The sequence below is a fragment of the Ochotona curzoniae genome, unplaced genomic scaffold (genome assembly GCF_017591425.1).
Source record: "Ochotona curzoniae isolate NIBS_2020 unplaced genomic scaffold, NIBS_Ocur_1.0 contig_832, whole genome shotgun sequence".
Lineage (NCBI taxonomy): Eukaryota > Metazoa > Chordata > Mammalia > Lagomorpha > Ochotonidae > Ochotona > Ochotona curzoniae.
Window position 1 is genome coordinate 6,030,267 of NW_024466580.1, and position 144,179 is coordinate 6,174,445.

The 144,179-nt window shown below is 44.8% G+C and overlaps 1 protein-coding gene across 6 annotated transcripts; it reads left to right on the forward strand.

Annotated features, from left to right (window-relative positions):
• Positions 1-1,435: 1,435 nt before the first annotated feature.
• On the forward strand, positions 1,436-66,392 carry ETS1 (ETS proto-oncogene 1, transcription factor). 6 transcript variants are annotated; one of them, XM_040992679.1, is made up of 8 exons: positions 1,437-1,984; positions 35,278-35,397; positions 36,891-37,091; positions 40,052-40,129; positions 41,383-41,628; positions 45,761-46,021; positions 61,615-61,733; positions 62,639-66,392. In XM_040992679.1, the coding sequence occupies exons 1-8, from the start codon at positions 1,903-1,905 to the stop codon at positions 62,852-62,854; spliced, it is 1,323 nt and encodes a 440-aa protein (XP_040848613.1). In that variant the 5' UTR covers positions 1,437-1,902; the 3' UTR covers positions 62,855-66,392. The 6 variants fall into 6 exon arrangements, with proteins under 6 accessions (XP_040848615.1, XP_040848616.1, XP_040848613.1 ...); XM_040992678.1 differs by having other exon boundaries at positions 1,439-1,984; positions 41,383-41,631; XM_040992681.1 differs by lacking the exon at positions 45,761-46,021 and having other exon boundaries at positions 1,436-1,984; positions 41,383-41,631.
• Positions 66,393-144,179: the final 77,787 nt, after the last annotated feature.

Consider the following 144,179-nt stretch of genomic DNA (forward strand, 5'->3'; position numbering starts at 1 on the left):
GTCCTGGAGGAGGTAGAAGTTAATAGTTGCAACCAGTTTCAACATAGTAGAAATCAGGAAATAGCAGTAAAAATGGCTTTCTCTGAGGAAGGTTCAAGTTTAATCTTGTTGTTAATCAAAGATGGGTCTCGGAGCTAGGCATCTGGCATTGAATTTCAGAAGCCCACCTCCTGTATTGGCTGGAGGGCTTGGCTTTAAGTCCGACCTCTGCTCAGGACCACAGCTTCCTTCTAGTACACACCCGGAGGGAGACGGCAGGCTATGGCTGCAGTGTTTGGGTTCCTGCTACTCATGTGGGAAACTGAGACTGAGTTCCTGGCTCCTGCTTTTGTCTTGGCCCAGCTCTGGCTCTTGTGAACATTTGGGATCTCTCTCATTTCTCTGCTTTTCAAATACATTAAAACACAAAACAAAAATAGATGGATCTGATGCCTGGCGCTAGTTGAGCATTCTTTTACACATTCCCGGTGGACTTGTTAGCTGGGACAAGCCATCAGTATTTGTGACAACCAGTGTTAACAGTGGCAAATCATGAGTTAACTCCAACTCACTCCAGTGATCCGAAGGCGCTGTCAGGGCTATCAAGGGTGCCCCCAACAACTCCAAACCAGACCCTGGGCGCCACTTCTTGGTGCTGCTGGTGGTGTGGCTGTCAGTTTTACTTAATGGGAGAGGGCCTGCTACGGAAGAGAGAGCGCTGAAGTCGAAGGTGCTGCTAACTGGAGGAACAGAGTAGGCAGAAAATATTAGCCCCACTTTCTCTCAGCCACCGTGGGAGGTACCTTGGAAGGTTCTGTAGGACACATCTCCCTCCCTTTTTCTAGACTCCCCTTTTCACCCTTTAGGGTCCGCTCCCGGCTCCGCCCGGGATGAAGCACAAGGGCACAGCGCTTCTGCCCCAAAGCGCGGCCCCTGTCATGTCAGCTTCCTCCGTCCCGAGCTTCCTTCAGAGCCCCGCGCCATAGGAGTCCGATAGTCGCCGAGTCCTGCAGGTCGGGGGGTGCAGGAGGGGCTGACTCACGAGCGTCCCGCGCCGGCCCGCACGCCTCCCACCCTGAGTGTCAAGGCTTTGTGAATGAATGATGTACACGCACTTGGAAAACTATGCCGCGCCCGGGAGGCGGGCAGGCAGCGGGTGACCAAGTCCTCAAGAATGCGTGGAGAATCAGGCGGCCTTTCCCGAGGCGGCCTGCGCGCCCAGCCCGCTCCCCCGGCCTGGGCGCGTCCCTCCCGGCCGCCTGTGGGCTCCGCGGGGCCCGGCTGCGCGCCCCACCGCTCGGCCCCGCGCCGCCGCCTGGGTCGCCGCGCTCGGCCCGCCCTTCCTTTCGCTTTGGGCCGCGGACGCCCATTGGCCGCGGGCGCTCCGGCCCGGCCCCCCGCCCGCCCCCGCCCCGGCCGCGCCCGCCCCCTGCTCTCTCCCCTCCTTTCCTCCAGCGGCTGAGCGCCGGGCCCGGGGAGAGCGGACCCAGCGGTGGAGAATCGGGCGCGCCGGCGAGAAACGCCCTAAAGAGGAGGGGAGAGTGCGGCAGGGAGCCGAGGGACTGGCAGAGCGCGGCCCGGGGCCGGGAGCGAGCTGCAGCTGCGGCGGCGGGGAGCGGGCCAGGGCGCCGAGCGAGAGGAGCGAGCGCCGAGCGGCGCGGCTGAGGCGAGCGCTCACTTCTCCGCCAAGTGCCAACTTCGCGAGCGCCGGGGCGCGCACCGTCCGGGCGCGGGGCACGGCTGCGGGAATCTGAGGTTGTAGGCAGGAAAGGGCGACTTTCTCCCCCGCCCCTCTCCCCCGCCCCCCGCGTCCTCTTACCCCCTCAGTTTTGCGAATCCCCATTAAAAAAAAAAAAAACGCAAACAACAACAACAGTCACCGCAAAGTTGCTCCAGTCCGGTCCGTCCCCTACTGCTGGCACCATGAAGGCGGCCGTCGACCTCAAGCCGACTCTCACCATCATCAAGACGGAAAAAGTGGATTTGGAGCTTTTCCCCTCCCCGGGTGAGTGGTCACTGCCCAGGCTCGCTTTGCGACCCTCGGCCCGAGGCAAGGGGTTCCCTTCTCAGGGCTGGACCCCATTCGCTGGTGCCTTGGGGCCATGCGTTTCTGCAGGCGCCTGGGATGCCGCTGGCAGCTGGAAGGGGTAGTGACCAGGAAGAGGTGAAGACTGTTGGTGGCCAGAGGTTTGGGGTTGTATTTATTTTCACAGCTGTGTTTTTGTGAATACAGGGCAAAAGCTTACAGATTTAACAGTGTCCCTGTTCTTGCCTTTTTTTTTTTTTTAAATTTCCCCCAAACAATGAGAACCCTCTCACACTGGCTGAATTCCTTAAAGTTAAGGGAAAGGTCCAAGAAGAGGGCACTGCCAGCATCCCCTAACCCTGTGCGTCATGGACACGGAGCCCTGGTCAGAGACCTTGCCTCACTGATGGGGCTTCAAGCGTATTTTCGAATTGTGTTTCTCCCCTAGCGCTTGCCAGCCACATGTCCCTTTGCTGTCTGGCCACTGCCTCCTGGGTTTAGGGCAAGAGGATGAGAGGCAAACCGAAGTTACCTGCCCACTTTGGGAGACATCTGCTCTTGTTCCTGCAGGTGACTTACTTTGCATCCTGTTTCTAGGATGCCATAAATTTGTCTCCTGGTGCCTAAGAACCATTAGAAAAGCAAAGCATCCCAACACCCAAAATGTGACCATGGTCCGTGGTGTTGTACAACGCTTTAGTTGGCAAGGAATTGAAGAAGAAAGGGATGGGAAAGAAATTTGATTTTTGGTGCTAAGCAGCTTAATGAAGTGCAGCCGGACAGCATTCTTGGAACAGATGCAGTTGGGGGGGGGGTGGGGGCGGAGGGAGAAGCATCCTTTTAGGATGGGAACCTGCCAGCTCTCCTTGGCGGATGCATGGTTGTGGAGGTGAGGGGGGTCTAGAAGAAATTCGGGGGAGATGGTGTTGCATTTTGGAAAACCGGGAATTGCTCCTCTGATTACGGGTTAGATGGGGGCTCCCTGTCTTTAACTCTTTTCTGTTTCTGCCATCCTTGGTTGCCTACTTTAACCCTTTTCTGCATCTGCCTCGACTTTCAACTCAAGCCCAGCTCATGTTTTTGTCATTTGGGGTCTTTCACAAATGTTAATACAGACAGGCGGGGGGAGTCCGTGTGGGGCCCCCACGTTCAACATCAGGGCTGGCTAAGGAAGCTTGAGTTTGTTTCCTTGTTACCAGGGAGCTGAGGGTGTGGCAGTAGCGATGCTGGGGTGATGCTGGGGTCCACCAGAGAATCCGTAGCTATTTCAGAAATCATGTCCCTGTAACCATTGCCTTCTGGGGTTCAGGGGAGCCCGAATAAGTTCAGGATGTCCCAAAGGATTCAAACCATATATAGAAGGCGTGCAAGGATTGCTTACAGCAGAGAGGCAAGCTCAGCCCATAGGTCCTTGCCTTGAGAATGGCTTGTTTATATGTGTTGTTATGTGTGTTTATGGGGAAGAGACAGGCTGGGTCATCTGGGAAATGTCATGTAGAAGCATCACTTCACAGACCTGCACGGGTGCTTTCTCCTGGGAATGTGCAAAGAGCCCCTGGCAGCACAAGTCGTAGATCAGAGTAAACAGCTGGAGCCGTGTTTCTGGTCATTTAATATTGAAGATTGAACGTATTATGGTGCTGCAATTTCCGTTTACTGATGGAGGTAGCTCCTGGGCTGGTGACTTTCTGTAAAATGGGGGCAGTAAGGGTCCCTTCCAGTCAACCCCTGCACGATGATTTTCTTTCTTAAAATACTCTTGTGAATCCCCTGAGTAGGTTTTGCAAGTCACCTGCAGTAAGTACAACAGAATCTGAAGCGGTGAGAGAGACTGGCCGGTTTTCCACCACTCCTTGTAATGAAATTTGATATTTAGGCACTCTGGGGGAAAATAAACTTGGAAATAACTACAGAATATCATGACTAAGGTTTAGCTGTATGTTCAGGGAATTTATTTGCTTTAATGTTGGTGTGATGGCCAAGACTCAGGTGGGATGTAAGACACACAGAGAAGGTAAGTGGCATGTGTAAAAAAACACCTAGAGAGCCAGTAACTGCCTGCTGTCATGCTAGCCTGTTGCTAACCTCTGCTGTGTGTTCCCTTGAGTAATACTGCAAGTTACTTTTGAAAAGCCAGGCAGAGAAACATCAACTAAGACCTCAAGTCGCAGGTGCAAAGATAGAAGCAACAGTGGCCAGGTCTGTGGGCTTTTGCTGCTGAAAGGACCAAGACATCGGCTCACTGGGAGTTTGTTTTGCCCATTAGACCATATAGGACATATGTTTAAAGTTTAACTTCTCACAGCGTGGCTTTGTATCCACAGCTGTGATTTAAATATTTGTCAGAACGATTTCTTGGGTGGGTGGGTTGCCTGGTTTCTTATGCATGGAGACACCCAGTGTAGGGATCTTATCTGCTTCAATGATTAAAGCAGATTTTCCTCCAAGTCCCCACTCGTGTTTATGAGCATCAAGGAGGGTTACTGGGGAGTTGGGATGTTCTAGTAGGAGTCGGAAGAGCAAGACTATTTGCCTGCTTTGGTGTCTAAGATCTGACTCAAGTTCCTGTCTTTCTTTTACCCTGTACTGAGACTTCAAAGGATTTAATGCTGTTAAGGACGAAATTGACAAAAACTTTGATTGTACTAGGATCAGGTTTTCCTTGTGTGTGAAGTAGGTTGTGGTGGTTGAGGGGTAGCTTTTCGATCTTACGTATTCTGGAGGCTGGTACTGCAGCTAGCCTGAGCCCAAGCCTCCTAATTTGCCCTCTCCTCTCCCTCGGTTTCATCTTTTTGGTTGGGGGGGATGTCTGATGTCCAGATGCAGTCTGGGGGTGACTGGACTGTGTCATCAGAATGAGAGCAGTTGTGCTGTGAGGATCTCCGTGTCACACACAGGAAGGCGTGTTTGGATTCAGTGCGCAGTGTTGACTCCTGCCTCCAGCTTTTTGCTCGTGCAGCTCCTGGGAGGCGGGAGTTGAGGGCTAGAGGAGTGGGGCTCCTGTCACTTCCAGGTAGAACTGGATTGAGTTCCCAATTCCCAGTCCAGGCCTGCTCCACTTCTAGCCACGGACAGTCTTTTAGGGGGTGAACCAACAAACAGGATCTCTCCCCAGTAAAAATGGGAATGACCCAGATTTTTAAAAAGCTAACTGTAAAACCACTTAACATCTGCCTCTTGGCGGGTGGAGCTCCAGGGCTGTGCAGTCCTTGCTCGCTTTGGCTGTGCTCTGTGAATGAAGAAGCCCTTGGTTCAGAGCGGGACTCAGGAGCCAGCCCATCTGGGAGTGAGTCCCATCTGAGCCGCTTCATAGCTGTGTGACTTAGGAAATACTGCTTTCTCTCTGTGTGCTCCCACTTCTGCATCTATAAAATGATTGCAATAATTATTCCACTCCATAAAGTTGATAAGAGAATTAAATCTATGATTACGCATAAAATCATAAAACAGTTCCTGGCTCATAACACTCCAAGAATTATTTCAGAAAGGTCAGAGAAGAAAATGGAATTCCAAGATAAGTTTCTTTTGATTAAAAAAAAAAAAACCAACATTTGAAAGCCAAGGTACATATTGTCCAGGAGCTTTTGGAAGATTCTGTGTAGGTGTCAATGTGAAGTTGTTTTTTGCATCTCAGTCAGCTTGTCTTGTGATTCAGTTTTCCATGAACTTTTGGAAGTCACCTCACAGATGTTGTTGAACTACACAACTGGTCAACTGGAAGTGACTTTGCCAAGCCTAGAGCTTTCGGAGGCCTTGGACATTTGATAAGGGTTAGGGTAGCTGTGTTGTGTACCTCCTCTGATCTGTTGTTTGAAAAAGGAAAAGTGTAAACAGGACATTTTCACCTGTCTGACTGTAGACCATGCCGACAGGGCTGCGTTCTGGCACACAGGTGACTTTCAGAGTGCTGCAGGACCCACAGGCACAGGGACTGGCTTCTCAGGGTGCTGCAGCTTGTCTTTGTTGACCCCTGAGCCAAAAGGCCATCGAGTCTAAGGGGAAGGGGACTGTTTGCCAGATGCGTGGAAAAATAGAGTTTTTCAGTTGTTGTGCAGGGTTGAGAAATGTATCATGTCCAGTTATTATAAAGTATCTTACATTTTATTTATTTATTTGGTTGGCAGAGCTTGCATTCCTGGCATATTTTGGTTGGTTTGTGTTGCTGGGGTGTGTGTGTGTGTGTGTGTGTGTGTTTGTGTGTGTGTGTGTGTTTTCTGTGTGATTTTTTTTTCCTGTCTTAAAGAGGCCAGACCACCCTGTAGGCACATCCACCTCCCTCTAGGGGACAAGCCAGTGTAGGGTCAGTCTCTGCAGAGCCCAGCTTGCTCTGTGCTGCCCAAGCTGAGAGCTGGTTAATGCAGGTCGGGAGCTTGCAGCACCGAGAGTCTGTCTCTCTGTGAGGGCCTAGGGATGCCTCTATCAGACATTTCTCCAGTTTGCACAGCAGTGACCCATGGCTGTGGCACCTTCCAGAAGCTTCCATTAAGGGTCGAATCTGGCCAGTAGGTGGTTAGAGGGTTGCATGGATTGTGTGCCATGCTTGAAACAACACCTTGAGGTTTCATATAAACTCTGGGTGGCTGTGGGAGCAAGTGCTATTTTCTGCTTCTTCCCTGCACATCCCACCACCCCCCCCCCCCAGGGAAATTGATAGGTTGAAAGGTGCATCCTTTGTCCAACCTCACATTTGGGAAGCTTACCAAACTGTTAAGATGTTGCAGGCCTGTTAGACTTGAAATCAGAATACCATGTTATTCTCAGAAACCCTGAAAGTCAAAAGACAGGTGTAGTGGAAGACGGTGCTGGTGGGTGTTTTGAGGGTTTGGGAAGCGCAGGGGTCCCCCACCATACCATTGCTACAACGCCCTTCTGAGCCAAATTGCATGCCTGTGGTCACTGCGTGTCCAGGGTAACTTGCAGAAAAGGCTTGGCCTGTGGGCTGACTGCAGCCCTGGCTGTCCAGATGTGTTGCTTTAGGAAGGTGCTGAAAAGCCAGAGCACCACTTAGCTCGCAAGGCCGAGAACCAGGGTTCTCGTGTTTCCAGTGCCTTCCAGATGTCCTTGGCTCCCTCACAGGTGGGAAGGTGTTCGTGCTCACCTCCAAGGTCAAGCCTTCCCTCAGTCCCCAGATTCTGCCCTCTTGATCTCCCTTGTCCCTGACACAGCTCTGCACCGAGTCTCATGACCTGGATGGCGAGGAGCACAGTCCAACAAAATGGTTATTTGAAGTTTGCATTTTCCTGCTTTCGGAGAGGTGAGATTTCCCTTCTATATAACACATACGTCTGATTGCTTTTCCTCCCTACAGTGTAGTTGTGTCAAGTTCTTGCCATGCATCCAATCATGCTATGCTGAGCTGTCATGGCGTAACGGAATAGTGTCAGGATTCTGTCTGCAGAACAGCTGCCTGCCCGCAGCCCATACTGAGCGGGGCAAAGGACTCTGTGCCTTTGTCACCTCAGGGTGGGGAATGCTGTTGGCTTCACAGGGTCCTCACAGAAAGGCATATGTCTAGGGCAGCATGATTTCCATATTATGGGGGGCACCTCCACCAAGCAGCAGCACAGGTTCGCTGCCTAGCAGGCATCTCTGATAGGATTTGCCCTGGCTTGGTGGTGTGCCTCCTCCGCCCATGTGCACAGCTGTGAAGCCGTCCTAACACAGGATCAGGAATGTCAGGGTTACTCCCAGATCTATTGTTTTCACATACCGTGGGTCTGTAGCTACTCCTTGCTTTCCTTCAGTTGGGCTGGCAATCCAGAGGATGTTCTAGTTGCCTCTCTGGGCTATGTGTACTTGGCTGCTCTCCCGAAGCCCTGTGCCAGCCTGTAATACCTCTTGCTTTCCTTGTAAAGCTTATCATCTCCATGCTGATAGAGAAGAACTTGGCCTGCTGTGTAGGTCGTGGTAGGTCTGACTTCGCTGGCAGGTGGCCATGCTTACAGATACACTTGAGATGTTGCTGCTCGAGTCATAAATATTTATTGATTATTTGGCCATCTCAGATGTATTTCCCAGGTACTTTCCCATTTCTGCTGTCTGGGTTGAGCCCGTCACTCTCCACTTTCGTCTTTTGCTCAGTTGCCCTCTTTCAGTGGCCTTTAATTCTGTGTCTGAGGCTTGTAAAATATTGACAGATAGCAGTTTTTAGAGCGCAGGTGGCTGTTGGGTTTCACATCCCGATGGTGTATTGGTAGTTATGATTTGCCGTGCCAGCCGAGACACTTTTGAGGCAGTAAGGGGACACTGATAATAATCACTCCAGACTGACAACTGTAAGCAGAGACTCTTCCAGAAGGTGACGGTCACATGACTTCCACACCAGTAGTGCTCTGTAGAATAACTTCTCTGCAGTGCTAATCTTAGAGTGCAGACCATGTGAAGGTAGCTTATAGGACAAGATCAAGAGTTTGAAACAGTTCAAGTTCAATTGAAACAGTTCAAGTTCAATGTGGTTTCCCCAAGCATGAGTTATATTTTTAAATTTCTTTTTGACACATAATGTATTCTTTCTCAGGGCCTGAGAAACGATTCAGACTCAACCTCAGACAAGTGCACTTCAGTCATTTGAAACCTCTTGGTAGCTGTGAGAAGCTGTTCAGTTTTGCTTTGCAGAGTTCTGTGGGGAGACTGTAAAGTTTCTCTTCTTAGTGTGTGTGTGTGTGTGTGTGTGTGTGTGTGTGAGTGAGAGAGGGAGAGAGAGAGAGGGAGAAAGAGAAGAGAATCAATGCTTGAGTTGGAAATATCTTTATACAGGTGAAGACAATTGAATTTTTGGTTTCCTTTTAATGGTTATTCAAGATGAGTGGGTCCTCTATTCAGATAAAGAGGCAAGGAAGAATCTGTTGCCTTTTTCAAGCAGGTAAAAACAACAAAAGTAGAAACAATCCCTAGGGTCCTCAGTAGGAGAGGGACGGACTGGTGGGCCCAGTTGCAACATCTTATTCTGCTAATAGAAGAAGAGCATAAGAAGAATGAGTACAGGAAGAGAGAAAGTATGAGAGAGCTAGGAAAAAAACAAAGGGCAATCAGAAAAAATAGGAATTCAGGTATGTGAGAGACTTCATAGGTTTTAGGAAAAGTCCCCAACTGGACCCAGCTTTGCGCTTGACTAGGAGTCCCAGACTTGGGCAGCCTGGTGGGCGTTCTCGGGTCTGTGTGGTTATTTCTGAATACTTGAGCCTCTTGTGGGCTGAGAGATATGTGGGGGAGCATCATATAGAGGACTTCCCTGGGCCCCAGGAACTACTGTGTTTGAATTTATGAAAATACCCACGCACCAATGATGGGTTGTATTTTCTCTGCCTCTTGGACTCTCTTCCAGCAGTTTCAGGCGATGCTAGAGCCATGGGCAGCTTCGTGGAAATGGGCATTTCAGAAACATGGGCAGGAGGTATGTGAACGAGGAAAGGGTTATCTTGCATTTGAGAGAATAGGATGGAATATCTCAAATGTGGGATGATAGAAGGAATCACATAAGCATAAAGCAAAATTCTTGGTTCGTAGGAAGAAAAGCAGGAAGGACATGTGACATTTGGAGCCTAAGAGTGAATTTTCCTTGGGGAAGTAAGTAGGTTTGTAAAGCCAGAGTGATGAACAGGCTCATGAGAGAGGGCATTTTTTTTAAACTTAGTTTCTGTCCGATCGTGCACTGTTAACTGCTAAAAACTCCATCATTTTATCAGAATAAATGCCAAACCTCGCAGAAAATGACCAAGGCTATCAGGTGCTTATTTTCAAGTGCAATTGGAAAACAAAGGGTGTTGGTCCCATAAGGAACTCTCCTACACCTCGTAAGATTTTGGAGCTACTTTTTTTTTTTTTTTTTTTTTAAGAAATCTGATTTAGGTATTTCAAAGAGTGACAGAATGAGAGGGAAAGATCAAGAGATGTTGCACCTGCTGCTTTACTTTCCAAATGGCCACAGCAGGAGCCAGGAGTTCAGAACTCCATTTGGGTTTCCAGTATGGGTGACATGGACTCAACCACTAGGACCCATTTTTGCTGCTTTCTGAAGTGTGTTATCATGGCAAGGGACCTGACATGGCGCAGCCAGAACTTCAGCTGGTGCTTAAGAAGGGATGCCTGCCTTGCAGGTAGCTGCGGAATTGGCTACACAGCCACACTGGCTGTTTTTGTCTTGGTTTTACATCTTTAGGAAATCCCACCATGTTCCTGGTCCTGTACCCATTCTTAATGATGTTTTTGTGCAACTATAGGTTTGGATTAGGATAATGTTGTTGTTTAGGTTGATGCTTAAAATAAGAATGTACCGTTCAGTCTTATTTAAAAATAGTTTGTAGATATTTCATGACAGGAAGAATCCACGTGATTGGTTTTTGTGCTTATAGTACACTTATGTGGTTGTCCTGTTTAGTGTTCCTTGCCGGAAATGTAAGTTATTCCTACACAGTAAGCACAGGTTGTTTCACATGATGGAGCTACTAATGGAGTGCACAGAATGTGCTAAAGGATGCTGAATGAAAAGGGGGACCTATCGCCCACACGGGAGACTGTTGAATTCCTGCCTCCTGGCTCCTGCCTTTGGCCCCACCCTACTCTGGCTGTCATGAGCATTTGAAGAGTCACCAGCAGATGGAAAATTTTTGTCTGCCTCTCTTGGGGGTGAAAATAATTGTAGGCTGCCACCCAAGCAACAGGCAGCGTAAAGATGTTCTCATTGGAATCCCAGATTCTGTTCATCACAATTTAGTCATTGGGGAACTTGGGGTGCCTCTATGAACAGCAGCTTCCGGAGTGAGAAGTGTGAGGAATTGATACCAGACTGGCTCACCATTGGAGAAAGTGACTGTGTTAGGGATGTCACACCTTCCCAATGGCGTCCCCGCTTGTAGCAGCTTGCCTTTCCCATAAGCCTTTGCCCCAGTTTGCACCAGGAGGCAGTTTTGGTGTCATCTGGAGGAAGGAGCTGGAGGTTAGCGGCTCAGGAGGAGGAGGAGTGGCCTGCCCAGCTGCATGCCCAGGGCTGAGCCTGGGGGCTGAGTAATGAGCTGCTTCACACACACTGCCCCTTCTGGGTGCAATGCTCTGTTGAGCAATAGTCCCCTCCTGCATCAGGAATTCATGCTGCTCGTAGCCACCTCAGTGCCTCTTCCTGACAAACCCAGTGAGTCAAAACCCTGCCTCCTGTTTGTGCAGAGGGAAGGGCCAGGGCCTGCTTGCTCAGAGCTGCCCATGAAATGGTGTTGGGGTAGCAGGCAGCTGACCCTTCTGTGGGCAGGCAAGATACCACCTGCTTGGGACACCCCCAGCCAGCCCGGAAGCTCTGTGTGTGTAGGGTGGGGTGAGCTCAGGCCGCTGTGCTTTTCAAAGGCAGCTGTGCTGTGCAGTTGATGAAACCTCATCTTGTTGATTTTTTTTCCCCTACATTTTGAGAAAGAGCTGTGTATCTGCCCTTCTCTTTCACAAGTTTGGCATGCCAGTTTTGGGGGCAAAACCAAAAACAACCTGCCCTTGGTGACAAGGTAACGTTTATCTACAGGTGCTTGTGTGGACACATCTCTACTCAGCTTTAGGATTTTAGTTGTGTTTTGTTCATTTCTCCTAAATTAGGATATGCTGACCTTGTGCCGAGAGCCCCATTGTTTTGCCCTAATCCCTAATAGTGAGACATTATTCCTGTGAAGAAACTGAGAGATTAAGCAGCTTGCCCAGGGCCTCAGAGCTGAAGAATTCAGGTTCAAACACAGCTGAAGCTGACTGTCCAATTCCACCTCTGCCATCTTCAGACCTGCAGAAATCTTTGGATGCTTCTTGATTTGTGGGCAGACTATTTGTACATGTTGTTTAGTCACTCATCTTAATATTTAACTATAATCAGGCAGCGTTTTAGTGTTGGCCAGGTAACTTCACTGTGTTTGAGCTCACGGGAATCCTGCGAGTTACCAACATTCTGTAAATTAGGAGTGTGAGCAGCAGGGACGCCGACTCAGCTCTCTCCAGGTTACATGGCGGAGAAGTGGCTAGGTTAGAATGCAAGGCTGGAATTCTTGCCCTCAGTCCTGTGAGCCATCTCTTCAGCTTGGTGAGCGTCTAGTATGTTCAAGTGAATAATAGTACTAAGCTTTGGCTGGAGCTCAGGGTGTCAGCATGGAGTCTCTCTTTGGCTAGGGTTAGAGTCCCTCTTAAGTATGTTATACGTATTCTGGGAGTCCCACACAGTTGGCTGATTTTTGAACTCTGCATGGGTTGTAGTGGTTGTTATGGGATAATGCCAGGAAAGCTGGCACAGATATCCCTGAGGCCCAGCTGCTGGCCAGACTTTCAAAAGGATAGCAAGTTAGCGCTACCTCAAAATGTTAAGAAATTTGTTGCTCTTCAGGCCAGTAGACAAGTTTTCAGGTTGCTTCTACAGAAGGTTGACCTTGGATTTTGAGAAATACATTCCCTCTCCCCCCCCCCCTTGGAATTGAAAGGGATTTGAAAAGAATTCCTGACCAGTTTCTGTTTTACGATATGGAACTGTAGGGCACCTTGTTTGATTTTTCTGGGTCTCAATTTGCTCCTTTTAATGACTAGGAGGAACATCAGGTTAGCTAGAAAAGTACTTCAGGAAGATGAAAAGTAAAGAAGCAAAAAATTTTGACTGCCAATGGCTTGTTAGAGGAAAGAACTGTGCCAAAGGAGCATTAGAGCACTGATTATGTCTCAGAGAAGTTGCTTTTCTCTGTAGGTCTCCATTTGGGACAGAGCACATTTGCTATAGCACCTGGTATATCTGCTCAGGTTAGTGGAGTTAGATTAGATTATCTCCGTACTCCGACATGCTGTTCCTCAGCCACATAAGTTGACCTCTCTTCACCTAGCCATCTTGCCTGAGCTATTCTGGAAGCCAGAGCATTCCACAGGTGGTTAAGAGACTGTGATCCCAAAGAGGTCCCTGTTTGGCACATCCTTGCGCACTTGGGATGGGGTTTAGGTAATTGTAAGTGAGTTACCTCCAGGTTGTTGGCAGTGAGGAGATGAGAGGTGGAGGTAGACGGTGGGATGGGTCCATGTGGCAAACAGGCAGATGGGAGTTTTTGTATTTCTGGACACTGTAATTAGCACTTGGCAGGACAATTTTAAGTGGCAAGGGACTTCCTAGTTTGGCCATCACATGTGTCTCCTCCTCCAGTTGGAGTTCAGGCCTCTGGCACAGTGTCCACTTAGACATAGCTTTGTGTCAAGCTCAGGGGGTCCTTGGTCTTACCTTTACCTGATTTGAATGTTTACACTACCATCCCTGGGGCAGATCAACATATGGAGTTGTCCTGTAGGAGTACTTCAAAATGTTTGTGGAACAAGGAATTAAAAAATGTGTACTTTGGTGAAAAAAAAAAATTGAAATCCATGCCTATGAGGAGACATCAGGAAGTTTGAGAAAAACGCATGAAATAAGGAAAACTACGTGGATTTTAAAAAGTTTGCATCAAAGTAAACTTAATGTTAAAATATGTGTTTTTATAAACTGTTTGAAGTGCCCTTATATTACCATATGTTGCCTATGTGATGTGGGGTGCATAGATTTGGGGTACCCTGAGCTGCCAGGTTAGGGCTACCTCTGCCTCATCACTTGTTCTTCCACAAGAAGGGAGGTGCCCAGTGAGTGAGCTGCCTGTCTTGGGAGAGAGTGGGAGAGTTAATTAGTTCCCTTTCAGAAAGTCATCTTGGAATCACTGGTGAGGCCGGCGTGTTATTAAATTAGTGGGAGATATGTTAGAGTAGCAATGCTAAGTACATAGGAACTCCCCAAGGCTGAGTCATGTGTGTGTGTACAGGAAATGCATCCTTGATTTCAGAGATGAAGGGTTCACTTTTATGCTTTCCTTACCTCCTGATGGAAAAACCAAACATTTTTCAAATACTGCTGAACTCTATCCATAGCTGTGTGTCAGTTTAGAGTAGCGAGAGCCATGAACCTGACTGTATAGAGTACACACTGTGACTCCTCATTACTGTGCAAGGTGCCTTCCGGAAATAATCCCATTCTCAAGTCATCCTGCAGGGTTACCTTGTCAGGTCCCATTTTTGTAGGTAAGAAATTGAATCTTAGGAAAATCCAGCTGATTTTCTCAAGGCTGTCAAGTTTTGAGTCACTGTTTAACTTAGATGTTTCCTAATTACAAGCCACGCCTTCTTAATATTGAATCTGTTTGCCAAGAGACGTTTCTGATGTTCTGAGAGATCATTTTGGCACACCCTCCATGGTGTATTCTTGAGGCTCCTTGGTAGTGGAGTTAGCAGGGTTACATTCAGTTTACCTACAAAGGTCTCCCCATGGAATGTGCAGCAGAGAGAAAGCCAAGAAGCAGAGTTGATGCACTGTCCACTCTGCATTTTCAAGTTCATAGTGGACAAAGGAAAGATGGCTTCCTTGGCCTACTAAATGTCCCCTATTTTTCAGATTGGGAAACCAAGTTATAAAGGGAATGCTCCACCCTTGCTTGAGAATTCCCCAGGGAGGGGGCATTTGGAGCCACAAGTCTAGGCCTTGAGGCCACTTGATGCAACAGGAATGTTTGTAGAAAAACAAACATACACATGGAATGAATCAACGTCTACGTGGAGGCCCTGGAGTTAACCTCTGATCTAACTGGAGATTTTTAAAAAGATCTTTTTTATTATTACTATTATCCAAGCATCTACTTCAGGAATCCTGAAGGTCCCTCTTGGAGGAGCCATGTGACTTTCTGTGCCCTTACCCTTGGCTCTGCTGCGGCTGATGGAAGAACTTGGAAATTTCATCTTAGCTTCAAAGTCTCTGAAGGGTTGTGGGTCCTGTGGGAACAAAAGAGCAGTTTAGTTGTCCAGGAGATGTGGCTCCAGCCTTGTGCTGCTGGCGGGCCCCAGGGCTTTGGTCAGTTTGTGCTGCTTACTGGCACAGAGGGTGCAGGCAGTGAGTGATGAGGTAGGGTGAATCAGGCCTCCAGGGGCCCCCCGACCGCCTTGCTGCAGAAGCACACCGTAGTTTTGGTGTTTCTGCACCAAACAGATTCCAAGGAAGTATTGTTAGAGTCCCAGAAGCTGGTGCAGGTTGCACATGAGGCTCTTCCTGGGCCAGTCATTCACCTATTTGAGAATTCTGATTGCTGATGAGGTCTACATGTCATTCTCCTTGGTTTGGGATCAACACTTGGGCCTTTGTATTTTCCAAGGGGGGTTTGTTTGTGCCACTGGTTTCATGTCCTCATCTTGGGACACAGAGTAGCTCTCTTATAGATGAGGTCTCTGTTTCAGGGGAAGGGGACTCATATGTGGCTTCCTTTGTTGGAAGGGGGTCTTTGTCCTGGACTCTGTAGTGATCTTAATGGTCGTGACTTCCCTGTGTGTGACAAGAGCAAGGTTTTGAGGTCAAGCAGCCCCGCTGGGTTTGAATTCAGGCAGGCCGCTTACGTGTTTCTGATCTGGACAATGGACGTGATAATGAAGCGTTTGTAGGGTTCTTGTTGGGTCAGAGATGAGTCCTGTGAGTTGGTCTTTTCCTTGACACAGGGTCTCAGCACGTGGTGTTATTGTCCCAGGCCACCAGATTCTGTACCAAATGTTCATTGCTGCTGACGCTGGTATTACTGCAGTGGTTGTTAAAAGTGCGGTTACTGTTAACCCGGTTACAGAAAAATTTTCCACTCGACACCCCCATAACCAAGCAGGCCAGAGGAGTGCCTGTGGCTGCTTGCATTATTTTCGGATTCCTCTCGTGCATACCTCCCGAGCCTGAGCTGGGGCTTCGGTCAAGTTTCTAACACAAAAACATGATATTCGGGCATGGCTCTTGTACTTCAGAGGATGATTTCTTGGAATTTTGGTTATCAGCGTCTAAAATGGCTTTCATGGCTGAAGTACATGCCTCTTTGCCCTGGAATGACCTGGGCATCTACCTGAGGTTTAAAGGAAGGAGACCCTGCCACCTGTTAATGCAAGCAGGCAAGATCATGGCTGCCATTCTCCTGGGTGTCCCTTCTGAGCTACGCTGCCCTCCCTGTGAGCACTGCCGTGCCAGGGCATGTAAAGGCCAAGGAGTTTTTTTGATGCCTCCTGAGCAAGTGGGAAAAGTGCTGTCTGTCCTTCCTTTCTTCCAGGCCACTGGCAAATGCCTGTGGGGTTATCTCAGTTCTAGCTGACTTTCCCTAATGTGTGTGTGGCTGACAGCCTCTGTAGGAACCACGTACCCTAGCATTTCCAATTGCTGATTGCAATGGTTGATTTATAGCCAGAATCTGGCACCTAGAGAGGGGATCGTGTGTCTTTAAACAGCTGTGCACCATTGTGTGTCAGGGTGTTTGCTAAGCCAGTGACTAATTCAGTTTATTATAAAGCAGCAATGAGCCGGCTGCCAAGGCAGAGCAGTAGTTCAACTGAAGTGGCGCGCAAAGCTCAGAGTACTCCTGCTTGCCTCATGTCACTCATACACAGTTCTCTGAAATTGCTTCTGGTCTCTTCCCCGAACTGGAGTCAGCACTGGCCTGCTCCTTTCCTGTCATCCCTGTCTGTCTTCTCCTCCCCTCCCTCTCTTCTTCTAGTTCCCCCTCCCCTCCATTTATTTACTCATCTGAGGGTGAGGCTCTGCTCTTTCTGAGTCAGGGCCAGTGAACCAATCATAGCTCCTCTGGGGCATTCCTGGGGACAGAACTCATGATCCCTCTGGGAAAAGAATTTCCCTAAAAGATCCCTTGTCGTCACTGTCATTGTGCTGTGACTGCACCTTCCTTGGCTCCAGTCCAGAGAGCCTACTCTGCCTGAGGCTCCCTGTGCTGCCTGCCCGTCTCTCCCACCCCCCAGGTAAGGGACAGAAACTTGCAGCCAGCAGGCAAGAGATGAGTTCCACAGAGCCTGCCTTTAACTGAGAGATCTACTCCTATACATAGGGAAAATACAAGGCTTGCTTTGCACCGGCACTTGGGTGTCCTCCTAGCAGCTTTGGGTCAGGAATTAGGAGGGAAGGAGTTGTTTCCTGGAATCACTTACAAAAGTGACAGCAGATACTGTACACCCAGGTGCCTACATCTCCCACGGGCTCTTGGTGGGCACAACCAGTCTGCCACTACACAAGGGTTTCTGTGAGCGGAGGTGGGCTTGGAGATCTCATCCTTTCTCATGCACACTCCCCCTACTGCCACCCCCCCTCATTAGCATCCTCCTGGACACCTTGCCTGCCAGCCTCTCGGGGCATGTGCGGGTGCTTCTGGAACCCAGCGCTGGCACTCTGTCTGCACAGCAAAGCATTCTTAGAAACATGGTGTTCCTTCAGATTGCAAGTTGGCACTTTTGTCTGTGCCCTTGGGTGGCAGATGTTCCTCCCATTGGAATGCAGACTGCCTGTGGTGCTGTCAGTCCCCAGCGTCCTCTCATTGCTTGGTGGCCATTGCAGGTGCATCAGGAGCATCCGCTTTGCAAATTACTGCGCTTTTTGAATTCACATACAATTCCCGTGACAAAACAGCTCACTATTTCAAAGTGTAGAGTTAGTGGTTTTTGGTTCAAGAGCACTTCAAAAAGCTCACGAGAAAGGAGTGTTAAGAAACAGTTGTGCATGGACTTCAAAAATTGTTTTTGCACCCAAATAAACTTAGCTTTTAACTCCATTTTCCCACAGTGTGTCGGAAGTACTCCAAGTACTCCTGGGTGTTCAGAGGTGCATGATCCATCACCGATATCTGATTCTACAGTGTTTCTGACACACCCAGAACCAGAACCAGTCCTATGGCCATTTGTGGTTGGCAGGTCGTTGGCCAGCCAGTGACTGAGGAATTGGGCCTGTGGCCCTGATAAGAGCACAGTGGGCACCCTGGGCAAGCTCGCTGCCTCCCTGATCTCTACCAGCCTCTGTGTCCTTCCTGCATACTCAGGCTCCAGCTGTATTCCCGTGGCTGCGTGCTTAGGCTGCACTCTGAAGTGAGCTGCTGTAGTCTGGGCCGACATAATGAGTGCTTTCACCAGCTGCAGGCAGACAGCTCAGTCTGGGAGAACTTGGGGCTGTGGTGGCTACAGTTTCCTAATGGCTTCCTGATGAGGCAGAGCCATTTATTAGCGGTGGATGAGGGCTGCATATCCCGAGCTCTGCCCTTCCCAGCTGATCTGGGCTGCCTGCCCCCCTCCCGCACTGTTCACTTCCTCTCCACTCTCCACCCACTGGTCCGTCTCTCCCATTGATCTGGAGGTTGGGTCCACCTCGCAACTTAAGCTGTCTCTGGGGGTTTGCTGCTGAGAGAGGCATGTGAAGCTGTCTGCTCTGGGCCCTTGTGGGCAAGACCCTGGAGCAGAGTGGGCTTGTCAGAATGCCAAGATCTGGGTTTTGGAGGTTGTTAGGAGAAGCTCATTGTGAAAGAGGGGGAAGAAACCCATGTGGGGTCAAAGCAGGCTTTGCTTGAAACCTGCCGTTGTGTCCTGGTCACCCCGTTTGGGGAACACCTGTGGGACTGAAGTTGGTAGTGATGTCACATGTTGCCGTGGCATGTCACATGTTGCCGTGGCATGAGGACCGTCTGTTCTGGCAATGCTTTGCAGGTGAAGGTCCATGGATCAGTGATGCGCAGCTGACTGCCCCTTGTATGGATCAATAGGAGCCTCATCCTCAAGCTTGCAGAGTTGTCAGTCATCATGGTGTCCTGCCATGGCAGCTGGGTGGTGAAGAATACTTGCTGTGGATTCCTGGTGTGCTCTGGGAATCTGCACAGAGCCTGGGCTTCCGAACTGGGAACTGACAGCGTCAAGGGTCTATAAATCCCCAAGTCTCACTGTTGCCTCTGTGGATGAGTTGTCCTATGTGGTTGTTTAGCACTTGAATGATGAACTGAGGCACAATGTCAGGAAAGCCTAGAATCAGTAAGCATGTCCCCCAGGACAAGTGGGTGGCACCTGTCTGGACTTGGGTCTCCCCATCAATAGAGAAAAAGTTTGAACCAGCTGATTTCTTACATCCCTACTAATTCTGTGTTCCAGAAAACAGTGTAGGACCCTGGCAGGAGCTCATACTTCCTTTCCACCAACAGCCTGCTTTTCATTCCTTTTATAGCTATGGCTCTGGTTGCCGGAAGGAGAACCTGTTTCTAAGGAATTGTTAGAATTTCATAGTAAATTCTGTGTTTACCTCACACTCCCTGCCTTTTTGGGGGGCCCATACAAGGCTTTATGCATCTCAGCCAGAGTGAGGGCAGAATTAGAAGAGCAGCAACAATTAAGTGTGAACACAGGGTTCTTGCTGTTGCCCAAGGCTGTAACAAAAGGTCAAAGCCGGCCTAGATGTGGGAGCCAAAGGACTAGATGAGGTTGACCTGCACACATCTTGGCGTAACCGCAGATGACAGGGTCAGCAGTGAGCCTAATGGTGTAAAGAGAATAACTATACATGCTTCATGGTTTATCTCCCTAGGTCTTAACTTTCTCCCTAGACTCTTCCAGACTCTGAAGTTGTTATTTAAATGGCTCTAAGGAACAGGATTTATGGATCCATGTTGGAGACATTCATTTGATTTGGTTGAACTGAGTAGGGCCTTTGGTGAATTGCTAAGCATTTAAAACCTATGAGTGTAACTCCAGATGCTGCCTGCTGGGTGATGTCATGGGTTTTGGGTGCACTTAGCTGGTGTGCAGGCATTTTTGAAAACCCTGATAGTTGAGAACTGTCTTCTGCACTTGCCAAACCTGGGTGGGAATTTGTGTGTCTTCTCTGAGCTCACCCTCCCTTCAGGGTAGGGGTGTGTGTCTCTCTGCCTTTTGCCTACTCTGACCATGTGGCTCCCATGTGGTGCTCCTGAATTAGCCTGGGATGATTCAGCAGGGCCGTGGGAGAAGAAGGGAATGTTGGGTGCAGGGAGTGGGGAGAGGGGAGTTGAGAAGGCAATGTTTTAACGAAGTTCTGGACCAGTTCAGGCGGCCAGTGCATCCACATAGATTTTCAGAGCTTGGTGTATTTTAGGTGCTCAAATGCTTCATTTTGATTTCAGTCTCCACCATCTGTGTGGAAGGAAAGATGTGCTGGAATATTTGTTTGCTGTGGCCTATATGTAATTATCTCTGGTAGTGCAAATTTATTACAGCGTCCTGCAGATGGTCTGAACCCTGCACATCTGGATGAATGCACGCCTGCCGTTAGTGTGGGCAGAGCGTGGGGCTAGAGCAGGATGTCACACTCACCTTGTAGCCATTCCTTGGGTCTGTTGACTACAGGAGCATCTAGCCATTGTATGCTTGCTTACTTAAGCTTTTAAAGCACAACGTATTTACATGTTTGCCACTTGGGATATTCTCTATGGAAAAAATCCCAAGCTACTTAAGTGCAAAGGAGAGAAAAAAGATCTTTTTTAAAGGTTCCTTTTGATCTAAACATTGGTTTTCTAGGAATAAGGCAATCAGTCAATGACATGCATGGAAACTGCTCAGGAGTTTTGTAGATTAAGCCCTGATGGGTTTTTGTATGTTTCTTTGTGTCTTTGGAAGATTCCAGTTTTGAACCTAAGCCTGTACAGTTAGTTGCCTGTTGGTTGTCTGTTGATGCTGGGGATTGTGAGTGGAAACTCAGTGAAGGCACAGACAGCAGGCACAGGGCTGTCACGCTTCCCCATGCCATCCTCCCCTCACAGACCCCTGTCTTATTCAGTGTGCTGTCACTGGTTCATCTAACCCTGCTAGTCCTTTTGGGTAAGTCTGTAGGAGAATTAAGACTATAAGTAGCCTAGTTGGGAAACTGATGGTCACTCCATAGTCATGCTATAGCAAAAGATAACATTCCAGAAAACAAGAACATTCCAGAAACATCCAAGGAGACAGAGACTGATGGGAAGGGGAAGAAGCACCCTTTAACAGAATTCAGTGCCCGGAGACACACACAGACCTGTGAATTTCAGCTCTTGGGTTCTGTTCAGCTCCAAAGAAGTGAGGAGGAGAACTCTTTTTATGGAACCTCAAACTTGTATGGGATAAGACGTGTTTCAGCAGCTGTAGCATTGGCCTCCATCAAAGTAGGGTTATTTTTTCCTTGGCATCCCCTCTTCTTGTGACCTCTGCAGAGGAGAAGCCCTAGTTGCTTTGCGCTGGGTGGAGCAGCAGCTAACCTCAACCTGCTGGTGGTGTTGGTGGTGCCCTTCCGTTGTTCTGCAGTAGGCAAGCCTTCGCTGGGCTAAGCATATCTTTTGAGCAAAGAAGGAACTATGCGCTCAGAAAAGAAGCCCATTCCTAAGCAGGCAGCCTTCTTGGTGACCTCATCTTCCTTCCAGCTCGGGTCCAGTTGGAACTGTGCTTGTAGGGCAGACTTCCAGTTCCTCCTGTCTGGGGCTCACAGTGGTAGATATAAATAGACCAAGACTTTGTCTGTAGCCATTGTTCTCTAACTGCTCATTGTTTCTGGTAGCAAAGCATTGCTGTGCCTGCAGTGCGCTCCCTCCCCCACGCAGCCCCCTTCCTCTCTGTGTGTGTCTTTCTCTCATTGTGTTGATGGTTGAATCTCAGCCATTTCCCTCGGCTGCCTTTGCATTTGTCTGGTGTTTAGGGAGAAAGCTGAGAGGAGAGTGAGCTCCGTGATGGCTTAGATGAGCTGGATGTTGTAAGCTCATATTTTGATTCCAGTAATGCCTTTGTCTTAGTCTTTTCGTGATATATTTGTGGCCAAGACAAAGATATGTGAATCTAATGATAGTAAAGTCAGGAGGATTTGTAACTGGTTGAACAGCTCTACCCAGAGGGTCTTGATTAATGTGTCAGTGTCAGGATTGCATGGTCTCTGGTGTTAGGTATTGGTCTGGTCACTGCCTTGTCAACATTTTTATCAGGGGCTTAGAGTAGAGGACGTTGCAGAAAGCATATTTAAAGAGGCTGCAGATGGTGCAAAGCTGAGAAGTCTAGCTGATGTGTGGAGGGATGGAGTCATGGTACAAGAAGGATTCCTACCCATAGAAGCATGGATCAGACAAGGTGAACTTTAAGATGAGTGACTGTGCAGCCCTCCTGTCAGGTTAATGCGATTCAGTATGCATTCATATGGAGAAGTGTTCTGAGCGACAGTATAGTTCATTGGCTGCTTAGAAAAATCAGCATTGTCTTGGTGAGACGTCAGCCTAAAATTATGGAGTATGCTGTTCACCCCCTGGATCTCACTTGACCACCAAGAATGCTTGTGATACTTCTGGGAACGTGGGGATCCAGTGAAGCCTCTGGATAGGGAATGGGGAGAATCCACCGTCTTAGGAATGGTGGACACAACCTAGGGGTTTGAAGTTTAGGACAAGGAAGGATGACACAGAGGAGCAGGAATGTCGCTGAAAAGCTGTTGGAGGAAGGAAGGTCAACTCTGAACTCAGTGGCATCAGCCAGTGTGACTGTGGCTATTCTTTGGTTCATAATAAGGCAGGTTTCTAAAAAAAAATTGAGCGGTAGAGAGATGGGAATGATCACACATCCACACACCCACACACAGAGTTCTTACCTTCTGATTCACTCCCTAAATGCCCAAAATGACCAGGATGAGACTGGGGCAGATTCTCCCAGGTAGAGCTACTCAGGGTATTCTGGGATGTGCCTGAGCAGGGAGCTGGAGCCAGAGTGGGGCTGGGACTGTATCCGAGGCACTCTGATCTGGTCGGTGGGTATCTCTAAACTGTGTTCTAGAGGCTAGGCCAAAACCCCACTCTAGATAGTAGGTTGTAACTCAGTGTGTGTAACCATTTCGTGGTAAAGATTGTGACTTAGCAGTGAAACGGAAGGACTCCAAAAGTAGGGTGCCACATCATGTCTTTGATGAGAAGACCCCTGGGGAAGTGTGGTGCCTGTGTCCTACAGTTGCTGTCGCGAGCAGGTGTCCCTCTGTCTGATTGGAGAGTTTGGACTGAATGCGTATACCTATGCGTGTGTCGTCCGAGGAAGATGGCCGCATCTCCCCTTTCTCAGTGTGGTTTCCTCGGACTGAGACCTGCCAGTTGCACTGAGTGGATGTGCATGCGCATGCTTTTCCTTCTCTGTCCAGATTTATTTATTAAAAAGAAAACACATCTGCATAAAAAGGCCTTAGAACACAGGAAGAATGTCCACTTTGTTTTTCTTTCTGTTGCACCAAGACATGTGGGGTTTCAGCTTCCTCTGAGGGGTGTTTGAAGACAGGCTTTCATCTCCAGAAAGTTTTTTTCCCATTGGAAAAATGGCCCGCTTTGGTTTAAATATGTTATTTATATAATGTATAAATAAATAAAAAAGCCAAGAGAGCATTTCCTTTTAAAATCGATGGAAAAAATCTTGCTTTCTGAACATCATCAATTGGGAGTCCGTCGCTGCCAACCCTTCGCCTCTGTCCTTGGATTCTGGCTTATGTGCTTCCAGAATGCCCTGCCCCTTCCTCCTCCTTTCTCTCCCTTTCATTTTCCTCTGTGGCTCTTCCCCCTTCTCTCCCAGACCTGCCTGGGCTGTCTTGCCCGCAGCCACTGCTCCACCAGCCCCTAGCTCCACTCTCCTTTCTCTCCAGTCCTGCTCCCCTCTGCCCTGCCTCAGCTAGCTTTGAGCCCCCAGAGCCCGCATTGGGCTGTGTTTGTTTCCTGCGTGGGAGGGAGAGGCAGGCCTTAGGAAAACAGTTCAAAAGTGCAGAAAAACGTTAACTCTTCCAGCCTAAATAAACGGGCTCTACTCCATTTGTTTGCCCAGGTTTTTCCTTTGCCCATGGAGCAAATGCCTCATCCTCCACCTTTCCCTGCCTGGCTTTCCTTGTGATTCTCAGGAGCCCTCCCCACCCACGGAGCCTCTTCTGCCCCAGGTCCAAATGCCAAGTGGCTCTGAGCCAAGGGTGTGAGCAGCTGGCTTTGGGCAGGATTAGCTGTGGAGCTGACGTGAATGTCACCCACAGTCTCCGTCTTCCCTTCTCCAGCAGGAGGATTCCACTCCCACCCCCATAATGAAAATGTTGGAAAAAAATAACATTCAGTGTTTTCTGCCCCATCCCCCCATCATTTCTGTTTTCCTTGGGTTTAACTTGGCAAGGATAGGTCCAGAGATAAAACACCTGAGTTTAGAGTCTGATGATGTGGGTTTGAATCCTGGTCCAAACACTTCCTTGGCTTGGTAATCTCAATTAAGGCCCTTTGGTCACTTTTGTGGGCCCCCATTTCCTCACCTCTGCCATACAGATAATACTACCTTGGATTGTTGTGACAATTCTACGTACTAGAATGTTCCGGGAAAACCCTTTCTGCACTACAAAGTGCTAAGCAGATAGCAATGATCCTTTTAAATGGGAATTGGATGAAACTGAAATTAATTGGCCCAATTAGCCAGCATCTTCAGGATCTCAGAGGATGAACCTCAGACAGTTACACAAAGCAGGAGTAGCAGATTCCAGTGAGACACAGAATGGCATGGAGTTTCCTCTTCTCCATGAAGGGGACTGTTCCAGATCATGTTGCTACCCCGGGCCTTGTGACCCTGTGGTGAGCGCTATAGCTGGAGGCCCAAAGCAGCAGTTCTCCCTTGCAGAAGCCCGACATGGTGAAGAGCCAATCGGCTGCAGTGTGGCCGTCAGAGAAGTGCAGAGCTGAACGGCCTCATTCGTGCTCCCCTGCTCAGTAATCCGGAGACCAGAATCTGCACTTTGCATGATACTCTGCAGCATGTGGTGCTCCTGTGATGGGAGTCGTGTGGATTCCTTCTTGCACGAGGGGTTGATGAAGCACTTTGCAAATGACCCAAGATGATCACATCAGATCCCGGACTTCTTTATGTGGAGGATATCCTGTGAGGTGGGCTGTCCCTGTGAGGTGGGCTGTCCCTGTGTGAATCGCCTCAGTCATTGAAACGTTCTCTGACTCGAAACCTCCAGGATAAAACCAGCTTCTGTTTTGGCAAATTCCAGATACAAAGGGGAGATCTTGAAGCATCAGATCATAGTTAGGTCTTGTTAATCCAAAGGAGCCATTTTTTTCAAACCCAAAGGCATCTTGGGTCCGTTGCCTTCCTGTAGAGGGGATGTGTGGTCAGAGCAGACATATTTTAGATGCTTATTGCCACAAAAAGGATTTCCCCCTACAAAAGTGGAGGGTGCATAATAGGTAAAAAATTAATCTTCTTTGTTTTAAAAAAACAGATCTAGTTTCAGGTGATGTCAGCTTCAATTTTTATCTCAGGAACTGATTTTTGCATTCATTTCCCCCTTTTTCTTATTTGGATAGTTATACTTGGGGAAGTTGCCCGATTCCTTCTTTCTCTCTAAACATTGACAAAAATCTTCCACTGATGCTGTCGTCTTTATAGGAGGGTATTTCAGGAAGTAGGTGGAAAATGGAATGACAAGTATATTTCAGTACAAAAGAGTTTTGAAATCTGTGCATCATTTTTTTACAACACACACTATTCATGAAGTGTTTGAAGTTCTAGTGCGTGCAAATGCTTTGGGGCCGTCACAATGGTTCCCATTGGTGAATCCTCTCATGTAGGCTCAGGTTTGTGTCCTGGCAGCTCCACTTCCCATCCAGCTCTCTGCTTATGGCCTGGGAAAGCAGAGGAGGACAGCCCAAAGCCTCGGAAACTTGCAATCACGTGGCTACTATTTGGGAAGTAAACCAGCAGATGGAAGATCTGCTGAGTAGCCACTTGGTATTAACCCTGGGCAGTTTTATACTTACGGCAGGCAGTCCTCCTGGTGAGACAGGGGGAAGCCAGCTCCTTGTTTGGCTCCTTGGTCCCAGTCCTTGTGCCGAAGCTCACCCAGGCTGCTGGAGAAGACACTCCTGTAACCGTCTTTCCAGCAAGGTCCTGTGCTTCCAATGTTTTACCTTTCACGCCCTGTGCCCGGTGTGTAGGGTGGGTGACATAGTCTAGGGGAGGAGAAAACTGCAGGTCCCCAGGGGGCAGTTCCGCTTTCTGGCTGGGATCCTAGAGCGGAAGAGCCTCGCTGGGTTTCCCTGCACACCTGGAACTGATTTGGGTTTTGCTCCAGCTTTGAAACATTTGCTGAGGTGGAGGATGGTGGAGGGGTTGGAAAGAAATAAATCCAGCGATTAAAAATAGCTTTTGCGTGTCAGGTGCCTGAACGAATTTGGGAACATGCCTGCAGTCCCTTTTGTCTGGCAGGTCTGGGCTCCGGCGCTGCCGAATTACAACAGCTTTCATTTGTTTTTCCTGCTTTCCTACCATGTAATGGTCAAGGGCTCATTGGAAGCATGTGTGAGCCTGGTGAGTCACCAGGCTGTCAGGGCTGCCGTGGTAATAATATGTTAAAGCACTTTTGCGGGGGGTTGGGCAGGATGAGTGGAAGGAAGAAGTACTTCCAACAGATGTTCGTCAGGCTCGGCCTGCTCTGCGGGCTCCTGGCTGCACTTCCCCGGGCAGGTTAGGGTGTGCTGCACCCCGCAGAAGACTGTCTCTGGAGTCTTGAAGGGGTTGGATAGTTTCCCTCTGCAAAGAGATGTTCACCTCAGAGTTGACATGTTGTACCCAAACAATGTGGCTTGCCGGGACCCGGAGAAGGGGTGGCTGTGCGTGCAAGCAGCTGACCCAAGATGCTGTAATACAAGAACAGCTTGCCTTTTGGGTCAGTCCGGTCACTGGAGGGTGGATGGGGGTTTCTGTGCAGCTTCTTTATCTCTTCTTAGGGGTGGGTTCCTAGCTGATGCCCGTGAGGGGGTTGGATATTCAGAGAAGGGCGGGAACCCAGTTGCACGTGTCCCTGACAGGAATCTGTTCTGGATTCCATGGGGTCCGACTGCTGGGGCAATGTGATGGGCTGTTGTGTTGGGACTCAGCCATTCATCGCTTGGCTCTCGGGGAAGCCAAGTCCTGCTCATATCTTGGATCTTTATCACAGCTTCGGGTTTATGAAAGGAATGTTAGTGTCCCTGCTTTGCATGAGTCTTACCCTACTTTCATGTACCTTGAAAACTGCCAAATGGAAACTTCTGTACCCAGAGAGGGATACAGCCATTTCTTCAACAGCAGTCCTCTTTCAAAATTGGATTGAATAGACAGTTTACCCAGTGTGGTTTTAACGGCAGGTTGGGTTCAGGACCCATGGCTTTACACCAGCTAGTCCCGTCAGTCCAGTGCTCATCTCCATCTCTTATTTTTCTCACCATCAGAACTCTCTCTTCCCATATTCACTTTCCCTCTGCAATAAGATCCAGAAGTTTTCATCTTGGTTTCCTTTTGTGTAAGCAATGCATTTGAGTGAGCCTTTAAGTGTAAAAACCTGAGTGTTGTGTGCACAGCGGCCGGCTGACATGGGTGAGCAAAGATAGGGAAGGAGGCTAACTTGTCACTTTACCTGCTTTGCTTCATCTGCAAGGAAGGAGACCTGGCCTTTCTTCATCCCAGGAAGGGAGGAGATTGCAGAAAATTCTGTAAAAGGCTTTCAAAGAGGGCGTATGGGGCACAGAAAACCCCAGATCTTTTCAAGTCATTTTCAGTTGTTAATTATTTCCTTGACATTAACTCAATCTCAAACCAAGAAATGATAAATTTTCTCCCTTAGTTCTGAATGTGTAGTTTTCTTGATTCTCTGATCTGTTCTTGTTTGTAATGGAATGGAGTACAAGCACCCTGGATTTAAGCATCTCAGAACTGGCTTCCAGCCCTGGCTGCACCTGGCTGATCAGTGACTTTAGGCTAAACTCTTGAACTCTGGGAATCTTGCCTTTTTCATCTGTGAAGTTGGGACTCTGTTGTGTTTGTCCAGGAGATTCACAGTGAAGCGATATCCTGGAATAATGTATGTGAAGGGTTTGGGACAACAGGGAAGCGGTTTTCAGATGAAAGACACATTCCTCACTCTTGGTGTTTTGTCATGCTTCTGTGTTGTTGGCAGTGCCTGGCACACATGACTGGTACCGTCATCTGTTGGGATCTGGTCCAGTTCTGTGGTCACGTGAATCTGGGATGTGCACTTGGGATTGCTCGTCCTCGGTTGTACACCGTGCCCACTTAGCCCTGGGAACCCTGGGTGTTCTAGTCTTCTGTTTGACCTTACTGAGAGAAGTGAAAGAGAAAAATGGGAAGGCCAGGGAGGCTAGATGTCTTCAACTTTGTCCCAAGCAAAAGCTACTTGGAGTTCAGACTCCATGTGTTGGTGTGAGGCATTTGATTTCAAAGTCGGCAAGGTAGTGTTAAAGGACAGAAACAGCACACTTGAAGGCTTCTTGAAAATGAAACGGCTCTGAGCTTTGCCGTTACATGTAAGTGCATGGAAACCCTTATTTTACATTTTGCTTGATGTATCTGTGAGGTGGTTTTGGATTATGCCCTAGAGAAAAATGGGCAGCTGTCTGCCTGCATTCACAATACCCAGCTCAGGATGCCTAGGCTGATTCAAGGAAAGCTACTGATTCACATGGGCATTGACCTTGGGCAATTGTGGCTTCCTTGTTTCTTCACTGGTCTCTGCACTGATGTCATTTCGTCATGTGGGACAGTCCTTACAAGTAGTAAGTCAGATGTGGGGTCTGGGACAATAATCAATGGCAAGATTTTTTATTGTTATTAACATTGTATTATGTGATACAGTTTTATAGGCACTGGGATTCCTCCCACCCCTCCCACAACCCTCCCCCCATAGTGGATTCCTCCACCTTGCTCAATGGCAAGAATTTTGATACCATTGTTCTACACTGACATGTTCAGTTTTCAGTGAATTATGGTTGGAGTCTTCACCACACAGGCATAGTTTTTCTTTATAGGCTCTCAGCATTTTAAAGCAACATGCTGTTTGAATTTAAGATATTTGTCAGTATTTTTTCCCTTAAATTATAGCTGGTTAATGTCTATGGAGATATTAGTTACATTATATTAGAGCCTAATTGGGCGCCATTTTGCATAAGGAGGTAAAGGCAAGTGAAAGGACTGAGCGTACACTGAGCTGGGAGTGAACTCATTTCTGACTCAGTGAACTGCAGCAACGTGGCATCCTTCAGGTTCCACCCAAGACAGGTATGAGTAGCCCTCAGGCCTGACGGCCAGCAGATCAAGAACTGTAGTAGTGGTACGTCAGGCACCATTTTGTACACTGTGGCAGAAGGACTGCAGGGGACAATGGTTAACTGCACATGTGCTGAGCTTGCGAGAACTCACTGAGTTCTGTGGATTGCACTGGTCCTGCAGGAAAATAATGCCGACTGTGGCATCATACAGGTCAAAATAGGTTCCGGCAAGATCAGCACCACCAACAACCTAACCAGATAGGACACTTGGTGTCTCCCTAATCCTGGGACCTGCTCCAACCAGAAGTGGGAGAAAGGTTGTACAGACAGCGGTGCCTCCTCAGCACGGCATCACAGGAGGTGAAGAGTAGTGAGCCAGGAGTTGGGGCTACGGAGTTCTTTGTGGAAATCTAACATAAGAACTCAGACCTGGAACTCGCTCAAGGGAGTGGCACAAGTGGCTACAAGCAAAGAGTTGTGTACCAATTGCCATAAGTAAAATCAAACTGCAGATCTGTGGGTGATACAGCTTAGAAACCTGCCCCAATGAGAAGACTCTGCTAACCAGAAGTATAATGACCAAGAGCAAAAGAAGAGACAAAGCACAATGAATATTACTGAAAACTCCCTGCAAAGGAGCAAAACCCTATGCCAACCTCAGAGTTAACTGAGGAAGACATCGAGAAAATGGAGGACACAGAATCCATAAGACTCATTTTAAAGTTTCTGATCAAAACTGAGAAGCACATACAAGAGTTCAAAGAATTTAAGGAAGCAATAAAGCAAATCAAGCCTGAAATCAAGAACACAGAGCAAATTCAAAGTACAATGGAGCGTCTCCAAAATAGAATGAAGCAAGTAGAAGAAAGAATCTCAGAATTGGAAGGTATTTCCTGTCATCAGGGAGAAGCAAACAAAAAGCTGGAAGCAGAGCTGGATCAGGCCAAAAAAAAAGTATTCAAGGATGGCAAGACACTATTAATGGGCCTAACGTAAGAGTTAATGGGGATCCCAGAAGGTACAGAAAGAGAAACTGGTTTTACAAATATATTTAATGAAATAATAAAGGAAATTTTCCCTAATCTAGAGAAAGAATTGGGAAACAAGATCCAGGAGGGGCACAGAACTCCCAGCAGGCTTGCTCAAAAGCTATCTTCACCATGACACATGATCATCAAGCTCTCTCTTCAATTGAACATAAGGAAAAGATCCTTAAATGTGCACATGAAAAAAAATCAATTGACATATAAAGGAATGCTATATTAAACTCACAGGTGACCTCTCACAGGAAACTCTACAGGCAAGAAGAGAATGGAGTGACATATTCCAGAATGTAAAAGAAAAAAAATTGTTGGGCTAGGATAACATACCCAGCAAAGCTTTCTTTTGTCTTTGAAAATGAAATAAAATTCTTCTACAGTAAAGAAAAGTTAAAAGAATTTGCCTCTTCCAAACCTGCCCTAAAAGTGATAACTCAAAATGTTCTCTTGACAGAGAAGAGGAATAGCACCCACCAAAACCAATGGCAAATGTGAAGAGCATCCTAGTAAAATGACAACAGAAGACTAAACCAGTGAACAACCCATTCCTAAAGTGACAGGACCAAATTGCCACTCATACATATTAACCCTGAAAATAAATGCCTTAAGCTCAATCAAACGTTATAGATTAGTAGACAGGATCAACAAACAAAACCCATCTATTTATTGTTTAGAAGAGACACATTTCACCAACAAAAATCAGCGGAAACTATATCGCATGGATTTTGGTGTTTTCTGTTGGTTTCATTTCTTCAAAACACTTTCTTCTGATTAAATCATTCAGTGACTCAAAAATCATACAGTAGCATCATTTTCTGAAGAAGGTTCTTAATTTTCGTTTCTTCAGCTACACGTTAGTCATTTAGTAGCATGTTATTTAACTTCATGGTGTTGTTAATTTCTTTTTGCTTCCTGTTGTTGATTTTATTTTGTGACTTTTCATTTAAGGGGATGTACAGTAGCTGTGTAATGGAGACTGTCATATCTAGTAACATTTAACTTCATGACATTGTAAATGTCTACGTTTCTTCCTATTTTTGATTTTGGTTTTTGACTTTTTATTTGAGGGAATGTACAGTAGCTGTGAAATGGAAACTAACGTATCCAGATGTGACGATACAATGCAGTATGTATGCATCTCTACTTCCAGACAAAGATGGACTTACCATGAAACTATTTACTACATCTTGACAATAGGATGCTGGACTCTCTGCCATTGTCCAAGCCCGCAATGATGGACATATGACTGTGTATGAAGAACTATACTTTATTAATGACATAGAGGAACTAGGTGGGGGTGTGGGGAGAAATTGGGGCTTGGACAAGGGAAATACCAGGAGCCTATGCCTAAAAACTGTGTCACACAATGCAATGTAATAAAAAAATAAATAAAATGAAATTTAAAAAATGATACTAATAATAAAAAAAGAAGACAAAATTTATCACATCAGGGCTCAGCGCAGTAGTCTAATGGCTAATGTCTTTGCTTTGCATGTGCTGGGATCGCATATGGGCACCAGTTCTAATCCTGCTAGCCCTGCTTCCCATCTAGCTCCCTGCTTATGGCCTGGAGAAGCAGTCAAGGATGGCCCAAAGGCTTGGGTCTCTGCACCTGCGTGTAAGACCCGGAAGGAGCCTCTGGCTCTTGATTTCAGATCAGCTTAGCTCCAGCCATTACAGCCAGTTGGGGAATGAACCAGCAGATGGAAGATCTTCCTCTCTGTCTGTCCTTCTCTCTGTAACTCTAAGTTTCCAATAAAAATAAATAAATCTTTTAAAATTAAAAAAAAAAGACTGAGTAGCTCACTCAGGCTAAGCCATGTCAGAATCTCCACTCTATCATTAGTTATTGATCGATGAAATTAGCAGAACTGCTGTGATCACTAGCACGCAGTGTCTAGCTTATTTGTTCATTCGTATCTTCTATGACAAGTTTGCATGTTCTATTACTGTCATTTTTGAACATGATTATTCCTCATAGTTCAATTGCACATAAAGATGGTCTTGGCCAGGGATTCTCTTTCTTATAGAGGGGCTTTGATTTCATTTTTAAGTAAAAAATGAACAGGAGCAAAGCTTTGAGATCCCCATCTACATCCTCTGCTTCCCAGGGCGGTGATGCTCCATTTGGGGAGCTTGTCAGATCCAAAGGCTGATGTCTGAGCATTCTGCTGTGTGAGCTTGATTCCAAGATAACCAGCACTTGAATCTCACAACCAGAGTGCCCCAGTGCAGCTGTGGCTGGCAGCCTGTGGACTGATGGCCATGAGATGACAAGCAGAAGTCATTCCATGTGCTTCCCTCAGAGATAACAAGAGAGAACCTGGAAATACTGGCTCTCTGATGGGAAACGAAAGCTGGCCTGGGAACTGTCAGCTCAACGTTCCCCCCTCACTGCTAGCCCGTGTGGAGTCACAGGAAGCCGCTCTTGCTTTTGGCCTTCCTATCACGCTGGTGACACCTACACAGGTTTGAATGTTGAGCCTCCTAAGGTTGCAGTCTGCAGCAGAACTGCTCCTTGTCTGCCGGGCCTGGCTTGTGTTTCCCACATGTGCTGCCCGGGCTAATTCCTGTCCTCAGTAGAATCCTTTTCATCGAGTCATAAATCCATTGGTAGAAGCAAACACACGAAACAGCATGCACACAGTTCATTTATGGATTTGTGTTGGGTAGGAGTGAAAGGAGCAGAGTTGATCCAAATTTGGAAAACTTTAATTCCCTGACCATTTGTTGATTTACTTGGGGGTTTGGCTTTGTGCAGGGAGCTGGGGGTGCTGCCATTGTCTCTTCTTTCAGAATCAATACCTTCTGGTGGCCTAAAGGGCCCCCTGCTCTGAGCAGAACTGACTTCTGCTCTAAGGGAAGGCCTTTCTGGGCTTGTGGCTTAGCTGTTCTTGGACAAGTAGAGTGGGGATGGTCAGGGAGCACTCATGTGTTTCTTACTGACTCATTTGATGATTGCTCCATTGTTTGTAGGGCTGGATGTTATGTAATCAGCATTCTGTGCCCCTCCCCCCAGGTTTCCCCCTAACATTCTGGGATTTTCCATCATTTTGTCAGCCTTTCTGGAGGCATGTTGATTTTTCCAGTAGATTTTTTTTTTTTGGTTGGTGGGGGGCATGTCCCAGTGCAACTCAAACTCACCACTCCCTGGAGATTTCAGGGTGCCCTTCGTTGGCCCCAGGCTAGGGGAGCAGCTACCATGAACCCCTGGTGCTTCCTGGGGAAGAACTTGGCTTCAGAGCAGTTTCTTGACAGCATCAGTGAAAGGGAACAGGACGGAAGGTTCCGCTTGGCTTTCTGAGCAACCTCTGTTGTGATGGGAGATGCTCATGTTTGTCGGAGGTCACCAACTGTCATCCTTTCCCCTTAATATTTCTGTTTCATTCAGCCAGGAGCACATTCTGTCTGTCCAGGGACTTCTTGTTTTGTCTGTCACTAGCCAAGGTTCAGAAGTGGCTAGTTGGGTTACTTCTGTAGTAGCTAGCCTGGAACTCAGCCATTTTCTAAGTCAGCTTTGAACAACACACTGAAGCTAGAACTGTCTGGAAGTCACTTCAGTCAAAATGTATTGCTGCCAGCTGGTCACAGGGAAGCCAGCTGAAATTCTCAGCTCATGTCTTGGTGGGGAGGTGTTCAATTTCAGCTCGAATTCTGGGCCTGCCTACACTGAGAGCATGGCCTGTAGGTTGAAGAGGACATGGTGAAGATTTCAGAGTTATGTGCACATGGCCCTAGCAAATGATACTATGTTGGCCAGTGTTCAGGCTTGGTCGCCTCTCTCTTTGTTATGTCCTACATAAACCCCTGAGTGCACTTCTGTCTCCTGGTCCAAGTACGTGTCATCGCTCACCAGAACTGAGGCTGTCTCTTTTTTACATGTCCATTCACAGTTACCTCCTGAATCATTCTTCACCAAACAGCCATGGTGACCTTTCCAGCCTCACCTCAGCAGCTGTATTCCTCCAAGACTTGGCTGCAGCTGCATTCATCTTCGTGATATTAAAACAGCTAAACCCTCCCCACCCAGGCCATGACTTTGACTGATGCTACACTGCTTGGTGAAAAGCGTGTTGTCTATCTAGAGGCCATAGTGGTCATCAGGATCACCTGGATTTCTGGGGCTGCATCCCCAGAGGGTGTGATTCAGTAAGACTGGGATTTGAATGGAGAATCTGTGTTTTCAGTGTTTCTGGGTGATGCAGGTGCTCTGGGGCCCACACTTCTTCCTTTCCCGCCTGGACTATTCTGTCTCTCGGAAGAGAGTCCTCTACTGATGCTTTCCAACTTGCTGGAATTCCAGATGATCAAGAAGGGCGCCTCTCTATTGTTCCTTGGATGTTGTGTTTGAACGTTAATTGTGAAAATCGAACTTTAGAGGCTGGACCTTCTGCAGAATCAGGAAGCTGGGGAGGGCATCGTATTTGCTATTTGCTGCTTTTTCTCTCATTCCTTGCACAGAGCAAAAGCAAAAATAATTACCTGTTTTATGGATGAATATTGTTACTTTTTATAGATGACAAAGTGTATTGTAACACTAAGATCCTCAATGAGTGGGAAAGACAAGCAGAGACAATGGATTAACTAGCAGGGGAGTACAGAAAGAGTGAAAATACTTTTATGAAGGGGACAGGCAACAGTTTGTGTTTTTTTTTTTTTGTAAGGGGCCTTGCACATTGTGTGGAAAGCCCCTTAAATTTTTTTTCTCAACTTCACTCACAGAGAAACACACTCAGAGTGAGAGACACAGATAGCTCCTTTGCAAGGGCTGGGACTGGGGCTGGGTTGGCCAGAGCCAGGAGCCAGGAGCCAGGAGCCAGGAGCCAGGAGCCAGCAACTCAATTCAAGTCTCTGACATGGGTGACAGGGATCTCATTTGTTGAGCTATCACTTGCTGCCTCGCATGTTCTACATTAGCAGGTGATGGGAATTGGCAGTGAGAACAGGGAAGTGAACCAAGAGCTCCAGTGTGGGCCATGGTGCAGAGCAAGGTTGGAGAAAGTCTGGCTGCAGACTCCATAGGGCCAGTGAAATAATTTTCATCAACTGCAGGTGGAACTCGAGTTTGATAAATGTAAGGCAGGCTAAGTTTTAAGCTGGTGATTTTGTGTGGCCCACAAATGATGTTGTCAGTATCCAAAGAACCCCTAACCAAGCAAAGATTCCCCACCTGTTGTTGGGTACAGGTACGGAGTTGAGACTCTGAAACACAAGGTTTTGGCTGCTATGATGAGTTCTTACAGCCGTGTTTCTCAGCCTGTCTTCTTTAGCCTATCTGCATCCTGTTAGATTTGTGAGTGGTTAACTACCTATTTATTTTTTGTTATTCATATGTCGTTTTTTTCCCTTTCAGATATGGAATGTGCAGATGTCCCTCTATTAACTCCTAGTAGCAAAGAAATGATGTCTCAAGCCTTGAAAGCTACTTTCAGTGGTTTCACTAAAGAGCAGCAAAGACTGGGAATCCCAAAAGGTAAGTTTTCATAGTCGAGATAAGAATCTGAGGCCAGACTCCTAAGGAAGGCTCACTTTCACACATGTAGTCTGGGGGGTGGGGGAAGCAGATGTTAGCCTAAGCATGCTGGAGTTCACAGCAGTGGGTGGGAGTAGTCGCAGACCCACCTGCTGATGCTTTCCTGGCTTCTAGGCCTGTCAGCGCTCCCCTGGCCTTAGGGCAGTTTCCACACTGTCTGCACATTGTAATCACCTCTGGATCTTTGAAAATTTGCATAGCACAGGTCCTGTTCCAGATCAATTAAATTTCAACTTTTGGTGCCAATGGTATTTTTGAAGGTCCTCAAGTAATTCTGAACTGCAGACAAGTCTGGGAACTCTCCTCTTGGGTGCTGCCTGTGCCACCATCAAATGCAGGAAACTCAGCGAGCTGCATTTCTGAATTGACTGCTCGTTTTTCTTCCATGGACTTTGGTGGATGGGATTTGCCCAGGTGTTCTCAGCCAAAGGGGCTCGTTAGGGACCCAGAAGGGCAAGGTGATTGGAGAACACACCAGCTTTCTCCAGGGAACATTTTCTGAGCAGCTGAGACCCAAAAGGATGCTTTCCTCTTGAAAGGGAGTGAACCTGTGTTGTGAGCAGCTGGTTCTGCCAGCTGTGAGGCCTCTCCCCATCAGTACCAAACCTCAGGTGGACTCTGTGAATGTGTCTGTAGCGCTTTTCCCATGTTTGCCTATGTACCACAAGCCTCGGCTGACAGCAGTGCCAGGCACTCTCTAAGATCACAAGACAGAGCAAAGTCTTTCTGACCAGCGCAGTTTCCATCGTGTCATGAAGCAATGGGCTGGATGAGGGGGTAATCTTGGAGCAGCTGTGATGTTTTCCAAGTTCCATCGTTGGCAGGTGTTGCTGTGTTAAGCCTCTCGTTACATGTGAAGATTGTGTGTTGTCTGCACTATTGCACTCTCACCACAGAGCCTGAGATAGGTACCTACTCTGTAGGGATTCCAATATAATACAAGCACCTGGCAGTACAGCTATTGTCAAGAGCCATTTGGATGAATGACTGTCACTAATTGCTGTGGTTATCACTAAACATGATTGACTGAGATAAAAACAATTGCCATGAATGGTTTTGAGTCTACTGTTAGAGTTAGGAGCAGGGAGAGGCCTGTGTAATCTCTAGAAAACATATTACCGTTATTATTGCTATTAAAGAAGCCATTTGTTCTTTGTGCAAGGCTTTTAGGAAAGTGTAATGGAATTAAGGAGGCAAGAAAAGAGATTCGAGGAAATGTTTGCCTGAGCACACAGCAGACAATGCTCTTAGGTTACTTGTTGGATGATAGTGATTTCCTAGCTGGCAAGGTGGAGCAGGTGCAATTGTGGCTGAAAGGTGCCCAGTGACATGGCATTTTCAGGGTGGTGCTTGCTAGTTCTCAGCTCACACAAGCTCTTCGGTGTCCTCCCTAATGCTGACCTGTGGGATCTTCATTTGATCTTTTCCCTTAGATCCCCGGCAGTGGACAGAGACCCATGTGCGGGACTGGGTGATGTGGGCGGTGAATGAGTTCAGCCTGAAGGGTGTGGACTTCCAGAAGTTCTGTATGAATGGAGCAGCTCTCTGTGCCCTGGGTAAAGACTGCTTTCTTGAGCTGGCCCCAGATTTTGTCGGGGACATCCTATGGGAGCACCTGGAGATCCTGCAGAAAGGTAAGTGGTTCATTGCAAGTGTAGGCAGTGGTGGGCTCCCCCAAACCTCTGTCTTTGGGTGTCCTGTCACAGCATGCATGGTCTATAGGATGTGCCTGCTGTTAATGTGCCTAAGCCATTGTTTAGTAAATGCTAATTATTTTGGCTACTGGCTATGTATCAAGAGTTTTGGATGCTAATCTTTCGCAAGCTTCTCAGTGTGCAGAATTCTGAACACAGCATCTAATGTTAAGCCCATGCACTATTTGGAGAAACGCTGCCCACAGCCAGCCCTAGAATAACTTTTTGCTGATTTTTTTTTTCTTCTCAAGAATCTTAATACACTTTCCTTTGATTGGTGGCCAAATAATACCTGATCGTGTCCACAGGAATGCTTTACTTCTCAAGGTTCATTAACAAGACAGACTTTTCTGCCCACTGACTTGAGTGGAATTGCGCTGGTGCAGTCCACCTCTTCCATCTGGAGCCGAGACCAGGGTTAAATCAGGACGCTGTGTCGCAACCTTATAATGACATGGCCTCCCCTACCAGCTTCTTCCAACCTTTTGGACCAAGTGACTCATGTACCACAGTCCTGGCTGAGTATAGAAACAGCAGCAGGCGGCAAACTTGGGTGTTTTTGCACTTATTTTTCTGTATTTCTTCTTAAAATAAATGGCAGTTACCAGCAGTCAGCAGTGCCCTCCAGCTGACTGTAAGCCTAGAAGCCCGTTGCCCTCTCTCACCCAGGCCCACCCTTCCCTGTGGTCACCAGCTCCAGCCCTGGACGCAGAGGCTGGGGGGAGGGAGAGAGCTCGGGGTGAGTGCTGTCATGTTGTGGAGCACCTTCTGCACCGCTCTGCAGGGCCCCAGCCGCCTCCCAGCACACAAGTGCTATCTTCTTCTCTTCAGCTGCTGTTGCAAAACAAAACATCAATGAGCCCTGCTGAGAGCCAGGTGGGTCTCTCTGTGGCTGCTGTGCCTGGGGGCTGGCAGGCGGCTTCTTACCTTCCCCAGAGCAGCAGAACATGTTGCCTGTGTAACGGCACACACGCCCACGTGTAGGTGTTGACACCAGCACCCTGTTTACAGAGAGGAAGATAGGGCAGGCTCCTAACAGATCTGATCTCATTGCTGGCGTCTGAGCACAGTAGCGGACTCCGCCAGGCAGTGCAACCCAAACGGATTCTGCAGACACAGTGCTCCTCTCTCTGCATCACGATAGAGCTGTTAGAAGTTTTGGGGTGTCTTGGCCTGTCTCTATGTCTCTTTGTTTCCCAAAGTGCATTAAGATGTGTTGCTCTATGGGCCCTCGGATAACCCTGTGGGAGAAGGGCAGGTGCTCCAGGCTGCATCCCTACAGTCAGGTTCAGATTAGGAAACTTCCTCTGTCACTCATTTCCTCAACCTTTATTTTATGTAACTTCTGAGAGTTCCAATTGAAACTCCTCATGGTCCTTTTTTTAAAAGACTGATCCTGCATTCCCTATGTTGTAATAAGGACTTCTAAGGAGTGCGTCATCATGCACGCAGGCTTGGGCTAGCTCACTGTGAAGGAGTCAAGTAAGAGAGTGCAGGAGAGTTAGGGTACAATCTGGTGTGAAGTCAGACACCCTTTCATCGTCATCCTGCCCCGTGTCGCATGGAGGGAAGCTGTCAGCATCCCCTGGCTTCAGGAGCATCCCTCCGAGACAAGCTGTCCCCAGGTTGCAACCTTTGTCTGCCAGGGTGACAGAGCTGCTCTGGGTAGGGTGGGAAGCCACAGGACATGAGGTCTTTCTATCAGATAAAAGACTGCAGTAACATTTAATCAGTTTATCTCAGCTGGGAACTGTGTTTCTGGGGATAGGTATAAACTTGCTTCCCTAGCAGTCTTTATTCTCCACAGATAATCAATTGCCTGAAGTTGGGGGGGGGGAACCAATGCACTCTCATTATGTTTGATTTCTGTTTTATTTGAAAGACAGAGTTATAGAGAAAGAAGGAAAACACACATATGAGTGTACACACACACACACACACACACACACACACACACAGTGCTTCCAGGTGCTGCTTCACTTCCCCAATGACCAGTAGGGCCTGGCCTGGGCCAAGATGAAGCCAAGAGCCTGGAATTCCATCTGGGTCTCCCACATGGGTGTCAGGGCCCCAAATATTTGGGAACACCCTCTGTTGCTTTCCTAAGACATGTTAACAGGGAGATGGATTGAAAGGAAAGCAGCCAGGGTTCAAACTAGCTCTTATAAGGCTTGTGACTGTAACAGGTGGTCACTTCACCCACTGTAATGCAATGCCAACTGCAATCCTGATTGCTTGCAGTGCAGTGAAAGCAGATGACCGGCTAGGAGAATCAGAGACTCTGCTGCTTGGTCCTGATTCCCCTTCTCTCCATTCCTGGGGGAGGTGGACACCTAGGCTTCTTTTTGTTGTCACAATATGAGTGCTCTTGTCTTTCACTGCACACCCTGCCAGGATTCTGCTTCTAGTCTGGGCCCAGCTGGCAACCTGAGGGTGGTACAAGAAACACAGGGCATAAAACGGACGGCTGTTAGAAGAAACAGAGGCTGTGAAATCCTCTGTCTGAAGAGTACAGGGTGGTGCTGGAAGGCGTGGGAGTGAATCCAGTTGAGGGTTGAGCCATCAAGCCTCTGCCTTCCATATGGTGCACACAGCATGGAGGCATCGGGAGTGAGGCCTGACTGCTTTCCCAGCCCTCAGGAATTACTCACTGATTTCTCTTTCCAAGATATTAAATCTCACTTTGCAGCTACTGAAATCATGATCTGCGCCCTGCTGTTATGATCTCATGCTTAGCCAGGCCTCAGTCAGGAGAGAACCAGACGCCACAGTTAATGAGCATGCGGATTTCTTAGAAAAGGGGCTGAGGTCTTTGTGACCCTTGCATCCAAGACTGCCTCAGGTCAAGCGTCACTGACATGTCATCCTCCGTGTTTCATCCCTGTCCCTGTCTGTTACAGAGGATGTCAAGCCCTATCAGGTGAATGGCGTCAACCCTACCTATCCAGAGTCTCGTTACACCTCGGATTACTTCATCAGTAAGTTCAGCTCTGACTCTTCTTCCTTCATCCTATGGGACACTTGGGAGGGCTCCCTTCTGTTGGCTGATCTCTGGCTCCTTCATGGGAATCCTGTGGGAAATGATCTTTTCTTAAACATAGACTTTTCTTTGTGCCTTTTTTTCTTCCTGTATGATTTCCCACAAAATGTCCAAAGTTTTGGCCTACTTGTGTGTGTTAATCTTAGCAACAGTTGAGTTTTGAGCCGAAGAGTTAAGCTTTCTTTTTTTCTTTAAAGATGCATTCATTTGAAAGAATTACAGAAAAATAGAGGGGAAGGATAAATCTTCCACCTGCTGATTCAGCCCTCAAATGGTCACAACAGCCATGATTGGGGCAAGCTGCAACCAGGGGCCAGGACCTTCATCTGTGTCTCCCAAACACCTAGGTCATCTTCTGATACTGGCTAGGAACTGGAGCAGCTGGGTCATGAAAATGTGTGTTTATGGGTTGTAGATAGCACAGGTGGTAACTTTATTCACTATACCATAACACTGGCCCCAGTTGAATTAGTTTTAACCAGCAAGTTTCTACATGCTCTTCGATGTCTTCCACATGAAATTCATGCAAAGAGAAGATAGCCTGAGCCCTAAACTTCGACCTGATTTGCTCCTGTTTGCTATGGTGACCTTTAGAGGGTTGATCTTGGACCCTGTTGTTGCATTTTCACTCATGAAGAGGGCTATTCGCCTCTGAAGTCCTTCTTTAAGAATGTGCCATACTCCTTCAAGTTTCAATACACAAAAAAGCCTTCTCCCTTTTTAGTGTAGGGCACCTAACCATAGTAGAAGGCCAGATCAGAAGAAGAGAATTTGTGTAGGTCTGTTCTTAACTGCATGATCTTCCTTTCAAAGGGAGTCTTGAATAACTTCATTTTCATTTTGTCTTTTTACTTTATTACTGTTGTTATTCCAGGGACAGCAGAAATGTTAATTACTGTGTGTTAAGAGCTCAGTTGGTGCCCTTTTGATTTTCATCACAATGCCCTGGGGAAGACTGCTTTATTGATGAGGACATTCATTTAGAGATGGGAGGTGTCGTGTCAGGGGCTAACGCTCTGAAGCAGGGTAGCAAGGTTTAACCAGGCTCTCCTGACTTAGAATGTTTGCCTTTTCTTCTCTGAGGTGGTCAGCTCATTCCACCTTGTTAGAGCCTTGTAAAGGTCACCAAGAACTGCTTGACAAGGGACCCATCTCTCCGCTGTCCCACTGTACATGTGCTCTGTTTCCCAGGCTATGGTATTGAGCATGCCCAGTGTGTTCCTCCATCGGAGTTCTCCGAGCCCAGCTTCATCACAGAGTCCTACCAGACCCTCCACCCCATCAGCTCAGAGGAGCTCCTCTCTCTCAAGTATGAGAATGACTACCCCTCGGTCATCCTCCGCGACCCTCTCCAAACTGACACCTTGCAGACCGACTACTTTGCCATCAAACAGGAAGTTGTGACCCCGGACAACATGTGCATGGGGCGTACCAGTCGTGGTAAGTCATGTTGCTTCTCTAAAGGCCTTTGATCATTAAGAATAATCCACTTTTGGGAGCCTTCCAGTTCCCTTAGCTTTGTCAATTTCCCAAGTTCAGTTTTCCCATCTTGGAACATTTAGCTGTCAAAACCTTCCAGTTGTGGGGTTTGACTAAGTCATCATCATCATCATCATCATAGAGTGGCAGAATTCAAGTCTGACAGTAAGCTCTCAATTGTCTTACTTAAGTGAAGTGTTACAGCCAACCAATGCCTGTGCTTGAATTTGGTCATTTTAAAGGTGTTTACATTTACCTTGAAGGTATTTAGCTTGAAGAGAACATGGTCCCAAGGTTGCATGTGTCCCAGGGTTCTTCCCAGAGTATGCTCCGGTCAGTCTGCAGCTTCTGGCATGTTACCTGGGATGACCTTTGCTACCCCGTCTGGAATCTTTAGCTTCCTGTGGCCTCTTTGGTTCAGGAAGATACATATAGTGAACTAACGGAGTGCTGGGGACATCAGCAGTGTGGTGCAAGTGCATTTAGCTGAAAACAGGTGCAGAGGTAGCTAACCAGAGACTTTCCAAATAAGTAGCTTTGTTGACATAACTGTTACAATAATGATAAAATATTCCGATTGTGAAGTCAGATGTCCCAAGAAAGAGCTGACTGACACAGAGCAAAAGAGGTAAAAGATACCCAACTTGGAGTGTCTGAACAGAAGCTTGCAGAGACACAACCTACCAAGTGGAGTGTCCAAATGGTTTTGCTTCTGAGACAAGTGCAGTCTGTTGTAAGGGCGATTTATTTATCCAGAAAGAGCAAGATGATTGCTAAAAATTTGAAAGAAAGATAGCTTGTGATGAATGAATGGGTAATAATTACACACAGGAAGAGGGAACGGGAGAAAGCCAATCTGTGGTCACAGAAATTAGGCTGGGTGGGCTGCTAGTCATTCCTGCTCCGTGATGCCCACTCTTCAGCTCCTGGAGGAGAGCTCTGGCCCCTTTTCTTTGAAGCATCCGCCGTACTAATCTGGGCCTTGCATGTTGTCACCTTCTTCGAATGTTCACACCTATACATAGCCCTCTCCACCTCAACTTGCAGGCCTCGGGGTCCCCTCTAGGCCCTCTCCAGGGAAAGTCCCCCCAAGCTCAGACCTTGCAGTCATCCTCTGCAGGCCCCAGCATGTTTGTGTTTCAGACCAGAGAGGAATGGGTGGGACCGCTTCTGTCTTCCCCTTTCTGTCTTTTATTTTTGGGTGTGTAGCTATTTAAATATGCACACACACAAGTGTGTATGTCTGTGTGTGTCTGTGGCTCAGAGAATTGGAACAGCTCGCTTTCTTGCGGGGCTGTCTTTACATATGTGCAGTGTGGCTGCCTCTGTGGGTTTGGGGCCCAGCCATGTTCTAACTTCAGGTAGCTCTTTTGTCACGTTGCTAAAAATTATGCCTGGCTTTGCATTTGTGTAATTGTCTGTCTCTCTCTTTTTTTCCCTTTATTCTTGATTTTGTTTCCTACCACTTCTGCAATCCAAAACTAATAACTCTAGACCAGGAATGACCTCTGGAAAGGCCTGTGAGGTATTTCTCTCTGTTCCACTTGTCCTTGCTTCCCTCTACCTTCAGGCCACAGACCCTTGAGAAAAAGACCATTTGTGCAGAGCTGTTGGCCTCCTGTTCAAAGTGGTGCAGAAAGGAGCTAGACCAAGGGCCAAAGCTGCTGTGATTGATCTAGACTGAAAGCCTTCTTCTTAGCTAATAACCGATAATCGTGGTATTCATATAGTGCATTATAGTATACAAAGTGTTTCTGTGTTCCGCCTGTGTGAACTCTGAGGACTGTCTTTGTGCTGGCCTGTTCAGTGGGTTGTTGTGGTGCTGCTCCATCGATTGCTCTGAGTGCTGTGAGATCTGTGTGGTGGGAGCAGATAGCTTTGGAAGGACTTTTTGAGCCATTTCTCAAACAAGCTGGCCAGGGCATGCCTTTAGAGGACGCATGGTTCCTTGCATGAGCGTAGTAGCCTAACCCAGTTGCATCCAACTCATTTTTGAAGAAAGTGCTCATACATGAGGGTTCCCAACTCTCATGTGTGAAGTAGAAATGAGTTGAAAGCAGCCTGCTGCTCTTAACTGCAGTTCTCCATGGCACTGTGTTTGGCTCCTGTTTGTGAGTTGGCTGGAACTTGGTTAGGGCCTTGTTGGGTGCCATGGCTTGCTGATACTCTCTTAGAAACTTAACCACTTGGCTTGTGGAAATGCCAATCTCATTGCCTTCCAGATATAAAAATGGTTGATAGAGATAGAATAATTTCAGAGAGATGTAAGCATTGGTGCATCCTAAATATTGGTGACTCAGTGGGATTTATGTTTCATGGAACATTCTCTTAGTGTTTTGGTGTGTTGTGTGTGTCACAGAAAATTAAATGAGCATTAGGATCAGTTTGCTGGAGTGAGCAAACACCTCTTTATGAGATGTCATAAAGTCTGTTCTGCTGAAAAGAGGCTTGGCATTCAGGTTGTGGGTTGTTCTCCTGGAGTTCTTTCATGTGAATGTGTGGAAGGGATGATTTCTGTGGTTTTCAAAAAACGATGCAAACATGGCAGTGGACTGGGTGGACAGGCTCATATACCCAGTTAGCTCTTGGGTTTGTCTTCTGGAGCTTTCCCTTCACTGAATGGAGGAGCAGAGGAAGGCATAAGATGAAGCTGGTATTTCCTCCTTTCTGTCATCACATTGGAAGGGATAAATGGTGCAAGCAATCACACAAAACAAACACTCAACTGGAATGCATTTTATCTGGGATTTTTTTGTCTTAATTTTGGGAGCCACCTATTTCCCTGTATATCTGATTCTGTTTTGAGAACTTGTTCATGTTTGAATTTCATTGTTTTAACCAGTTGCCAGTATTACGAAGGAAAGAACACACTGGAAATACATTAACATGGGATTGTATAAAGCGTGTCTTCTTCTGGGATTTAACATTTATAATTAGTCATCCCTGAACAATTGAAACTTGACTTAGAGTTATTTATTTCTGTGTAAACATTTGTCACATCCTTTCCCCCTTGGCTTTTGCTGCATTAAGGTGGCTCTTTAGTCTCCCATGGTTTAGTTTAGGTTGCCTGAAAAGAATCTAAAAGTAGAACATAAAAAACATTTCCAAGAACCTTTTTACCTCTTAAATGCATTTATTTCCCCCCCATCTTTTTTTTTTTTTTTTGTTATCCTCCTTCTCAATGACATTTTTGCCAGTGGAAATTTCTCCAGGAGCTATTGTGCAATCTAGCAGCTGTTTATAACCTGGTTTGGGAAATTAATGAACTTGCATGATCTTGTGGTCAGTTAAGAATGCCTTAAGCAATGCACAGGGTCAAGGATTTCTGACTGCTGTGGACCTTAACTCTTTAATCAGCCTCTCTGTTTTTTTTTTTTTTTTATTGCTCACACTTCCCCAGTGAAGTATAAATTTAAGATACAAACTTTCACTTATGATGAATATATTCTTTTTGTTTGTTTACAAAAGTGGTAGTGGGTTTTAATTTCTTGTAAAAAGCGTTTTATAACTGCTATTGATTTCAGAAGGCATAAGGGCAGAGCATGTATTTCATTTTAAATAGTATTTGGGAAAAATGCAAACACATAACACTAGCTCTGAGGTCAGAAAAAGTCAATTTGCTTTTAGCCTAATGGAATTTTTCCTTTTCCTTAGGACCAAAGTATTTTGCCAAATTGGGCCATTTGAAATCATTTAATTGGCTTTAGCTGGAATAGAAAATTCAGTCTGACATTGCTCCAATTTCTTCATCTGCTCATCAGCTCTGATATATCTGTCAGAATTCCCATTACAACACATGATTCTCATCTTTCAGATTTCTGGCTTTAGCATTCTTGAGGTCCTCAGAATGGCTTGTGTCTCTGATAGATAGTGAGCCAGGGGAGTTGCTATGTGTGGGTCTCTATGGGCAGTTAGCAGAGTGAGTCCCCTTTTAACCCATAATCCCCAAACCTTCTGTGTCCACCAGCCCCTTCCTCCACCATCGTCCTGCAGATATTAGCCATCTGTGTTCCTAAGAGGGTTTTTACGGTTTGTTTTTTCCTGATTCCCTCCTCCCCTGTCCTCTTCCCTCCTCCTCCTTTAACTCCAGGTAAGCTCGGGGGCCAGGATTCTTTTGAGAGCGTAGAGAGCTACGATAGTTGCGATCGTCTCACCCAGTCCTGGAGCAGCCAGTCGTCCTTCAACAGCCTGCAGCGTGTGCCGTCTTATGACAGCTTCGACTCAGAGGACTACCCGGCTGCCCTGCCCAACCACAAACCCAAGGGCACTTTCAAGGACTATGTGCGTGACCGTGCTGACCTCAACAAGGACAAGCCTGTCATTCCTGCTGCTGCCCTGGCTGGCTACACAGGTAGGCATGTTTCCAAGGGCAGGGGCAGTGGAAGACACTGTGCTGTCTACTGGAGACTGAATGATGCATTCCTCGCTTCTTTCATGGGGGTTGGGAGGGGAATGGGAAGAAGTGTCCAAGAAGTTGTCAGTCACTTGAGCCACTCTGAGTAGCTGTTGAGTAGCTTCCAGTAGCTCTTTGCTTCTGGAAGCAAACAGAGTCACCCTAAGAGGTGATTTCCGAGGGAGGTAGGAGATCAGACTTGGGTGAGGGGAGCTGCTGGGAACTCGGCCTAGTTGGTTGCCAGATGATGAGGGTTGGTCCTGGCCTGCTCCTGGGACGTTTCTGTAAATGTAAGAGCAACAGTGTTGTCCCAAAGCATGTACGGCTGGGTTGTGCTCTAGCCTCTGTGATGCAGTTACTTTCAATTAGCTGTTCAAGTGGGAGAAGGGCCCTTCGTGCCTTAAGGAAGCCCAGTCCAGTGCCTTTCCTGGCTCATGTAGGGAATCTTTGTGTCTTGCTTCGGTGTTTAGTTTTTAAAGTTGTAGACAAATGGCGAGTGAGAAAGGGTCCTTGAAAAGAAGAGACAGGCCGTGAGCTCAGGCTTGGGTTGAGAAGCAGATCCTACAGGCAGTGAGTTTGTTGCTGAGTGCCCCAGTATTGCATCTCCCACTCAAAACTGGGCCATGCCAGAAGGCACCCAGGAGCTCTCCTGGCTTGCTCACTGGGTGCTTTCTGTAAGATGACCATTTTTTTTTTAACAGCTGGTAGATGTGTTGTAAGTGGAGCTTATTTTATGCTTCACTTCCTCAGGTGGGGCTAGTCTTTTACAATTTCCTTCACCCTGGTCGGGGCCCCTTTCATGTGGACAAACAGCAGGCCCTGTGTTTCTGCCGACAGGTTTGTCTGATGGAAGGGTGCACTTGAGACTCTTGTGTTTCTTGGAAGACTCAGCTTTTTATGGTTAGAAAACGTGTTCCCTCTTGACGGGTGAGGAGTGTGTCTGCTCCGTGGTGTTGACACAACTCCTGGGGCAGCTCATTGCTTGCAGAGTGCTCAGGAATGATGTCTGTTTGCGGGGAAAGTCTGTATGGAGAGTCATGGGCCAGGAAAGCAACCTGAAGACCCTTTTTCAGTCTTTCCCCATTATCCCCATGGTCTTTGCTTGAACATGGCTTGCATGATGGTGCTTGCAACTTGCCAAGAAAGTCCTTCCCTATCCCTGGACAGCAGTTACTCTTGGGAAGCTTGCCTGTTTCCATTAAGGACATCTGCAATGAGGAAAAGAATATGAAACCTCTTTTGCAGGACATGCAAGGGTGTCAGCTTCTGTTTTAACTATAGCTTCTAGGTGTTTTTCAGAAGTAGATGCCAGTTGGATACAGTGATGAAGGGGATGGGGTGGAAGCCCTGCCTAATCGGGATTAGAAAGTAAAGGCAAGGTTAGTCTCATCTCTGACTAGGGCTTCCTACAGTACAGGGGAAGCGGGCCTGCAGATCTGAATTAGGTTTGATGTCAGCTCTGGCTTGAATAGGTGGGTTAGTAGCTGCCAGCCTTTTCCTTCTCTTCCTGGGTCCCTCTTCCTCCCTCTGTAGCTATCTGGGTATCTGTCTATAGAATCTATCCCTCCCTCCCTCCCTTCCTCCCTTGCTTGCTTGCTGTCTTCCCACCCTCAACCTTTTCTTCTCTTTCTCTCTTACTGAAATTGAATTACTCCGATCAGATGAAAAGAGAGCATGACTACCATGAGCCGTACAGGCTGAAGGAGTCATCTGAATCGGAATCCATTTCCTAAGCCTCTCGGCAGGTAATGGGTTGTTTATAATCTGGGACGGAACTTTTCATTCTTGTGTGGTGATGAGAACAATAGCTGAGAAACCAAAAGTCTTCCGTGCCCTCTCCTGACTCTAACTTACCACTGTGTGATTTTAGGCAAATTGATCTTGTGTCTTTTTCTACTTTTAGTGAAGTAGAGGTGTTCATCCTTATCTTGGTGCTAGCAAATCTGTGATAGTGTAATTGAACTACCTCAAATTAATCAAACAAACAAATGATATGGATTGGTGGGAAAAACCCTTAGTTGTAACAAAGTGGTTGTTTTAGCAGGTAGCTTAGCACTGGTGAGAGCAGAGCAGAGCAGGTGGTAGACCTTGAGAGCTTATTGTCGGTTAGATCCAGGACATGGTGAATGTGTGTTGACCTGAAGTATAGCTCTTATGCTTGTGGTCTGAACAAGGGTGGGGATTTTAAGGAGTCTCAAAGACTGCCTACATGTTGGTGGGTTTTTTTTCTCAATTCTGTGCTTGGTGAACACCATTGTTGACAAGGCACACTGTCGACAATGGCTCTTGGTGGCTTTTCTCCTCTGGCCCTTGTGAGTTCAGAGATACCTTAGCAATGGAAGGAAGGCTGGGATATACCATTCAAGGCTATAACCAGCATACCTACCAGTGGGTGAGTGTGTGTGTGGTCTGACTGTGCAAGAGCTGTCAAGAAGAGCTGAAACATGGAGAAATGCTTAGGAAAGCAGCAATCATTGTACAATTGTGAGTAATGTCTTTATGGCTCACACGAGTATTTTTCCTCTCTCAAGTTTTGCATACCCTGCCCCCATTTTGATCTGCTCCGTTCAGAATCACTTGATGCACACTGTGAGTAGCCACATCGAAAGGTCATTGGTATCTTCTTAGCTCTGTTATTTGATTTGAACCCGAAGGATGTGTGATTGGTTTTTCCATCTTCCCGCTGGTACTCTGGGAGCCCAGGCTGTAGCACCTCCGAAGGAATTTTGCTTCTTCCTAGGGTGTTTTGTTACTGTGCCGCAAGTGTACAAATCAGTTAGAAACTGAATCTTCACATTCTCTTGAACAGTTATATTCTTCCTTCAAAGATAAGAAAATTGCATCAAACCTCCCTGGGCTCCCATAGCAACTCGTTAAATTAGGTCAAGATGTGGGGGCAGATAACATGGCTCGAGAAGCCTGCCTGTTAGCTGAGTACCGAGTACATCAAATGCTGGGCCGGCTTCCGCCAGAATGCACCTCCTTACCTTGCTGTGAACTGCTTACGGTTATCAAACTGATACAATCAGAAAGCTCTATTTTCTCTTGTTTACAGATACATTATGAAGCCTTCTCATGACAACACAGGCCACAGTGAAGTAGTGTGAGGTTTCATAGACCTAAGCAAAATACCTTCCAGACAGATCATTGATGGTCTGTTTATTCTTTCCCATTTTTCAGGAGGTATAGAATCAAATACCAGATTTTCAGCCCCATGTTACCCATGTTGATACTGAGATCCCCAAAAGGACCTCAGGCCATTGCAGTTGCAGTCTGAACAGAAGGTGACTTCTGGATTGAGTCCCAAGTAATAGCTGCCTCTACTCAGTAAGGCCTGAGAATTGGTGTTGAGGATCGCCATTATGTGCAAGGACTGTTCAAGTCTCCTTGTCACGAATTCACACTGTGTGTGTGGGCTGGGGCCTGGGGAGGGGGTGGAGCGAGCATTTGGACTGGCTTGTAAATCATCTTTACTGCCTTATTCCAATGGACCCAGAGGTGGCCAACAGATTAGGGGTCCTGCCCTTATCATTTATGCAGCTATTACTGAGTGGACCTCTGGTAATGCCCTTGGCAGTGTCAGGGACCATTCCCACCTTTTGAGTTGCAAGTGTGAGTGACATGGGTTTATTTATTTCATTCATTTATTAAACGCAATGAAATTGTGTTTTAGAATGTTGTGTAGATTTGTTAGCTGGGACCAGCTGATATGTGTGATGGCATTGGAAAGGTTCCAAAGTGACCAGAAACAAGTCCCCTCCATCCCAGTCCTCTCATATTGCCTTTGGCCCAGCCAGCTTCTCTTCTTGCCGCCTCCTTGATGGTTCTGGTACCAGTCTCAAGTAACACAGTAAGAAAGTCCCCAAGCCCAGCCCAGAACCCTGGCGTTCTGGCTCGTGGTCGATTTTTCAGGTTCATTAACCTGAAGCTGCTGTTAAAACAAGCTTTTGAAAATAAACAACTTCAGCGCAAAGGGAAGTACTTCAGAACCCTTTAGTTCAGAATGAAACCTGAGATTTAGCTGTATTAGCTGAAATCACAGTTTTCTGAAGGAAAGCAGGATTGTAAAATCGTCTCACCGTTACACCAGACACACACAGCGGTGGAAGCAACTTTTGGTCAGAGCGTGAGTGAGTGATGGGAAGGAAGGGAAAGAGGGGAGACTTTATTGTAGACACTAGTGACTGTGTTGCTAGGACTGGCATAGGACATTTCAGTTTGGGGGCATTATCTGAGCCAAACTCTGCATGATAAAGTGCATGTGAATAACTGTGGGATTGGTCGGTGTAAGACTGTGTGATGATTCAGGTGGAGGAGGACCAATTTGTGTTTGTTCTGCAGAGGCCCCGGGGAAGGGAGGTTGACCTCTCTGAGGTCCTTGGGCTGGGCACAGGGGCAGGACTGGCTTATAAGTCGCTGTAGCTCTTGCATCTCCAGTGGACAGCACCCCTCGCAGGACCCAGGTGGAAAAGAGGAAGAGAGTTTAGGAATGAAGAAGGCAGAAGCAGAGCATCTTCCATCTCCTGCCTGGTGGTTGCTGAGATTAGCAGGTGCAGGAAACCAGCTGGAGCCCCAGCTCTCTGGCCTGTCTGCCCCAACCCCTTGAACACCAGGGAAGACTCCAGCTTGCTGTGCTTGCGTTCATGGATCCATGTGGACATGGATTGGGGGCACTGCGTGGTGTAAGGGTTTAAGGTGCTAACATGCAGTTAGGAGATATGGATGGGAAAGTAACTTCCTGGAGTTCTGGGGAGGAGAATTCTCAGAAAGATTTGAACTGGAGGGAGGAAAAGCCTGTTTCTCTGCTTTGGTCTCTCCGTTGGAGACAATTTTCTTAATTGTTTGCCACCAGGAGAGAAAGATCACATGGGCAGAGAATTCAGCCTCCTTGATAAGTTTTCTTTCTTGTCTTTTTAACAGCATGAGAAGTGGTGGGTCTTGGTTTCCCTTGGGGCACTTCGAAGGCCACAGCTGGCTGAACCACTTCAGTGTCTTGATTCAGTCAGCAATGCCTTGCGAGACATTTTTGGGCAGAGAGCGAAGTCTGTAATTACGTATACTGTATAGTATCTCTGAGTCTGAGAGTGGACCAGGGTGCTGGTTTTGGACAGCAGGCATCTCTCAAGTGGGCCCTGTCTGCTCTGTGTGCCAGCCCGTGCCCCCTGCTTATTTTGGAGGGCTCTTTGGGTCACATGATTTTTGGAGCCACTGTTTAACAAAATCTCGCTGCAACTGATGGAATTGGGTAGGGCCTGAGGAGTCCATGCTGTCTGCAGTTTAAAGCTCTACCTTTTCACCTTTGAAGCAACATGTTTCAGTTGAGCAAAACGTAGACAGCCTGCCTCAGAGACATCCCTTGCAAATCCTTGCATTTAGTACATGCTGGGCTGGAGGAACTCCACTGTCCTCTCCACAGGAAAGGCCAGCCTGGGGTCCTAGCATTGCTGCCTCTTCCCTTGAATGACATTTTGCTGTGCATGAGCTCCGCACAGTGACTGATGGGAGGGTACCTCCATGCCTGAGAAGCTCTCTCTCCGTGGCTTACGTGGGATGCCTGCACATTATGGCTCCTCACCACCTGTCCATACGAACTCCAGCTCATGCACACAGAAGGTGCCATCTCATGCTCACCCATTGAATTGCATTCCAGGGGCTAGACCATATAGGGATCAGGAGCATAGCTAGAAGGGGTGGTGGTGGTGAGGAGGAAAGATGTTTGGTGTAGTGGTTAAGATGCTGGGGACACCCATACCCCATTTTGGAGTGCTCATATTTAAGTCCCACTTCTTGCTAATGTGCACCTTGGGGGCAGCCATTGATGGTTCCAGGAGTTGTTGGGTCCATGAGCAGCTTGAATTGAATTCCCAGCTTCTAGTTTCAGTTTGGCCCAGCCCTGGGTCTTGAAGGCATTTGGTGGAGTAAACCAGCAGGTAGAGCTCTCTGTGTATCTCATAAAATTAATTAACTGATAAATTACGATTTTTAAGCAGAGCATGAATTTGGGCTTGTCACTGACCTATGGCAAATGGATTTGGTTTTCTTATCTTCAAAATGGCAGCAACAATGGCTTCTCTCCCCTAGGCTTGCTGTGGAAGTAAATGAGTTCGTTTATGGAAAGCATCTAACCCTACCAGGTATATAGGAGGTGCATAATATGAGCTGTTACTGCCATTCCATGTTCTCCTCTGAACCTTTTTAGTACAGTAACTCTTAAGTTCACTGAGGAGACAATGCACTTTTAGAATTCTAGTCCATTCTAGGAGGTTGTTAATAGCAGGATAGGTCACTGTATTCAGTCAAGGTCACTGCTTGATCCACTGCCTGAAGCTTCTACTGTGTGCTTGATCCTTTCATGTACGATAAGGTTATGTCCAGTGTATTGTGAAGGAATTGAGATTTGTTGTTGTTGTTGTTGTTGGGGAAAGTATAGCCAAAAGCCACACGGCATGCTCAAGACATGTAACGCTTTTCAAGTTTTTTCTCAAGGTCAAACCATTAGTGGGAAAATACCCAAAGTGTATTGTGTCCATTTGAGTGTGCTGAGAAACAGATGCCAAAATGTGGTTAGTTGTATGAGAAGTTATGGGCAGGGTTGCAAAGGCATTTGGGAAGGACAGAGGGAGAAGGAAGGCAGGAGGAAGTGGGTGGAGTCCTTGGGTCACATCGCATCTGTGGAAGGAGGGAGCTTGGGCAAGAGGAGCCTCTAGCCACTACTCAGTTCTAAGAAAGGTTTGTAAGACTGATGGGGAATGCTTGGGTCTCAGCTACCCAGAGGAGCATCTCCATCCTTACAGGAAGGGGCCTGCATGTCCCCTGATCCGGTCTCAGACCCTTGGCTGGAGCACTCCCCCTCACCCCACCCCAGAGCAGCCTTGGAGTGAACCTGGAGTGGACCTGGCAGAGCTGGTCAACTCTGCTTCCTGCAGAAGGAGCTCTGAGCATCCCAGATTGCAAGATAGGCATGGCTGATTGGGTGGATGAATCTGGCTCATGGTTAAGGCAAGACTCAGAAGCAGCCATGCTCCAGTCCCTGGTGGGTGGCCCATGCTGGGCTCCAGAATTCAGTGCCTATTGTTGACTTGTAACTCACTTATGTGTGACTCACTTCTCCCTGAGAGATAACAAGAGTGAAAGTCCTCCTAGGGTGATTGAATGTGAAAGTTTAAGCTCCTGCATGAGGATGGGACTGGCTTTGCCAGAGAGGTGCTCATAGAGCATGGCTCTGTGGAGATGTCTGATGCTCAGAGCCAAGCTTGCTACAGGTGTTCGGAAAGGCCTCTCAAGCTTAGAATCACTGTTCTTAATTCGTAAGATTTATGGGCAGGTCACATTAGGGTAGAACAAAAAGTGTTTGTTCTGTCACTCCCATGCTATCATTAACATTGTATGTTATTGTTTTAACTTGTCTGAATGCAGTATCTTGTATTTGAGAGGTGTTCAGAAATTATTTGCATAAGTATTTTGAAAAATTCAGCCTACTGAATCTGCCTAGTATTTAATTCTCTCCCTGCCCTCAAATTCTAATCTGAGTGTATCTCAAAATGTATACGGGACATGAAATTTAAAGTTGTTTGTTTTACTTAAAAAAAAATTTTTTTTGAAATCCACCTGTGTAGCAAGGAATCTTCAAAAACTTCATGGAAAATGTATGTTATGAAAAAAAAACTGCAAGCATTTCAAAAACAGTTTTCGCACCAAGGTAAACTTGTCTTTTAATTCTATTTCCCCACGTGCTTTATTTTTGACGTTTCCTTGTGTCCCTAACTAGTGGTTTCTCTGAAACTTAAAGTGCAGGGACACTGTGCTCATAGTCTGAAACAAATTCCATCACTCATCGGCCTTTGGGCTAAAGTCAAGTGTAGAACCAATTCCTGAGACTGAAGCGCTGTCTTGTGGCTTCCAAAGCCCTGTCCTCTCCCAGAGAATGTGTCTTCCTTGCCGTCTGATCACCTGCATACACAGGAAAGCATATTCTTCACCCATTTCCCCTTGATCGGCACAATTGCTTTGGTCTGTTACAAAACTGTTACCCCCAACGTCCCCAGATTCAAACCTAACCCATCTCCGGTGACTTCTTGAAAGAGTAAGTTACCTAGAAGACATGAGGAGGAAAAAGCTGTACAGAACCCACTTCCTGACTTGAGCTTACTGGCTCGCTGTCCAAGTTTACCTGCGGGTGTTGGGTTGGATGGGGTTAGTCAGAGTTTGTGGTGGATGGAGAGGAAGGAGGTGACTATATTTGAATAGAAGCTGCCCCTTTAAGAGGGGAGCAGTCCGCTTTCTCTACAGCCACCCCCACACATGTGTATTTCAGCACATGCAGGTGCGAGAGCCAAGTGAAAACAAAGGTTTTTCCTTCAGACACTAAAAATGTGTTAACTGTCTTGTTCTCAGACAACTGGCTGAGGGAACCTCACTCAGTCTGTCCCAGGTGGAGAACCTGCCAGCCGGTTGCCAGGCAACTGGGCTTGCCAGGGAGCCTGTCCTGGGCAGTGATGACCAGACAAGACCTGCTGCTTTACCTAACTCTGTTCATGCTAATGGGAGCCACAGCTAGTGGCTGTGGACAGTACTGCTGGCCTGTCTGTAGGCCAGCTCTACCCAGTAATCTTTGGAGGGAACTAAGAGAGGAGAATGAACAATTAGGGACAAAAGTGTGTGGTGGGGAAAGAGGATCTAAGTTCATCTGCGGCCAAGATTTCCCCAAACCATAAATGGCTGTGATGCTTTCACTTGCAAAGCAGTCTGCATCTGCTCCCCTCTCTGTTGGATGCGTATTTCTGATTAGAAGAAGGATTTTAGAGTCGTTCCTAACTTTAGAAAATCTTAAATATTCACATTTAAAATATAAACAAAAAAGCCATATTGATACACTTTTTAACCTCCGACCTGCTTTTAAATGTTGCCTTGTAAACAGCCAATCTCATGGTTGAAAGCCTAATTAAGTTTTACCTACTGCTTTTGAAAGGAAAAAGTGCGTTCTTCCTTTCTTGGAGGATTATTTTTTCAAACATATATCCCTGTTGCTCCACTTTTCTAATTGCCTCGCTGCATTTTCATTGATCCCCAAACAGTTCTGTCCTCTGATTGCCTCTGGAGATTTACCTATACAGATGGCATTTTATAATAATGTAAACTTGCTTTACATCTCTGTAAAGTAAAACAGAGCAGGGATTGTTATTTCCATTTTAACTGTGGGAAGACTAGAGCCCAAAGAAGTTTGATGAGTTGTACAAGATTGTAAGGTCAGAGAATTGAGACCTAAGCCTTGTCATTCTGAATCCTCATTTGAGACTTCCTGTTGAGCCATGTGCGTGTGTAAATTTGTGAAACTTTTATAGGATGCCATCATCCCTCAGGTCTCCATTGCCTGATATGTGACATGGTTGCATTTATTCATTTTTTAAAATGCTGCCTCCTTTGAATGTGTCAAGAGTCCTGATCTTGGCATTCAGAAATTGGTTTGAATGTGTCAAGAGACATGATGTTGGCCTTCAGAGACTGATTTTAATGGATTTGAGAGTTGTTTTCCCGGTTTGTTTGCATTGGCAGATCTTGGCTATCTTAGCAATAAATAAGTGCAGGCTCATAAAGATACTGTTAATCAATGGGTTTGTCAGGTATGTCTCTTAAACACCTCTTAGAATGTTCTCTGTTGTTAGGAGTTGAGTTAATGGCATTTATATCCCAGTCGGTATCCTGGATTTCCCTGCCAATGATACAGGAACTTATTTATAGAATAGTTAAACTACACAGTGACTCATTAAACCAAAGCTCTGTTGACTGGTTACCAAGGGCACCATATTTGGATCTCGGTACGATGAGATGAGAGTCAGTTTGGGTGTGGCAAAAGAAGGGCATAACTAAGAAGAAATGGGAGAAGGTACTCCTAGCATAAAACGGACCCATATGAATATCACACAGCCCCTGCGCTTACTTTTCTAAAGAAAAAAAAGTCTCCAGTGCCCCGACTGCCAGATGCCCTAACTCATATCACCTATTGCATTATCCATCTTAAGCAAGAACACTGGGCAGTCTTAGCTTGAATTGATCCGAGGGACAAGAAGCTGGCATAGCTTTTTCTGTTGTATTTATCACAGACCTCCCTACCCCTGCCAATGGGACTTAGTAAAGTTGAATTTGAGGGTCCTCTACTAATGGAGAGTTAGAAGGCGGATGAGGTTCAGACTCCAGAGTCCCCCGGCCCACCCTGAGGGGTGGGTTCTCTGGCACTAGTGTGAAAAAAGGTGCATTTGCGAGCAGATGGGTCATTTCTGGATTCGAGTGTTCTGTTTTTGCTGTCTTCGTTTGGCTGTGGGTAGAGACACCTGGCTGGAAGGGAGGGGCTGCTAGGCCCGTTCTCTGTTTTGGGGCCACCTGCCAGATGTGTGCAATCAGGGCAGCATCAGCCCCATTGCAAGGGCGACCAACCATGAGAGTTTCATAGGTTAAAATAAATCTGGTGTCCTGCCCACACCAAGGTATTTGATTTGACTTTTAGAATAGAGCCAAAAGAGATTAGTTTCTCAGAGGAGTAGCTGAACCCCCAAAGGACAGGGGGGTGTGGTCACTTATATTTTGGGGAGCATGTTGGTGACACGTAGCCTGGGAGTCACCCATGCTATATTGGGGGACTTTACATATCTTCATGCTTGTCTTTAGTTGCTTCATGAGGGGATTCAGTCAGCACTGGCTGAACACCTGCCTGAGATGTCCTGCCACACCTTACACAGAAGACACTAGCAAGGGTCACAGTGACATCCTGTGTCTGTGCTCAGGAAGCCAATGCTAGAATCGCTCAGTTGCAGCAAGTTCTGAGTTGGTTTGGGAGCATACTGAGGTGTGTCTTCCTGAGCCACTCTTCTAAGCTTTGAGTCGCAACAGTGGAAAAACCAAAGTGTCTGCTCTCGAACGTGTGCTCTGGTGACGAGAAGTATAGGGCTCTGCGTGTGGCTGTGGGTGGGAGTGTACCATGGTGTGAACCAGAGGACATTGCTTAGCAGTGACGTCTTGCCTCTTGCTGTGCACAGATGACAGATGGTAACTCGTGGTTGAAATGGAAATGAGGAAGGAGGACAAGGAAAAGCCAAAGTTAGCCACAAACACTCCTCGCCAACCGCGAGGAGTCCATCAGCAAGGGCAGGCCACCCCTGAGCCTGGAAATGGAGGAGAATGACAATGACACAGCGAGCAAGAAAGGGTCATCAGTCAAGGGTACCTTGCTGAAGGTTTATCCTGTGCATTGCTGTTCAGTTGTAACCTCAGGGTAAGAGGCCAAAGAGGCAAGAGGTTTTTTTTTTTTTTTAAAAATAACCAGTCCTCATTAAGATAGCTGGTGGGTCTTACTGTTCTTGGACCCAAAAACAGGACCCGTATGGGCAGGAAATTTGCTGGAACTTTATGTAAAAAAACAACAAAAAATACTTTGCTGTTGCCTTATATTTGGGGGTGCCTGTAAGGTCCCCTGGGCCTTTGCTGGCCTGGGGCTCCTCCAGGTGCCCTCCTGTGAAGTCATGTCTTGGGGCTGTCTCGAGCTCACATTCGGGTGGGCGGTGTTGGGGTGAGAACCCACCTGTCAGTCAGAAACCCAGAAGAACCCAGCATGGAAGGAATTCCCTGCAGCGGGTGAGGGAGGGTTGTGGAGGCACAGGCGGTGCGTGTGTGCGCACGCGTGAGCACACCATCTTCCCTCCCGCAGACCTCTTAACAGGGGCCCCTCTGTTGCTGTGCTTGGAGCCTCCACTTGAGAGGCATAGTTTCCCAGTGATGCACTGGATTCCTGATGCGTGACACTGCCGGGCAGCATGGTGAAGGGCGCTCTTGAGTGCTGTGCAGCCCCCAGACAGGCACACCATTGTGAGTCACATTTAACATGTGAGCTCCCCTTTCCCATGACTGACGCTATTCTTAGTAATGGCTTGTGCCCCTGGAGACAGAGGTCAGGCGGGACCACTGTCCATTTGGGTTGCTGGATGGGTCTGGGCCCAGGGGCCAGATGGGAGGTGCAAGGGAGAAGAGAGAAGAGGGGCTTTACAATTGTAGGTTCTGCTGGGGCAAGGCCAAGAGAAAAGGTCTGTAACCCCTTGGATTTGGACAGACATGGGCTAAGAAGTACAGAAAACTATAACCAGCAGCATAATCCTGAGGCATTGTTAGGATGAATCTGGGGCATAAAAACTTCCGATGGGTCTGGCCTTGGATGTGACTGCCAGTTGTGCAGGGCCAGCCTGCATTTCGATCTCAGAGTAGCCTGCAAGGCCCCTGGTTTCCTCTCGGAGACTCACTGTGGAAATAGGCTCTTCTGGGGAGACCATCCACTGGTCCAGCCAAGGAACAGTTCCACCCAGAGTGGATGCTCGTGCCCAGCATTCTTGACTGGAGAACAACCCATGCCTGTCCTCTTTATCATGCTCCCCACAACATGAGGGCACTTGTGGGACCCTCTCTTTGGTCCAGCACTCCGGGCTTTCTGAAGCACAGGGCACCAACTGTGCTGTTAGCTGGGAATGAGCCTACAGGGATGATCTGCAAGAACCTGGGGAGAAAGATAAGAGTTGACATCACATTGTGTTGCCTTTCTTGAGTTAGTTGTTTTTCACTACTGCAGTGAAACACCTGAGGCTGGGTAGTTCATAGAGGAAAGAGGTTTACTTAGCTTGCATGTGGAGCAGGCTTCAGTAGGGCCTGCCTGGCCACGTCACATAGCGAATGGCATGGTGGGAGTCTTTGTGCCAGGGAGGGATCCCGTGTGAGAGGGACAGCCAGAGTTTTCCTTCTACCACTAAGCCAGGGAACCCACTAGGAAAACACCTTATTCCCTTCTAAGGGCAGTGCTGCTGAAGACACCGTTGAGCCCCAGCTTTTGACACTGCCACACTGGGTTACCTTCCAACACAAAGCACTCATAGGGGCACACTCCAGCCATCCCCACAGCACAGCTGAGGCTAGTCAGAAGTGGTGCTTCCCATTGGAGTTTCTGTGCTGTTCTCAGGCATCTGCTTTTCTGTTTTTTTTTTTTCCTCTCCTTCCTTTCATGTGACTAGAAAGAGTTCTATAGTGTGGTACCCAGGACTCAGGATCCCAGTCCCAGAATTGAACATTTTTTTAATGATCCTTTTGAACATATGGAAACTCCCAACGAAGGAATAGATGTCCCAGCCAGGACTAGGACTCACCGTGTCCCATGGTCACGTACACAGACAGCAGAGGTCAGATACACACAGAATAACCTGGAGCAGGGCATCTGAGATCTGTGATTGCTTGACATTTCAGTTTGGGAAATAGCATTGGCAGAACAAACCCACAGTAGCTAATTCAGCTGCATCTTCATCTGCTGTGCATTGGCACCAGTGAGAAGGACTAAATCCTTTCTCTGCTTTGTGGGGTTGAGTCGCCAGGGCAGGAGGCCGGGGTAACTGGCACCTGGGCCTTCCCCTCCGGGCCGTGCAGATGTGATGGCTGCTGCCTGCCTCCGGCTGGGATTTATGGTTGGAGAAGGCTCTGCATATTTCCATATTTCCATCCCTTGCCCTCAGCTTGGCATAATTTGCCTCTTCTCCACCCTGCCCCCACCCTGACCCCCTCACCAGTATATTTTAAGGAAGTGTGAAAGATGTTGTAAGGTTAACAGTGTGAGGGAGCAGAAATGATGTCACATAACTTAGCAGCTTCCACAAAATTACCTGTTCCTTAGGGCCTTATGGAGCTGGGGGCACCACTGTGATGTGGACGTCCCTTGGGAGGTGTCCCAGCCAGGAGGCACTGGGTAGTCAGGAGAGTCCCTGACCACCCAGTGTCCTGTGACCACCCTGAGAGGCAAAGAAGAAGAAGGTTTTAAAGCCTTTGATCCTTGGGGTCACTTTCAGCAGGCTGGCAGCTAAAAAGCCAGGCCTTCTTGTCCATGGTAGTACAATATAGAGATGTGGGTCAGACTGCTTGTGTTCCAAGTTCAGCTTTCAACATCTGATCTAACTAGCCTGGTACACGTGGGAGGCCCACATTTTGTCCATTTTCACTGCTGTGAAGTGATAGAGGCAAATGGAATAACGGTCATCCATAAGTCATTTAGTAGGTAAATAGTTAAAGCATACCTCTGTCAGGAACCTTAAAGCAGCTTTTTAAAGTCCTAGATTTAAAGTCTTAACCCTGAAGAGGCCTTGGTTACATGGCCTTATGATAGTTGGTTTTCTGTTAGTTGTCTGAGGGCTTCTTCCTGAACTTGAGGAAGCCTGGTAATCAGTGGGCTTTTGGCAGCCACATTTCTTTGTTTCTTTCTCTCTCTCTTTCCTTCCTTCCTTCCTTCCTTCCTTCCTTCCTTCCTTCCTTCCTTCCTTCCTTCCTTCCTTCCTTCCTTTTTCCCTTCTTCTCTTCCTTCCTCCTTTCTTCCTTTCCTTCCTTTCTTCCTTTCTTCTTTTCTTTTTCCTCTCTTTCTGTCCCCCTCCTTCCTTCCTGCCGTCCAGATCTATTTATTTTTATTAGAAAGGAAGATTTACAGAGCAGAGAAACAGAGAGAAAGATCTTCTATCTGCTAATTTACTCCCAAAATGGCTGCTGTGGCCAGAGCTGAGCCAATCTGATGCCAGGAGCCAGGAGTTTCTTCAGGTCTCCCCGTGGGTGCAGTGTTCTAAGGACTTGAGCCATTCTCTGCTGCTTTCCCAAGCCAAAGCAGAGAACAGAATTGAAAGTGGAACAGCTGGGATCTAAATTCATGCCCAAATGAGCTGCCGAAGCTTGTATGCAGAGGCGTAGCCAGTTGAGCTGGCTCAGGCAGAGTCATAATTGGTGACTCCAATCAACCCCCAATGCACATGAGTTGTAGACTAGTTTTTAACCAAGGGTAGACCCAAAGAAGTTAAGAAGTTACCAGTGTAGCCCTCTGGGACTGTCTCTTAGAATGTCAAATGATTTTGTAGGCATTTGCTTGGATAGTACAGTCTGTTGTATTCACATATTTGCAGATATGCCCCCAAATTAGATAAAGAATTGCAGATAGGGTTGTCTTTTTAACATAGGAGGTTTTCCTCCAATAAAACAATGTGGCATGCATCCTTGAACAGAGGAGAAATGAACTGCCAGAGTGTACCAGGCCTTCCAAAGCTAAGATCTTGAAAATGTTGATGGTAAACAAAGAGAAAAAATTGTGTGTGTGTGTGTGTGTGTGTGTGTGTGTGTGTTTAGAATATGTTGAAGCCATGCAGGGTATCTGAGGCAGTCTTCATGTGATCTCTGAGACTTTCCTGGGTTTTAGGTTAATTCCTCTGATACCCTCCGTGCTTTCCTGTCTAAGTTTGGGTGCTGTTCTGGATATGGTTGGGTTCGGTGTGGTTGCAGTGGAGATGAGTATTATGATTGAAAGGATGTCCAGTGTCTGGTTGTGAGAAGAGCCCTGACTTTTCCTTGGAGAGGACCCTTATACTCACCACCCTCCCAGTATCTTTCTTCTTCTCCTGGTTGGAGGAAGTGTGAGAGGAGCAGCCAGGACGCTATGTAGTGGAACTCGCTGCCATGAGCACTGAGTGTGATGTGGTGATCCTTGTGGCTTGTGTTTTCAGGCAGTGGACCGATCCAGCTGTGGCAGTTTCTTCTGGAGTTACTCACTGATAAGTCCTGTCAGTCCTTTATCAGCTGGACAGGAGATGGCTGGGAATTCAAGCTTTCTGACCCAGATGAGGTAAGAAAGAAACGACTTGAAAGCCTTGTGTTGAGAAGGTTGAGAGAAAACCCAGGAATGGGGGAAGGATATGGGCAGCAGTCCCATTTGTTGATTGTATAAATTTGAGCAAGTTATGCAGCCCGATCAAGCCTTGCTTTTTCAAATTTGAACACAGGGAAAACACCTGGGCTGCTCCGTAGTATTCCAGTATGATTTAGGAGGCTGATCCTGCAGTGCCCGGAGCGTAGCAGGCCCTTTGTCAGCATAAATGCCTTTTCTGACTTGGTGCTCTTCCTATTCCCGTGACCCCGTGAATGTGCAAAGGGCCCAGGTGCTTCTAGAGTCTCTGAAAGAGGAGTATGGTCTGTTCACTCATTCATTCTTTCAAGCATTTGTTGATACTTCATATGTGCCAGGCCCGATTCTGAACATAAACAACAAATGAGCAAAAGAGACAAGATCTCTTTTCTGGCAGACATGAGAAAATATTTATGCCCTGGTACAGAGAAAGGGCTTCCTGTTGACGAAAGGTAGGTGTGATGGCCGCCCAGCTCTTCCACTGCACACTCTTGTGAGATCTGCTTTCAAGCAAACACATTGTCCTAATCATGTGAGTTAAGGTTTTTAGGGTAGCTTTTCTTTTTTCCAAAACCAAATATTTTAAACTTGTTACCTGCGAGCTCAGGATCACTGTGTTTTCAGCCACCTCAGAGAGTCAATTTGACTTCCATTCCTGCCTAATATTTGAAAACATGGAATTCAGAAGAGATCGCTCAGAGCAGTATATCCCATGTGTGCACGTGAATCTGTACTTGTCTTCTGTGGACACCATGGGTCTCCATGAACAGTTTAGGCATGTCAAACATGTAGATTTGATGGCTCCTATAGATTTCTACCTGCTCATCTTGTTTTCAACATTGCAGGTGGCCAGGAGATGGGGAAAGAGGAAAAACAAGCCGAAGATGAATTATGAGAAACTGAGCCGTGGCCTACGCTACTATTATGACAAAAACATCATCCACAAGACGGCTGGTAAACGCTATGTGTACCGCTTTGTCTGTGACCTGCAGAGCCTGCTGGGGTACACCCCCGAGGAGCTCCATGCCATGCTGGATGTCAAGCCAGATGCCGATGAGTGATGGACATGGAAGGGGCGGGGCCAGCCCCGCTGAGACCTTGCAAAGAACACCCGCGTTGGTTGGACTCTGAATTTTGAATTGTTATTCTATGTTTTATTTTCCAAAACTCATTTTTTTTACATTCAGGGGTGGGAGCTAAGGGAGCTGCAGCTGTAATCAATTGTGTGTGGTTGGAGAAGGAAAGCCAGTACACGTGGGGTGGGTGGGGCAAGAAGTTCTTGGGCAAATTTCAGGAGACAGAGAAGGGTCTTCTTTAAAAGGAGCTGGCTTAAGGGAAGAAGACTGGAGTATCCAGCAAGTTTCTTCAATCATCCATGAAAAAAACTTGTCTTGATTTAGGAACCCATTAGCCAGAGAAATTGTCACATCAGAGTCATAAGATGGATGCAAAGCAGTTCATTCTCTTTTGTGTTTAAATTTGGGGTGGCAAAAAAGGGGGTGGGGTGGCAAAAAAGTTTTTTTATGGGGGATGCACTAAAAATTGAGATCTTTTGACCATTTTCACTCTTCTTTTAAAACAAAGAGGGACTTCCATGGGGGAGGGACCAAAAGTGTTTTTGTGTTAAAATTTATTTTATTAAATTTTGTGCCAGTATTTTTTTTTCCTTAAAAATCGTCTTAAGCTCTAAGGTGGTCTCAGTATTGCAGTACCATGCAAGTTTGTTTTTTTATGATTTGCAGGCTGAGGATTCTGTCACAGTGAAAGAAAACTGTTTATATAGACCCCATTGGAAAAGCAAGGCTCTGCGACTGAGTTCAGGGCTTCCAGATTCATGTGACTTCCATATGAAGGAAACATGAGTGCTGATTTGGGAACAAGGGAACTATGCATGTGAATTTCATCTGCAATTTCAAAAAAATTTATCATCACACCCCTTTACTTCCTTGTCCTTAGTGGGTTCTTGGGGTTTGGACTTAATGTTGGATTCAGAAACATTGAGCCTTGGAACTGAATGTATTTTGTGAGCTCTGGTTTGGGGCCTTGGTCAACTTAGGAACACTGTTGAAGTCATGAGAAGGAAACTCAAGGAGTAAGAGTGACTTGTGTCTTGATTTGTTCTGTACCTGTAACATAGAAGACTTGGAATAAAAGCTGTATGCATGGGCATTACCCCTCAGGTGTCAAGAAATATGTCCTGAATACACAGCATCCCTAAGCCTAACTAACAATTTACAGTCTTACTGTCCCAGCATCCCACGGTGGCTGTCCCTCCCTCCCCTCCAGCTCTATTATTCAGTAGAGCAAATCGTCCAGCTTTCTGATGCACAAGTGCAGGAATAGCTTGAGTTGAAGTGTTTGTACTTTCTTTTAGAAACGTTAGACAAGAAAAGAGCATTCCAATAAAGTGTTAGCTTGGCTGTCTTTGGGAAGAGAAGTGCAGGCTTTTCTTGAAAGCCAGTTGGGAAGAGTGTCGGGAGACTATGTGCAAAGCAGGTTTAGGTTGTCAGGGCCTCCTCATGCTTGGATGTGATATCCTGGTTCAGGGCAAATGAAGGTTAGTTGTGGGAGTGAGGAATGACTTGAAGGCAAAGGAAACAAAGGGAAGAGGTTCAAGTGATCATGAGATTTGAGTGTGCTTGTTGTTTCTTTACAGTTTACATGCAGACATAACTGACCTAGGTGGTCTTCTTTCTAGTGGCTGTAAAAGCATCTAAAAAGGGGGATTTTAGAACAAAAACCAACAGCCAAATGACCAGTGGGAAAAAAAAAGTGCCTAATACAATTAGAATTCCTCCCACGCTAAAGATGCTTAGTTAAATGGAGGGGTTGGGCCTTCAGTTTCCTCTGGAAAGGGGGAGAAACATTGAGGAGAACTTCTCAGGGCTGGCCCCGTCTGGGACTCAGTGGAGCAAAGGAAGTAGCAGTCACTTTCAAGTACATCTTAAGTAAGCTGTTGATTCCCAGATTTTCTTGCAGACCCTGAGTTGCTAGGAATGTTACTGCGTGATTCCCAGTGTCCTCAGACTCACAGATCGTAGCATCCCCATGGGAAAAAGCAAAGGCAGAACTATCTCAGCTGTGTAATCTTAATCTGCCAGATGCAGGTGCCTTAATGAAGCTCTCAAAATACTTCTGGAGCTGCTCAGGGAGTGTTAGGTGGAGCTATTTGGACCAATATTCTTTCCTCTTAGATTATGTGATCTTTTTATTGGGCACTGGCAAAGCGTGTGTGTCGTGTGCGCGTGTATGTGTGTGTGTGTGTGTGTGTGCGCGCGCGTGTGCACAGATGTATAAAACTGCAGCTGAAATAATATCTGGGTTTTTTAGGGAAATCTTTCCACATTTCAGTCATGAGTGAGAGTAGAACAAGGCTGGATAGCTCGTCATTGATCACTGCTTACACAGTCAGGCATAAAGTCGCTTTCTTGAATCAGCAGCCTTTCCGATTACATTTAGCTGAGAACTCCCCTCCCGTGAGTCTGTCCGACTCCTCAGTTGCTGTTGCGGACAAGGTGAAGCAAGTGCCTTGTCGTGCTCTCAGCCCGCCTGTGGGCTGACGTCCCATCTCTCCCTCTCTCGGTGCACTGTTTTCAGGATCTGTAGATAGTGAAGACAGCTTTTGTCCATCTGGCCAACATGCTTGTTGTCCTTTTGTCTAAAGGCCAGAGACCATCCCAGGAAGAGTGGTGGGTGGTTTATACACTGGAAATGTAGCAGAATTGTTGCATTTATGCTTTTTTAAAAACACATGTTAACTTCAGAGGAAGGATGGGCAAATCTGGTCCAGCTGGGTGAAAGCCCTATTTTCCCAAAGATGCCCTAACCTGTGTGGGTTTCGGTGTTAGGGTTCAAGGTCCACTCAGGGGAGGGACTTCCCTGCAGGAAGCCATACGTGACCTTTTGGCAGTGGGGCCTGGACGTAGCATTTGAAGTTCAGATATGCTTTTCCTCACTCTGGAGATGAACACTCTGGGTTTTGGAGCATTAAGCTGCCTAACCTTCATGGTGAACAATACACCCTCTCTTTCTAGTCATGCTGTGCGTGCTATTGTCTCTCTTGGGGTCTATATAAATTTGTTGAACTCTTACCTACATTCCAAAGAAATGTCAAGGAACCATAAATATATGTATACATATACATATATAAAATATATATATTAAAATGAAATTATCTCTATCAGAAATACTGCCTCAGTTATTGAACTTTTTTTTAAGAATACCTTTTTTTTTTAAGCTGAGAAGTATAGGGGTGAAAAGATGTTATATTGTGTTTGACTATTTTCCAACTTGTATTTTCATATAATTTATATTTTTTAAAAGCTGAAAATTTACAAACAAGATGAAAAAAGGAAAAGCAGGTGCTTTTTTTTAAAAAAAAAATCAGAACTGAGGTAACTTGGAGATGTAGCGATATAAGTGTCTGTGGTTTTTTTTAAATGCAAAAAAATTTTTTCTTATGGGGGAATTTTTTTGTCTGTTTATTTTCGTAGCTGATGCTGGCACATCATTTTGCTGGAGAGTTTTTTATATACTGTAGCCTGATTTCATATTGTATTTTAAACTGTGTGAAATTAAAACAAAGAGATTCATTCTTAATGATGTGGCTTTGGCTTGATTCTTTCCTGTGCGATCGTGGGTTAAAAGCAGGACAGATTGGCCATCCGGAGACAGGCTCACGGGGAAGTGCAGTTTCCTTTTTCTCACCTCATCAGCTCAGGACCATTTTAGGTAAAGGCTTCCCAACAGAAAGAAAACTACAGTGGGAATATAAAGGAAGTCCCTGAGTCTCCCACTTATTAAATGCATCGTGTCATGCTACGTGGCATGTCCCAGGCCTTGTCATATCTCGTTTGTTCAGACTAAGAACCACTCGAGGAAGGTTTTAGTGACTCAACAGATACACATTTGATCTCAGTTATGAACAGTCCCTGGCATGAACTTAGGTAGACACTCTGGACAAACGGCAGGATCCACGTTTCTGCATGACAGTTTGGGCTCCACACGGCTGTCTTCTGGGTGCCAGCTCTGGCTGAGGCTGACAGCTGGGAATGATGACATGGGTCGGAGCCCCCAGTGCGTCATGTTGTAAATAAGGTCATATTGGTAAGTGCTTCGCAAGGGAGGGCTCGGGCATGCGTGCTGCATGGTGCTCTTCCTTGTTGAAGCTGCAGAAGCTGGATGTTTTTAATTAACACCAGCGTTTGCAATATGAAGCCCTGCACACAGCTGGAAGGAAGGTTTTCGCTGCATTGTTCACAAAGAGAGCTCTGTTTTTGGAAAATCGGCTTCTCCAGGTTGGAAACTTGAGACTTACTGAGTACACCTGTTAAGCACGGACTGTGTGGCCTGGTGGTGACGGAGCAAGGTGGCCACAAGGACAGCTCGGAACCCCAGGCAGGCCTCTGCTTCTCACTGGGAGGCTCTGGGAAAAATCAGGCCTGAGGTCCTGATTTTTTGTTGTTGTTTTTTGTTTCAGCTATGACCTTAGTCAAGACTACAACTCCTGAGCCAACCTGAGGCCACATCCGAGCTCTCCTTCCCCTGGATAAGCAGTACAGAGAGAACAGATTTCTGCCTTCAGTCAAGGAATTTGGTTTGAGAACTCTCCTTCTGGGCCAAGTTGCTGTTATCACTCCAAGTATCTGATTAAATGCTGGCTAGGGTAAAAGGCACAGAATAAACTTGAATGAAATCTTCGGCCTGTGTTTCTCCAACCAAGAACTGGGGTTAGAAGGTTAATTGCTAGGCAGCCAGCCTTGGAGGGCTATGTGCGTGGTATCACTGGGAACACCTTCTCCAAACTGGGGATCGGAGACAGAAGGAAACAGGAGGATGGGACAGAAGGAAGAAATAAAAATAAAAGAGAGTCATGGTAAAAATCTGCAAGTTGAACAGGCTGTTAGCAAGTGGTGGGAGGAAAAATGTCTCACTGCCGCAGCTTGGGTGCTGAGCAGTGGACCAAAGCCATATAGAACATGGGCAGAGGGCCCAGCGTGGTAGCCTAGTGGCTAATGTCCTCACCTTGCTTGCGCCAGGATCCCATATGGGTGTTGGTTCTAATCATCACTGCTCCACTCCCCTTCCAGCTTGTGGCCTGGGAAAGCAGTGGCAGTTGGCCCAAAGCCTTGGGACCCTGCACCTGGGTGAAAGACTAGAAGAGGCTCCTGGCTCCTGGCTTTGGATCTGCTTGGTCCTGGCTGTTACAGACACTTGGGGAGTGAGTCAGTGGATAGATCTTTCTTTTTGTCTCTCCTCTCTGGGAATCTGACTTTCCGATAAAAGTAAGTAAATCTTAAAAAAAAAAAAAAAGATGGGCAATACTTTCTGGTATAATGGAATCATGTTAGCCTAAAAAAGAAAGATTGTGATTTCTGTTTTGGGTAAAATGGGAGCAGAAATCATAAATCAGAGGTTATACATGAGCAAGTTCTATGCTATGCAGAAGTCCTGTTTGTACTTGCTGGTGCCGGAACCCACCTGCACAACCCATGTGGTAATGGGAGGGTCTTTGAGTTCTGGCATTTTTAAAAATGATTTATTTATTTTTATTGGAAAAGCAGATATACAGGGAGGAAGAGAGACAGAAAGATCTTCCATCTTCTGATTCACTTCCCAAGTGGCCATAACAGTTGGAGCTGAGTCGATCAGGAGCCAGGAGCTTCTTCTGGGTCTCCCACACGGGTACAGGGTCCCAAGGCTTTGGGCCGTCCTCAGCTACTTTCCCAGGATACAAGCAGGGAGCTGGATGGGAAGCGGGGCCACCAGAATTAGAACCAGTGCCCAAATGGGATCCTGGTGAGTGCAAGGCTGGAACTTTAGCCACTAGATTACTGTGCTGGCCCCAAGTTCTAGCATTCTTTTTAGCATGCCCCGTAGGCATGGATGATAGGAGTCCTCACTTTGGTTTTAGTAAGTAGTCCCAAACAAAGCTCCTGCCTGGCCCCATAGAATGTGGTGACTCTGGTGTAGAAATTTTTTGCTATTCTGTTTCTTTGATATGAAGCTCCTTTTGTTCTGGAACCTACAATGGAAGAGAGTGCATGAGGTCATTAGTCTCATCAGCAGACATTAGAGTTTTGTCACGGAGCCACTCTAGCACAGGAGAGGTCCCCTTTTATGATGCTGGCAGATGGCCTTGGTTACTAAGATCCATCTCGCATCACGCATGGGACAAAGACAAGGTCTTTTTTCAGCGTGGAACCCGTTTTTTCACTCGAACAGTTCTGATCAAACAGAAGCCCTTCTCTAGATCAGATATGAGGGCGCTTGACCCATGTGATAGCTGGTTCAAGGATCTGGTCCTTGCTGTCTGATTGGCGTGTTGGATCAGCAGCTGCTGATGGTTCACTCCTCTGAATTGTCAATGACAGAGAATTCACTTACTGACATCTTTTCTAGTGAGGCAGAGATTCAAGGAGTCTAATAAAAGCAGGTGCTAATTGAATGGTGAAGTTTTAAAAGGCCTGAAATGTAAGACATCACCTTGCTTGTTGAAAAATTAGTTTCCAGTTCAGGGATCGCAGAGCTGTAGCCTCTCTGCTCTTTGGTGAGTGGTGTTTGCTGTGCTACTCATGTACCCTTTCTTTTTTTCCATTTTCCTGACCAATGCTTGCATCCCAGGAAAGTACACTGCATTTGCTCGCCTGGTGTATCTCCATGTGTTGATGGTCACACGAGTGATTGCGATGATCCCTTCTGTCCAGAGCGACAGCAGGGAATTGACAACAGCCAGGTCAGGTCGTGTGATGTGTGACACAAGTCCCCAGGTCTGCCTCTAATCTCTCAACGCTGCCATTCAGTTCAACTTTGATGTCAGTTCAGCTCTGGCCACTCCATGTGATAGGATGTAGGGGGCCAAGGGAGTTTTCATCAGCCACTTGTGGGAATTAGCAAGGGTCAAGACATAGCCACTATCCCTGTCATGTCCACTCAATGCTCTCAGCCTGAGGCAGTGGCCCAAGCCAGGAGTGAACCGTTTTGGACCTTGTTTTAACCCAAGTGGTAATGTTTGCTGTTACCCATCTTTGATGCCCACCTGCTAGACAAACCTGGAAAGAGGGACCAGACACTTAGAGGAATGGCAACATTCTTCCCAGGCCTGAAAACACTTTTTCAGGGTGAGTATTGTGGCATAGTGAATTCAAGAAGCCTCCTGGGATGTCTGTATGCATATCAGAGTGCCAACTTGAGTTCCAGCTGCTGCATGCTTCCAACCCAGCTCCCTGCAAATGCATCTCGGAGGCAGAAGATGATGGCCCAAGAACTCGGATACCTGCCACTCAACAGATTCAGGTGGAGCTCCTTCCTGGCTATGAGCTGGCCTATCCATGGTTGCTGAAGGCATTTGAGAATTAAACCAGTGAATGGAAGATTTTGCTGTGTTCCTCCATTTTCCAGACCATTCTTCTGCTTTTCAAATTTACATATATATTTCTTCAAGGGAGTTGTTCTTACAGAGCCCTGTTGAAGGCAAGTTTAAGCTCTAGGAGTTTTTGAATTGGAAATTTCTTCCACACTAATAATCTCAATTAGACCAGTTTGGTTTACTTATTTTAGTTCCATAGGAATAAGAAAATTGGAAACTAAGTGCTACCAATGCGCCTTTATTTTTAAAGTATTTTTAAAATTTAAATTATTTTATTTTAAATTTTAACTAGTTGTTTACAGATTCAATATAATTTGTAGATGCAATTCTAGAAATACAGTATTCACTTCTCTGTCCCTTCATCCCTCTTTCTTTGTTTCTCATTTTCTTCCTCTCCCTTTTTCTTTTCTTTTTTTTTTTTGTTTTTGAGATAACATAGTTTAGATTTACACTACAGTAATAAGGCTTAATATTTCACCAAATAAGATGTTGAGGGGCTGGCAGAGTGTTATAACACAGGAATCCTCCGCCCTGTGGCACCAGCGCCCTGCATGTCCTGGCTGCTCCACTTTTGATCCAGCTCCCTCCCTGCTGTGATCTGGGAAAGCAACAGTGGATCATTCAGCTTCTTGGATTCCTGCATCCATGTGGAGAACACAAAAGAAGTTTCCAGCTCCTGGCTTTGGGGTGATTCAACTCTGGCCACCATAAGGAGTGAACCAGCAGAGGGGATACGTATAAATCCTTAAAAAAAAAAAGTTTAGCAAGTAAAAGAAAGATTCTACTTCAGTGGAATATAGGAAGTAGCTATAAGCAACAAATGAGTAGAAAAATGACTATTTCATCCACAATGTTTTAAAGTAGATTTTAAAGTAATCACATTATCAAAACCATAGGAGTATAACATTCTTAATCACTGGCTTGACAAAGGCATAAAACAAAGTATGACAAGGCTGTGTTTGCAATAATATTGATACATATAGGCATGTTTTTCATTGCTTTTGCTTCTTGGATTTTTTTGTCTTTTTTTTTTAATTTTAGCTCCGACATACAAGGGAGAATATGCACTTTTATCTTTCTGTGTCTGGATTATTTCAATCACGATGATGTTTTCTAATTGCACCCATGTTGATGCTAATGCACCTTTAGTTGGAGATGCTTCTACAAACTGACAAGGGTTAGGGTGATGACAAAGACAAGGACCGGTGTCATCAGGGTCTGAGGAATAATGAGTGTCTTATAATCTGATATCTGTACTTCTTTTATTGCTGAGGGCCCAGAGCTGTGCAACTTTGCTGCTCTAAGAATCCACACGTGCAACATCCTCAAAGTCCCATATCAGACCCCTGGCTAAAAATTCCCAGTTGTCTCCTGTCTCATTATCAAAAGTAGCAACCAAATGTATGAAGCCCAGCCTGCAGACTGCATTAATACTAGGATGTCCTTTCATCCTAGTGCACCTGCAATAACCCCAGTGTCTATTTATCCGGATATAATTGCCTACGGAAGTTCTTTCATTCCCATGCTGCTCCACATGGTCCTGTTAATATCAACGACGCCAAGGCCAGGGCTGTGGCATAGTGAACAAAGCTGCTGCCTGCAGAGCTGTCATCCTATACAGTGCTGGTTAAAGCCCTGACTGTTCCACATCCTATCCAGCTCCTTCCTATGTGCTTAGGAAAGCAGCCGAAGATGGCCCAAGTGCTTGGGCCTCTGCACTCACGTCGGAGATGTGGGAGAAGCTCGTGGCTCCTGGCTTCAGACCAGCCAGGCTTTGGCCCTTGACGCTATTTTGGGAGTGAGCCAGAAGATGGAAGATCTCTCTCTGTGTCTTCCTCATGCTCACTATAAATCTACCTTTCAAGTAAATAAATAGGTATTTTTTTAAATCAATACTCACTCAGTTACATGATGATGAATAGGAGAAGTACACTAGCAGTCTAAAATTCTGTATTTTAGAGTCAAATTAGGATCTTCAAGATGGTTTGGTCCAATCTACTCAATTAGGTATTCATGAGCTCTTAGCCCAAAAAGGCCCAAGGACTACACAGGTCATCCCACTAATGATGTAACTACTGCAGAATGTAAAGTTAACTCTCCCCAGCCCCTCCCAACCCTATACCTGTTCTTATAGTGTATTGAATCCCATCCAGTGTCTAAACAGCATATCTAGGCTTTAAGACGACCCTAACTGACTCAGTATTAAGTATTGTGATAAGTATCTCCAGTGGTTCTCACATACTTAAGGATTTGCTGAAGTTGACTTTTGAATTGGGACTGGGAGACCAAGAATGGTTAATACTAGAGTGGGAGGAAGTCTGATGTCTTCCGGTTTGGACAAACTGAAAATGCAGTTTTTGAGATCCCAGTTCATGGCATTACAGGATGCTCTATTTGGAAGGTATCCTGCTTGATGATACCACAAAATACGTGCATGTGGGTGACATGTGCTCACTTTACATTGGATATGTGATTGAAATAAGTGTCAGTTCTAGGGAAACCGTAAGGAAGAGAATGAATGTTCCTTTGTTCTACTCTTAGTGAGTTAAGGATCACAGATAAATAAAATAACATCATCCAACGTAACGACTTTACTATGTGACACCTAGAGGGAACCTAACCAGAAAGAATTTAGAGCCTGAGACATTAGCTAGGAGGAGAGGAAGGAGGGTCAGGTCGTGCGTGGAAGGAAAGCATATGGACAGTGAGAAACAGGTTTGCAGAGGCAGAGCACTAGATGCAAAGGAGTAGGGGTGGAAGGTGAAGAACAAGAATAGACAGGCGGTGACTGGTAGTGTGAAGCTAATGCAGTGTTCCGAGTGTCTTCTCATCACTGGGTCATATGACAGAGTTGTGTTGTACAGTCACTCTACCTGCGAAGTTGAGTGTATTGGGAGCTGGAGCTGTGGCCTACCAGGCTAATCCCCTGCCAACAGCACCAATATTCCATTTAGGCACCTGTTCAAGTCCCAGCTGCGCTGCTTCATATCCTGCTCCTTGCATATGACATAGGAAAGCAGCAGAGGTTGGCTCAAATTTTTGGGTCCTTGTATCCCTGTGGGAGACCTGGAAGAAGCTCCTGCCTTCAGATCGGTTCAACTACCACTATTGTGGCCATTTGGGAAGTGAACCAGTGGTTGGAAAATCCTTCTCTCTCTGTAAATCTGTCTTGCAAATAAAAATTAATAAAATTTTTTTAAAAATATGAATTGAAATGGACAAATTTGGAGGCAAGGAAACAGTTTGAAAATGTTTGGGCTTGCTCAGATGAGATTCCTATAAAAGAAGCAACTGTGGGCACAGCAAAATGGTGTTTGTGACGTGGGTGATATGTTGGTGTGCAAGGACCTGGATTGTGGGTGTTAAGCCAAGATGTCCCTGTCCCCACAGGGACTGTCCCCACAGTCCCTGTCCTTGGAGACCATCAAAGTATTTAGTTTTAAAGTTTACTTAAAGCATGAAGAACTTGCTTTGATGAACAATGATTGAAAATATGTAGTGTATCACATTTCACCATAATGTGTTTATGATTGCAAACTTGGAGTCCCTTTCTTCTCTCTGCTCAGGAAATATGTAATAAGTCTTAGTGAGTTATAGTCACCCACTGTGCTGTGTAACACTTGAAATTTATTCACTCCTTTTAACTCTGATTTGTAGCCACAATCCAATTTCCTCCTGTCCACATATGTACAGTCAATTGGCTTGGACAAAGGTACCATGAACATACATTGGAGGAGAACTTAAAAAATAACTGGATACACACTTGTAGAAAAGTTAAATTAGATGCTTAAGTCTCACCAGTTACAGCAATCAACTCAAGATGACGCAAAGACCAAAGTTTAAGACTTCAAACCATGGAAATGGAACACACAACTAGTTAAAGACCTTAAATCATTCAACAGTTAGAAGAAAACATAGGAAAGATTCTTTAAGACATTAAGTATATATGACAGGAGGTGGACTGAGTAGTGTTGGCTCATGAACCCATTGGTAAGCGTGAAACCTGGCATTGGGAGAGGTTCTGATGGAGGAGCCTGGCAGGACTCCTCTGGCAGGACACAGACCTGGCAGGTGGGCGCAGGAAACATGATAGGAAACAGCCCAGAAAAGGCCATGGAAAGCTACACACTGGCGTACAATTGGCAGATGTGGGGGCAAGACCAGGCTGAATATGTCCACGTCATCCACTGGCAAATCCAGGCACCAATGCGGGTCGACCCAGGTTCGGTCGCAACAAAGACTAGTGCACAATACGAAATGCCAAGGTGAGGTTGCCTGTACCGGAAGGGACCACAGCGCCTAACCAGCCTGAGAACAAGAAAAGAAGTGGGCAGAGCCAGCAGGGAAATAAGGGAGGGTTCCTTTGCTGGACAGCTACTTCCGCAGGAAAGCATAGGCTGGGGTGTGGGCAGACCAGACTAGGCAGAGCTACCACACCTGTGCGCCTCATGTGGACTAGATCAGGGAAAAGCCGGGCTCGGCGGATTATTCCTACTGGTGCAAACAAAATTAAAGTTGGCGAGGGTTGTTTGGGCTTAGACACAGCATCAGCTGGAATCTGGGAGTGGGAGAGGCCTGGGAGGGAAATAGTGGGCTCATCCCTCTGGGGTTACCACTTCCAAGGGAGGACATAAAACTAAGATAGCGGCTGGGGTGGAATGGGGTGTGGGACAGACTGGATTACTGCTACACTTACTGGCAAACCAGGGTGGGGGGCGGGCCTGGTGGGGGTTATTGTGGGTCGCTCCAACTAGGCTGCAGCTCCCACTGGTTTATGTGAGGGCCAAGTATGTGCTGGGCAGAACCAGGCCGGACTGCAACACCCATTGCTTCCAGTGGAAGTCAGGAGTGAAAACAGAACCAACCCAGCAATTGCAACCACAGCTGATTGGGGCGATGGACGGTGCCAGGCCCTGTACTTGTTAGCACATACAAGAAGTTTCTTTGGAGATCTTCCTAATCTAAATGCTGGACTCAGAACCCTAACGAAGAAAAGAGAGAAGACAGAACGGGTCAGCCAACCATCTCAGCTATGATGGACTATGTCAATCAGTGGATTTTTCAAAGCCCTCATAGTGCTTGGAGTGGCAAGATTGACAGCAATTCATAACTGTTGCAATATCAAAACCACTTGAGCAAGAACCTCAGAGCATGCCCTACATCTGGGACCTGGGGAGGGTGGGAAATTGGGTGGGCCTTCTCCCTTAATACCCCCCTTTAAACATGAAGGTAACAATATGGGAAACATACTAGTATTATCCACTTTCCTGTAGCCCTTGAACCTTCTTACCCTAATGAACTATGTAAAGATTGTCAAAATAAAAATAAAATTTTGCATTAAAAATAAATAAATAAATAAATAACCAAATAAAAATAAATACTGAAAAAAAAAAGACATTAAGCATAGGTGATGCTTTTTGGATGAGACCCCCAGGTACAGGCAACTAAATCAAACTAGACAAACAGGATTACCTCAAACTAAAACACTACAGGCAGCAAAGGAAGCGATCAACAGGGTAAAGAAACATTGAACAGCATTCGGGAGAAAAAGTTGAACAGATAAAGGGCAGATTGTGCAGATAAAGGACGTAAGGGTATAATCAAGTAAAATCAGTAATTAGGTCTACTAACTTCAAGGCCAACCTCAGGTATTTAAGGAGGGTTGCGGCCTTATTCCCTCCCAACACAAGCAAGAAATTGTCTCTTTTTCCTCCATGCCCACCCTTCCTTTCTTCCTTTCTTTCTCACTTTTTTCCTCTTCCATCTCTTCCTTCCTTCCTACTCATCATTGTCATAAGCGGATGTGACTTACAGGATTAACACAGGCCATTTTTTCTCATAAGGGCACTAATTTCTCTCTGGAGCTCTGTAACTCCCTCTACCCCAAGCTCTAAATGGAAGGGAAAGCGAAGCTGTTTATTTCTCTGCTGTAGCTACTGCTCTTCAAAGCTTCCCCGTGGGACAAGTCTTAGTCCCATTTGTCATGTGAACTCTGAACATTACTTCGAGTCAAACTTGAGCCATAGCAATGAGCAGGTGTTTGAACAATGCTATCATGTCTTCTAATCCCCAACTCTGCATTTTTTTTTTTTTTTACCATTTCTGAATCAGTTTTTTTTTTTTAAACAAAAGTTTTTTAATAATAGTCTAGCCATCGGTGAGTCTTCTCTCCTGTTCATCCATTCCCCTTACCTTCCATCTTGAGTTTCTGCTTTTTGTGCTGCACATCCATGTGTGTGCATGTGTGTGTATGTGACATCTTATGTATTCAAGAGGAAACTTGCTAAGTCAAAGAGGCAGTCACATTTTAAGACTCTAGAATCTCAAACTAGAGATTTTTAAACAGCTGTGCCATTGTTAAATTGGGCCATCTTAGACAATTTACCTACCCTCTGTGTGTCTGAATTTTTTCATTTATAAAAGATGGATAATAGCACCAATCTCACAGGATGGATATGGTTGTTACCAGTTAGTGTACATCAATGCTCGATGTATGCTAAGTGATATGTAGATGGGAAGCATTTATAAATATAATACTACAGCTCAAGAAAGTCTTTCCAACTCTTCTTTGAGAGTCCTTTCACCCTGAACCCTTCAGGCAGTGGAGAGACTCAACTGAAGGGTGAGGGTGCTAGATGCCTGCCTGGAGAGAGGAGTGTCTGTTTCCTGCCCTTCCACCCTTGTATAGGCCTTGAATGCCAAGGCCTCTTTGCCTGCTGTGGCCCTGCCTGTTATTGCAGCTGCAGGTGGGCAGAGTGCTGGCTCCAGGCTGGGCAGAGTGAGCACTCTTTCACCAGCTCCAGGACTCAGCATTTTCCACGTCTCCTAGCTCTGTTTGTTTTCCTCTCTGGGCTCCCCCCGCTGAGCAGGGACTTCTGAATGATATCCAACAGCAACGTTGGGCCTGCCCAAAATCCTCTCCCACTATGGAGCTCTGGGCCCTCCTCTGGTCTCCTCCCGTTGGCAGGCAGTAGAACGTGGGGCCAGGCTGGCCCGTGCAGAGAGCTCTCACACAGAGTGCCATTGTATAGGACTGGTCTGTGGGAGACAAATGAAAGGGATTTCAAAATCAGTGGCAAGTTATTTTTACCCGTGGAAGGGCAAAAATGCCTTTATTTTCCATATTGGAAACCAAACCTTAAGGGATCATTGTGCTGAAAAAGAGTGTTTTCATTTACTCTGGTATTCAGGCATTTAGGAGGGAGGCTTTTGGAACAGCTGCACTCAGAAAGGATGAAATTGAGAAAGCTAGGCTGCTGAAGCCAGTGCTCCCTAGCCTGGGGGTCCACTGGGGATGACCCAGAACCCAGGGCTTGCATGATCTCATGCTTCAAGCATTGTTCTTGCCTGGAGCTCTAAACATGCTTCAGCCCTCCACCGTGAGTATCTGCTATTCCATCTTCCCCACGTTCTGATGCCCTAGTTTTTCAATCGTCTGCTTTTCTCATCTAGCCCTCTGGTTCTGTGTCAAAACAGGACTCATGTCAACAACATTCTGACAGGCTTCCTGCACGGGTGCCCAAGGAAAAGGATGCTCTGATACATGAAGAAGCAGAAGTTCTGTTCATACCCACATTTAATTTGGAAATGGAAGAGGCATTTTCATCCACTAATACTAAATATATATATTGTCCCTGGAGCTCTCAGTCAGGTTTCCTTGGGTTGTTTGCATATAATCAAAACACTGTGAGACAAAGTGGGAATTATGCAATGGTGTATGGGTGGGTAGGAGGGTCTACAATGGTGCTCTTATTTCTCTTTGGGCATATTATGATATTTTTAGGTTTGCATATGAACAATGAATAGATTTATAAACCAAATTACCTAATTTTAACCAAGCAAACCTCAGTCAGTGGACAATGTTTCTTGTGATGAAAGTGTGAGCTACAGACAGAATGACCAACTCAAGCTCAGGAAGACAATCGAGAAACTAGATCACCTCTGCTCTAGAAACAAACTATTCGTCAGCCATGTACTGCAGTTAAAACAATGATTTTAACTAGATCTAATAAAATTTGGTCAAAACATTTGGCAGTGAATCCTCCAGCCGCAGGTCTAAGCTGGGAGATGTAAGGGAAAGCAAACAAGGCTGTGGAAGTACAGCATGAGTATGCTGTGGATATGCAGACTCTGCTCAAAGGAAAGCAAGCTCCACCAGCAGGTAGGAAGGACTAGTGACCTGCACACACTTTGCTGGAAACTGCTCTGGTCCCTTGTGCTTGGTGACTCATTGGTGTATTCTCTGCCATCTGTTCCAGACAGGTGACCAAGCCGTGAGTCAGATTTGGGCTGGGCAGGCGGAGTGGATACAGAGAAGATGCCTGGTTTCTCAATCACACAATCTGAGACACTTGAGCCTTGCCCTCTGAGGTGCCACACCATCGGAAGGGTACAAAGTAGCCCTGTCTTGGTAGCCTTGTCCTAGAGGTTATAAGGAAGAAGCAAAGACCTTCCCTCTTCCATCAATAGCCATATGAAGTCTAGGGTTTTCTGGATCTTTCCCTGAGCCTTGTTCTTTGTCGCAAACCAGATTTCCTTGAGTTTAAGATAAACAGTCTTTGATTTGTGTCTCTGATATCAGGATAACTCACTTTGCCTTTTCAAGGGTGACTGCTCAGGATCGTGTGGCAATTCGTATGTCTGTGCACAGTGATACACTCATGGGAGTCTTCCATCCTGCCAAGAATGCTTTACACTTTGAATTAAAAAATGGATCTATCCCTGCAAACTTAGTTCTTCGGACCAAGACATGAGCTTCAGAAGCAAAGCGGACCACAGATCAGGTGGAGGATCTTGAACTTGTAACCTCCCTGAACCAACCCATTTCTCTTTTGCAATCAGGACAATACTTCCTTCACACAATTGTTATGTTGATCAAATGCATTGTTAAGTCACTTTCAAGGGATGAGACAAGTAGCAAATATCCAATAAACATTCTTTTCCCTTATTCTAGAAGAAAGACTTTCCAGAAACATCAGTTTGATGGATTTTCAAAAGGTCATTTATTGAAACCCTAGGAGCCAGTGTGGTGGTGCAGATGGTTAAGCTGCTGTCTGTGACACCCACATCCTACATTGGCGCGCTAGCTTGGGACTCTGTTGTGCAGCTTTGTGTCCCATCCAGCCTTTTGCTAGTGTGCTTGGGAAGCAGCAGAATATAACACAAGTGCTTGGGTCCCCGCCATGCGGGTGGAGTTTCAGGCTTCTGGCTTTGGAGTGGTCTAACCTTGGCTGTCATTGCCGTAAGGGAGAGTGAACCAGGGGATGGAAGATTCTCTCTCATGTTCTTGCTCTTACTGATACTCTCATTCTGTCACTATGCCTTTTAAGTGGTAAATAACAATTTAATTAAAAAAGAAGACTTAGATGATATTAAATATTCAGAAGATATATATATATATTTTAAAATCATCTAATACTCTCCACTATTGACATTTTGGAAGAAATCCTATCAACACTTACAGTGACATGTACAGACTTGGCCCAGTTTTATTAGTTTTGGCAAATTATATCTATGTATACATTAGGCCTCTAAAAGTTCTTATATGTACATTCTATAGTCCCTCACTATACTGATTTATGTTACCATGGGTTTCTTTTGCCTGTTCTTGAACTGTATTAATCATGAGACATTGGATAGAGTGCTAAAAGTTTTTGTACCAATAGTGGAGCAAAATTCACCCTAGACTAAATGCTGTTCTATTTGTGCCAACTAAAGCTTAAAAGCAAGGCCCCAAAGGGTCAAACTATTTCCAAGCAACTTAGCTCAGGCATATTTTTAGGAATATAAAAATATCCAACAAGTCCACAATGTCTGACATCATATAAAGAATCACCAGCAAAAAGCAGGCATATATGACCCATAGTGAAGGAAAAAACAAAATCAGTTGACAATTTCCAAAGAAGGACTTAGGTGCTAGAAGGACATAGGATATTGAAAGAGATTCATGTTTTCACATGTTGAATAAATAAATAAATAGATAAAAACAGTTTTTTAAAAAATAAGATGTTTGAGGAAAGACTGAAAATGCAAGTAGATATAATAAAGACTAAAATAAAAATTCCTGAGGGGTAAGATACCCTGAATGGCACCGATGGCAGATTCAGTAGGGCAGAAGACAAAGGTAGCCAAGTCAGCACAGTAGAAGCCACCCCGAAGTCAAGAGTAGACAATAGAAATCCTGAAAGCAAAGATGCACCGAGTAGCAGTGTGCCGGGGGACTATTTTGAGTGTCTGCACAAATATGTATTTGGAGTCTCCATCGGAGCAAGGAGTGTGACAGAAAAAATATTTGGCAAATTACAGTGGCTGAAACCTTCTAGCTTTAATGGCAGCTGCATAGATTTGGTGCTTCCAGAAGCAGAAGCCCAGCAAAGCCCAAGTACGAGAGACATGACAAAAATATGTCAAGGCCTATCCCAATCAAGTTGCATAAAGTCCTCAATAAAAAGGGCTCTAAAAATAATGAGAGAGGACATGTTATATACAGAGGATCAAAGTAAGAATAACAGGCGATCTCCCAGGAGAAGCTGCTCATGCAGGAAGATAGTACACTACATCCCAAAGGGAGTGGAAGGGAAGCAACCAGCCAACCTAGAATTCTGTACCTGGTGAAAGTATCCTTCAAATAAAGGCAAACAAAGGGATTTTCAGACACAAAATGTTGAAAGATTTTATCGCGGATAGAAGTGCATTGCCAGGTATTGGGAAGAACAGCTTCGAAGCAGAAGAAAACATAATAAATGAAAATTTGTATCCATGTGATAAATCTTGGAAATAAGAATTCTGTGTGCAAATATTGTGTTATTATTTCAGTACCTTTAAAAGAAAATTCATGATGTAAAGCAAATTTAAGAGCAATATAACGTAGGGTTTATTACAAATGCAGAAATAAAATGTACGACAATGGCAGTACTTGTTCTAGCAGCTGAGATGACACAAGGGGTCCCTGAATGCCACACTGGAGTGTCGGAGTTCTAGCCCAGACTCTGTTTCGGATTCTAGCTTCCTGGTCACCTGCTCTCCGGGAGGCAGCGAGTGATGGCTCATGCAGCTGGGTTTCCGTCACATAGATGGCAATCTGATTGGAGTTCCCAACTGTCGGATTATATTCCGGACTTGCTTCCAGGGCATTTGCAGGAGTGATCTCGGATCTCTCTGATGGGTGATCTCTGTCTCTCTCTCAAAGAAAATAAACAGCATTTAAAATGTGTGACAACAATAGTATCTAGCTCAAAAAGCAGAGAAAGTATTTACTGTAAGGCTTTAGAGTATGTGTAAACTGGGCCAGCGCTGTGGCTCAGAGGGTTAAGCAGCCACCTGGTGCACTGGCATCCCTCATGCTTGGAGTCCCCACCATTCCACCATTCAGCCTGCTCCCTGCTGACCTGCTGGGAAGGCAGCAGATCATGGCTCCCCAGTGCCTGTTGGCTGTGATGACTTCTCAGACTTGCCTTGTTTTTGATGACCTTGACTATTTTGAGGAGTTCTGATTCATGTTTTGCTTAATGTTTCTTAATTGAAGCCTGCTTGATGTTATTCTCATGATTGGAGTTATGCTTAAGTATGTTTTTCTTTTTAGAGAAAATGTTATGCCACTCACCATAGCAGTTGTACTTTCTTATACTTTTTGGGCATTCCAGTTTCCTCTTATGCTTATCAACACTTGATATGGTCAGCCTTTTTACATTTAAAGATTTATTTGTTTTTATTGGAACAACAGATATACAGAGAGGATGAGAGACAGAGAGGAAGATCTTCCATCCGATGATTCACTCCCCAATCTGAAGCCAGGAGCCAGGAGCTCTTCGGAGTCTCCTATGCTGATGCAGGGTCCAAAGGCTTTGGGCCATTCTCGACTGCTTTCCCAGGCCACAAGCAGGGAGCTGGATGGGAAGCAGGGTGGCCAGCATTAAAATGAACACCCAATGGGATCCCAGCATGTTCAAGGCAAGGACTTTATCCACTAGGCTACTGTGCAGAGCCCAATCTTTTTACATTTAGATATTCCAACAAGTATGAAAGAAAATATTGCGTTTCTCTAATGACTATTAATGTGTAACATTTCTGCATATACTGATGAGAAATTCATACATCATACATAACATTGACATATTTTATTACTTTCTTATTGTGTCAATTGTCTTCCTTGTGATTCATAGAGTTCTTGTATTGGATACCTATTGAGGGGCTCAGATAAAACATATGTGTTGTGTTCTAATCTGTGACATGCCTTTTCATTTTTTAAATACCTCTTGAGAAACAATTTAAAAGTTTATCTTTATGAGATTTTACTCATCAATCCCTCCTCTATAGTTTAAGGCTCCTATTCCTGTTTTAAAGAATGTCCTATTTAATGCAGTTTTTCTGCTGTGTTTATCTCTGCATATTGCATGGTGAGAAATCTCTTATTTTGGCCTGTGATTAATTTGATTCAATATGAGATATTGTCAAGTTTAGATCAAAATTAATTTTTTGCATACCTATGCTCTCTTGCTTTGATAAAAAAATTTTCAATATTATACCATTTTTTTCTTCATAGCATGCATTTCCATAAATGTTGTAATGCTCCAATGTATGCTATATATTTCACAAGATTTTTGACCCCCAAATAAACATCTTTTTTTGAAAAGGATTTATTTCATTTTTGTTTGGAAGGCAGTGTTACACAAACAGAAGAGAGAACAACATTCCATCTGCTGGTTCATTCCACAAACAGCCATTATGGCCGGAGCTGAGCCAATCCAAATCTAGGAGTCTGGAGGCAGCAGCTTCTTCCCGGTCTCCCACCTGCGGGCAGGGACCCAAAGAGTTGTGCCCGCCCCCCTTTCCCTGGCCATCAGCAAGGAACTGGCTTGGAAATGGAGCAATTGACACACAAAACAGCTCCTATATGGGCACTGATAATATAAACAGGCACAGAAGGCACACGTGGAGTTCCTAGGGGAGAATGCCAGCTCCAGCACCTGTTAATATGAATATTCGCGTTTATAAGTTTAGTTGATAGGAATGAGTTAGTTAATAAGAATAAAAGCTCCGGGCCCTGCGTGGTACCCTAGTGGGTAAAGGATCCCATATGGGCACTGTTTCTAATCCCAGCCACCCTGCTTCTCATTCAGCTCCGTGCTTATGGCTTGGGAAAGCAGTTGAGGATGGCCCAAAGCCTTGGGACCCTGCACCCATGTGGGAGACCTGGAAGAAGCTCCTGGCTCCTGGCTTCGGATAGGAACTCAAGCTCTGGCAATGTGGTCACTTGGGAATTGAATCATCAGACAAAAGATCTTCCTCTCTGTCTTTCCTTCTTTCTGTATTTCTGCTTTTCCAATAAAAATAAATAAATCTTAAAGAAAAAAAATAATAAAAGCTCCACCTGATTTTTGAGCATTTGATAAAGATGATTTGCAAACAATTAAGACCTTCTTCAAAGAAATGACCCTGCAGACATCCACCCAGATGCATTGTCACCAGGCAAGAAGCTCGGTTTCAGTGACATAAAGGGAGGAGGGGAGTTCTGGAATTTCCTCTCGCTAGTCAGCAAGACTTGGAAACCTCCCGCAGTGCTTCTTGCTGTCATTTTATGTTAGTTACGCATTCATGTATGTGGTACTTCCTTCTGTACCTTAAGGACAACTTTTTGGGTAATGAATTGCTTTTAACTTTCACTTGTCCTAAATAATGGAATGTACTGCTAACACTCCATCGCGGCCCTGCTCTGATACTTGCTGTGCCGCTCAGTAGGTAGAGGGACTGCTAGTCACCTATCCCACCCTCGCACACATCGTGAGGATACTTCTAGAAGCATGCGGTAAATGGAATTAAGAGATACCTCTAGTCAGGCACAAGAAAAGGTTGAAACGCATGCACAGTCTTTCTTGTTATCCATTTTTATGATTTTTGCCTAGATTTCAAAATATTTTTTGCAGAAATCTTAATGTATCATAATTCTATGAACTGTTTGATGTATGGTTATATCTCACACTATATTCATTTGTCATTTGGAATTTTTGTCTGTAAACTGAATTGTAATTCTCTTATCTGTAAAATGGGAATATCAATTGTTAGCATTTTTTAAACCCTTGATACATGTGAAATGAAATGCTAAATATTTCACATAATTATCTTAAAATAATAATACTCTAGGGCTGCCATTAGGATTAAACTAGACTTATGCAAAGCACAACACCCAGTGATTTAAAATAAATATTAAAAATTAACTAATAAAACTAACTTGTCACTACTACTACCGTGGCTTATTTTTAAAAATGTTAAAGATCAATTCTTTGAAAGTCAGCATTACAGAGAGACAGAAAGAGAATGAGAGAGAAAGAAAGAGAGAGAGAGAGAAGAGAGAGGAGAGAAAGAAGAGAGAGAGAGGAGAGATTGACAGGCAAGGGGGCCAGACCGAAGTCGGGACCGAGGGGCTTCACTGGGGTCTCCCATATGGGTGGCAAGGGTCCTTCTCAAGCATTGAGCAGAGAGTTTGGTCAGAGCTGGGGCAGCTGGGAAACAAATCAGTGCCCATGTGGGATGCTGCTGCTGCAGGCAGTGGCTTTACCCACTGTGCCACAAAGTAGGCCCCATCATGGTTGATTCTTTTAGTAAAATAGCACTGATAGCCCTTTGAATTGCTACTCATTTTATCACATGCAATGCTGGAGATATATATATATATATATATATATATATGTCTATATATGTGTGTATATATATGTTTACACATATGACTCTGGGTATCCAGAATTATTCTCTGGGTATCCTGAATTATTTTCTAAGTTTGAGCTTTAGGAGTTACTGTTGAGACTCATTTAGTTGCAACTAATAATAAGAAATCTCTTGAGTCCTCCCAGGGAAAAAAATTAGTTTATGGATTCAGGGTGTGTGGAGGGCCTCTGTGTCTATCAGGCAACAGTTGGAAATGAGAATTTTCCAGAAACAGTCTCTGGAAAACCTTCAGAGCTCCCCCTGCATCTCATGTCTCTTCTCTGTGTATCTGTGGCATTTTGCTGCTCTTGACGGGCGAGTTTCCATTGTTTTTTCTGTTCCACATGATAGGAAGCACGATCTTGAGGCAGTTCCAGAGTTTGTGTATCATGAATTCAGTCACGGTGTGAGAGACCAAGCCCTTCTCTCTCTCTCTCTCTTTTTTTTTTTCTTGTGGCATTCGAAGGGTCTAGAGGAAAGGGTTCAACTCCTACTGTGACCATGCAGCTTCACTTGTGGATGGGCAGATGGAAGGCAGAACCGGGAGCTGGGCTTTCTGCTAACAGGGTCAGCTGCTTTTCAAGCAAACATTATTCCAGTCTATTTCACTACATCTAGATCTTTCAACTGTAATATTTTATTTAGATACATAAAATTTAGAAAGGGAGAATCTAATGCTATATCTTTTCCCCAAGGAAGAACAGAGTTCCTGCATCATTCTTTTTTCCTTCCCTCAATTTTGGGTGATTTCAAGGGAGTGGGGTGGGGGGCCCATCCTTCCACCGTAGGCACCCTGTCTGGGAGCTCACCAACTCCTGTGATTTCATTTAGTTCTTAATAGTGACTTTTAAAATCCATACCTCCTTCGAAATGTTCCTTCTCTTCCACTGTGAATACTGTAATTCTTTTAATACATATGACCAGAAACCAAGACATCAACTCAAACTCATCTTTTTCTCTCCTTGACTCTATCAATTCTCTGACGAAGCTGTTTGATCACAAGTGTGGGCATCTCTTCTTTCCACCTGCCCTTCATCCCCACCCGACGTCTCAGTCAATCAACAAAGGAACGAAAAGAAAGCAACAGACAGCTGGTCCTCAACTCACAAAAGGATTCTCCAACTCTTACTCTCGATTGCAAAATTTCTCCAAGTAGCACAGGCTTTCATTTCTGAACGGAAGAGGTATGACCAAAGGTAAGGATGACACAGAAGAGTCCTGATTGGCTATCAGCGCTGATGGGTAGAGTGTGCCAGTCTCAGAAAGGAGGATCTGAGAGGAAAACTGCTTTCTGGCCATTATGTGAGTTAGGAAAGAAGTTAGGATGCTTACATAACCCGAATTTGGTTAAACTTAGCGCCTCTTTCATGAATTAGGTTTTGAATACAGATTTTTTTTTTTTGCATAAATAAAGCTTAATTTTGTCCTGATTTTTTTTCTATGTTAAAATTGTTAGCATTAGTTTCCACGGTACACAGTTATGTAGGTATTGGGATTTCTCCTCCCATCGTCTGTTCTTCCCTCCCTCTCCCCAACCCCCATCTCCCCCATATTATTACAATAGTAATCCTTCAGCAACAGTCACAAGTCCGTCGTTGTGCTATGTAAGTTGATCATGACATTGCACATATAGGTAATGGTAGGAACCCTAGGATCAATTGTCAAGGTACATTGGACAGCTTCACTGGGAGTCTTCCTTTTATTCGGAAGTAGACATGTATACCGCAACATAGCTTCATTCTCCAATTTGCTAGTCTCCTGTACAGTTCATCCGTGAGAATATGTCTATGCACATTTACCTACATGTCTATTTGGTTTTTTTTAAAGATCTATTTTTATTATTTTTTTTATCGGAAAGGCGGATATACAGAGAGGAGAGACAAAGAGGAAGATCTTCCGTCCGATGATTCACTCCCCAAGTGAGTGCAACAGCCGGTGCTATGCTGATCCTAAGCCAGGAGCCTCTTCCGGGTCTCCCACACGGGTGCAGGGTCCCAAAGCCTTGGGCCGTCCTCGACTGCTTTCCCAGGCCACAGGCAGGGAGCTGGAAGGGAAGCGGGGCTGCCGGGATAGAACCGGCGCCCATATGGGATCCCGGGTGTGCAAGGTGAGGACCTTAACCACTTGTGCCACCGCGCCGGGCCCTAGTCTATTTGTTTTGTATTTTGCATGAATATTTTCCTATTTTATTTTTGTTAATTTTTAATTTTTATTTTTCTTTCCTTTTTAATAGTGTTAATCTTTGGGTTTTCTAAAAAGAATTATTTATTTTTATTTGAAAGACAGATATACAGAGAGAAGGAGATATAGAAAGGAGGATCCTTCATCTGCTGTTTCAGTTCCTAAGCAGGCACAATGGAGCTGAGCCAATCTGAAGCCAGGAGCCAGGAGTTTCTTCTGGGTCTCCCACGTGGGTGCAGGGTCCCAAGGCTTTGGGTTGTTCTCTACTGCTTTCCCAGGCCACAAGCAGGGAACTGGATAGGAAGTGGAGCAGGTGGTATTAGAACCAGCACCCATATGGGTTCCCAGCAGAGTGCAAGGTGAGGACTTTACCAACTAGGCTACCGTGCTGGGCCCTAACTTTTCTTTTTCTTTCTTTCATTCTTTCTTTCTTTCCTTTTCTTTCTTCCTTTCTTTCTTTCTTTCTTTCTTTCTTTCTTTCTTTCTTTCTTTCTTTCTTTCTTTCTTTCTTTCTTTCTTTCTTTCTCTTTCTTTCTTTCTGTCTTTCTTTCTTTCTTTCTGTCTTTCTTTCTTTCTTCTTTCTTTCTTTTGAAGATTTATTTATTCCATTGGAAAGGCAAATGTACAGAGAGGAGGAGAGACAGAGAGAAAGATCTTCCGTCCTATGATTCATTCCCCAAGTGACCATAATGGCAGGTACTGCTTCGATCCGAAGCTGGGAGCCAGGAACTTCTTTCTCGGTCTTCCACATGGGTGCAGGGTCCCAAGGCTTTGGGCCATCCCTGACTGCTCTCCCAGGCCACAAGCAGAGAGCTGGATGGGAAGTGGAGCTACCGGGATTAGCACCAGAGCCCACATGGGATCCTGGTGCGTTCAATGCAAGGACCTTAACCCTAACTTTTGTTTTTCATGGTACAGTTGCAAAGGCTCGGAGATTTCCCCTTCTGATCGCCCCATTCCTTCTCCTCTCTGAACCGTTTACACTGTATTATTTCAATAGTACAGTTATTCAAATTCAAATGGCTAAAAGACATATGAAAAGGAGCTCAGGCTCCTCAGCCATCAGGAAGAAACACATTGAGGTTTTACCAGTTAGATTGGCCTATATTCAGAACTCTAACAAAACTTGCTGGCAGGGATGTGGGGAGAAAGGTACCTTCCTCCACTGTTGGTGGGTTTGTAGGCTAGTACAACGGAGGTCAGTATGGAGAGGGCTTAGGGATTTGAAAATAGACCTGCCATATGACCTAGCTATCCCAATGCCGGGACTAAATCCAAAGAAAATGAGATCTGCATATGAGAAAGGGATCTGTAATCCTATATTTACAGCAGTACAATCTACAATGACAAAGGCATGGAAACAACCCAGATGCCTGTCAAAAGAGGAGGGGATAAGAAACAGTGGTATGTCCACTCCATGGAATACTGCTCAGCCATTGAAAAGGATGATATTCTACCATTTGCAACCAAATGGTTGCAATTAGAAACCATTATGCCCAGTGAAATATGTCAATCCCAAAAGGACAAACACATATGATTCTTTTTTTACAAGGTGACAAGTGGAGGTCTTGTTTCTCATTTCTGTAGACTAGGCTGTTCTCCAGTCATCCCAATAGCGTTTGTTGAAGAGACCAAGGTTTTCCCTGAGCTATTTTCAGTTCTCCTGTGGAATATTAGTTAGCTGTACGTGTATGGGATTCCTTCTGGGGTTTTTATTCTGCTCTGTTGATCTCTGCTTCTATTCTAGTGCCAGGATATATTGTTTTAAAGATTTATTTATTTATTTTTTACAAAGCCAGATATACCGAGAGGAGGAGAGACAGAGAGAAAGATCTTCCGTCCGATGATTCACTCCCCAAGTGACCGCAACAGCCAGTGGTGCGCTGATCTGAAGCCAGGAGCCAGGAACTTCTTTCTGGGTCTCCTACGCAGGTGCAGTGTCCCAGTGCTCTGGGCCATCCTTGACTGCTTTCCTAGGCCACAAGCAGGGACCATATGGGATCCCGATGCAATCAAGGCGAGGACCTTAACTGCTACGCTATCGCGCCGGGCCAAGTGCCAGAATATTTTGATGACCACTGCTCTATAGTATGTCTTGAGGTCTGGAATTGTGATTCCTCCCAGCTTTATTGTTCTGGATAATTTTGGCTATTCTTGTTTTGTGTGTGTGTGTGTTTGCACATGAATTTTTGTGTCATCTTGTGTGTTTCTGAGAGGAGTGTTGTTGTGATTTTAATTGGGATTGCATTTCCTCTGTGTATTACTTAAGCAGCCAGTGTAGTGCCTGTGTGATAGGATCTTACTCCTTTCCCATATCCAGCTCTTCTGTGCATTTTTTCCCCAAATATTTCCTTGTCTTCCACTATTGCTGATGGAGTCATTGTGTACTCAACGATCCTGTTCTGCATTGGTTCCTTACCCTTCAAAGTTTCATCACTAGTTTGAACATCTACTTTTGGTAAAGTACAAGTATTTGCTGTATACTTGTGTAGGATGAACATATAAGATGAAAAGGTGGAGAGACACCAAGAGGACAACACCATGTAACATGATCAAGAGTTCTAATGTGCATATGTGTGTAAGGGGAGGCAATTTCCTTACCTATTCCCAGCAGGAAGTCCTTTGCGTGACATTCTTAGCCTTACTCTGCTGCTTACTTGTACTGTCCTAAAAAATTTAATTGGTGAGGTTTTGAAAGAAGAAATTATCCATTTGCATTAGGGATTCATATTCCTTTCCTGTGGCCGTGCCAACATTTCCTGCTGGTTCAGAACCTTCCATGGGGAAGGTTGACCCTACTCCCACCTGTGCCACTACTTGAAAGGTGAGAAGACAAATTCTGGGAGAATTATTAGGAAGCTCCCTTGACGAGTTTCCATTGGTATAAGCCCCTTACTATTATCTAAGCTTTTTCAGTAATGAGGTTAAATATTTTAGCATTGTACTTCATCTAATTTTTTTTCTGAATAATTTTCTAGAAAGAGCAGTGCATTATAAATACTCAAATTAATGTTTTCCTAACCCTATCATCTATGTAGACAGGTTCAGAATGCAAAGAGTTTTGAAGGAAACTCAGAGAACTTGTCATAAAAGGGATGATGAGAACACATTCAGGGAAGAGGTGAGCGCTACTGGTCTGGATGGAGAAACCACTCCTGCTATTCAGAAAATATGTCTGTGGATGGAATAGTGTTCTAATGAGAGAAGACTTCAAACCGATGGAATGGCTGAGGACACCCTGAGTAGTGCCTGCATGGGAAGCCAGGCATCAGTTACTTTCCCAGAGCATAAGACAATTCTGAGTAGCAGGTCCAGAGCTATGCCAAGGAGGGTGGAGCTGCCTCTTGTGATGATAGCATCTCATATGGATGCCAGTTTGTGCCCTGGCTGCTCCACTTCCAATCTAGCTCTCTGTTAACAGCCTGGGAGAATCAGGCTGGAAAATAATAAGCAGTAGGTAGCCCAGGCACTCAGGCTCCTGTGACTCAAGTGGGAGACCTGGAAGCTTCTCCTGGCTCCCAGCTTTCACTTGGCCCGACTCTGGCCATTCTGTCCATCTGGGAGTTGAATTAGTGTGGGAAATTTCTTTCTTTCCCTCTCTCTCTCAAACTCTGACTTCTTTTTAAAAAGATTTATTTATTTTTCTTGGAAAGCCTTTACAAAGATTTACAAATTTACAAAGAGAAGGTGATACAGAAAGTTCTTCATCTGCTGGTTAACCCTCCAAGTGGCCGCAACGGCCAAAGCTGAGCTGATCCGAAGCCAGGAGTCAGGAGTTTCTTCTGGGTCTCCCACGTGGGTGCAAGGTCCTAAGGCTTTGGGTTGTTCTCCACTGCTTTCCCAGGCCACAAGCAGGGAGCTGGATGGGAAGCGGAGCAGCCAGGATATGAACTAGCACCCATATTGAATGCATGGAAGGTGAGGATTTAGCCATTGAACAATCACGCCCAGCTCCAAGCTAACTTTAAAAGAAACAAACACGAGAAACACAACTTTTCTGAAAAAGATAATTCTAACTTGAAGAATGCCCTGAGGAAATGCCAAAATGTGATGCAAGCAGCCGTAAGAAATTCACTTGAAGGAGCAGGGAAAGAGTTGGAGGCCACCCAACCAGTTTTGTGCTGGTCCATGTTGACATGTGATAGGCAAGCAGAAGAAGCAATGACGACAGGGAGTACCAAGGGAAGGGTACTTGAGCAATCTTAGAGAACAACTTGGTAGGACATGAGGATTCAGGGTGGGAGATTGTGCAGGAAGGAGAGTTTATTCTAGCTGCTAGATTCCATCGGAAAGGATGGAAAATGTAAGCTGCCTCTGGTCAATATGTTTATTTTATTACCGAAGTCATTGCATCATAATTTATTCATCTCTACGGTGCTTGGCTATAACATTCAGAAAAACTCCATTTCATAACCATAGGACCCTTCTCATTGTCATCAAAATACTTCAGTTTTTCACTGTTAAAGAAAAAAAAAACTACGTATAAGTCTTACCATATATCAGGCCCTGTTTTTGAAAAAAGACTTATTTATTTGAAAGGCAAAGTCACCAGAGAGATAAGGGGAGATAGAGAGCTTCCATCTGCTGGCTTGCTCCCTAATTGATCGCAACGGCTGGGGCAGGGGCAGGCTGAAGCCAGGAGGAAAGACCTTCATCTGGCTCTCCCAGGGTAGACTGAGCACTTGGGTCTCTTTTTGTTCTTTTTCCAGGTGTATTAATAAGAAGCTGGATTGCAAGTAGCCGGAACTCAAACCGTGTCCTTATGGGATGCCTGTATTGAAGGTGGGAGCTTAATTTGCAGTCTCAACACCATACCCCAGCTTTTCAATAGTCACACATTTGCCTTGAGGTAAGTATTAACATTTTCTCTTTCCATGTCAGGAGACCAAGACAAAGAGAGATGAAATAACTTTCCCGGTGTTTGTTTGTTTTTAAAGATTTATTTGTTTTTATTGGAAAGGTAGATACACAGAGAATAGGAGAGACAGAGAGGAAGATCTTCCACCCCATGGTTCACTCCCCAAGTGGCTGTAATGGATGGAACTGAGCCAATCTGAAGCTAGCAGTTTCTTCCTGGTCTCCCATACAGGTGCAGGGTACAAAAGCTTTGGGCTGTGCTTGACTGCTTTCCCAGGCCACAAACAGAACTGGATGGGAAGCAGGCCGGCTGGGATTAGAACCAGCGCCCATATGGGATCCTGGCACATACAAAGCAAAGACTCTAACCACTACACTATCACGCCGGGCTCACCTGGCGTGCATTTTAAGTGTCCAAATTAAGTTTGCAGTTCAGGCTGTTTGAGATGTGGATCTCCTCTTTTATTTTTCTTGAATCCTGACATTTTAACAGGTAAACATGTAATGGTGCGGTGGGGAACGGGACACAGGTGTGGTTTCCAGCTGTCTGCCACTCCCAATATTACTTTCCTTTGGTCTTAGCCTCCATAGAATCCATGCCCATTTGTCTGTAATCTTTCCTCATAGCCACCAGGTTCTCTCAGGACTTGGAGAACTCCCTCCCCCATGTCTATGCCCACATACCAGTACATAAAGGCCTGCTTGGTGTACGTGAGTTGAACTATGGTCTAGGTGGTCCCAGGCCTCAGCTACTGCAGTGGTGTTGCTCAGCATGTATATGGGTCACTGCACCTTGGCCAGGCTGCTGCTGAGCACCACAGTGGTCTGGTAGTATGTGTATATCTTAGGACCTGTTGGGCATCAACCCACAAACCGGGTGATGTTGCTTGGTCTTGATGACAGCAATGGCTGTTTTGATGTCTTTGGGGACTATTTAGCCCTGGCCACGTACACGCCCTGGCAAGGGTCACAACTGACCATCTGATTGGCTGGCTTGAGGCAGGCTTTGGTGATCTCGACCACAGATAGCTGATTGCGGTAGACTTCCTCCAACAAGAGGAGCAGGTGTAGGTGGTCAGAGGAAAGCGGGTGTGGGGTAGGGCACAGGTTGGTCCGCATCGCTTGAAGCCTGCTGAACCAACACCTTTGAATTCAGCTCAGACATCCCCTGCCATTCCAGTGATCCCTGGGCTCACAGCCCTTTCTACCTATTTCCAGTGTGCAAGCATCACCTCCACCACACATCAGACTCAACCACCTGGCGTGAGTGTTTAGATCTGCTCCCTTAGGTAGCTTGTGAGTTCTTTGATGTCAGGGCCCCTATCATTTATTTATTTTTGTTATCAGAAACAAATGGACCATTGAGGTAGATGCCCATGTGGCAGGAAGCCATTTCAGAGTTGGTGGCGTGGAGGGGTGGCAAATGAGACACAGGTAGAGCAGGAGGTGGCTTTCCGGGGTCCAGCCTCCTGATCTGACGCAGAGAGCAGGTCACGGTGGAGCGTTCCCTCCCAGGGAAGACTCGGAACATCTGTTTCTCATCTGTCTATCCAGTTCGGATTTTCTTCCTCTTCCTCCCTCTGACTCTTGGGGTTGGCTGCAGCCGGAAAGCTTGTGTGGAAGTCAAGTTCTCAGTAAATCACCACGAAGGCTCCTGGGGCTTTCGGGCTCATTTTTCACTGAAGAGAGCCAGTTCCAGCGCGGGCTGGTGAGGGCTGCTAAGAAAAGCCTGACCTGGGCTATCTCCTGTCCTGGTTCTTCTCTGTACAGAGCGAAGAGGGAGGGGCTGCATGCGTGCAGGTGTTGGCTCAGCCCTTTCCTCATGGCTCTCGGAAACCAGTAAGTGATAGTTTCTCCACCATGGAGCTTGGCAGACCTCCTCACAGCCTCCCTGCTCTGCCCCAGTGAGGACAGGGCTGTTATTCCATGGGAAAGTCTCTGCAGAGGCCAGCCTCCTGCTCTGTGCTTGCTACCCACAGATTTCACAGAAACGCCAACAGGGGCAGGGAGAGTACATCCAAATAAATGTCTTGGCAGAAGTGGCCGAATTAGAGTTGGGCAGGCAGCAGAGGCCATGAGACCATAAAAATTAAGTGATAGGAAATGTCATCTTGTAGATGGTATTTGTAGAGCTGGTGGGAAAACTTAAATTTCTCTGTAACAAGGTTGCCTTTAAGTTTAACATTTGATGTTGGACATTAGGTGAGAGCCACTTTGGGCACAAGGTTTCCCAAGCTAACAGAATTACAGTGGAGCCTGGTAGGACAGCCAAGGGCTTGTGTTCTGTGACAGGCTCTCAGGCACATGCTTCCTCTCCCAGCTGGCTCTGCTCGGTTAGCCTTCAGCACTGAAGTGCTGCAGACCTAGGAAGGAGTAGCTTTTGCTTTGAGACTCTCCAAGGGTGGCAGGGACAATCATTCTCTGTTAGGAAAATGGTCATTTCTGGGGTCATATTTAGCAGGACTTCAGGCATTAGGGGTTCTCTCTGGAGACCTAAATGTGATTCAGGATGGGCCTTTGTGCAGTTGTCCTTTGTGCAGTCTTCTAGAATTCTTAGCCCACTGTAGTCCCAAAGTGACCGTAAAACCAGTTCTTAGTCTAGGATTCCTCCCATTCATGAGTTGGTCCGATTGAACAGACTAAATTTGAGACTCACATGGTATAAAAGGAATTTCTGTGCCACATCCAAGTGTGAGGCAGAGCCTGGAAATTTAGTTTCCAGAAAATGTGAAAGGTTTATGAGAATAGCAGATGAGATTTGAAATGAAGACCCTCCCTAACAACTCAGGCTCCCATGGCACAGGTCCCTGCACTACTTGTTTCTCAAGCGAAGGAAGAGACCCCTGCTTTCTATAACTTTCGCTGGAAAACTTCCATTTAACCCAGAGAATAAAGGCTTCAGGGTCCACCCCCTGGGGATAAGTCATGGTAGTATCCTGCTGGAAATCACACGGAGCTAGCTGTTACACAGTGAGTCCTTTCTCCCATGTTCTTCCTCTTCCGAAGGCACCCACTTGCCTGGGGAGTACCAGCTGGTGCCATGCTTGGGGACCCTCACTTTCCCGGGTCATGAGTCTAGTAAACTTCTTTTCTTTTTGCATTACCCAGCCTACAGTCTTTTTAAAAAAATTCTTTTATTTTTATTGGAAAGTAAGATATACAGAGAAGAGGAGAGACAGAGAGGAAGATCTTCTGTCTGATGGTTCACCTGTAAGTGGCCACATCGACTGGAACTGAGCTGATCCAAAGCCAGGAGTCCAGAGCCTCCTCCAGGTCTCCTATGTGGGTGCAGGATTCCAAGTTTTTTTTTGCCGTCCTTCCCTGCTTTCCAAGGCCACAAGCAGGGAGCCAGATGGGAGGTGGAGCAGCAAGGACACGAACCAGTGTGCATATGGGATCCCGGAATGTTCCATGTGAGGACTTTAGCCTTTAGGCTACCATGCAGGGCCTTACAGTCTTGTTATAATGGCTGACAGTGAACCAAGACACTGGTATGTGAGAAGATCGGACTAAGGGGGTATGGTTGTATCACTTGGGCAAATTTGCATAATTAATCAGTGGCTCACCTTAGTCAACATCGAGACTAGCTGACTGAGGAAGAATCCATGCTGAACCTGCTGTGACTGGACACTGGGAACTCTGAAGTTAGATGTCTGCATTGGTCCCTTGCGTCCTCAGAGAATCACTTGGTAAACCCTTGCTGCTTGACCCAAGAATTCCAGGGTACCAAGTATACAGGTTGCTAGGTGTTAAATGCTCCACTTTCCTCTTCCGTCTTCCCAGGTGGCAAATTCGCAATGCTGATACCTGTGTTGGTTCTGTTTGTGTGGGAATGGGAACGGGTGAACCTGCTTGCTGTCATCTACTAGAAATGTGAAGAAGAAGACTGATATTTCTGGGACAGTCAGGACATGCTTTTTCTTGGGGCAAACTCAAAGGCAGAGGTGAGGAGAAGAAATTGCTGCCATGACGCTCATGCTCTCTCCTTCATGGACATGTGTGATGGAAAGAACCAGAGCATGCTGGAGTGTTCACAATCAGAAAGCTTTACCAGCAGGACACTGGGAGCCCAGGTGTGTGTGTGTGTGTGTGTGTGTGTGTGTGTGTGAGAGAGAGAGAGAGAGAGAGAGAGAGAGAGAGAGAGACAGAGAGATTGAAAGAGAGAGAGAGGCAGCATGTTTGTTAACAAATCTTGTGCTTGGACAAGCTTTAGACTCCTCTCCTCTCCTTATCTTCAGCTCCACACTTGGATGGGGAAACCCCTGTTGATGTTTCAGAGGGAAGAGAAAGAAACAAATGGGTGAGTGGGTTTGGAGCCCTCTTGCCGTACCAGCTGGGACCTTTAGGCAGCCTCTGCTTTCTGAGGCCCAGGGTGGGCTCCTGTGGATCCTGGCATTTGCATAAAGAACAATCAGGTAGGAAGCAGTGCTAGGACTGCATGCATTCCAGCTTGAGCCTGTAAAATGAGTCAGCCTGAATAACACCAGTCAGCAATGGGCTGTTGGAGCTGGAGCCAGCTTGCACCACAGCTGGCCGAAGCGCTATAGTCCCTGCCTCTCTCCAAGGCCCCAAGGCTGCTGGAGGGGGTTGGGTGTTGCCTTTTCCTGGTTTGAAGCGTGATCTGACCTGAAGGCAGATCAGCCAGAGGGCTGAAGCAGCCTGGGTCTGGTCTTGTCTGGAGACCTGGCTTCCAGTTTGAGAAGCTTCTCTCTAAGCTTTATTTCCCAAACAACAGTAGTTATAATGCTATTTCGTATACTGTAAAACTCATGTAAGCTTATGAATGTCAAAATGTCCCATAAATTGTAATGATCTCTTCCCATGTAAGAAGTGATTATTCTTACCAAAGAAAGTTATTACCTTAATAGCCAACAACTTTTGTTAACTGTATCATAGTGTAATCATATAAGCAGTTACTATTACTTAATAGATACTACATTAAATGCCTTAATAAACATATGGAAATATTTATGACGGTATTACAAAATGTTTGTGGCAAGTGAAATTAAAAGGTAAGACTCAGGTGGGCATTTAGCTGGGCGCTTAGGTGCCTGCATCTCATTTTGGAGTGCTTGTGTTCGATTCCCAGTTCTAGCTCCTGAATCTAGTTTCCTGATAATAGGAAGCAGATTCAACTCACCTCCTGGCTTCGATCTATCAACCTGGCCAAGAGATCATTGCTGGCATTTTGACATGAGCCAAGTAGATGGAAGCTCTGTTTTTGTCACCAACTTTCTGCTTTTCACACACACACACACACACACACACACACACACACACACACACACACACAGAGGGAGAGAGAGAGAGAGAGAGAGAGGACAAGTTTATTTTGGCACTTTTTAAGAAACAATACCAATGTGAGGTTCTTGAAGTGGAAGCAAGCTGGGAGGGCAGAGGGAGCCTGGTGAGGTGGTTGAGGCTGATTCATAGCGGGGTCAGAGGTGGGCACTGCGCTTTACAGGGCTCTCGGGGGAGTGGTCTTTGCGCACCTTGTAGGATCAAACTCCCAGTAGAAAACCATTGGAGAGTTTCAGTGGGAAGCAACCTAACTGCATTCATATTTTAATACAAGACTGTTGGGGACAAGAATTAGAATGAGACAGGAGGCAAGGAGCTCCCCAGTCTCAAAACTACCCATTCTAACAGCTCAGGGATGGCGGGCATATTATTATCTTCATTGGTATCATGAGGTTTTTGGAAATGCAAGCAACCTCTGCCAGGCTCAACTGCCAGCAAGCTATGAATGAAGATTGGAGCCCAGGTGGCAGGGATGGCAGTGGCCATCTTCAGAGACCTTCAGTAGAAGGTTTCTCTCTTCAAAAGCCATCATAAACCATTGTGAGTGCCGCTGTTTACTGTGGCTTCTGGCAAATGAAAGGAGCTGAGACTGGTGGGGGAGAAGTCCAATGCCAGCGGGCCTGGTGGGTGGTGGAGAGGAGAGGCAGCTGTTACTGCATCCTGGTCTGAATGTCGCCGCCACTGCACCAGGAGGCGCCTCCCCACTCTGCCGTGGGTGGCTCCAGCTTGGTGTCGGATCTCTGTTCCCACCACAGTGGTTCCCTGTGTGTTTGTACCCAGAGTGCCCCCACTGAGGCCTGTGGTCACAGACAGCTGCCCTCCACGTCCTGCCTCAGGTTGCAAGCCATAGGGTGAAGGTCATGTGGTTCTGTTTAGCCACAACAGCTGCCTCCATGGCAACAGCAGTGTGCTATCACTGCAAAAGCTATTTGTACTTGTATTTGTAGGAAGACAGGATTGGAAAAAGGGAGGTGGGGCTGGAGAAAGCCATGGCAGGGACAAAGGGAAGAGGAGACTCTCCCGGGTGCTCTGAAGGCTTGAATGCACACGCAGGTCCCTGGCTGTGGTCCTCTAGAGTCCGACCTTTGCATTGAGGCTTAGCAATTCCAGATGTTCTTCACATGGTCCAGATGTATTTGGCCCAGACATAAGTTCCTCTCCATTTTTCATTCAGTTGAGCAATATTTGTAATTGCTTCATTCTACAAGCCCCAGGCCACCTGTGGGCTGGAGGGAGTTAACTAGAGCACACTCCGCCCAGATGGCTTCCCTGCCCTCTTGTGCTGCCCCTTGGCCACAGGATTTGCTGTCCAAAGAACTTCATCAGACATCCAGTCTTTTCTTAGAAACAGGAAGCTGTCTTAGCCAAGTACAAATGAAGTGAAGCACCCAGAAACCTGAGGCGCGCTCCAAACTGAGGTCTGGAGGCAGACTGGGAGGGTCCAGCTGCTGGCGGGGCCTCTGGGCCTCCTGCGTTCATGAATGGGATTAATCTCAGCTGTGATCCTGGCCATTCTTCATTGCACCCAGTCTATTATGCAAGCGCTGGTAACAGCCACTGAAATATGGCAAAATCTTTTTCAGTCCATGCATGATTGTTTGAATCAATACACTGTTACTTATTGCTGTTTTTCACAACCTTTTTTTTTTTTAAAGCTTTGAATCTTTAAAAAATATACAGAGAGGAGAGAATACAGAGAGGATGATCTTCTGTCCGATGATTCACTCCCCAAGTGGCTGCAATAGCTGGAGCTGAGCTGATCTGAAGCCAGGAGACAGAAGCTTCTTCTGGGTCTCCCATGGGGGTGGAGGATCCCAAGGCTTTGGGCCATTCTCTACTGCTTTCCCATGGTATAAGCAGGGAGCTGGATGGGAAGTGAAGCTGCCAGCACACAAACCTGTGACCATATGGAATCCTGGCATGTGCAAGGCAAGGATTTTAGCTGTTAGGCTACCGCACAGGGCCTATAAACTTCTTCTTCTTCTTCTTCTTTTTTTTTTTTACAGATGCTAATCGCTAGCAGGATCAGAAAAATAACTTATGTGTTGTGCAAGAAGTTATTTGCATACAGGGCAATGGAACAGAATAAAGATTATGTTTGTATAATTATAGAAATAATTATATTTACTTTCATTTTGTTTGAAATGGAGAGACACATACATGGAAGCACACATACACAGAGAGATATTTTCCACTTGTTTGACACTCCCTAAGTGTCTGCAACAGCTGGAGCTGGCTTAGGTGGAAGCTGATTGCCACGAACTCCACTTGAGTCTCCCACATGGGTAATAGGGATCTTAGTATTTGAGCTGTTTTCTGTTGCCTCTTAGAGTGTGCATCCAAAGGAAGCTGAAGTGAAAAAGGAGCCTGGAGTTGAACCAAGCACTTCAATGTGGCATGCGTGGGCATCCTGAGTGGCTATGTGCCTGCCCCAAGCACCTGCTCCGGGATCTTTTCTCAATATTGGAGTGGTGATGGGGAGTGGGGTGTGTGTGTGTGTGTGTGAGGGGGATACTTCATGCATTTGCTGGGCTGCTTCCCAACTCTAACATCTCTTTTGTGGGGTTAAGTTAGTATTTCTATGTTCTGTAAGGATTGAGAATACATCCTTTGGCTCACTGTGGTATCCCTAGCACTTGGTTTGATGCCTGGAACTTGATAGTTACTCAACAATGTTACATGGATGAGCGAATAAAACAAATGAGTAAATCAATGAATTTCATTCTTGGTTTATCACAGTCGTGCCCACTCAGCCCTGGAGTGAACAACATCAGTGACCAGAGATTGGGTGAAGGAGAATATAACAGAGAAAGAGAACAGGAAGGGTAGTAGCGATTTACTTTCTCTTGGGAGGGGAGGTGTGTGACGGTGGGATATAAAAAGGAGGACTCCTAGACTTGAAATCGTAAGAGGCAGTCTGAGCCCAGACACATTGTCCAACACCGTGAATCTCAGTTTCTTCATTTCTGAAACCAGATTTGTTGTAATTATTTGAGAGTAAATGAAAGCGGGATAAGGGAGTAGGGCATGTGTCACACAGTGCCTCTGCCCACTTTGATAAGCTGGCATCTCAGTGGCTTGTGTTCTGTAGCTCAGCTTCATCCAAAAGCTCTGTATAATGGGCTGTCCATGGATGGAGTTCACTTTTATATCCCTTCTTAGCGTTCCTTCCTAGGGGTTCAAACGCCCCTCTTGTCCTAGGTATGCTGCATCTCTGAGTAGGTGCCTTCAACTCTGCTTCATTCAGCCTTCTCTATTTGTTTATAATCATTTTCATCATGAACAGAAATAAGTCCTGGTAACTTCAGAAGTGTTGTCGGGGGTAGCCATCACCGACCCAAGCATTGGGGACTTGCACCTGAAGTCAGGCTTGGGGAGCAGCATGTGCCACTGAGCTGGGCTGCCTGTTTGTGCAGGAGTGATTGCTCAGGCAGCCACATTCAGGCTCTCCTGTATCATCTTCCTGACCCCACTCCCTCCTACACAAGGGAACCCCTCAACAGCTCTTCTCGGGGCAACGCCCTCTCCTTCCCATGGCACTGGGCAGGTTTTCCGCTGAGTTTGCCAGTTGAGGGAGTGGTTTCTGTGGTACGATCTACCACAGCTCATTTTCCATTAAGGTCGCCAGGCAACCACCAGACAGCGACAACCGCTGACGTAAACTCACTTCACCCAATGACAATGTCGTGTCTCTATACTAAACATGGGTCGGTTCCAGGGCTGGCTGAGCCCGGGGCATTTGGCTGGAGAAGGTAGACTGGAGGGTTCCAGCTGCATCTGAGGCTGCCATGCCTGTGTAACTTTGAGGTCTAGGGTCAAGGTGGTGAGGTTTTGATGGGAGGGACAAATGGGAGCAGCCAGGCTGAAAGTCAGATGTGCATCCTGAATGGAGCATTCTCCTTCATCCCACAGCAACCGAAACATCTTTTAATGGGTACCACTCACCAAATGCACTGTCATGGTACTTAAAAAAAGAGACCAATGTCTCATTTGTGTAAGGTGGTTTATAGGGCTCAAAGCAGATTTATTTTCATGACTGAAGTTTGTCTTCTACGTAGTTCTTGGAAGCAAATTTGGTGAGTGGTATGTCCCCCATTTTGTAGATGCTGAGACTGAGGGGCTCAGACACTAGGAACTAGTCATTGTCAAATCAGAACGTAACGGACTGGTGGAGACAACTCTTAGATGATCCTCCTTGATGAAACCAGGCCGCTGATCTCTCCCCAGGGCTCTACTCTCCCTGGAAACACTATATGTTCAATCCAGCCATCTGCTTTTTCAGCCATTTATAATACCCGTGGAGAGTATACTGCATGTCACAGATTTTGAACTCAGGGAGTAAAACATGCAACTACCTTATCCTCATGGCGCGAAATTCTGAGGGGAGGCAGACGGGTGGGAATGTGTGAAAGTTCAGGTGCAGTAATGGTGTTGGGAAAGGGTCAGGCCACGATTAAGCCAATCTTCCTCTAAAGTGTCGGAGACCAGAGAGAAATGATGTGAGAGTGTGGGGCGGCCAGAGGCAAGCCGCTGTATCAACTTGGCAGTTGATCAGAGCCTGAAAGAAGTGAATGAGCGGGCTCTCCTACCATTCTTGACCATTGGCTCTACAATGTCATTGCGTGGGCCTCTGTGCAGGAGCTCTTTCCAGGAGATATTCTGACCCTAGGACTGTCAGACAACAGCCCACTCCAGATCATTCAGTTGTAAACAGGTGAGAGAGGATAGACCAGGGCCTGACTGCAAAGTTCTGCCCAGAACTACCACCAATTTCAGCAATAGATTCCTACTTTGACAGGGTTCCTCTCAGCAACAGCTTTCAGAATACACTGTGATTCTGTTCAGGTGAACCCAACGGGACACATCCTGGAAGTGCCTTTGGTCAATTTGATACTTGAATTTCTCCCTTTTACTTCCCATTTGTATTCCACTAGCAGCAAAGGACCAGAGCCAAGGGATATTAATCAGCCCAGGGATGGGGGATATCCATCAATTTCAAGTGTATTGTGGCTAGAAAAACTGGGTCTATAAGAAGAACATGACTTCATATCTTAGTGTGTTGGGAACTGTGCTCCTGGACCTTATGTTGAGCATCTTCATTTGAAAACTCTGTGATAAAGCTACCACATCCGTCTTCATTTTGCAGGTGATGAGAATGGGTTAAACAACGTACACAAGCGTCTCTTCAACAAATCAACTTGCCTCTTACACCTTAAGCTGAGATCTTAACCCACTGATCTGAGGAATAGGTAAGAGAAATGGCAAGGAGGCATGGAGTGAAAATTAAGGGAGATTTGGAATGGGTCTTGTTAATATTCACATATCTATCTAAAATATCATAGTGACAGAAATTGGAATTGGTTCCAAGTGCAATCTTTCTTCTCTACAATGAAAATGCTTTATATAAAGGAGTTCATTGGTTTATTAAGAGTGTGTACTTGTGGCATAGTTTTGATTTTTGCTTTCAGTTATTTTTTTTTATTATTCAGGTGCTATTTATTAATTGGTGAAAAGAAAATCTACACTTTCTAGGGTTAGAAATGCGCATTACCAGTCTGAGAGAGTAGTGCCATCTGCTTACCCTGCCTTCTTTATGCAATTCAGTGAAAATGAATCTTCGTATACCATGGGGCAAGACCCCCTTTCTTGAGAATTGAGCCCTCCCATAGTCCCCATATGGATGCTCCCACGCACAGAACAGCTCAGGTTGTGTATCTGCCCTCTACCTTTCCCCTTGCCTTTACACAGGAGCTGGTGGGGACACCCGACCACGGCCAGGGAGTGCCGTCTTTCGAAGGATTTAGCTGACCCTGGGTTCGGTACAGCTCAAGGGCAGCAGCCTCTGCTACCGAGCTATCCATCTCCCCTGACAGCAGCTCCTCCTAGTCCTCCTAGACTGTGAACATTTGCAAGCAGACAGCAAGATTCACGGCTGTCTGGCTTCTCCCAGTCCTCCCCCAGAAGGGTTGAAGCCAGATGACAGCATCAGACAGACCTGAGGAGGATCCATGGCCAGCCAAGAAGCAGTGGAGGCTATCTGGTCCCAGCTTGGGCTCTGATTTAATTGCTACCATATGAGCACAGGCAGGGCTGCAAAGCACAGTTGTGATTAGAATAGAGTTTCCTTTCGGGAGAATAATGGGGATAAGAGCTCTCAGTGTGTGAGATCATGCACAGTTCCAGACCTCATCCTTTAACAATAATAAAAATAGTCGTTAACTGTTGGAGCGCCTATCGTTTGCCTGGCATGGTGTGAGATGCTCTGTGAAGATGACCTCATCAGTTCTTACTGCGTGCTGCTTCGCTCTGTGTTATGGTTATCACTAAGACTGAAAGCAAGGAAGTACTCAGATCCTGGTAAGTGGTCGAGCTGTGATTTGACACAAGGCAGTCTGACGATACGAGTGACCCTAAATCTCTCACTTGAAGTTCAGTTTTATATGTCCATTCACTCACTCATTTCGTTCATTTATTCATCAGATGCTAATTCATTCCATTCATTCACCAAACACACTAATTCATTTCTCACATGGATAACGGGTCTTGCCAACTTGCTAAGTCTTCTCTCTAATGTTGAGTTTCAACGTGCCAGTATCCCCTGATCCTGCCCCTGTCCTGCTTGAAGCTTTTTTTTTTAAAATTTTTTTCAGCTAAAAGCTTGGTTCTACCACATGGCACTGCAACATCTGTCCCCTTCCTGCTTAATGGAGAACAGCCTGTTTTCTCTCTCACATCATGCTACTAAGCTGGTTTTCTTGATATTCTAGAATATTGCCTGTTTTTTCCTGTCTCATGGCCCCTACTGGCTGACCACTGTTTTCTTCTCCAAAGTGTTCAGCTGGTTCGAATTCATTCTTGGTTTTTAACATGGGTCACCTGGTTAAAAACAACGGTCACCCTTCCTCGGAGCTCTGTTCTTGGCAGTGCTCCCATGGAAGCTTGGAGGCTGCTCCTAGCCTGTGCATCTGGTCTGGCTTGGTGACTTACCTTGGTCAGCAGAGTGTTGCAGAGGGATTGCCTGGCTCATTCAGAGCCTGAGTCTCAGGAGGCCACACAGGCCTCTTCAGTCTCATGGAACTCTATCACTGTCATCTACACAGCCTGGTCTCGTCAGCTGGGGGATCCCAACTGCGGCCAGGCCAGATCAGACTGCTCAGATTCCAGCTGATGCTGGAAACTTACTGCAGACCGGTGGGGGAAGCCTAGAGTGGATCAGGGCCAAGGTCAGCTAGGTAGAACTTCTCAAGCAATCCACAGATTTATGAACAATAGTAAGTGGTTGTGTTAAGTCCCTGTTTTGGGTTCATTTGTTAAGTAGCATAGATAGCTGATACATTCAGATATCACTTGTCATTTCTCTTTCAGCCTAGGCCTGGCTTCTCCATTTATATGCTGTCCTAAAGCTCTGTGCTTGTAAACTGGAGCATTAACGACATGTTTAGGAAAGCTAACGTTTGTGTAATTAGTGCTTTTCTCGCAATGATTAGAGTTTAAGCTCCATGAGATTAAAGACTATCTTGTTTACCCTCTGAAATGTTTCTAGCAGCCAGCACTGTATTTTGCATGCAATAAGTGCCAAGTAAATATTTGTGATAAAACGGATTCAAAAATTAATGAATAAATTCACCAAGTACTTATGAAATGTCTTCTGTATAATTGTAAGTATCCAAGATATAAGAGTGAAAATGACACAGTTCTTGCCCTTAGTTTTCACAGCTTAAAAACTGGGGCCTGAAGATGTTTAAAAAAAATTCATGGACGAAGTTGATAAGTGTAATTGGGGTTGTACTCCGTGTTGCTGGGAATAGGGTCAAGGAGTGGTTGAATACATCTGGAGAAAAGTGCTTTCTAAAAAAAATGATTTACTAAGGAACTATTTGAGATAATGCTTTCACATCTCATGTGTGTGCTGCATTGGGTATTCAAATACCAAACGTGGTAGTGCCAGTAGCAACTGAATGTTCAGAATGATGAATGAAGCTTGCTAAATTTCCATATGAGACACAACACAGTCTTTCCTTGATTTACATACCAGTTGCACTGATAGAAAATTTAAGCCATACAAAATCATGTATTTCAACTACAAAAAAATTAGGTCCTAGTGTTTATATGTAAATGGAATTAAGTATTCGGCTTCGATAATTATAGTTTTCACCCACTCGGATGTCTGGAGGGATGTTCAAGAATCAGCTGGAATGTGGGTGATTTTCCATTCCTGAGGAATGTCCTTCATATTGTAGATTTGTTAGTATCTCTAGTTATTACACTATAAAGGCACAGCAATGGTCCCTCCCCATAGTGAGGCAACTTTAAATCCTTCTTAAATTTCTAAAGCTCGTTTATGATGGTGGTATCACACTGCATTAAACTTTGATTTAAAAAAAAATGTCGTTTAGGCTCATTAACATTACTGTTGTGAAAAAGCATTTTTTAAGGGGCTTAGCTGTCCACACAATGTGTTCTGGCATTTCCAAATGACTTTGGTGTTATTGTCAAAAGATGGTTCAACTGATTTTGTTGAAAAGGAGAGTGATCCAAATAGAATACTGCATTTCTATTTCTGGAAGCAAATGGTCTTAAATTCTGAGCTTCTCACAGAAGGTTGTATCCAGGAGGCCAACACACTTGCAGATCTACAGTGCTGGGAGTGACTGAACTAAAAGCCACTGCATAATTGTGGGTCAACAATATCACAAAAACATATGACATTTCTTGGAGACTTCTTTTAATTAGATCAAATCCTCATTATCTTCTATGGATGGAGAGAGGTTTAATTAGAGAGAAATTGTTATTGTATGTTTGCAATGATTTAATAAGCTGTTTTATAAAGGGCATAAACCAATAGTCAAACATTTGAATATATGTATTATTAAGTGAAACCACTCTACCAGTTTCTTAAAGAATATGAAGAAGTCTGATCCATGTTTCTGATCCTACAGCCATTAAAAACCTAAATTTGGAGATAGAATACAATTGTGAAAAGTTATCTGGCAATACACATTGTAAACATCTAATGGGTGATACAGATGCTAGGGGCTTCAGGAGTTCAAGGTTCAGAGAGGTCTTTGAGAACTAGAATGACCAAGGCAGTTGTCACAGAGGCTGAAGCTGGGCCCCATACAGAGGGAAGAATCCAATAAGGAAAGTGCAGAGTGCGTTACAGATGGATGCCATGTCCTGGGCAGATACAACAGGGCAGGGATATGAGTGACATTGTTTAGAGACCGAGACATCCCTGCCAAACAAATCCATCATTGCTACTTTGCACTCTAACTTTGACAGACACGGGCCCATGTGGAGAAGCTCGTGTCCAGATGTGCTGGTGAGTGAGCAGGCTGCCTCATTCAGAATGAAGTATTAGCATACTCACTTAACTGCAAACCTCAGCTACATTCTGCAAAATGCATTTTATCTGTAAGAAAATTGACATGTTGATCCCCACCTGTCTGACCCCGGTGTGTCTCTCTTAATTAATTCCAAGTGTGGTGGAAGATGGCTGGTACTTAATAGCCTATGCCATGCTGGAGATAAAATGTCCAATTAGAGAGAGTGAAAGCCTCACTTATCTGAAGGACCTTAAAAAATCCTTAAAAAAAGAAAATGTGTACCTGTGACCTAGTCAGCTTTTGGGCATTACAACTACAATACCTAGAGACTCCTTCAGTCATGAAGGGGAACGTTGGTTTCTCTCACAACTTTGCAGGTTCGTAGTATGAGGGTTGGTAACATTATTGGTCTGTCCTCTAATGAAGACAGTAGATGGAGGAACGTGTGCATTGAGGAGCATATGGTGAGACAGGAAGCAGATAAAGAAGCTAGATCGAACTAACTTTAAACAACCAACGCTCTTGTGAGAACTCCCTCTGAAGGAAGTCCCAGTGATCAAGGACATTTGCTAGGACCACCCCCTAAATGTCACAATTGGATCAAGTCTCTACCTTTAATATGTTAACCATTATTATAAGACTTTGGGGACCAACATCCCAACACCTGGGCCTTTGGGGGATGCCCAAACTATCATTCAAACTATAATGATCTGATAACACTAAAGATTCATGGGCAGCAAATAAAGAAATTCCAGAATGTTTTAGATATGGTCTTAACAAACTATGGCCGATGGGACCAAATCAGATTCATTCCCTGCTTTTGTAAGTCTTTTGTAAAGTATTATTGAAACATAGCCATGCATATCTATTCCCATATAATCTATGGCTATTTATTGCTTGGACATACTCCTCAGAATGTTTAATCTAGTATCATTGGAGTTGACTAATAGCTCAGGGATGGTATGGCCTGCAAAGTCTCACAACAATTTCTCAATTGTAAGTGGTCACTGAGAACCAGCTACTATTAGTGAATGTTTAATTTTTCTTCTAAGTTGAAAGATTGAGCTAGATTGTGAAGGGCAAGGAAGAATCTTCATTATATTTTTATGAGAGTATCAAACATTAAGAAATAACATAAGTGGAAAAATATTGTGGTACAACAAGTTAAGGTGCAACTTGAGATGCCAACATCCTTTATTGCACTGCCACTTTGAGTCCTGGCAGCTCCACTTCTGATCCAGCTGCTTGCTAATCCTCCTGGGGAAACAGCAGAATATGGCTTACATGCTTGGGCCTCTGCCATCTCTGTGGGAGAGCTCTATGGCTTATAGACTGTTGATTTCCTTCAGTGCCAGCTGGTCGTCTAGGTAGTAAACCAGTGAATAGAAGATTTCATATGTGTCACTCTGTCATCCAAATACATACATACATACATACATACATAAATCAATAAATCAATAAATCAATATGCCAAAGAACTACCCTAGCTAAATCTTCATCATTTAATAGTCTCCATGAAATTCTTGTGTTGTTTGATGCTGGATCATCTGTATCCCTGAAATCATTTACCTCTAAACAAACAAATAAAATAACTGGAAACTCCTCTGAGTCCCAAAATGTAGTCTTGCAATTGACTAAGAATTATAACCTTTTAAATTCTGGAAGCCATGAAATGTCAATGGTTAGAAGTTTTCAATACAGTCGTTGAGTGAGCCTCTTGGAGTGTCTTTCACTGAAGACGGAAAGGCTGTCATCCTTCAGGTAACCAAGAAGGGAAAATGCAAAGCGACATTAACCGTAGACTGTATTGTTAATTCATAGCAGTCATCCATCAAAGCGATGGAGGAGTGCACAGTTCTTTACTGGGAGTCAATACGTAATGATTTCATGAAGGTTTGATCAATGTTCTGGCTGAGAATAAGAAAATAATATAGAGCGAACATAAAAATAAATTTCCCAGGCATTTGAAGTTCATAAAGTACATAGACTGAATGTTTATATTAGTGCCGTTTTACCTGCATGAGATTAGCCTCTGATCTAACAAATCTTTCCAGACAGATTTGGAAATATCACTGAGTTAAGAAACAACATTAACAATAAATATACCCACTCATCTCCAGGATATCTCTTTTTGTAAAATAAAGGAATAAATCCTTGAAATTACTGTGATCTTTTTAAGGATTTTTTTTTTGCTATAAAAACAATTATTATTTTTGGTCCTAAGTTGTCTGGGGTATGGTCTTAGAATAAAAAAGAATTTTCAAAATGGATTAGTGTTTTATTTGATAAGATCCTGGGTGAATGAAAAGCAATAGTATGATGGTTAAATTTATGGGTCAACTTGATTGTATCATAATATTTGGTCAAATATTGTGGATGTTTCAGTGAATGTTTTTTGACTAAAATCTGGGGACTCTGAGTAAAGGAGATTGCACATCATGATGTAGGTGGGCACCATCAGCCAGCTGAACAGAATGGAAGAATAAGCTCCTTCTAGAGGAGGCACTCGTGCACCTCCAGCCTTTGGACTTGAATCCCAACACCAGCCTCTTCCTGTATCTGTCACTTATTGGGGCATCCAATCAGATTCCATCAGCATATGAGCCTCTCTTTGCAGTGAATACAGCTCCCTGGACTACTGATTACACAACATCCTGACAACACATTCAAATAAATATAGAGGAAGGCAATGCCATTATTTTAAAAAAGCAATTTCTTTCAAATTGAGGATTTTAAAAAATAACCAGCCCCAGCTTCAGGCAACTGCTTACCTTGTCTTGTACCTAGGCAAGTGTCACATTGATGGGAGAGAAGCAGCCAACAGCTGGAGGGTATTCTGGGTCTGATTCATTCCAAATTTGTGCTAACTAAACTAGTATGCCAGCATAGTTGCTTATTTTAATTTTTCTCATTTTTTTAAAAAGTGGGGAAGGTGGAGAATTTGGGGCTAGAATATGTCACCCAGGCTCTAGGTGGGGAAACTGCTGATTTTCAGGGAAAGGGATCGGGGGGCTTATTGGATCGGGGGGAGTAGGAGGGCACGTTTGACATGTGAGTAATGAATTCTGGGGTCCCGTATGGACTAGACCACTGCACTCACAGATAGGCAAGGGAGCTGAGATGGAGTGGTTTAGAGCAGGAAAATTAGAGTTCATGTCTGGGTCAGGCTAACACATCCACTCACTTGGGAGACCTGGGCTGGGCTAAATAACATCACCCCTCTTTCCCCCTCCCGCCCACCTGGGGGGCATGCCAAGCTGGGCTAGGCCACAGTACTCACCTGTGAGTGTTGGAGCAAGGGGTGGGCCATATCAGGTTGGGCCACAGCATCCACCAAAACACAAGAGAACTGTATATGGGAGCAAGATTCTGTAGGGATGTTGTGGGCTCTCCTCTGTGGGACTGTAGTACCTGCAGGGTTTGGTGGAGATCTGGATGCAGTGACAGGCTGAATCAGGCTGGACCACAGAATTCACCTGGCAGGAGTCCATCTGACACTCATGGGGGCTGGGGACTGGAAGAAGGCTGGGTACGTCCAGGTTGCAGCATCTGCTGACACATGCAAGTGTTGGGACTGATGACAGATCATGCCAAGCAAGGTAACTTCCCCTGTTGGCGTGAGTGGATCTGGGGCTGGGTGTAGGGCTGATAGGGGGATAGGGGAACTTGAGGAACTCTCCTACTAGTCTGCAGCTCCCTCTGGGTAGTATGGGATCATGGGCAAGGGGTAGTCAGGCCAAGCAAGGCTGCATCACCCATCAGCATTTGTGGTTCAAGTCTGGGAGCAGGCTGGCTTGGGTCAGGCTTTGGCAGCCTCTGGCTCATACTAGAGCAAAGACAAGGTACAGGCCACATCTGACTGGGCTGGGCTGCAATACCTAGCAGCAAGAGCTGAGACTGTGGATAGTCCATGCCAAGTTTGGCTGAAGCACCACCAAGACAGCAAACTAAGTTGTGGCACCTACCAGGTCACATGAGAGTTAGGTCTGGAGGTGGACTAGGCTGGGCTAGGTTGTAGCATTCATTAGCGACAGCCAAGGTGGGTACAGGCCAATTATGCTAGGCTAACAGTACTCACCAATGAGTGCCAGGACTTGGGACCAGCCATGTCAGTTTGGGCAGCAGCACCAGATAGCACACATGGGACCATATCCCATAGGCTGGGAGTGGGCCTGGTAGGGAAACTTTGGAACTCCTTTTCCAGGAATAGATCCTGCTGGTAAGCATGGTAACTAGGGCTGGGAAAAGACCAGGTTAGGCTGAAGCACCTGTTGGCACAAGTGTGAGCTAGGTCTAGGGGTTGGGCAACCTCAATGCATAGCACACTCTGGTATGAATAAGAGCCAGGACAAGGTGCAGGGTAGGCCAGGCCAGTTTGGGTTACAATACCCACCAGTTCACATGAGGGCTGGGGTTGGACCAGGTTGGGCTAGGCACCTGTCAGCAATAGCTGGGCAGGCCAGTTTATGCCCAGATGTAGTACCTGCTGGCAAATGCTGAGTCTGGGGATTGGGCCAGCTCAGAATGGGCCACAGTGTCCCCTCATAGGCACAAATTTCATAGCTAGGAACATGCCTGGCAGAAAAACTGTGGGTACTCCTTTGCTAGGCTGTATCTATCTCCGGTGAGCATAAGAACCACTGCTGGGGTTGAGCCAGGATGGACTAGCTGGTGGCACCTCTTGGCATACGTGAGGGCTGAGTCTGGGAGTGGGTCAGGCTGAGCTAAGCTGCAGCACCTATGTGTGTGCATTAGAGCCAGATAGGATGTTGATCTGAGTGGGCTAGGCCGCCACAGAGGATGGCATATGCAAAAATGGGGGCTGGGGATGGACCTAATGGGGGTTATTAGTGATCTTCCTGACTGGGCCGTGGTACTTGTTGTTATGTGTGAGGACCAGGTCTGTGGCAGGTGGGCTGGACTGGGCTGCAACATCCATTGTTGCATGTGAGATATGGGATTGAGGCAGAACTGAGCAAGCTGCATCTGCTGGTATGCACGTTGGCTAGTGCAGGTGACAGACCACACCTAACCCTGCACTGGCTGGCACTCGTAAGAGTCAGGTCTAAGGTATCCCCAAATGTGTTTTCTTGGGGGACTTTCCAACTAGATTGTTGGACTCAGACTCTGGTCATCCTGCAAAATCACATGATGTTTAGTCTGACCTTGGAGTGGGGGTATTGGGACTGGGCCTCCTCATTTTCATATGTCTATGCAGTGAACAGCATGTCCTGATATACACGGAGCACATAATAGCCAGCTCTAGATGAGCAGGGGACATCAACTGCTTTGTAAGAGGATGGAAAAGTTGAGCTCTGCTGACCAAGCTTTGTAGGATGTTCCTGGCTCTGTGGATGCACTATGGTGGACTTTGCCAACCAGTAGACCTTGGAAAGATTTTCTCAACCCTGAAGCAATGAAACCCACCATGTCTCAGGGCTATTGAAACCACTCAAATAATATTCTTAGAATATTCTTCCGCATATCGGGATCTCTAGTGCATCATTGAATGACTGCCCCATCTCCCCGGGCACTGATGTGGTTTGACAACAAAGTCCCTCCTTCTCTGAGGACACATGAGAAAATAAAAAAGACTGAAATATGAACACGTGTCCCACCCACCTTTTTGCACACCTTCCACTCCACACTTTAATCAGAGTCCCATATGGGCATGCATTCCTCTTACTTATGTAAATTACAATAGTAAAACCAAAACTAAAAGAAATTTTTCAAATGTCACAAGGAAAAATAGATCTAAACAAAAAAAATTATGGTGTTTTGGATACCTGGAAAGATTATATAGATGACAAAGAATATCATTTACTACCTCTTGTTGAAACAAAGCTGAATATTTAAAGATCCAATGAAACCTTACTTGGACATGGTATTTGACCATAAGGATTCACAAGCTTCCTTTAAAATTTATCTTATGAATAATCCCAAAGAAACAAAACTTCATCACAATTTTATTACATTTTACTGCCTTTATTGGAGCGAATTTTACAATTGATTTATTTTCTTTATTTGAAAGACAGAGTTGCAGGGATTGAAGCAGGGGCAGAGAGACAGAAAGAGCATCATCTTCTATCTGCTGGTTCACGCCCCCAGATAACTGCAATGCCCAAGCCTGGGTCAGACTAAACCCAGGATCCAGGAGCTTCTCTTGGACTTGCCACATGGATGGCAGGGGCCCAAGCACTTGTGTCATCTTCCACTGCTTTCCCCAGGCCATTAGGAGAGAGCTACTTTGGCAATGGAGCAGCCAGTACATGAACTGGTGCCCATATAGGATGCCAATGTTGTAGATGAGCATCTACGCACCAGTGCTGACTTACAATTGTTTCAAACAAGACTCATAACATTTACTTTTCTGGAAACCTCTCACATGTTTATTTATGCAGTCATTGTTTTTCACATTCAAGTTTTACTTTCATTATTCTTTGTCATGTTCTGGAAAGCTTAGATACTTCAATTTAAAACAGAATCACTTTTACGTTTTCTTTGATCTAACAGATTGCATCATTTACATGTTACACCCTTTAACAAAATCACTCCATCACTTTGCAAACACCCTTGTATTTTTCCATCTCTATCTCTGTTGCTTCAGCATAAATGACCAATACTAACTGTAACTTGTATTTCAATAAACTAACTTCTACTTGTGCAGGAAAACACTAGAGGCCGATTAGTGCAGGTGTTGCCCAGGTGAGCACTATGTGGATGTTTAATACTGTCCATCCATGCACAAAAAGACTTGTAAGGATATAATAATGTTCATAGTATAAACTACTATAGCCACACACAAACTTTGTTCACATCAGGAAAATTTAGGGCATGGCACTACAACATAGTGGTTAAGTCCTCACCTTGAATGCACCAGGATCCCATAAGGGTGCTGGTTCTAATCCCGGAGGCCCGGCTTCCCATTGGCTCAGCTCCATCCATTGCGGCTGCTTGGGGAGTGAACCATGGGACAGAAGATCTTCCTCTCTGTCTCTCCTTCTCTCTGTATATCTACTTTTCCAATAAAAATAAATTCTTTTATTAAAAAAGGAAAGTTAAAAAAATATATTTAACAAGAACCAAAAGTTATAGTCATTCCCTAGCATACACAAGTAAGAAAAATATAGGCATACCAAATGTGTACATACACATCTAGGCAGCTTGTTAGCCCAGTGGTTAAGATGCCAGTTGGGATGTCCGTGTTCAGCCACCCAAGGTTTGTGTTCAGTGTCTGGCTTGCTTCTAACTCAAGCTTTAAGCGAATGTCAGCCTTGGGAAGCTGCCATGATGCCTCCAGTGACTGAGTTCCTGAAATCCATGTTGGAACCTGAGCTACTGGCATTGGCGCAGCACAGTCTTGGCTACTGGGGCCTTTGGAAAATGAGCCAGTGCTTATCATCTCTGTCTCTGTCTTTCCAGGTCCCCTTCTCCCCTTTAAAGTAAATTAGGGAAAAAGTAGGTATATTGTCTTGATATTCCACCTTACTGTACACATTATCCAGGAGTCCAAGTATTGACCACTAATTAATTAGATTTTACAACAGTTAAAGTTAACTAAGCATCTTGGAAATTGCTTTTAAGCAGAAATATTGCAGACCATGATAGAACTTTGTTTAAATTATATTTCAATTCAGTTGAACACATAATTTCACAATCAGAAATTACATAGAAATGATTTCAGCTAATTTGATTATTACGTTGGCATGAGAAATATAGGCAATTCAAGACAATGGGACTCCTTATAAGAAAACAATTAGAAACCTTAGGAAAATAAAATATGGATTATATATATATTTTTTTTTTCTTAACACCAGTAAAATCAGGGAAACTATATATGACTATGTTCGGACAAAATGATCAAACCAGTTTGACTATTCTTGATTATTATTCCAGAGTTTATCTTCATTGTGAAAACTTGGAGCTTTACATTAAAAAAAAAAACCCTCTGGACCAACAGTTTCTAAAGAGGTTTTATTCCCTTAATATATATTAAATGTATTAATTTAGTTTTTTTAAAGAAAGATATTATAAATTCTGAGAAAGTATGAGATTTATATAAGTCCTGTTCTTGGTAAACTTATTAGAACAGAGTTCCTGTATTTTATATCACTTCATGATCTAATTTCTTAACATACTTGAGAAGTCAAAGCTTTGATCACATGCAAACACAAAGTGAATGTGGGTCCACAGAGCTACAAATCCAGTCAAGGACCAAAATAAACACTCAACCAAAAGCTCCACATTAGACTAGATCTCAAAGACTTGCTTCTCTTTTCAGAAGACATACACTATTTATTGCAGCTTATAAGTGAAGGAACAAAAGACATTAAACTTGAATAAATTGAGCATCTCTGCCATTTCCCTTGTTGGAGAAAACAGTCTTTTCACCTGCGAGATCATAAATAAGATTCCCAGTCCTTGCTGCCACTTGTGGGAAGTAACTCACCAGCTACACATAGATCATAGTAAACCAAACTTAATTAGTAAAGAGCAAACCAAAATATCTACAAAATTAGGAGAAGGAGGCAATAAGAAGAGTCAGGATAGTTATATTGAAGATATCACTGGGGAGTAACTCCAGGAGTGAAGAAAAGATGTTTCTGGATTTAAACAATGCTTGAGATGTACTTACAGGCTATAAAATTTAATTGGTTCTGGAAAGCTAATCTGTGTGGGCATCTCAGTGTGTCCACAAAACTGTTAAAGAAATCATTTTCAAAAGGTGATCTTTTGCAAAAATGTGAAAGAACCACTTCTTAAATCTGTTACTTCATTATTGAATAACACACTGAGTTGACAAGAGTAACTCGAAGGAAGAAGCCTTGAGGAACTGGGCACTTAAAAAAAAGTTGAAAAAAAACCCCACAAAATTTATTAATATTCGCCCAGAGAATAAGCATATAACCTGTGGGAATTTCTGGTCTGTCCAACTGAAATCTACAGAGCATCCTGGAATCTTACAGTGACTGGGTTCTAATAAAACTGTAAAGAACATCCAACAAGCACAAATTGCTTAAAAAAGACCCAAAGATCCTTGGGAGGCTTAGTAAACAAGCTTCATCTAGTATGATGTTAGAAGGAAAAATGAGTCCATGGTGTGCTGCTGTGGGTTAAGTTGTTGGCACGATCTGCATCCTGTGTGAGTGCTAGTTTGATTCTAGCCACTCTGCTTATGATCTAGCTTCCTGTTAGGGTGCCTTGGAAAGTATCAGAAGATGAGCCAAGTCCTTGGCTGCCTGCCTTTCCCATGAGAGACCTACGTGGAGTTCCGGGCTCTTGACTTCAGCGGGGCTGAGCCATGGAAAGTGCAGTCATTTGAGGAGCGAACCAGTAGATGGAAGATCACTCTTTGTCTCTCCTTCTCTCTGTAACTCTATCCTTCAAATAAATTAAACACATTTTGAAAAAAGAAAAATGAAACAGCATCCATCATCTTTTACTTTTTTCATTTTCACTTTTCCTTAATATTTGAATTTGCATGGCTCAAACTCGACTTACTGCTTTTTTTTTTTTTTTAAACAACCCTGGTTCTTGTTGGGAATTGTGAGCAAGGCTTGAATGCTAGATGCCAAACACTTTAGACCAAGGTATTTAGTTTTCAGGTTAACAGTAATTTCATTTATTTATTTTTCTTTATATCAACACAAGATGATGGTATTTTTTTTCAGGTAGAAACCTTCATTCCTTTTTGTTTACAAAAACATTGTGCCAGTCTTCTATAGAGACGTTGTCACTTGGAACTCTGAAGTCTAAGGCCCTTAATTTATGTATTGCAATTTTTTTCTGGGGGTGATGCTCAGATGTTTGGATAAATCACATGGATTCAGAATTACTTCTACATTTCCCAATCTTAACTCCAAAACAGATATGGTACGGATTCAAAGCTAACAATTCCTGGCTTGAAATTTTAAATTCCAACATCGCACATAGTAGCTTTTAGCACAAGTGGACAGCACCTATCCTTGAAGTTTGAAGTCTGGTCCTGTTCTCTTAACTGAGAGGAACAGTGAAACAAGAACAACAAAAAAAGTTCTGCAGATCCCCTCTGCCCTATCCTGCTATGGGCCTCAAGGCAGTTTTTCCTTAGATCAAAGCCTTGCCAGAATTAGCACAGCTTGCACATGTTTACTAAGCCACCCATCCTCCACATTCAGTTGGCATTTCGCTAAGGTCTGTGGGTGTTAGGAAAAGTTACTCACCTGCAAGCAGTGCTGCCATAAACTACAGTGACTTGCAAAGGTCAAAATCCCATATGTTTTACTTTTAAAGTCTAGAGCCCAAATCTTTGCTCACAAACCATAATAGTTTTTAAAAAGCATAAAAATAGATTAAAAAATAAAAACAGAACCACAAAACTGTACAACTACAGAAACTACTCCTATTGTTTGAAGTCAAAGCAGTTCCCGTGGTTGCTAAAATTATGGATTAAATTTGGTCATCAGGGTTGTACTATGAGCCTTAATTTACAGGTGCCATTGTTTCTGATTATTTCTTACTTATGCAAGTTCCCAGCTCTATGTTGGAATTCATGGGAAAGACCTAATTCTGAACCAATTGAATGGAAGTTTGATACAGTCGATAAACTGAAAGTTAAACTATTGCCCACATTACTAATTATTTTGTTAGGACTCTTTGCTGTGCAGGGACACTTCCTTTACCACTGCTTGCAAGGAAGTATAGTCCTTGTCAACATTAAGCAGTGGAGGAGGTAGTGCAGACAAAGAATACACCAATATTCATAACTAAAGCATAAGCAGATGAGCTACTCTTCTAGGAGAACGAGGGCAGGAACAGAAAATCTGTCAAATGGAAATCTTTTCATAACAGATTATCAACTCCAGCATTTGGCCTAGGCAGCCAGATCTTTTTAAGATCAGGATTTTTTAGTAAGATGTCTTAACTGTGTGAGTCTTTTGGAGTCTTTCGTTCAGTCATTTGTGTGTGTGTATTAATAAATGACCATGTGGTCCACATTGTATTACAAGTTGGAGAAACAACAACAAATGAAGTTCTTATGGTTTTAACTCCCATGGAATTTCCAATCTGGTGTGAAATACAGAAATTGAGAAAATACCCACATCTTACAATTGCCAAAATGTAAGAAAACACAGGGCATCCAGAATATGTGGCAAGGACTTCTCATATGGAAAAAAAATAAATAAAACAGAGATAATCCACATCACATTGTTTTTAAAAAAAATCTCACATTCTTAAAATGTTGAAATCTTTAGACAGTTCTGGTGTGGGAGTCCCCAGTGCACCCATTTCGCAGATCTGCACTACAGGTTAGAGGACATTTTCAGAAGACTTTGATAAAGGGGACTTTTTGATCTTACATCTAACTTTCAGCTGAATCTTTATTCCAACATTCTCAACAAAAGTCAAACTGATTTTTTGATCCCATCTCCATGGCAATCATTGTTTGGCATAGACCTGTGAAATGTGGATTCCCCACAGATGAGCTGCATGGCCTGAGGATGAGAGGAAGGAGAGCTCCTTAGAAGGGATGGAATTGGTTCATTAACACAAGGTTGAATGGGTGCTGGGGAATGAGAACTACAGATGCTTAGCACTAGTGAATTAGGCTGGCGAGGAGACAGGAGCTTCCAGAGGAAAGTGCAATATCTGTGGTCTGAACGAGCTCCAAAAGGACTTTGGTTCTTTTCATTAGGTCAAAAAGTTTTCCTACACAACATTTTTTTTTCTGAGCCTACTACCCACTCCACCTTAGCCCCCCATTCAGAATTAGGAAGCTGCTGGTCTCCTGACCGCTGTAGAGAGGAGAGTGTATGTTGAGATCACCATGGACTGTGGCAGAAAGGATGTTTCAGGCTACCAAGATCAAAAACATGATTAATACAGGCAGAGAGACAGCAGTGGAGGATGGAGATATGGATAGGCACTGGATTATATCCAGCTTTGGGGTTAGAGCAGAGCTTTTATCCTTTCCTGCTAAGTCTATCCATATGGATTAAGGAAGAACTGGTAGAGAATGAACTAGAAGAAAAGAAGTCAGAAACTCACTAGAGAGATTAAAATACTCTACAGAAGACATTCCATTGCATTCTCAAGGGTCTGCCCTAACAAATGTCCTAGCGTGTAGATCTGCCTAATATTTCTTGAAATAAGGAGTTGCTTAGCTGAGCACTGGAAATATTGCCCAACATACATTTTGATATATTGGTAGTTAGTGAGAATGGGATATGACTTTCATACTGAGAAGCAACATTATCATCATTCTATTTTGAGACCCAATGTATCCTTCAAGTAGCTTCTTAATCTTTCAATGGTTGGAACAGGGCCCAGTTCTAAGCAATAGCTCAGTATTAATGTTAAGAAAAAAAGAATGAGTATAATGTAGGGTCTCAGTATAGCCATATTTTATGAAACATGAGGTGTGGAGTCTGAATCTTAGGGTGAGTGTTTGACTCCATTCTCCCTAAGGATCAAGATATCTCAGGCAACTGAAAAATCTTAGAGGGCAGAAATACAATAGAAACACTGGCTAGAGAGCTCTCTTCAAGCTGCTGTCAGTCCTCCACCCTACCGTCCTCTGAATTATTAAGAGATCAAAAGCTGCCATGGACATAAGAAAACAAATCAAGAACTTCCGCTGTCAACAGTCTACTTAGAAAGCTAGTGACTAAAAAGTTTCTGTATCAAAAAAAAAAAAAATGAAAACAAAGCCTCCTTTTTTAGGGAAAAAGGAAGAAACAAAAGTGTTGTAGAGATTGTCTGGGAGGATATTAAATCATGAAGTAGATAGTTTTGCTACGGTAGAATTGGTCAAAATTATTTGACAACAGCTTTCTGAGCTTTTCTGGAGTAATGATAGAAAACTTAGGGGGCATGTTACAGGAATGTTCAGAATCTTACATCTTTCAGAAAAGTGGTAAGTGATAAGTTTAACAAGTTAGCTTTATCCCAAGTGCGTACAGCTGCTCATTTAGAAGTATAGTGAGTTTTGGACTAAGGGAAAAAAAGGGAAAAATGTATGTTAGTAGCTAGAAGTCCACCTTAGGAACAGAGAGATGTTGAATGGAGTCCCTAGCTTTCTGAGATTCAAAAATACAAAAATTATGGTTCTGGATCTCAGAAAGAGAAGCACATGAGGACATGTCTGAGAGCTGAGATTCATGCAGAGAAAAGGTCCAGAGGGCCCATATTTCTTAATCTTAAGTCTGCTAACGTGTCTAGGTTAGAAACCCTGGATGATCCATGCAGCCTTGCTACTATGTGTATAAAGGCCTTGGCATGGAGATCGGAGTTTTAAATATAAGCAGTGAAACTCAAGGGGTATCATGGGGTGTATTGGTATTGGGGGGTTTTATATGTGGTGGAGGGTATCACTTAAAAACATCTAAAAACCCAATTTCTAAACATTTTAAAAATGTTTCTTGGATTAAGGCTATCCACAGCCCCTTCAACTTAGGAACTGTACAGGGGAACTTTTTTTGCTTCAGATCAGCTGTTTCCAAATTGGCTAGAAGAAGAACTAGAAAAATGTTAGATTGGACAGAAAGGAAATCAGGCTGTGATATTTTAAAAATTGGGTCAAATTCCACAGCTTCAGTACTGAATTCTTTTGGACAATTTCTGTCAGATATATCATTTCTGGCCTGTGTCTAGTGTCAAAAGAGATTTGTAAGCTTTCTTTGGGCTAGCGGAGTTGAAAAATTGTTACGAGGTTGTTAGAGCCAATATTTCAGGGATGAATGATCTTATTCATATGTCTTTTTGGGATTCAAGATGCCATGCAAATGACCAGAACTGGTTCTCTAATTGTCTGGGGTCAGACAAAACCTGGCAGGGCAAAGATGGGCTTTGGTTTTGCAAATTGATGATTGCACAATTCAAGGAATGGATAACAATTTCTCTCTTGAAGAATGGCTTTCTCAGCATCTGGGAACCACAAAGGAGCTAGGAAGGTCTTGAAGCAAACCAGCTGGTGCGAGCCAAATTCCTGGGGATAATACAATGACTTGATAGGGTCACCACCACAAGCAAGTGTCCATGCTGTACTGCCCACCAGCTAATTTCCAGCATCTAGCCTTTCTCCCAATTCTTCTAAGCCTTGCTTCAAAGCAAAAGATTTGGTATTGGATTGCTGAGCCTCTGAAAAAAAAAAAACAGTTTGCCATCATTCTTTTCATCTTTTCCTTTTGAAGACACTGAAGGAGGCAGACAGAATGAAGTCTGCCTGTAGTTAGTGTGACCATGAGAACTGCTTAACTCTAAGAGGATGGGGAGCCCACTATTCTCTTTCTAGAAACAGAATGACGACATACGGATGAGGATTATGGAATAACCACATGAGAGGGAAAGAGAGAGAACAAAACTAGGACACAAGGAAGCAGAGCATAGCCATCCACAGGACTCAGCCTGCTCTAAAATTGTGCCCCCTGAGATTACCTTTTCTGTCATTAACACACAGGGATGTTTTCTCTGTGGGTGTTTTTCTTCCTGCCTTCCGTTCTCCTGTCTCCCTCCTGCTTCCTTCCTTCCTTCTTTCTTTCCTTCCTTCTTTCCTTCCTTCCTTCCTTCCTTCCTTCCTTCCTTCCTTCCTTCCTTCCTTCCTTCCTTCCTTCCTTCCTATCATATCTTAGCTAGTATAAGACTTTCCGCTCTTACCCTTTATGTTTCTCCTTCTTTTATTCACTATTGCCTGAGAGTATTTAAAGGCTGTTCAATGAACAAAAGAGTTACTGTGATGGGGGAATGTGCAGGAGTGAGGAACTGACACTAACATGGAAGCTACCAGGGGGTTTTATGTGTAGTGGAGGCTACCATTTAAAAACATTAAAAATTTTAAAAAGATTTATTTTAACTTTATTTCAAAGGCAGAGTTACAGTGACAAGGAGAGATATGCAAAGTCTTCCATACACAGTTCACTCCCTAAATGGCTGTAATGGACAGAGCTGAGCTGATCTGAAGCTAGGAGACAGTGACTTCTTTGCAGGTCTCCCGGGTCGCTGTAGGGGTCCAGGGACTAGAGCCATCTTCTGCTGCTTTCCCAGGCCATAATAAAGAAATGGAGCAGTCAGGACACAGACCAGCACCATGTGGGACACCAGCACTGTAAGCAGAGGCTTAGCTTACCATGTCACAATGCCAGCACCAGTGGAGAGCATCATTGTCTCATTTTTTTTTCTTTAATGCTTCTGCATCAAACTTTGCCTAATAGGGCCTTACACTTCGATGACTGTTGTATAAATATGTTTTCTTACCCTCTGTACCCCACTTCAAGGCATGTGAACTTTCTTATAGAAGAAGAACAATTCACCATAATCCATAGGCTCAGGCATCCCAGCGGTACATCTTCCTGCGGTGTATACTATTCTGTGTTCTCATGCATTCTTACAGGATGCCTCCTGCAGCTGGACAAATGGATCAGCTGCCACTGCTTGCCCTTTCCCTTTCCTCAGAAGTGGTTCTTAAGCCTCTTCATTTCACATAAGGAAACATAAGCCCAGCAAAGAGCAGTGACCTGTCCAGGACTCCACCTCCTGTGTGTCGGATTCAGCCTCAGCTCTCTTCCCCCTACCCCAAACCCTGGATGAGCTGCTAGGGGCAGGTATGGGCAGCTCTACCACCAGGTCTTTCCTTTGTTTCCTGACTGCCTGGCTTTTGTACCAGGAGACTTATTCACAACTTCTCCCTGTCTTTCCAGATACCTGGTTCACAGTCCAGACTGGCATCAGATCAGAAACTTCTTTGTCAGGGATTTGTGGAGCACATCAGCAGTTCCTGTCTTCCCAAGGGCAGAAGTAGTACATTTCAGAATTGTTGCTTTTTGAGACTCAGCTCAATCGCTACCTGACTCAGCAGAGGGTTCTGGATTCTCAGAAGGGAGCTAACCAGAAGTGGGTAGGTTGCCTTTCTGTTTCTGTAATGAGAAGACCAAAAGAGCTGACGATGACCATCAAGGAAGAAAATGCACATACGTAAACACAGCCATCTCTACCCTATAAATAACCCTAATTAAAATGAAAACACCCACACACTCTCATCTTTCTTGTTTTTTCTGCTGGACATCATGGGAGGTCTTTGCAGCAGAACCCCTGATGCTTGCCAACAATAACCGGCTCAGAGAGGGAGAACTTTTTTATGCCTCTCCAACTTTTCTTGCAGGCTTGAAGCTAATTCTTTTCTGAGGCTTCATTTTGGTAACCTTCTCTTTCCCTTTCTGTCTTTTAAGTAGTTTTTCTACAGTCCCTACCTCTGATTCCATACTCCATCCTGGAGTTCGAAGCATGGTCCATATGGTTGATTTATGAAAGCAGTTCAACAAGGCTTAATCCATCACGTAATTAAAATAGTGCCATGAGGATTTCCCTGTGAGGGAGGAGTTGAGGCTATTCTAGTCTCATTTTTAAAACAGACTAGATAACGTTAGACACAGCACAGAAGTCTCTGTCTCTTATAAACCAGTGGGAGTGAAGAAGTGGCTCAGCTGTCTAAGGGGACAGAGCAAAGCCCTGGGTCTTTCAGGGAGAGTACTGCTCAGGCTGGGTCTTTGTGCAGGGAGGCTGTGGAAGTGTTGCAGCCCACCAGCTGGCTAGCAAGAGCTTGCCGGAATCCCATCAGGTATCCCCTCTCCCTCCTCCTTGAACACTGTAACCCTCAGGCTAGAGGTAGGGTGGGTGGGGGGAAGTCCATACTACATGAAAGGTTTTTGAACAGTGGAGATACTTAAACTATATATTCAAAATAGTGCAGAAGTATAAACAAAAGGTAAGTTTACTTTGGTGCAAACAATTTATAAAATCCAGGCATGTTCCACCCTCCCCTACAGGGCTAAATACACATTTGCAAGAAACTATTTGAAGATGCTTTGTACTGCTATAGAATGCACAGTGGAGAAGGCAACAAGAGGAGGGATCTAGTATCAGAGTGATAATTAAATCACCCAGATTAAAGTGAGCAGAGCGAAATTTCAACTTAGAAGTTACGATCATTTTCAACCAATGAAACAGATTTTGAAAACTTCATGTTGGTTAGGCAATGGAAGAGCCATAGACTTTATATATATAAAGCCATAGACTTATATATATACATATATATAAAAATATAATCTTAATTGATTAGGGTACAAAAGGTCAAGAGTTGCTGAAAAGTGGGTAAAATTGTTGTTTCCACACTAATATCATCATTTTCTCCCCTGTATTTGGGGTCAGGGGAGAAACAAAGGGAGAAACAAAGGGAGAAGCCCCATGCAGCCTCCCACCCATCCCAGGTCCCTGATGTGGGGCATGCTCCAACAGTCCTGCTCAAGCAATTTTGATAGTTCAACAGTTCTGAATTGCTGCCAATCTCGCCATTCCAATTGCGATGAAATCTATTCAGAATCTATTGGCTGTCAGTCTCTTCATGGTTGGGGTTCTGAGATTAGCAGTTCATTGGAGGGATCTCCAAAGAAACTTTGAGGTGATCGCAGACCTGATTCTTGTGTGTGCTTGCCAGTACAGGGTCTGGCACCATTTGTCCATCGCCCCAGTGAGCTTATGCACATACTGGTGGTTGCAACTGCTGGGTCAGTTCTGTTTCCAGCCCTGTCTTCCATGCAAAACAGTGGGTGTTGTAGTTCAGCCTGATCCTGCCCACTTCATACTCAGCCCTCACGCAAACCAGTGGCAGCTACAGCCCGGTTGGGGTGACTCCACATAACCCCCACCAGGCTTGCCCCCTGCACTGGTTCCCTTGCATGCCACTATGTACCACAGACTTGTTCAGTCTGTTCCATGTCCCATTTAGCTCTCATACATGTCAATGGACATTGAAGCCTAGTTTAGCCCAACCAGCCCTACTATCTAGTCCATACACAAACTGGCGCGTACCATTCTATCTAGCCAGCCCTGCTTCTGTCCTGGTTTTCGTGCTCTCAAGTGGGAGTGGTAACCCAAGAGGGAGGCGCCCACTATTTCCCTGCTAGGCCACTCCCAGATTATGCACTCTCCAGGTGATTCTGGAGTTTAATTTGACAGACTAAGCCCCCAGTGCCAGTCTGCCAGCTGATGCTGTGGCAAAACCCAACCAACCCTCACCCACTCTAATTTTTGCTTGCACCAGTTGGAATAGTCAGCCTAACCTGGCTTTTCCCTGCTCTAGCTCACACGAGGCCCACAGGTGTTGTAGCCCTGCCTGGTCTGGTCTGCCCCCATCCCAACTCATGCTCTCCAGTGGGAATGGTTGTCCCGCAGGGGAACCCACATTCCCCCTGCCAACTTTGCCCCCTCCCTCCCTGCCTCTCACATGTAGTGTTTGGGTGCTGTGGCCACATCTCGTACATCTTACCTCACTTTGCATTCCTTAATATGCACTGATTTGTGTTGCAACCAAACCTGGCCTGACCCACACTCTGTTCCGGTACTCAGTTTTGCCAGTGGGTGATGTGAACTGCTTCAGCCTGGTCTGCTCCCGACCTATGCCAAATGTATGCCGGTGGGTATCCTTCTCTGATCTGGTCTCGGTTGCTCCCTATCATGGTTCTTGCACTCACCTGCAGTGACTGTGTCCTGAGAGAAGAGTTTCCCAAGCTCTTCCATCAGAACCTCTCCCTGTGCCAGAGCTTGCATGTACTGATGGGTTCATGGGACAGCCATTATTGCTGGCTTTCAACCCATTCTGGTTCTTACTGTTGGATGTTTCAGCCCAGCCAAAGCTTGTCCATGCCCAGACATTGCTCACACATGGTTCAGTAGGGGCAGAGACCTAGCCTAGTATATCCTACATCTACCCAGGTTCTCCAGAGCATCAGATGGTGCTGGCGTCTAGCCCGGCTAGGTGTACCCAGCCCCAGTTCATACCTGTGCCAAGGGAGATTGTAGCCATATCCAGACCAGAATGCAGTCCCTACTTTGGCCCCTTCAGTCTCCCGTGGGAACCCCAACCCAGCAAGGGTATACTCTCATGGCTCTACAACTGAGCCTGTTTCCAGCTCTAGATTAAGTGCATGCGAGTGGTTGTTCTGACCCAATTGTCTTAGGCCCTCACCTGTCAGCCTTTGCCTTCAATGCTGTGGCCTAGTATCCTTGGCTTATGCAGACCAGTTGGTGTTAGCCTAGTTTGGCATGACCTGTGCTGCATCCTGATTTCTGTTCTTCCTTGTGAGTTGAGATTTGCTCGGCCCTGCTTGGTCCAACCCCTTCCAGTTGCAGCTCGCCTCACCGCACATCCTACTTTAGGATTCACTTTTGGGTGCTGCTACCTTGACCTGCCCAGACTGCTGTCACTTCCTTTACCTGTAAGTGATGGCAGGTTCCATGGCCACACCTAGCTCAGCCCATTGCTACCCCAGCTTGCAAGCTAACCAGTGAGACTTGTATTTCCACAGGATTGGGCCCACACTTCCCCACAGAATCTACACCCCAGACCTGGTTCTCTCATGTGTCTTGTGTGACCTGTCCACTGTTCCATGTGTGACCTGTCCACTGTTCTACCACTCAGTCACGTACCACCCAGCCGTAGCTTTGTGGTGGACTGGTGTGTGGCAGTCAGTGATGCTCTGTGCTAATAGCCCATCTCAGGATTCCCATTTGGGATGGTGAATCAGTCTGGCCCAAATAGATCTTATGGACTCTCCCCTCCAAGCTACCAGGCCTCAATCCACATGCTTGCCAGAAAGTTCTGGGACCCCGTTGCTGGGAATCACCCAGAATTCATGCTTCACCTACACTCATACTGGATTTATTCATGGATATCTCTAGGTAGCAGTGACATATCCTAAAAACCCAGAGCTTGCTGCTAGACTGCCAGCAGGTAGAATTTGGCATCACTTGGGGCACTGACCTATGAAACCTAGGGCTCTGTCACCGCCTGAAGGCAGTGACTTCGGCCTGATCCCCCCAGCACTGGGTCTGGCCTGGCTGGGGCGCCCTCCACCCCACAGTCGCCACACTGCAAGAGTTGCTTTTGCCCCAACCCCATGTTCTGAACCCCTCCCAAGGCTCTTCTGCCACAAGATGTCCATAGACTTTTAAATCATTTTTAAATGACTTATAACACCCAGTACAGTGTCAATTGCTAAGTAAGTAGTTGTCCATTTATCTTGTTTAGGTAAAAGTGACAAGCAAATATGTCTATGTGTGTTCTGCACAGGCACAAGCTTTTCTTTCCTGAATGTTTCCTGTACCTAAGCTTGACTGAATCCCTGAACGAAAGCCGTGGCTATGGAGGGCTGACTGTCTAGGGTGTGGCTGTGTCAAAGCTTAAATGAAGCCAGCTGAGGTGGTCCCTTCGAAATCAAACTCTGCATTTGCACATCTCATGCCAACATCAGATTTTCAAACACTCTCACATCCTCAGGCCACGACTATTTACTGAACAGAAATCTTAAGGGCTCTTTCTCCATGCTTCCAAGTCATGTAAATAATTCTACCATTTTTCTAATGGCATTGAACTTACTTGCTTCCAACTCTATCTCTCACATGGGGAGGACTAAAATCATGTCTTAATCATCTTTACATTGTTGACACCTGTGCTTGCTAAATTTTACCATTCTTTCTTCAAACTCTATTTTAAATGCTTAGACACAAGATATATAACATATTTTATTTTATTACAGAATGTTAGAGCTTAAGAGCATGTGAAATGTATATGTACCTGACTTCTTTATTTGACTACATAGGAAGACCTTTAGATATCAAATGCACTGATTAAATAAAGTTGAAAACAGTTTGATGTGGCTTGCAAAGCAGTGGCTTGCTTGACTCTATAACTTCACTCCTTTGTCCTATGTGCATTTCAAATGTTTGGACAATTTTTGTGTCCTGACTTATATTTCCCAACACCAGTGACTTCCTGCGAAGAATGACATTTTCTGAGCCCTGTGTTGAAAGCATATCTCCTATAAGATCCATTTCAAATGCTACCTTTTTTGACAGTTTTCATTTAGAAGTTGCTTTGTAAATTCATCAGCATGCTCTTTGTCCCGCTTTCATGACATTTATCACATAGTGTTCTACATTCCCTGTATCTTTTCATCTTCATCTTGGAGGATAAACTTGAGGCCCATGTACCAAGAGTCAAATTTCTATGGATTTAGACTGGAGAACTTCACCTGGAGCACTGAATGCAACACATCTTCACTGATGTTACCACTAATCTCACCGTGTGAACTATCATAAACCCTATCGAAACTGTAAACTCCATTCTCTAATCCTCTTAGATCAATTGTGAGGTTGCTGGAATCATTCAGACCTTCCAGGAGCTACCACATTTTGGATCCTGCAACTTCTGTGATGAAATGAGAAATGTTGGGGCACTCTAAGATTCGTATTTCTAGATACCCACATAATGTTTACTGTCCAGACTGGAGAAATTTTCAAGCGGAAGAGTTGATTCTCAGTGCTTGTCAGGGCCCATGATTACAGACCACTGTGTGAAGTGTACTTAACTATTTATTTTTGATGATTCTGATAGTAACAGGTTGAGTATAAGATTATGGAATATTGTCTGGTGCCTCACACACAAAGTAAAAAGTGTTGGATGAGATTTTTTAGTTGATTATTGATTAGTGTTTTCAAGAGAATATTAGAAAAAGAATCATATTTGCCCAGTGTGATGGCTCAGTGGCTACATCATCACTTTACAAGTGCTGGGATCCCATACAGGCACCGGTTCCCATCCAGCTCCCTTCTTATGGCCTTGGAGAGCAGTAGAGGATGGCTCAAAAACTTGACCCTTTGTGCCCAGAAGAAGCTCTTGGCTTGAGATCAGCTTAGCTCTGGCTGTTGAGGCCATTTGGGAAGCGAAGCAGCAGATGGACAATCTTTCTGTGTCTCCTTCTCTCTGTAAATCTGATCTACTTTTATAATAAAAATTAAAACCATATAAAAAGCATAATGTGTTACAGCAGATTCATGTCATTCCTTCTCCAGGACTATTACTAGACATGTGGCCATGGAGATGAGAAGTCAAAGTAGCTACAGTATTTAGCTAAATTGGCTTTTGGAGATAAATTGAATTCAGAGCCAGTCTCTCATTGTGATGTTAATAAGTTAAACTAGCATGCTCTAAGTCATACTTTCAAGAAAGGTATTTTAGTCATTAGATATCTTGGTAGATAAGCTAGGGACTACCAAACTAATTGTTTCAATTGTGGGTTTTTTTTTTTTTTGCATAGTCTGTTTTTTTCCATTGGAGGTACATAGTGAATACAAGAAAAAGGTACATGAATGGAAACAATATATAAAAACAGAAGAGGAAATATTCACATATAGATAAGTGAATGAAAGAAGAAAATGAGTTTCTTTCTACAAGTGGAGAAGAGAAAATGAGAGATTTTATTCTTACTGTGCAATAATATGAAGCTTTCCTTTCTTAGTCACTTCTTGGTAAAGAAGGCTTCCAAGTATGTGAAAGGTCTCTCCCTACTGTATGGGCAGCCTGAAGTCAGTAGAAAGCATTTAGGGCCTTGTTTTTCTTGGGCCAGGACAGTCTGCATGGCCTTGTCTGTTTACTGCGCAGCCTTAGGTCTCACAGCCCTTGTGTATCTTGGATGAAGTGGACCAGACCTTACTCTAGAGTGAGTTGATAAGTGATCCCCAAACCATTTCCCTTAGCTCACACTCTGGGTGTATGCACCTCATGGCCTACTCCATGGAGTCAGGCTTTAGATAAAATCCTGTGGAAATAATGGAAAAAAACACTGAAGCTGCGAAAGGGCTCTTTCCTGCCAAACTCAACCCTCCATTTAGCTTCTGAGTTGGATGGAATAAAATATCACCAGACTAAAATTAGATAGGTTTTTCATGAAAGGGTCTCAGATCCTTGCTTTTGAGGGCTTGTGGGAGAAATCAGCCTAATCCCTTTTAAGCTAACAGGCCTGATGGACCATTTTCATTTTCACATTAAAAATTACTTATTGATGCTAGAGCAAAGACTCAGTAGGCTAATCCTCTACCTGCAAGTGTGTGCAACCATATGGATGCTGGTTCATGTTCAGACTGCTCCATTTCCCATCTAACATCCTGTTTGTGGCCTGGGAAAGCAACAGAGGATGGCCCAAATCCTTGGGACTCTGTGCCTATGTGGGAATTCTGGAAGAAGCTCCTGGTTCTTAGCTTTGGATTAGCTCAGCTACAGCCTTTGCATTCATCTAGGGAGTGAATCAGCTGATGGAAGATCTCTTTGTCTCTACTTTGCCTTTTAAATAGAAATAAGTAAATCTTCAAAAATATTTATTTGTTGTTTCCATCCTTTTTGAAAGGCAGAAGGACAGAACAATAATGAGATAGTGTCAAACAGACGAGATCTTCCATCTGCTGATTTTCTGCCTAAATGTCCATAACAGCCAAGGCTGGGCCAGGTCAAAGCCAGAAGCCAGAAATTCACTCTGAATTTGTCCTGTGGATGACAAAGACTCAAGTGCTGATGCAAGAGGCTGGATTGTAAGTAGAGTGCCAGGGACTTGAATCAGGCATTGTAATGTCAATGCCAGGGTTCCAAGCGGCATCCTGAAATGCCTACCCAGTTTTCATTTTTAAACCTGATTGCTGATTTGCTTTTACAAGAGATTCAGAAAGAATGTGCTATTCCAGATTGTTCACTCTGGGTGTTACTGGCCAACTAACAACAAGGATGGGAAATCAGGTGATGACTGCGGTTAGCTGCTAGAGTTCTGGAGTCCACTGATGTGTATTTGACTCAATTTCATCTTTAAAAATCTATCTTGGCTTGGACAAGTTATTAATCTGAATCTTGGTTTTCATCCCTCCTTAAAACATTATTCAGCCTATGCTGAATACGCCTATTATTTTCAGCCTATGCTGAAAAAAATAATGTTCAGTGTCCTTTCCCTTGCTGCCCACCTCTCCCTTGAAATGTCCAAATCTGCAGATGTCCAGGAGCCCTAACGGAGATGTGGTACTTGCTGATGGTTTATTCAAATCATCTCTGGATTACTCATAACACTCAATACAATATAAATGCCATGGAAATAGTTACTGTGCTATAGTGTTCAGAGAACACTGACAAGGAGAAAAAGAACTTACATGTTCAGCACAGATGCATTTTTTTTAGTTGAATGATTTCAATCCATGATGGTTGAATCCATGTGTTTGAGACCTATGGGAAGAGAGGGGGCAACTGTGTCTAATGCTCAGATGTGTTTGATTCCTTATTGTAGATGCCGTGCCAAGTTTGAGTTTCCCTAGCTTCATTGTTTCCAGATACTTCAGCGGAGTTTTAAATTTGACATTGGTAAGTAGGATCTGCAACGTCTCACGCAATACTAGAATTCTGGCTGGCAAATGCCATGCTATGGTCTTCATCGGGCTCAAGTCAGTGACCACTTTGAGAGACACGGACTTGTTTTTCATGAGCATCTCATTAATGGTTTGGTTATTGTTGGTTATTACAGGTCTATTTCTAGTTCAGATAAAACGCCTTGACATGAAAATAAGGCTGAGACCATTAGCTGAGAGTTTTTGAAGAGCCAGCAGTGGTTTTTTTGATATAAAAACAACAGTATAAACTCACATCAGATTCAGCATAAGGCAATGGCACTTTGATATTCTTTGCCAGTCAGAATGAATCAGTGAACTTTCAAGGGAATGTTGGCAAATGAGAGCAAGTTCAGAAACACGGACTGTTTTGCAGTCTTGAAAGCGTATAACCAAGGATAACTGAAAGGACAAAAAGACAAGATGGAATGGGACACTTACACTGTCCTTAAATATCTACTAGATAAAACAATTCAGCACTTTTCCCACCCTAATAACAGGGTCCAGGGAGTTATAAGTAGCCCATTGAAAAAGAAGTTGAGGTAAGACCAACTTATGGCTTAATGCAAGGGAGTAAGCTCCATAAAGCTAGATAGTTGGAATCTACATATTTGGAATCATGTATTCATTTGGTTGGTTTATTTGTTACTTTTCTTTAGTATCTAAAACAGGGTACTTCACTGGCACTTAATACACATTTGTGGAGTGAATGACTAACAAGTTCTCAAATGGTGAGCAATACCCTTCCCTCCCCTTGCAATGGACTGTGATGCCTAAGGAAGTAATGAGTTCTTCATTAGTAGAATTGCCAGGGCATGATCTTTGGTGAAACGTGATAGAAGACATGGAAAGATGGGATGGGGGCTGGGCTGGGTGACCTTCAACATCCATAGTGCCCTCGAGGCATTATTATTGTATAAATCATGAAAACGATAAGTGCCCAGTATGCACGCGTAAAGCTTGCTGCCCATCCAAAGCAGTCCCTCCACATTTCATTTGTCCGCCAACACTCCAGCCTCCCACTCAGAGTTTTGGTTATAATGAACTCGAGGCTAGCAGAGAGGTTCGTTCATTAATTGAATGATTGTTGTGACCTCTCTCTGATCTGACAAGGACATAGCTTTCGGCTCTGACTTCCATCATTTTTTCCTAAATGTGTTCATGAATAGATCTGGCAGTCATCAAGAGCAGGGAAGGATAGCTTTACACTGGGAACCCAGGATTGGCGAGTCTCTCAGGCCCGTCCCACAACCCTTGCCTCTGCAGCCAATGAGAGGGGCCTGCAGCTCCTGGCTAAACTGCTTGCCCCTGCTATCCACACACTTATCAGAGCCGGAACCAAATTCCCTGAGCCCCTAACTGGTGTGTAGACCGAGAGTATAAACACGATCCCTGGCATTAATCACGGGTAATAGAAAACAGAGATGAACTGTCACGTAGCTGGCTATCCTGTTGCTGAGTCAATGCAACCTTTTAAAAACACACCAAGCAATACACACACACAGGGTGGGAACAGAGCATGAAAGAAATTCCAAGGAACAGTTTCCCTTTTTTCTTTGTTTTTCTTATTTTAATTATACAGGATTTCAGTCACCAGAAAAACATGAAGAATTAAAAATAGAATCAATTTTAGACCATTCCTGTAGCAAGAGGTTTAACTATTTCAATATGAAAATTAGATGTTGTCCATCTGGTAGCTACTTTTTCATGACACTCACTGCGCTCAAAAACCATGTCTTAGGCACATGCTGCGGTAACAGGGAACTCATCTCTAAGTTAGGAGATCTGTTTAAATTTCACTTTAGATCTTTATTATTTTGGGGACTCTGATTAACTGCCTTTTTTCTTTTCCAAGTTCTTGTTAACTTACTCATAAAACGACAGCAGAATATTTGCTACACAAGACCTGAGTGAAGATTTAATGACATAATCATGTGTCTAATCCGGAACTTGACATAGAACAGGCACTGGGCAAGGTTAATTGATCCTAAATCCAGATGTAGCTTGGAACAACTGAGGAACATGAAGCCCAGCACTAGGAAAGAATACAGCGGCCATTCTTCATGTAGTCCACGTCTCCACAAACACACACGGTTGGCTCTTGGTGTTGCAGGTCTACATCCACGGAGTCAATCAGCATTGTCCAGCCGAAAGAACAAAAAGCATACGCCCTGAATGTGCAGACTTTTTCCCTTGTCATTATTCCCTAAACAGTGCAGTACTGTATAACCACTAATTACACTGTCTTTACATTGTAAGGAGTATTATCAGTAATACAGAGATGTTTTAAAGTACACAGCAGGATGTACGCAAGCACCCACCATGCCACTTTGTGCAAGGGGCTGAAGCATTCACAGAAGTCCTTGAACCAGTCTTCTTTGGATACCTAAAGGACCAGATTCTCTCTCTCTCTCTCTTTGTGTGTGTGCATGACTTCAAAATGCCAGCATAGAGAGGTTTTTGTTATGACATTTCACACTGACAAAATAATATTCACAACAATACGAAATCATTTTATTTTGGGTCATGCTAATATCCTTTCTTTTTGTTAGAGTCAGCAGATGCCCAGCAAAGCATGGAAGAAGTACCACTTCTTGCTTGTTGAGTTAGGGTTGATATTTTCTAAGGAGAATATATTTAGAAGCTGTAGACAGTTGAAATGAGTATCCAGTTGAAAACTAGAGAAGTCTACTGAGAAATATACATTGTGCTATGCACCTCTACTTCTGATTTAACAGAGCACTCCCAATGAAACTATTAAAAAATGTTAACACAGGATGTTGGGCTTTCTATGAGCGTCTATACCTACAATGTCATGATACACTTAAATAGCAGAATGATGGACTTGTGATTGTTGAAGGATTATACTATTGTAATCATGTGGCAGAAAACAGTGTGGGGAGGTGGGAGGGTGGAAAGGGGAATCCTGTGCCTATGGAATTATATCATGAAAAATAAAAAATTAAAATACCACATTAAAATTTGAGGTGTCATGTACAGTTTGACATCTATCACTCTGCTTAGTTGTAATTTAATTTCTGCTGAAACATTCTGAGGCCTGTCCCACTCAATTGATAAGCTTAAATACTTTTTAGACCTCTCTTTATTACCAAGTACTGCAAGAGCAGTAGAGTATTTTGACTTTTGAGGAAAATGATTGTTTTTCTGAACAATAGAGGAGATTGGTCTTAAGTTTCTGGATCAAATACAGATTTAAAAAAAAAACTGTTAACAACTTTAGTTTCCTCTTTTCAGTTTTCAGTGAAAATTCATTTGGTGGTTTTGTAATACATTAGCAACTTTGACCCCTTGTGTGTGATTCAAAGAGACTTGCTTAACATGCAGTTGTGATATAAAGAAAGCAATACAGGACTGCAAATACTAAGGTTTGGTGTTTTGGCTCATCTGCCGTTCAGCTGCTTTTGCTTGGAGTGAGGTCCTTAAGCTCATGTTTTTCCCTGCCTCCTTCCACTCCCCTCCCATCTCTGTGCACGTGTCAGACTTTAGTCTTCCAAAAAATTCATGGAAACTACTATTATTCTTTTTAATTCATGGATTTCAAAATTTTCTAGTATCCAAATAAACCTTATTTCATGTTCAATATATCTATTATCGGTTGATGGACACCTATATATTTCCAATTTTTTTGGCTGTTGTGTGAACCACTGCTCTGAATATCCCTGTGTCAGTTTTTGAGGACAGATGTTGTTAGGTCATTTAGTGCCTATGTTGAGACTTCTGAAGAACTGTAAAGCTTTTTTATGGTAGCTGTACTATTTTGTATTCTCTGCAGTAATGCTGAAAAGATCGGAATTTCTCCACATTCTTACCAACACTTGTTACTTTCTGTATTTTTCAAGATTTAGTTATTTGAAAGACGAGAGAGGGAGAGATCTTCCTTCTACTGGTTCCCTCTCTAAATGCCCATAATAGCCAGGTTGGGCCATGGGGTCTTCCATGTTGGTGGCCGGGGTCTCGTCCATTGGTTGCAGTTGTGTTGGTCGGAAGCTGATTTGAAGTGTGAGTTAAGTAGGACTTGAACCAGCCACCTTGATGTGAGGTGTGGACATGCCCCAGGGCAGCTGCTCTGCCGCATCACCATGTGTTCCCTGCTAACTGTGCTTTTGCTTCTCTCTATCCCCATGGGAATGAAGTGGTATCCATTACATTTTGGATTCGCATTTTCCTGTCTTTTCCTCCAACTGCATAATCCTGATTGGAGTTCAGTATTACAGGATATTACGTGTTTTAAACATGTTGGACATTTCTTAACCTGGGACTGGGAGTACATTTGACAATGAAATGTATTTCAAAAGCTTAGCCTTAGCTTATGAAGGAAAAATGCGTTAGCAGTATTTCTGACTAGATGATTATATTTCATGAAAATTAAATTGAAATATGTTTATTTTGGTGTGATTTTTTTTTTTGTAATCCATATAGTTGAATCTCCAAAAACAGTCATGAAAACGCTTACTATGGAAAACCTGCATTGACTCCATAATTTTTGAGTTGAAATGAAGTTATCTTACAATTCCTTTTTAATGAGCCTTTTGGGTTGCCCTGCTCTAAGTGGCAGGAGTCTCTGTTGAGGAGGAATCTGGTGAGAAGTACCCTGCGTAGAAGGCTCTGTGCCAGCTGGTTGGCCTCCACCAGGGACCAGCACGTTAGCAGGATGTGCCCACTTTGACGCCACTGTACTTGCCTCTGCAGTTTGTTTGTCTAATGGCTCTTTTGCCACATGGGAAAGAAAATCACATCCACCTTGAGCATGCGTCCATCTTTCAGTTTTCAGGGTGATGTTTGCTTGCCCTGACCTTGGCAGTCTGTCACATGAAGCCTTTTATTCCATACAAAGGATTGTGTTAAAACGTAGCTGGAGAACAAAAAGTAAACAAGAGAAAAACATGTCATTTGGCAAAGCTCAAAATCACTTTAAAGTAACTAACACATCAGTGAAGGCAAATGACAGGGCTATGCATCCAGAGTGTGTTCACACAGCCCAATTTACTTAAGTAGCTCTCATTTTACGTGTAAGATTACTTGTAAAGGTTATTTGTTTATTTATTTACTTATTTATTTTTGCCTGGATTCCTGGATCTGGCGACATAATTCAGCATGGCATCTGGAGGAATGTGTTTTTTCTTAAATTCCACCATTACCTACATTGCTAGAATTGAGTATAATAATAATAAGCATCACCAATGAGCAATGTAATACTCTGCTCATTTGGGTTCAGAATCAAATAATGTTTCCTGTGGTAGACTTGTTGTGCTGTAGATGTTAGGACAGTGTGAAAAACACTTTCTGTGTATATGTTAGCAGCAAGAGAGACAGCAGGAGTATATACTCTGTACAATGCAAAGCCAAGAGAGAAAATGTAAGCTTCTTAGTAATGTTGCCAAAACATTCTATGGTCTATTGCACGTCTAGCTCTTCAACCTCATCTCTTGCTGCTTTGTTACTTGTTACTTTATGTGTTGTTTTCTCCAGAGAAAAGAACCAACAGGATATACAGCCATGCTTCACTTAACATTAGGATCACTTCCTGAGATGTGTGTTGTGAGGTCACTTTGTCATTTTGTGAACTTCCTCATATCTACACAGGGCCGTATATGGTACACCCAACAGAACCTATTGTACCTGTTCTGAACACCTGTCCAACAAATTGCCATACTGAATACTGAAGGCAATTTAAATGTGATCATTTTGTGCATAGCTAAACACATCTAAATACAGAAATGCACAATAATGTTTGATAAAGCAAATAAGTGGCACACCTATAAAGGGCTATGGATGAGGCTTGTAGGCTGGATGTTAATCTTTTGCTTTTGTTTTCCCACAAATGTTCTGAAGTACATATAGTGGGTTGATTGGTTTGTTTCTGTTTTTTGACAGTCATGAATTTGTCTGGAAGCAGCTAACAGCATTATATACATCCTTCTCTGCTGATGAGGACTTATAGGACTGGGTTCCCATTGTTAAGCTTTCTAAGCAGCTTGTTGAAGCCTCCAACAGATTGCATTAAACCTTATGCCATGGTGAATTCTCTGGGGGTTCTTTTTCTTCGTTTTTTCTTTTCTCTGGCCTCTTCTTCAGTTATACATTCCTATTTTATGCTAACAGCTCCTCATTAGTCAATTCCTACAAAAATTATCCCAAGGAGCTCATCAATGGTGTCCTTATCCACACCCAGGCCAAAACCGTTGACTATCTCAATCACTGCCTTATTGATTTTTGCAACTTCCTTATCATTGGATATTCTTTGAAGTCAGAATCAAGCTTCTCGTGTCTCTTTTTGCAGATGCCATTCCTACCCAGGCACTCATGACAGTAAGTCAAGCCCAAGAAAGATTCATGACACAGTCAGTGATGATGTTGCATTAAGCTGTTCCTCAATGGCAACAATGGCCTGGGTACAGGTCCTGTGCAGGGTGTGGATGGGAGAAGCTGCAACAGCTCCTTGGTTGCATTAAACAGGTGATATTTGGATGGAGAAACGCCACTGTGATGTAGGACTGAAGATGGCCGGTAAATGCTGATTGCAGTATTATCATGAATAAGCAACATCGTGGAAGGTCTGTAATCCTTTAAATGTAGCTTCTCTGTTTTGCTAGCGCGGTGATTCTGGAGGGCATCATGGAGGAGCTGGGCCATCCACAACTTCTTATTCCTGTACTGCACTGACTCTGTATTTGTTGATATGCCTGAAGGACTATTTGGGCCACCCCTGTACTAGATCACACAAGGTTTTAATTTTTAGCCAGTGACATTGACACCCAAACAGGACTTAGCTAGTCTTTATAAGACCTTAAAATCTGACCTTGCCTTCATATCCTTACTAATGGAAGTCATTCCAGGCAATCATTTCCTCTATAGGGAGATTTCCTTCATATTGAAGAGTTGTTACAGCAAGTAATTTTTTAAAAGCCATGATCAATTTATCCGGAGTTTCTGAAGATTCTTCAGTTGTTTTTATATCAGCAACTGTAGATTCACCATTCACTTCCCCCTGACATAATGAATAATGATTCTTGAAACATTTAAGCAATCAGAGCCAGCAGTAAACTCAACCTTAGAGTTCCAGCTTTTCCTTTAAATATCATAAACCAACCTGGGGCTTAAATGGATCTATCTCTACATTTGGTCTTCAATCCAGGTCATTGAAAGTTTCTCCACATCTGTTATATACCCGACTTCATTTCTAGTTGGTCCCATTGTCTTCTCTTAGGCAGCTCCTCTAACAGTTCTGCCACACTGCTCTTGCTCCTCAAGACTGTAGATATGCTTGATTGGCAAGCAAGAACCTTCACTGGTTATTCGCCTTCAGGATCCTTTGTCACTTTAATTTCATTTCCAAGTCAATCACTTGACATGGCTCTTACAGGCCATGTGCTGTGAAGTTTGTATACCAAGAGGCCCTAATGAACAAGGCGATATGAGAGTTAAATCCAGCACAAAAGAGATCAGTACCCTCAAAGGATATCTTGATAAACATGAGATGTCTGATGCTGCTTCCACATGTTGACAATGTTTTACAGTACAGGTGTTCCTATGGTAGGAGTCCATTCTAAATAACAGCCAGAAACATATGGTAGGAAAAAACACTATCAACCAGTAGCACAGTCATTTGTTATCATTAATCAAGTACATGCTGTACTTAAAAATTCATTTTATTTATTTGAGAATGCTGCATAGGATGAAGGAAGAGAAAGACAGAGAGATTGACTGTCTACTGTTTTACTCCCCAAGTGGCTACAACAGTAAGAGCTGGGCTAGGCTGATGCCAAGAGCCGAACATTTCTTTTGAGTCTCCCACATGGGTGCAGGGGCTCAAGGACTTGGTCCATTTTCCACTGCCTTCCAGATGCATTATCAGGGAGCAGGATCAGAAGTGGAGCAGCGGTGACTCCAGGGATGCCAGTGGTGCAGGTAGTATATTTTACCCATGATACCACAGTGCAAGCCCTGCGTGCTATACTTTTATGACTGGTAGTACAATTGGTTTACACCAGCATCATCATAAATAGATTAGTAACGTGTCTGCCTCGACAGTCAGATGGCTACAATGTCTGCAAGACAGCTAGTGGAATAATTTAACCAGAATCTGAAAGCCTGATTACTAAGGATGTGAGTGGTGGGGTGGCGGGGCACTGATGTAAATTCTGGAATTCAGATTCAGATTCAAAACATGGTATAAAAAGCATAGAGTTTTGGGCCTGGCGGCGTGGCCTAGCGGCTAAAGTCCTCGCCTTGAACGCCCTGGGATCCCCTGTGGATGCTGGTTCTAACTTCGCAGCTCCACTTCCCGTCCAGCTCCCTGCCTGTGGCCTGGGAAAGCAGTCGAGGACAGCCCAAGGCTTTGGGACCCTGCACCCGTGTGGGAGACCTGGAGGAGGTTCCTGGTTCCGGCTTCAGATCAGCGCAGCACCGGCTGTTGCGCTCACTTGGGGAGTGAGATCTTCCTCTGTCTCTCCTCCTCTCTGTATATCTGACTTTGTGATGAAATAAATAAATCTTAAAAAAAAAAAAGCATAGCGTTTTGATGTCAAAGAATGGGAGGAGCTGAGAGAGGAAATTATTCTTCCATCTTGTTCTTTCTGAGCCCTAAGTGGATCAGATGATGCTCTGTGCACTGAGCAAATTTTATTCAGTCTACTGAATCTAATACTAATCTCTCTCCCAAACACCCTCACAAACACATCTATAAACACTCTGTACCTTTATCTGGTGTCCCTTACGCCAGTCACATAGACACATAGAATTAATCAGCATAGCCTACACCTCAGCCATTATCACGTACTGATACTTTTTGTGCATGCTCATTTTTTTCTTCAGCTTTGTCCAGAAAGCTTTTCCTTGCATTTGTCCATTGAAGAGTTTCCATTGTTCTTTGATTCATTGCAGAGTCCTCTGATGAAGTCTCCGTGACGCCTCTTAGTTCTCTACTCCAGAGTCAACCTTTCTTCCCACTGTATCCTTATAGAGAAGCCGTCCGTTTCCTTCCACACATGTGTGAACCACTTGCTTTATGTGTATCTTGTCCTAAGCTCCCCAAGTCATTGAATCTTGTCCCATTTCCCTTTTAGCTTTCTCAATGGAGGAGAGGATAAAGGAAAACTTCCAGATGATTACAGGGCAAAGTAGGTCAAGCTGCTACGTGGGGCGAGCATAAGCTGACTGTGTGGGAGACAAGGTTGGGGAGCTAGACTCAGCCCTGCTCCAAGATAACTACTAGCCCACACCCCTCTCCTTCCCTTTCCCTTGAGAAAAAAGTGCTTCTGTTTGACTCAGGTTTCTATTTCAGTGATGACTACAACATAAATTTGTGGAGGACATTCCACAAACGTTCACGAAGTGAGTCGGTGGATGGATGGGCAGATGAGTGATATGGGGTTGGGTTCACAAATGAGCTGTGAACAGTCCACACTGAAGAAACGTGGGCTCTCACAAAGCAATTGCTGGATTTTGAGAAAGGATGTTGATTTCATTCTGTTACTCCCCATTTCATCCATTTTATTACTGTATATTTCCTAAGGAGAAGGTCTGGCCAGTGTCAAGCAGAGCAGACTACTCTGTTTTTAATTACCTTTTTCAAGGCTGCACTGGCAAGGCAAAAGCTGCCGGGCTCTAACTTCAGCCTTGCTCAGAAACACTGTCCGATTTACTCGTGAGTGCTGAATGGAGTGTGTGAAGCATCTATTGATAAGGCTTGAAATTAAGGTTTTTTTTTTTTTTTATCTTTTAATAGAGGTGATAAGATTGCAGTTTCTCAGCCCTGTGCTATCTGGATGCCGATGGTGGGAACAGTCCCCAAAGCGATGTGCTGGGTGGTGGTGCTGGGGCCCAGGGTTAACCTCAGAGAAACACAAACATGAGTGGGTGGAGTGGTTGCTTTCCATGAGAATCTCTGTCCCTTTCTTTCACAGCCTGGCCCACACGATCGGGCCGCGCGCCAGAAAGCAGAGCGAGGGATTATTTTTTCCATTGGTCAGAGGAAGTTTTCTTTTCTTTTTTTTTCTTTTTTTTTTTTTTTGTGAATGGAGATAAAACCTTTCATTTTAAAGGAGAACATTAGGAATTTCATTTTAGAGAAATCAAAGACTTTCCTGATTCCCAGGGAACTTGGGAGGAAGGCTTAGCGCCTGAGGCGGCAAGGACCCTTGGAATCCTGCAGATGGGAACACAAATCCTCCTTGCATCAAGGGCCAGCTGCTTGCTCCTTGACATCGCCTTGCTTTTCCGAGCCTTGGCTTCCTTGACGATAACAGGAGAAACATTTTAGGTTAATGAGAAGAGCGGGTTGCAGGCAATGTATTTAATAGATCCTTCTTGTTTCAAATTTTTCTTTCTTTTGCTCTTGAACGAAGACAAAACATGACACCATCTTCCCACCAGTCTTCTATATATTTGGGACCAAAGTCACGAATCCAAATCTAAGAAGCCCAAGGGAAAACTTTGCATATACAATGTCTTATTCCACCAGCTGATCTCATTCACTTCAAGTCACCAAATATTTATGAAGTATATGTTTGTGCTTCAAACTTCTTGAGATTGTAAAGTTTACAGTTGAGTAAGAGATGCTTACTGACATGACTGTAAGGATGGAACTTTATATGTAGGGCTGGTACCATCCAAAGTGTGTGTGTGTGTGTGTGTGTGTGATCACGCACATGATAAGTAGTTTGGGCAGTAGTAAAGACATTAGGGATGGAGGAATGAATTGGGTTTCTAAAAATTTTTGGCTGAGATAGCAAAGGCTGTGCAGGGAGCAAAAATGTCATCTCTATAATTGCTTTTCCTAACAGGCCGTATCTTAACCAAAGACCAAAGAGGCCTTTGGATAAATACTTACTTAACGTCCATTTCAATACTGCTCAGTATTCCTCACATGTCAAGAGCATTGATTCCTGGGTCAGTTATTTCTTCTGGCTGTAATGTGATTCTCCAGCTACAGACACTTGACTCGTTAGTCCAGGCCCAGCTCAAGGCTCAGCTTCTCCTTAAGCTTGCACATTTTTAAATTACTGCTACCTACTGTAGGTATAACACACATCTTAGGAGTGAAGGAAATGAGTGAGAAATGATTTTGAAAGTTACTTTCTCCCAAAAAGAGTGAGCCCAGCCCTGGACCAGGCTGGGATCTTTCATAACTTCTTAGTATCTTTCAGCTTCTATTCCTACCTTCTCTCACTTCCTTTCTGCAACAGGATCAGAGAACAAAACGTTCTGTAGATGCATAAAGCCCTCCTTAGCTTCCCTTGAAAGTCAACTCCAGGGCCAGCAGAAAAAGCTGAACATAGTAGGTTTTGCAACACACCAGCCCCTGCCAACAAACCCGTGGGTAACACACAGACCACTGGAGCACATGCTGGAAAGATCTGCTGGCTAGAGGGTCTGGGCCACGGTGCTGAAATCCTGGGCCTGTGGTTGTGGGAAAATTCACTTCTTTTGTACCAACGTGGCACCACATAGGAGCAAAAACAGAAAAAAAAAATGCAATCATGCTCACGATGATTAATCCTGACAATTTTCTTTATTGATATGTGTATATCGACCAAATAGTTGCCTGTTTTGCAAGTGAAGAGACTCAGAACTAAATATTCCTTCAGTTACTGCTTTGTATCAATGGATGGTATCTCAAAACCCTGGTTGATTTTTTTTTTTTTAAGTCTAAGGGTAGAGTAGAGCAACTGAAAGTCAAGGACAAGCCACAAGGTCTCGTAGGAATTCCAGGAAATATTCATTCAGAAGGTAAATCTTGTAGGGCAGCCACAGGACTGCCGCTCCTGCTTTCCCTGGTGGAATCGAGGTCTTTGATGCCACACCCTTGTCCCCTGGCTCTGCAGGCTTATTTGCCTGTGGTCCTTGGGAACTGAGCAGGCAGACCTGGGAGCAGAGAAGTGATGGCACAGTTCTGTCTCAGCTCAAGACTCACTACTTAAATTGCTTTCTCCAGAGTTCACTTCTTATCAGGACTTGTTTTCAGCCAGTTATCAAAAGAGAGCTTTCGTGCTCCTTATGCAACTTGTCAGGAAAAGGCTAACATTTTTCTTTTCTGCTTCTTCTTTTTTTTTTTTTTTTTTTTTTTTAATAAATGTGAGGGCAGTCCTAAGGAGTTTCTGGATCTCTGAGCAGCTGAATCCCATGACTTTGCTAAGTCCAGATAATGCAAACCTAACCAGTTTTCACTGCAGTTAGCCCCCAGGCATTTTCAGGAATTCAGCTCTATCAGAAGTGGAACAATTTGAGCCATTCTTCCTTTGTTGGTCTTTTAAAAAAAAACAAGATTTTCCTTTTTCATTTTCTTTTTGAGAGAGAGAGAGAGACAAAGAGAGAGAGAGCACTTTTCCCAATACTGGCAACACGATTAACACCACTACACCTTGCCTCTGGGTCACCACTGAGGGTGTTGTGATCCTAGAATTCCTTATCCAGAAGGCCTTTAGCTTGCTTCTAGGGTTTTCCTGGATCTCTGGAAATGTTCTCTGGAAGGTAGCTTGGGTGCATATCTTAGCCTGAGGAATGACCTACGCACAGCTCTTAGTACAAGTGCAGATGGAGACTGAATTTAAAAGTTGACAAACAGGTGTGGAGAGTGGGAAGAATTGAAGGATGGACTCTCTGTGTTTCCACATTCTGGTGCAGAATTCACAGCAAACTGGGAATTCTGAGTTTGCAGTAGGTTCTATAGGTTGTTATGCAGGGAAACCGGAAAGAATAGAAGCACAGGGCTTATTTTGTTGATGTTCAGCTAGCTTGCTGCATCTTCATATTATTTCAATATATGACCCGTGGTGTGCTGTCCCCGTTTTATGGGGGTACTTTAGAATTTTTCATGGAAAATTGAATAAAAAGATAAGCTTATTTTGATGCAAAAATTTCAAAATTCATCCATATGAAGTCTTCAAAAATTTCATGAAAAAATGTGTAGTAGGAGAGAATTGCATATATCTCAGAATAATTTTGTATTCAAGCAATCTTATTTTTATTTAATTTTCCATACACCTTCTGAAGTACATTTGTATTGTTACACAAGGCAAAAATGTTAAATGAGGGGCTGGAAAGAAGATCTCTGCTTCTCCTTAGGCCCTTGGATCTAATGAGCTAAGCCAGTAGGAATGGAACTCCTAAAAATAGAGCATTCATATGTTTTAAATTGTACTCTGTTTTGATTAATACGATGAAATCTCTGATTACAATATGTTTGCAATCGCTCTATTTTATTAGTAATAATCATCCTGTTTTATCATTAGTTACTGTGCCTGATTTACAATTAAACCTTATCATCAGTGTGTATGTGAAGGAAAAAGCATAATACCCGGAGATAGAGTTAGGCACTGTTTGTGTTCTCTATGATCCACAGGGATCTCCAGGCACACTTCCCTGTGGGTGGTGGGGGCCGACTGTGTATTTGATGGGGGCACC

Excerpts from the sequence above, each read along its gene's own strand:
- ETS1 (XM_040992678.1), top strand. The coding sequence starts at position 1,903 with ATGAAGGCGGCCGTCGACCTCAAGCCGACTCTCACCATCATCAAGACG. Across the intron at positions 35,398-36,890 it reads AAGACTGGGAATCCCAAAAG|ATCCCCGGCAGTGGACAGAG; the intron begins GTAAGTTTTCAT and ends CTTTTCCCTTAG. Across the intron at positions 41,632-45,760 it reads CATGGGGCGTACCAGTCGTG|GTAAGCTCGGGGGCCAGGAT; the intron begins GTAAGTCATGTT and ends CTTTAACTCCAG.